This window comes from Hippoglossus hippoglossus, chromosome 12 (assembly GCF_009819705.1).
Source record: "Hippoglossus hippoglossus isolate fHipHip1 chromosome 12, fHipHip1.pri, whole genome shotgun sequence".
Taxonomy (NCBI): Eukaryota; Metazoa; Chordata; class Actinopteri; order Pleuronectiformes; family Pleuronectidae; genus Hippoglossus; species Hippoglossus hippoglossus.
The window spans coordinates 17,996,740-18,139,200 of NC_047162.1; the positions used below are offsets into that span (position 1 = coordinate 17,996,740).

General features: G+C 44.1%; 6 protein-coding genes across 13 annotated transcripts in view; 3 read left to right on the forward strand and 3 right to left on the reverse strand.

Annotated features, from left to right (window-relative positions):
- Window positions 1-6,721: 6,721 nt before the first annotated feature.
- On the reverse strand, window positions 6,722-14,954 carry pigo (phosphatidylinositol glycan anchor biosynthesis, class O). The gene is made up of 10 exons (XM_034602906.1): window positions 14,033-14,954; window positions 13,221-13,364; window positions 12,893-13,016; window positions 12,546-12,705; window positions 11,378-11,554; window positions 9,692-11,291; window positions 9,375-9,578; window positions 9,071-9,258; window positions 8,807-8,877; window positions 6,722-8,257 (listed from the first exon to the last, which is right to left on the reverse strand). Exons 1-10 carry the CDS (start codon window positions 14,508-14,510, stop codon window positions 8,128-8,130), a joined length of 3,276 nt encoding a protein of 1,091 aa, XP_034458797.1. The 5' UTR covers window positions 14,511-14,954; the 3' UTR covers window positions 6,722-8,127.
- A 1,205-nt stretch (window positions 14,955-16,159) lies between these two features.
- Window positions 16,160-20,198, reverse strand: stoml2 (stomatin (EPB72)-like 2). Its single transcript, XM_034602974.1, has 10 exons — window positions 20,023-20,198; window positions 18,372-18,524; window positions 18,161-18,260; window positions 17,961-18,019; window positions 17,729-17,830; window positions 17,501-17,635; window positions 17,264-17,408; window positions 17,094-17,173; window positions 16,858-16,986; window positions 16,160-16,767 (listed from the first exon to the last, which is right to left on the reverse strand). Exons 1-10 carry the CDS (start codon window positions 20,062-20,064, stop codon window positions 16,669-16,671), a joined length of 1,044 nt encoding a protein of 347 aa, XP_034458865.1. The 5' UTR covers window positions 20,065-20,198; the 3' UTR covers window positions 16,160-16,668.
- A 1,129-nt stretch (window positions 20,199-21,327) lies between these two features.
- On the forward strand, window positions 21,328-75,172 carry LOC117771827 (protein unc-13 homolog B-like). 6 transcript variants are annotated; one of them, XM_034602615.1, is made up of 41 exons: window positions 21,328-21,599; window positions 27,253-27,282; window positions 32,736-32,835; window positions 34,535-34,652; window positions 34,763-34,886; window positions 37,025-37,098; window positions 37,301-37,358; window positions 38,914-39,127; window positions 51,471-51,758; window positions 51,846-51,936; window positions 58,430-58,476; window positions 58,581-58,659; window positions 58,924-58,929; window positions 59,761-59,835; window positions 59,930-60,149; window positions 60,235-60,462; window positions 60,580-60,721; window positions 60,826-60,995; window positions 62,234-62,349; window positions 62,815-62,978; window positions 63,545-63,695; window positions 63,842-63,910; window positions 64,199-64,288; window positions 64,410-64,547; window positions 64,693-64,823; window positions 65,101-65,186; window positions 66,000-66,126; window positions 66,255-66,351; window positions 66,439-66,582; window positions 67,095-67,172; window positions 67,382-67,459; window positions 70,806-70,894; window positions 70,989-71,135; window positions 71,247-71,370; window positions 71,466-71,519; window positions 71,608-71,685; window positions 71,888-72,035; window positions 72,240-72,296; window positions 72,430-72,522; window positions 72,618-72,777; window positions 72,922-73,697. In XM_034602615.1, exons 1-41 carry the CDS (start codon window positions 21,578-21,580, stop codon window positions 73,205-73,207), a joined length of 4,791 nt encoding a protein of 1,596 aa, XP_034458506.1. In that variant the 5' UTR covers window positions 21,328-21,577; the 3' UTR covers window positions 73,208-73,697. The 6 variants fall into 6 exon arrangements, with proteins under 6 accessions (XP_034458506.1, XP_034458507.1, XP_034458502.1 ...); XM_034602616.1 differs by lacking the exons at window positions 58,924-58,929; window positions 72,240-72,296 and having other exon boundaries at window positions 21,330-21,599; window positions 72,922-75,172; XM_034602611.1 differs by lacking the exons at window positions 21,328-21,599; window positions 27,253-27,282; window positions 32,736-32,835; ... (5 more) ...; window positions 51,471-51,758; window positions 51,846-51,936 and adding exons at window positions 55,184-57,602; window positions 57,923-57,945.
- A 646-nt stretch (window positions 75,173-75,818) lies between these two features.
- Window positions 75,819-86,950, forward strand: atp8b5b (ATPase phospholipid transporting 8B5b). Its single transcript, XM_034602647.1, has 29 exons — window positions 75,819-76,094; window positions 76,132-76,149; window positions 77,298-77,379; window positions 77,475-77,533; window positions 77,663-77,776; window positions 78,067-78,165; window positions 78,315-78,376; window positions 78,499-78,571; window positions 78,658-78,728; window positions 78,813-78,895; window positions 79,381-79,539; window positions 80,184-80,272; window positions 80,821-81,014; window positions 81,110-81,318; window positions 81,411-81,454; window positions 81,551-81,713; window positions 81,833-82,021; window positions 82,191-82,306; window positions 82,386-82,550; window positions 82,977-83,088; window positions 83,170-83,275; window positions 83,374-83,524; window positions 83,764-83,947; window positions 84,025-84,248; window positions 84,581-84,664; window positions 84,814-85,059; window positions 85,157-85,295; window positions 85,383-85,513; window positions 85,639-86,950. The coding sequence occupies exons 3-29, from the start codon at window positions 77,325-77,327 to the stop codon at window positions 85,900-85,902; spliced, it is 3,585 nt and encodes a 1,194-aa protein (XP_034458538.1). The 5' UTR covers window positions 75,819-76,094; window positions 76,132-76,149; window positions 77,298-77,324; the 3' UTR covers window positions 85,903-86,950.
- Window positions 86,951-91,771: 4,821 nt separating this feature from the next.
- Window positions 91,772-96,947, reverse strand: stbd1 (starch binding domain 1). Of its 2 annotated transcripts, none has more exons than XM_034602649.1 (4): window positions 96,437-96,947; window positions 94,938-95,297; window positions 94,246-94,514; window positions 91,772-93,834 (listed from the first exon to the last, which is right to left on the reverse strand). In XM_034602649.1, the coding sequence occupies exons 1-4, from the start codon at window positions 96,861-96,863 to the stop codon at window positions 91,972-91,974; spliced, it is 2,919 nt and encodes a 972-aa protein (XP_034458540.1). In that variant the 5' UTR covers window positions 96,864-96,947; the 3' UTR covers window positions 91,772-91,971. The 2 variants fall into 2 exon arrangements, with proteins under 2 accessions (XP_034458540.1, XP_034458539.1); XM_034602648.1 differs by having other exon boundaries at window positions 94,246-94,509; window positions 94,897-95,297; window positions 96,437-96,946.
- A 25,177-nt stretch (window positions 96,948-122,124) lies between these two features.
- lpar1 (lysophosphatidic acid receptor 1) overlaps window positions 122,125-142,461 on the forward strand; it is a 45,510-nt gene continuing 25,173 nt past the window's right edge. For both annotated transcript variants that reach the window (XR_004615715.1, XM_034603062.1), the window contains exons 1-2: window positions 122,125-122,490; window positions 137,144-137,899. Coding sequence is in view for 1 of the 2 variants with exons in the window: in XM_034603062.1 (XP_034458953.1) it covers window positions 137,161-137,899 (739 nt within the window). In the remaining variant the exon portion in view is untranslated. The remainder of the gene's footprint in view (window positions 122,491-137,143; window positions 137,900-142,461) is intronic.

Here is a 142,461-nt window from a genome sequence, read left to right on the forward strand (position 1 = left end):
AACACTTTGCACCGATCAGTGTGTCACTTCAAGATGTGAAAATAGTTTCATCAATGAATTGGTCAATCGATCCATTGCTTTTTAGTAAGTTTCTTGTTCCCAGCTCCTGGAATAAAATAAATAAAACAATCCCTCTGATTCCCGTCCTGTGTTTATAGGACAACAGCAGCGTGATCACCATGCATCCAAATGGACGTGTCACTGTATCCGCTGACATCTGCAGCAGCCACGGCAGCATCTGCCTCACAGCTGCCGGTGCAGCTGAAAGGACCCGAGCACAGCCTCCTGCTCCAGGTTGTGAAGATGCAAACATGCTGATCAGCCATCACACAGTGACAATATCACGCTGACTAGATCACGCTGACTAATGTGTTTTTTTATTATTAAAACAGGGTGATATGTCTTGATTGACAGCTGACACTTAGAGTGCATGTGTGGTAATTCAATTCTGTGACTCCAACACGATCACAACTGTTCAGACTCAATTTAAGAACTCAAATAAAAAATAAAGAATATGTGTGAAAGTTAAAGCTGTTGCAGGGATTCAAGACCACGGCCTCCACATCAAAGAGGTGTCGACTACTGAGAAGATTAGAACTTCAGGAGCAAAAGCAGCAGAGAGCACGTACGAGCGAATCTCTTCAGAGGCTTTAGTTGTTTTCTTTTCAAACGTGCAGGTCAACGTCGACTTTTCTCTGGAGCCGCTGGTTTGTTGCATCTGAATCGATTAAGTCGTATGAAACGTGGAGGGCGTCTGTTGTACAGGAGATTAGTGAAAACACTGCTGTGTTATGTGGCCCCAGGCAATAAAGAGGCGTCTGCAGAGAGAGAGAGTGTGTGTGTGTGTGTGTGTGTGTGTGTGTGTGTGTGTGTGTGTGTGTGTGTGTGTGTGTGTGTGTGTGTGTCTGTGTGTGTGTGTGTCTGTGTGTGTGTGTCCACACTGTAGAGGACTAAGATCTTTCTCAGGAGTCGCGGAGAAGAAAAATATTCCCCCGGAGAAGATGAAGAAACAGCTGAGACCAATTCGTTGGATTTCATGGCAGCTGGGGAAAAATGTAACACCCCGAGTAACCCCCGAGTTTTGCTATGTAATTGCTCCCATTTGCAATTCATATTTGTGTGTGTGTGTGTGTGTGTGTGTGTGTGTGTGTGTGTGTGTGTTTATTTCACAGGTGCCGCCGGTTGCAAAACCAAAACTACTTCTCCTCCCAGGTCACGTCTCCTCGCTTTGTCAAGCTCAGGATTTTTCTGGCTGCCGGCTTCCAGTGAAATCAAGCGACTTCGACAACATGCTCCTGAACCAGATGAAAAGCAGGAGGTGGGGGGGGGGGGTTTGCCTAAAGAAGAAAAAGAAGCATCTGGGCCGATTGTATCGAGGTGAGATTCCTTTCTTAGACTTCCAAGGACTGTGTGAACCAAAACAAAACACCTCTAGAAGCTTGTGAAATTGGATTTGAGAAAAATCAATAATTTAAACTGCGGAGGGGAATTGGATTTCTTTGTCTCTCTCCGAGCGTCGTCAGGAGCTCATTTTCTCAGTAATTCCTTTTATTGGAAGGTAATATTATGGTGAACAGCATGTTATTGCAGCGGGAAATAAAAATCTGGCTGAAATGAGTTTGAAAGCCTCTGCACACCCGCGCACGTGTTTTAATTACTCCCCCCTCCCGATAAGACCCAGTGTGGCGGAAGACGGGAGGAACTCTGATGAAAATTAATTTTAATTCCTCAAACGGAATGGAACGTCTTTTCTGTCCAAATCCTCACCGTCCTGAGGAATCTGAACCAAGGTCTTTACTACATTGTTTACATTCGATCCTTTAGGGAGCTGACATGTGTACGTCCTGTCGTCATCACCTACTCGGGCTGCGTCTATACTTACAATAGACGTGTTTCTGATGTTGTCAATTCAGCTTATTGTATTCTAACTGTTTCGAATAAAGTCGTTTTTCCATTTTGAATGGAGAGAAGTGGTTCATTTCGTTGCCACTCTAATATTATTTCAGTTTTACCACCAGCAAAATGAACGTGCTCGTCGTCCTAACATTATAAGAACGGTAGTGAAGACGCAAACAAGGCCCTCGACCAATCACGAGTCTGTGTCAGCTGTCAATCATGAAGTTGAATGACTCATTAAAACCAAACTTGGCAGAAACACGAGCACTTGAACAAACATCAGTGTGATAACAACTAAAAAGACAGAAACCACCTTTTCGGGAAAAAACAAACACTCAATGAATAAAAATACAGATAATATATGTCCCAAAAAATACCAGATTTCTTATTTCCTATCATTCTATCTCAAAGCGAGCAGCTCAATACTTGTATCTCAGGTGTGAGAATCCGTGATATCCTTGTTCTGAGTCATCCAGGTCAAATAATGGATTCTGTTTCAAGGTGGAAAATGCTTTGATATTATCCCGAGAGACGTTTCTGACCAGTGTTTGTTTCCCGGAGACTGAATTTATTCTCTGGGTTCGCTGCAGCAAATCAGAATCGTACTCAGTCGAAACGGAAATCATGCACAAATCCATTTTTATCTCCTTTTAAAGAGTAAATTCTTTGAACCAACAACTGCTTCTCTGTGGAGCTGCGTCATGATCGGCTTTCATCGCAGCTGGACGGTGACGCAGCCGCTCCTGTTTTTATCCCACATCTGATTTCTGGTCTTTAACCTAAGAGCATCGTCCGTGAAGTAAAACCCATCTCACCCGTTCATCTCTAACATCTCCTGAGCCACGTGACCTTTAAAGAACAGGCCACACACACACACACACACACACACACACACACACACACACACACACACAAGACAAGCTGAGGTCTCCCACTCGCCCGGAAACCTTTATCAGACATTTTTTAAAAAGCGAGACTGAAATCCTTTGTTTCCTATTTACGCAGACGTTAGATGAGATATCTTATCACCGCCTGTCCACACGTTCAAACGCCCACAAGCAGTTTCTCCTCCGGGGACTGAAACACAAGCACCCGCCTCGTCCTAAACCTCTCGTCTACTGTGTTTCTTGTGTTTTTGTCTCCTCCCGTGGGAATATAAATTCATAGCTTAGTGTCGCACTGTGGAGCCCAACGCCTGATCACTGGGAGACACACCAGACCTGGATGGGAGCGAAGAGAAAAGGTGAGAGGATGTGAAATTACCCATCTCACAGTCGGAGCTGTCGGCCTCTGTGCCCGAGGAGAGAGACTCTCATGCTGTTCGTTATCAAGCAGTTCTCCAGTGTGTGTGTGTGTGTGTGTGTGTGTGTGTGTGTGTGTGTGTGTGTGTGTGTGTGTGTGTGTGTGTGTGTGTGTGTGTGTGTGTGTGTGTGTGTGTGTGTGTGTGTTTGGTGCCAACTGGGTAAAAGTGCACGGGTATTATACCCCATCTGTTTGTTTGCCATGTGTTTCATCACATTCTGCAGTAGCATGAGTATAGACTGGCTTTACCATATCATTTACATATTGTGGCCACTCGGGGGCGGCAGAATAAACTGTGAATACGACTCCTGACACGTCCACCTAAGGCCTGATTGGGTCCTTTAACTCTTTAGCTGCCCGAGCTACAGTTGCTAATGTTTTGGTGCTGGATAGGCTGCAGCATATCGAAGATGAAAACAGCTGCTGTGGTTGGAAATGGCATCAATGACAGAAGCAGATGAGAGGGAACAACAACCAAAACAATGAGCTGAAAGACACTAGAACATCTGCAAAACTCAATAAGAATAATATTGATTAGTGCAACTTTAACGTTCATACAGGACCAAGCCACTGCAGAGTGTGTGAAACCATAAATATGACTTAACGTGACTTTGGATAATGTTTCTCTGAAGTCTGGTATAAAGGCTGAACTCCTCAGAAGTTGCTAAACTGCCTTTGAGAACGTCATTTGAGAAGTTGTGACTTTTTACAGGGTGTAATTACCTGCGTCTCGGAAAGAAGTCATGCTTCTAACTCGGAGCATTCAAGCACTAAATTGTTTCCCCCAGTGGATTTACAGGACATTTTTAGAAACGACATATTTCCTTGGCTTTGATACAAGTCACCCAGGTGGATCGCACTGTGTGTGTGTGTGTGTGTGTCTGTGTGTGTGTAGCTGCTGTGACCCAGCTGATTGGTCAGGTCTCCGCTTGCTGCTGCGTCTGAAAGCATAAAAACTTTCTCTCTTTTTGAAATGTCAGGTACCAATTTTCGAATAAGTCGAGGCCGTCAACTTTAAAATGAGTTTTTTCGTCAGGATGTGTCTCTGTGTGGTTTCTGCAGTCACATATGAATTTGTATGCGTTTAAGATTTGGAGAATGTTCATATTGATTTGAATTATCACTGGTTCTGAATCCAGGCCCGACAGTTCCCTGAAATTCAATCAAGCTGCATCACATTTCCTAAACTCATCTGTTCCCTATGCATCGGCTGTTTCTTTCCATCAAGATTTATGAATTACTCCCTGGGAGAAAAGGTGAAAATGCCAAAAAAGGATCCTTGGTTCGACCCTCTCGAATCGGATCTGAGGCCTTACTCCTCTTCATCTTATGAAACTGCTCGTTCGCTCTCACCCCAGCTGACCTGACTTTGTCTGTATGGATTCAGTGATTGAACCTTATTGGTGATAATGGCGGAAAATGTCAGGGCTCTTACCTCAGAGTCCAGAGAGTCTGCATCATGTTCAGATGGGATTGATGGATATCATCATCATCATCATCATCATCATCATCATCATCATCATCAAAGCAGTGTTAAGTGTGATCCCCTGTGGAAGGAACTGAACTCTGCGAACATCAGACAGCTGCTGGATGGTTTTTCCGAGCCCATATAATACAAAATGGTTCGACTTTAATAGTTGCTGCGAGCTGAAATGTGCGGATTGTCGGCCAAAGGGCCCGTTCATCTAATAATGATGAGCAATTAGAGAAACAGGACGAGGGCTTGGCAGCGTTCACAGTCACATAATGGTGCTTCTCATCAAAAATAATAAGAGATCCCGAGCTGCCAACAGGAACAGCCACAGTCCTGTTTTCCTGGATGTTAGCCTGATGTTGTTTTTATGGCTTTAACCACTTATTGGTGTGTCGATAACTGTAATGGCTTCTTCTTGCTAATCGCACGTCCGGTCGAACCGCAAACGTTTGAGGTTTCACCTTTTTTATAACTGAAAAACGCTGCGTCCATTTAACTAATCACCTTCTGTGTGACAAAACAGTCATGTTATGGAGCAGAGGTAATGAAAAGCATCTTTCTGACAAGGCCGTGTGTCGTTCAAGCAATTTATTCCCTTTACATTTCTGTTTGTGCTTCGATATTTGAAGCTTTAGCCTCGAGAATCTTTGCAGCAGTTTCATTATCACAGCATTTAGCGAGAGCTGTAACCACCATTCAGCCGCCTGCGGTGGTGTACAACTCAGAATAATACTAGCATAGTGCTACTATTATACAATATTAATAATAATACAATTTCTGTGCAGGCGAGTTCCAAAAAACACTGTACTTTGATGCAGTAAAAGAAAATAAGCCAAAGTACTAGTGGAAAAATTCTAAAGTATTTATTATAGTAGCTAATGGATTGCGAAGAGCAAGTCATATATCAGGAAGTGATGTCATAGCTCTTTATCATAATCATGAATAAAATGATAGAAAAATAACCACAATTAGACATAATGTACAATCCAGTGAAAATATTATATAAATGTATAAAAATATTTGTGAACACACTATATTTCCTGGCAGTAACGACAAGTATTATATAAATATTTAATGTATTTATTATAATTATTACATTTTATAATCATTACAAATTATTCATAAATATTTCATAATTTAAGGATTTTATTTTGGGGGTGAGGTGTTTAAGTAAGTTAATCGCTCTGCTGCCCCCTTCTGGTCATTCTACCTGCAAGGTGTATAAACTAACATTTGAATAATAATTTGTTGAGCACGTTCTCCAGAAAACACTTGACCTCTGTGGATTCATTGCTAATGGATGAAACCAAACAGGGGGGGGGGGGGGGAGCGCAGTATCCTAAGTGAGATTTGTGGGAAAAAACTGAAAAGAAAAGACCACAACGTATTTGTAGCGGCTTGAAAGAGTCATTCATCAATACTAATGGTTTGGTTATTATTTCCAGCAGCGGGTTAGATTCCCATTTGTCAATATTCCACTTTGTTGTTAAATTGCAATTTTTCCCTCATTTCTTTATTTTACGACTCAGATAAGCAGAACTCTGGATTTGTCTGTTGGCTGAAAACTAAAAGGGGCCTCGGAAAACCTGGAACGACTTTCCAAGAGTCTTCTTCGAAATCCCTTCCTAGAATATATGTCTACCGGGAAGCCTTTCCCTGATTTTAGTATTTAACTGTCATTGATTTGCTTCTTGCTGATGAAGCACTTTGAAAGTGTGTTTTGGAAAATGCTTTTTAAATTAAGTTTATTATTATTATTATTCGATGGAAGTTAGAAAACTCCCCGACTAACATTTGAGGAGGAGTGAGACTTTCAGCAACTCACAATTACATAAACTGGAAATGTGGAAAAGCCTCCGTGAATAATGAATGAAGCACCTTGACTGATGGGCACCAAAAAATATTGTGGCAGCACCCACTTCCTCCAAGTCGCTGGATCGATACACATTAGTTTGAGCTGCAACAATAAATAATCATGACGCGTGATCGTGACTTTAAACTAATCCGGTTGTTCCTCAGACGCACAGGAAAGTTACCGAGGCAAAGACGTCATGTACAAAAGTTTTATTCCATTTTCTCCACAGGATGTAAAATCACTTTTTTTAATTAATCAGTTATTTATATATTAAACATTCTAAAAACAGAAAAGAAAAAAGTTCCCCCCCCCCCCATCATCACAACACAACCAAGTCGAACCTTCACCGCAGCAGAAACCAACCAAACGTTCCTGCATCACAGCCCGAGGACTGCAGCACTTCTGCATTATCGCCAATTCAACCCGAGCGCAGCGTCCCGTCCATGTCGTGCATTAGCTAATGAACTTCAGCTGCTGACTCCAGCTGCAGAGCGGAGACGGACTCCGACGTCCCGCACAAATAAATTAACTGACAAAGAGTCTCTGGACGTCCCGGGTTCACCGGCACCGGCCAAAATAATGACATCATACACGAAAGGAAAAAAAAAAAGGCATTTGTTAAAGCTTGGCACCTATTTCAGGGACAAGGAGCAAAGGTTCATTTCGGATTAGAGATTTAAAAAAAAATTATTAATTCAAAATAGGCATTAGAGTTAGGAATCAGAGAAGTAAAACCCCACCACCAGGAAAGAAGTAGAAGAACAGTAACACTGTGTGAATTGGCAGTGATCAGATGCTCGGGGTGTTTCGACATCTTGATGATAGAAAACAATTAAAAAAGAAAAGTACACTTCCTCCAGCAGACACTTAAATGACCTGCTGTAATGCACTTGGATGGATTTTTGCCAAATGGAGTTGACCTGCTCGCTAACTGATAAGAAAGCAGCTCCAGACGTTGACTTTGGGTTTCTGCAGAAAGTGGCTGAATCCATTTACCTGCTCATTAGTTTAATTTAATTGATGATTTCCCCCGGATGGAAACGTCTTCTTTCCGTCACATTAAACTTGTCACTTTGGCCGCTCTGGTGCTCGTAAAGTGTGACGTCAGCCTCAGTTATGAGGAGGAAATAAAAGCCACTGGATATTAAAAGGCCCATTTCGTTTGAGTGCTGAGGTTCTTGTTCAGCGGCGACAGGTGTGAAGCTTTTGTAAACCGTTTTGTATTTAGTGAAGCTTTTTAAACTGCGGCATGATGAACCACGAGACTTTGTTGCTCGGCAGGTTAGAAACATTCAGAAGTAACTCTCCCCTCCCTCATCGTAACTCTGGAACTCGATGACCTTAAAACCACATCGCCTTTTGTGAGGTGGTTTACAAGCTACAGCTGAAACCACTGTGTAAAAAACAGTCCACGTGCTTCGGAGGTGGTTCAGTCCAAGATGTGATGTCCTCCAGTCCCTCTGGCTGAGGAGGGGAAGGCCTCAGAGTCAGTACCGCACAGCGTAGCCCTCAAGTTACAGTAAGAGGTGACCTCATAAGACATGTTTGAGGAGATCAGCATGTTAGACACCGATGGTGATGTTTCTGTTTGTAGCCGTCGCTACCTGGACGCATCTGGGATGATTTTCTTAAACCAGCGGCCCACGGCGACGTCGACTCGCAGCACTAATGTGACCCCGATCAGCAGAGACACGCTGCTCACCAGGAACCCAGACGCCTCAAACATCAACCTCGAGGAAGCAAAGACACAAGAGATTCAGTTTTTTACTTTCTTCAAACATTAGAAATCTATTTTATCCTTTGGTCTGAGCAGCAAAAACACAATGTTAACTCATATTTAGTGGACTTGAGGTTTCTGTGGGTTTCAACAAGTTCATTTAAAGACCTTTGTCAAGTATGACAGATATGAAGGAATATCTGAGTCCCAGAAATACTTCCGCATATTTAAGATTGGGTGGAAGTACATATATCATATGAATATTAAATTAACATTAGCATAATCAGGACTTACCATATCTTATTTAAACCTGACTGCATAATACATATATGTATTTAAGACTTTTCATAAGGGCTTAAATCAAGAAAATTGAATTTTTGACTTTTAGGCTTTTTAAGATCCCACAGAAAACCTGCATAACATTAATTTACCCCTGGATGTAAATATGTCTGCGTTCACTACTGTGCATTCACTGAACCGAACTCGAGCTGTGTCCATATCCTCAAAGGCCTTTACTGCATGTGAAGTTTGAGTGAGCTGGAAAATCCATTCAGGCACTTACTTGGGTGCAAAAACCTTCCACACCATTAGGTGTCTCCTGAGGATGGCAGCTGCACTGACTGAGGCAAAGACCTGTGAAGAGAGCAGAGCTTCTGATGTGTTGCACGATCAAAAGATTGAATACAAATTCAACATCCCACGAAAAAAAAAGGACCTAGTCCCAGGGAGGAGGTGTCACGATATCCTGAATCATTCAACTGATGATCAAACAAACAACAACATGATGATTGTGTGAAATGACACGTTGCTCTATGGTGAGGTTTACCTGTGCTCCTTGGATAAAGAGGTAGCGTGTTGCGAGTTGCAGGAGAGCGGCGCTGAACTGCTGCGGGTTTTCTCTCAGCCTCATCTCCATCACAGCGTCCTCTTCTTCGTCCCCACAAGCTCTTCCTCCTCCTCTGCCGCCACGCACCTCGCACACCAGGGGCCAGAACAGTAGCAGTGGACAACCCACTGGAGACAATCAAGACAGGGACAAACTGTAAATCATATAATCCAGTTCTCTGGTGTACTGTAACTGGTGTTTAGTCCCAGCTTAATCATTATTCTACCTAATAAAGGATAATTACCTGCGAACAAGATGTGTGAGGCGAAGGTGTTGAGGGTCACCAGTGAGGCGGGCAGTATGGTGCCTGTGTGTCCATCAGGGAACCCCACAAAGGCGGCACCCCACTGGATGGAGGGGAAGGTCGGAAGGTGACCCGTGGCGTGGAAGAACTGGGAGGCGGCCAGGGCCCACATCACTATCGGAGCCCAGGGAACGTTAAATCCACCTGGAAAGAGAAGAGGAGTGGGTGAACAGTGTTTTTAAAAAAGGACAAGGAGCATGACTTTACAAATTACTGATTCAAAGAGAAAAGAAGGCACAAAAAGATCCTCCTCGTACCAGAGTATGTTCCATGGAGGCCACCGAGGGTAGTGGAGGAGGCGTGGATGTGCAGCAGAGCTCCCATTTCCAGCAGCAGCAGGAGGAAAGACAGAGACATGCCCTCTGGGTGCAGCAGCAGCAGGCCAATTCCCAGCAGGCCGCAGAAGAGCATCAGGGGAGCGGAGTACACAGTTCCCAGGCCGTAGGCCTCCACAGCAGGCCTGTTGTCCACCTCGCTGGCCCCGCCCTGCTCGCCGTCGTCGTCCAGGGAACGGCGCATACGCTGGTAGATCTGCGGGATGAGGTGGTGCAGCTCGGCTTGGGGGCTGATGCCAGTGCTGGCTCGGTAACTGGGCGGGGGTAGCGAAGAATTTCTGGAGGAGGCTGCAGTCCTGGTTTTGATAAACACAGTGAGGGGATCCAGCCAGATCAGAAACAGGCCCAGCCCCAAGAGACAGAAGGCCGCCCTGGGGAGAGACAGCTGGGCCAGGCTGATCAGCTCGCCCAGATTCCTGAAGCTGTCCTCCGGCGTGGCACTAACAGCCCAGTGCAGCCCCAGGCACACGGACAGCAGTGGTAAGATCCAGCGGGCCGTGAACACCGTCCCACCTGAGGAGTTGAGGTTACCGTAGTGGCGGAGGCAGCGTCTCAGCAGATACGTCCACAAGCCCAGGGAGAAGACAGACAAGATGTAGTGGAGGTTCTTCAGCTGGCTGTCCTGCAACCGGGCGAGAGGAGAAAGGAACGGCGAAGGCTGGCAGGAGCCCTGCTCTTCCCGGCAGCCGTGAAATGACAGGGAGAGGTAGAGGCTGCCGACGAGGAGTCCTGAACAGGCCAGGAGGATGCTGCTTTCTTTCCTCACAGTTGATGGAGACAAGGCTGGAGACGGCAGCAGCCCAGCAGACTTCAGGGGGTCATAGCTGGGCGGTAAAAGTAGGCCATCCCAGTTGAGATGGATGGGAATATACAGAGTCAGAGAGAAGAGGAGGAATGTCACTACCCGGCCTTCGGCGATCACGTAGCTATCTGAGAGCAGGGAGGCGCAGCGGAGGAGAGGAACCAAGAGGGAGGGAATGAGGAGATTACGCAGGGTGAGCCAGCTCGTACACTTTAGAGATTTGGATCCGTTCTTTGACACAGCAGCAGTCCGGGATCCATATGCTTTCCAGAAGAAGACAAGTTCAGAGCTGAGGGCGGCAGCTGCCAGGCACCACGCTACCTCGATGTATCCCTGCGTGAACAGCTGAGCCACAGCCACGCCAACACCCACTGTTAGTGCCACGACAACCGGGGCCTTCAGTCCACGACCATTCTCCCTAATCAGCACGTTTGAGAGCTCAGACAGGATGAAACACATCAAGCAGGCAAACGCCAGGATGACTAACCCAGCCGCCATCTTTAACGGGTTGAACCGGGCCCAGGTAGCCCGGCAGGTGTCTCTGACCGAGGTGAGGTAGGCCTGCAGCGAGGCTGCCAGCTCTGGGGAGGGTGGCCGACCCTCTCGGACAGTGGCGAGGTACTCAGAGGAGAGGCGGGAGAATTCCTCCTTCAGCTTTGAGAGGCTCTCAGCTGGGATGTCTTTGGCCATTCCAGAGTACGTCTCCAGGAAACGGTTTACCTACGGAAACAGAGATGATATTAAAAACGCGTCTGGAAAACGGTGGAAACATTAAACTGCTGCTGGACTGTTGGTCAGCATGCTACCTGTTTTGCGTTGATCCACAGCGCCTCCAGCTGGCTGAGACTTCCCACTGCACCCTGTCCATGAGGAGGGAATAAGGGCAAGAGAACCTGCCCCACGCTGCTGTAGGGGATGGGAATGCCGAGCAGCAGAGCCAGGGTGGGAACCAGGTCAGTCTGGGGCACTACATCCGGTTCATTCTGCAAACATGAGAAAATAAAAGCCTGTCGTGTTAGTTTACTCCTTCATTTACCTGTGATTTTACAATGTAATGATTTGAGTTTCAATAGTTTCAATAAGATAAAAACATGCAGGACAAAGTTCATACATTTTTAACTGCTTATAATATTTGGTGCAGTATCAATTGACGATCATTTCACTACAGTTGGTCTGATCCTTTAACTGCAAGCAGATCATGAATAAATGTCTCTGCAGTGACATTTATCTGTAAGATTGGTGGATTCATTCCCACCTCGTGAAATAATAACCTAGAACTAGAAAAGAAGTGTCTCTGCGTCTATTACAGCATCGAGTCTAATGTCCCCCTGTCATTACAGTAGTGTTGTTTCCTGTGTAGTCACGTAACCCACGATTTTGAACAACGTGTTGCGTAACGCTCTATTTCCCCAGCAATTATGTAAATCCGCTGCCGAGTGGAGTTGGTTTCTTGTGTGATATCCACGTTTATCCCTGAAAAAGGTGGCGACCACCTGCCAGCATAAATTTAACAGATACAGGGAAAAGGGAAAAGAAACGTTCACGCAGGTTAACAGTTTATTTATAAAAGCAAATGTTCTGGTGATTTGGAGAAGTAAACACGATGCAAATTTGTGTTTGCTGATAAAAAAAAAAAAAGACAAACACACAGACGAGGGCAAATCATTAGAGTTCTTACTTTCTCGCTGCCAGTTGTGACTGAGCATGAATGGAAGATAATGAGTCTGTTCTGTGACCTCATCACAGGATTTATCTCACTCTGCGTTAACATTTAGTAAACTTGTTACTGGAACGTTTCATTTAATAGAGACAGAAGAAATGTGTTAGTGTGACTGAGTTTGGATTTTATATTATTAGCTTTTTTATTACATATTCCAACGATCAAGTTCATGTATTTTTCAATTGTAGCTATTGTATGGATTTATAACAGTCATGTAAAAGTATTATTTTGAAAAAACTGGCTAGTGTACCGACCTGTGACGGGGGTCCGGGAAACAGAGGGGCGGGACTGTAGAGGAAGAGGGCGGCATCAGTCTCCTTCTGGCTGTCTCCACCGTGATCTCCGGTGTCCGTCATCCCATGATCCCCCATCACCACCAGGAGGGTGTCGTTCTGCAGACGGTCAATCACAGACCTGCAGGAAAAGGGGGAACAGAAAATAAATAAAAAGAAAAATCCATGAAACATCAAATTAAAACCAGCTCATTCAGTCTGGGTTACTAATGAATATCTGTTATACTACACAGAGAGCACATGGTGGTGAGGACAGCGGCCGGAAGACGCAGTGAGACGAGCACAAAGCAGCTGCACTGTTGTCTGACCTGATGACTCCGTCCATCTGGGTGAGCTTGTCGGCCATGGCCGGGTGGTCGGGACCGAACCTGTGTCCGCAGTGATCCACGCCGAGAAAATGAGCAACCAGGACGTCCCAGTCACCGCCAATCACTGTCAAAACCAACAGAGGGGGACAGGTGGGGGACATCATGACATGTCCACAGTCGTCCATGTATAAAACATGTCCTCAGCGCTTAAACGACCCTGAAATTGTTTGTTTGATGGCTGCAAGAGTTCTGACATTAAACTGAGTAATTCTTCTTTGCATATCATGAACAGTGTGTCAGGTACTTATAGAGTAAAATGTACACATACTGGTGGTGTAGAGGTGCTGGAGGATCCCATTGTCCACAGTGTGCAGGTCCTTGACATTGAAAGAAGGGAAGGGCAGAGAGCGGTGGAACTTCTTCGGAAAGAGACTCTCCCACGTGTCGTCGCCCATGAACACCACCCGCTTGCCTGCGTGGGACACGAGGAGTTAAAAATACTCACCTACCTAATACTAGTACTCACCTGCCTAATATAAGTACTCACCTGCCTAATGCAAGTACTCACCTGCCTAATGCAAGTACTCACCTGCTTAATGCAAGTACTCACCTGCCTAATGCAAGTACTCACCTGCTTAATGCAAGTACTCACCTGCCTAATACAAGTACTCACCTGCCTAATGTAAGTACTCACCTACCTAATACAAGTTCTCACCTGCCTAATGTAAGTACTCACCTACCTAATACAAGTTCTCACCTGCCTAATGTAAGTACTCACCTACCTAATACAAGTTCTCACCTGCCTAATGTAAGTACTCACCTGCTTAATGTAAGTACTCTCCTCCCTAATATAAGTACTCACCTGCCTATTGTAAGTACTCGCCTGACTAATGTAAGTACTAACCTGCCTAATACAAGTACTCACCTACCTAGTACAAGTACTCACCTACCTAGTATAAGTACTCACCTCCCTAGTATAAGTACTCACCTAGTATAAGTACTCACCTACCTAGTATAAGTACTCACCTTCCTAGTTTAAGTACTCACCTTCCTAGTTTAAGTACTCACCTTCCTAACCTACCTAGTATAAGTACTCTCCTGCCTAGTATAAGTACTGTCCTCCCTAGTAGAAGTACTCACCTACTTGCCCCAGCTGGTGGATGAGGTTGTCCTCCAGGATGGCGGTGGACGCAAAGTTGTTACCAACGTCCACAAACGTGGGCAGGGAGCCGGTGGTGAAGCCCTTGATCCTCTGCATGGTGGTGGTCGGCGGGTCGGCCCGGAAGGGGTACAGGCGGCAGTGAGCGGGCCTGGACGCGGCGGTCTCCTCCAGCACCGGCAGCTTGTTCTCGTGGGGTCGGGGCGCCGCGTTGCTGGGGTCGAACCGGGCGAAGTCGATCTTCAGCGCGTCGATGATGAGCAGCACCGCCCGGCTGAAGCGCGGCCGGACCCGGCAGAAGTCCGCCGGCTCCCCGCCGGGCTGCAGCACGTCCCCGCAGCCGCTGGTGCGGTTCACCTCCAGCCGCACCAGCAGGAAGCCGCCCACGAACAGGTAGATGCCCACGAAGTACACGGAGCACAGGCAGAGGAGCAGGGACAGCACCGGGAGCCGCTTCATCCTAAACGCACACGTTCACTCCCCGTTAGCGGACTGTGGAAGCGGCTCCTGCAGCATGGAGGCTAATCCGGCCCCCGCGTGTCTCCACGGGAAGTGTCACCTTGACCAGAGCACCGGGAACCCGCCGCGTGTTCAGGCGCGATCCGGGTGCTTGTCGAGCGGCTAACGCTCAGAGGACGGGCCGGTTAACGACGCCTAGCCGTTAGCCGTTAGCTAGCTCTCCTCCGGCTCCCGTCACTGACCTTGTCCCGCTGCGGTGTTCGTCCTCTCTCCGGCCGCGGGTGGAGTGTGTGCGTGAGCGCGTGTGTGAGCGCGGAGGTCACGGGTGTCTCAGGTGGAGCGGAGCGCGACGTGACGCCTCCCCCCTCACCTGCATTGGGACGCCGGGTACAGCGAGATTAGATGACCGGCGACAGCTAGGAACCTTTGGTGAGCGGGGGACGCGGCGGACGAGTTTGTTCATGACACCAGGGTGAACTGTGGGGTTTTGAGGCCCTGAGCGCGGACTCGCAGGCACACAGCCGTCCTACGTCACAAAAACAAAGTAACATATCACAAAACTTATGAAGTATTTTTGTATTTAGTTAATTTGTACTGTTCTAATATCTTTAACATTTTGGAGAACTTTATTTATTTATACATTTATTTCATTCATTGAGCAAACAAAACAATTTAAATGCAAACACAAAATCTTAAATCGTGAATAATCTTATTTAATCTGCTCCTCTTTCACAAGACATTCATTAACAAAGCAATTAATTCAATAAAAATTAATAATTCAAATAGCTGCAGGCCAACACGGCCCCTCGCATCCCTCTATTAGTTCCTAAGTTACAATTTATTTAATACCTTACATATAAGCTCGCAAAAAAATTCACCTGTCAAAACCAAACAGAACCAAACTTAAAACAGTTGTTAAAATTATTAAATAAGCATTTAAGCACAATGCAAAGTAAACTACTCACCTTGGCAATTTTTTGCCTTTAAGCCAAAATTAAGGGCACAACAATGTCAACACTGGAAGGACAGAGGGAAGATGTCTCACTCCTACTAATTTTCAAGCAGCCAAAAATTCATTCAGAAAAAATCTAGAGCAACTATCTCTACATTCCTCATACTGCATTAATACACCTAAAAATAGTTTAAATCTCTATTTGGTGTCGTTTTGTTGCTTGTCCATTATTTCCTATTACATGAAACCAGATATTTGTATTGTTCCGCCACTGAATTAAAATCATAGTTATCAAAACGAGTCATTGAAACACAACACAGGACCAGTGTAACAGTTTTTATGTATTTTATTTTGCTGGGAGTTTTTCCCTCGTCGCTTGACAACAATCTTCACAACATTCCTTACCACCGCATCATCATCATCATCATCTGTGACGATGTCATCTGCATTATACAGACCTATGAAATGACAAACTCAAATTTAGCAGAGAAGCATGAAATACTGTTTATCCCATAAAGACATAAGAGATGAATATAACTGGTATATGTAATATAACTGATGAGAACAGGAATGTGATTCTAGGCCCGACTTTGTGCACTAATTATTGGGAAGGAATTATTTCTGAATAGTTTCACAGCGTCTCTACGCAGTTTATTAAGCAAATACTGGTTCAGCTTGCCGGGGAGATACCTTTTTAATCACATGGGCCAAATTGAGAATAACTGATTCTTTCAGGGATTCTGAGACGTCACATTGAGCAAATTTTGCAAAGTTGCTGGTCCCAGAGCAGCTGAAGAACTGACCTGATCTCCGTAAACAAACAAGATAGATGGTTCACCTGATCTGACTGTGATTACCACATTTACACTAGTGAACACACAGAACGGAGGACACAAAAGGGAAAACATTAACCAAGCCTGAAAGTTTTACCATAATTCTATCATACTCGGGTCCTAGTGTTTATTTCCCAATGAACATAAACAACAGTCGGTGAAAATTACAAATCCTCTCGTGTAAGATGTGATTTTTCAAAACCCTCCCAAAGCCAGACATTGTAGGAGTTATTTAAATTTGCAGTTCTTCTCAATCAGCCGGTAGAAGGTGTGTGAACTTCACAGCGATGCCTTGGAAATCCCGATAACTTAACCATAAACAGTTTCCCCCCTGGTTCTGCGTCACTACTTTGAGTTCATTTTGATTCCTCTGCTACTGAGTCGATTGGCTCTGCAGCTTCTCCCTCTTTGCCGCTGCCGCCTCTGCTCTGATCGGGCTCTGCTTCGCCAACGTGCTGTAGATGGTCATCGCCTGAGGAGCGGGAAGACGAGACAACAACCATTAATGTCACGACTGACGACAGCAAAAAGCAGAGGCTGTTAACAATGCGAGTGTGAATACCTGTGTGACCATGCCGCTGATGTCCCCGGTGTTAGACGGCAGAAGGATGGTGTTGGACTCTTTGGCGAGCTTCGAGAAGGCAGACACGTACTGCTCGGCCACATTTAGTGAAGCTGCTGCATTTCCATTCTGTGCGATGAACAAAAAACCATCGTCAACATTAACCAAATAAACATCTTATTACAAATGAAAACACAGATCATGGTCGTCCCATTGAAAAAAAAAAATAACCTCACCTCCTCAGCCAGAGCCTCTGACAGCATCCGGATGGCTGTGGCCTTGGCCTCAGCTTTTGCTACTACAGCCTGAGCCTCACCTGGAAGGAGCCGAGACATGTATTAGTGACATGTGACTTAGGTATTGAGTAAAACAAGACACCCCCCCCCCCCCCCCTCAGAGCACCTACCTAACGCATTGTTGATCTTCTCTGCTTTCTCTCCCTCCGACGCCAGGATCTGAGATTGTTTACAACCCTCTGCGACATTGATGGCTGCTTCCCTCATCCCCTCAGACTCCAGCACCGTGGCCCTCTTTTTACGCTCAGCCTCCACCTGCACAGCGGGGATTAAATGTGTGTTAACTGTCAACTTTCAGACTTCTTAAGAACTTCTTCAGGTTCTTTTTCTTATTCTTTGAACCTCACCTGCATCTGCATGGATTCTTTGACACGAGGTGGAACGTGTATGTCTTTGATTTCGTAACGGAGACAGCGGATGCCCCAGTCCTCTGCAGCTGTGTTGATGGAGTGGACGATGTTGGAATTGAGGCACTCCCTTTCCTTCAAAATAAAATAAAATAAAAGTTTAAATTCCTATCAGACATTTTCATTTCTCACTTTCCAGAATAAGTTGCAGCAGCAGTCTGTCATTACCCTGAAGACTTTGTCCAGTGTCAGTTTGCCCAGTTCTGAACGCATGGTGGTCTGAGCCAACTGTGTGACGGCATATTCTGGATCCTCGACTCCGTAACTGGCCTGGAAACGAAAACGAAAAGTGAATGAGAGATTTATAAAAACGTACATTTACTAATATCTGAGTGTGACATAACAATGGTGGGGACAATCCTTCCCAGGTATTAGACAGTTACATTTTTTTCAAGAGTACCTTAAAAGGGTCTAGGATCCTCAGGTAAAGAACTCCATCAATCTGTAGTGTTACATTATCTGAAAAGACAAGGAAGGTCACACTTTAATCTGAAGTCACTCCGGCTGAACCTTATATTCTTTAAGCAAAATGATGGATGATCCCCCGAAAGAAAATCATCCTCCCACAAGCTGTGAAAGTAGCAGCATTGTGTTTCTTACCGAGAGAAACCGCAGACTGCTCCGGGACATCGATCACGATCTCTTTGAGACTTTGAACGTAGCGGATTCGGTCGAGTACGGGTATGAGGAAATTCAAACCCTGGAGGAAGTGAAGGGGACAGATGTTAGAGACCACCCACACTTTTCCATAAGCGTTGAATGCATTTGATAAAAGGATTTAACTAAATTAAATCAGAACAATGGAAGGTACCGGCTCCAGGATACGGTGGAAGCGACCCATTCTCTCCACCACCCAGGCTTCCTGCTGGGGCACAAACAGGACCACGGTGTTCATGGGCAAACTGGACGCCCATCGCTGCTGCGCTGGCGTTACCCACAACCTCGGCGCGGTCCTCTGGGTTTGCTGCACGGGCAAATTTAGAATAAGGAAAAACAGTTAATGTGCAACAAGCGATTTCCAAAAGCAAAATATGACATTTAATTTACAAGGAAAGCACCAAAATCTGGAGACAGCAGACACCTGGCTGCTCTGCTAATTAAACAACATGGAGTGTGTGTATAGTTAATGCACATGTGAGGTTATTGCACATGTGTGTGTGTGTGTGTGTGTGTGTGTGTGTGTGTGTGTGTGTGTGTGTGTGTGTGTGTGTGTGTGTGTGTGTGTGTGTGTGTATCAGTAGTTTCACATGTGTGTGTGTGTGTATCAGTAGTTTCACACTAGTCAAAACAATGGAAACCAAAAGTGCAGATGTTGTTAGTCACGAGTTGACAGAGTTTCAGATCCTGGTTCCTCAGTGGTTAGTTAGTGAGCATGCTCCTCAGTGGTTAGTTAGTGAGCATGTTCCTCAGTGGTTAGTTAGTGAGCATGCTCCTCAGTGGTTAGTTAGTGACCCTGTTCCTCAGTGGTTAGTTAGTGAGCATGCTACTCAGTGGTTAGTTAGTGATCATGCTCCTCAGTGGTTAGTTAGTGAGCATGCTCCTCAGTGGTTAGTTAGTGATCATGCTCCTCAGTGGTTAGTTAGTGAGCATGCTCCTCAGTGGTTAGTTAGTGAGCATGTTCCTCAGTGGTTAGTTAGTGAGCATGCTACTCAGTGGTTAGTTAGTGATCATGCTCCTCAGTGGTTAGTTAGTGATCATGCTCCTCAGTGGTTAGTTAGTGAGCATGCTCCTCAGTGGTTAGTTAGTGATCACGCTCCTCAGTGGTTAGTTAGTGACCATGCTCCTCAGTGGTTAGTTAGTGACCCTGTTCCTCAGTGGTTAGTTAGTGAGCATGCTACTCAGTGGTTAGTTAGTGATCATGCTCCTCAGTGGTTAGTTAGTGAGCATGCTCCTCAGTGGTTAGTTAGTGATCATGCTCCTCAGTGGTTAGTTAGTGAGCATGCTCCTCAGTGGTTAGTTAGTGATCATGCTCCTCAGTGGTTAGTTAGTGATCATGCTCCTCAGTGGTTAGTTAGTGAGCATGCTCCTCAGTGGTTAGTTAGTGATCACGCTCCTCAGTGGTTAGTTAGTGAGCATGTTCCTCAGTGGTTAGTTAGTGACCATGCTCCTCAGTGGTTAGTTAGTGAGCATGCTCCTCAGTGGTTAGTTAGTGAGCATGCTCCTCAGTGGTTAGTTAGTGACCATGTTCCTCAGTGGTTAGTTAGTGAGCATGTTCCTCAGTGGTTAGTTAGTTAGTGACCATGTTCCTCAGTGGTTAGTTAGTGATCATGCTCCTCAGTGGTTAGTTAGTGAGCATGTTCCTCAGTGGTTAGTTAATCGCGTCCCTCTCTCGTTAACTCCAGTGTTTCCTCCATCAGGCGGAACACCAGTGGATTAACATTATTCACACACGGATGCTCGCTGAATGACACCAGCTCACGCGCTAAGGAGCCGGAAACGACATAGTAACATTCAGGACTTACCTGTAAAATGGCTCCTCCGGCTCGACACAGCGACCGTAACATGGTTCGAACCCCGCGAAGCGACGATACGAACAAGACCCGGCTCCACAAGCTGCTCTGGATCCGAACTGACAACTCATGTGAGTGACCCTCGACGAGCAGGAAGTCAACGTTACATCAGGGGTGCACCGCTCAAAAGACTCCGCCGGGGCGAGGAAGAGGAACCAAAAGAGACTAGATTAATAAAGCGAGAGATTGTGGAAATGTCATTTATTTTAAATTAGGAAATTAACCTAATTATTTGCTAAAAATAACATTTAGATGAGTAACTCAGATACTAGTGTTCAAGTCATGTAGTAAAGTGGATTTAATATAACGTGCCTTCACTATACAAATAACAATTATGAACTTGAATAATGGTTTGATAATAATAATATTTGTATAGTTATGTTATATAAATCAGGATCGAAGTGCAAATCCATATATGAAGAATTAGATCAAACATTATTATTAGCTTATTGTTTTTGTTGTTCTGAAATGGGAAAGAAGTGCAAAATAATTATCGTGTAGTCAGAACAGGATGTGAAAGAAGGGATCAGAATAAATGTGTCACACAAAACTGTGCTGAGGATTTATGATGAATACATGTAATGACTCACTGAATACACACGGTGGCGCTGTTAGTTCAGTGTTATATCTCTTGGTGCTGCTGTAACTCCTCAGAGAATCAAACTATAACTACATTATTATTATAATTATAAATTTCCCTCGGGATCAATAAAGTATCTATCTGTTGTTTGTTATTGTTTATTGATAAGTGAGCTAGATTTGATAGAAAACTACCTGACCTACCTTTTTTACATTAAATAAATAAAATATATAATATTCTTGGGTTGAATAAAAAAGCTTTAATTGTAGGGAAATAATATATAATATATAATAAACATAAATATAAAATATAAAATATTCTAATGTTAAATAAAAAAAAGTTGTAATTCTAGGCAGATGATTAAAAGTTACATAATGTATATGATAAAATAAATAAAAATGAAATACTCTTCTTTTATATAATACGTTTTAATTGGAGGGAGATGGTTAAAAGTAAAATACAAAATATATTCTTATAAATAAAAAGTTACAGGTGGTTTTCTCTGCGTCACCTGTCCCCCCGCCCCTCCCCTTGCAACCTGCGCCTCTCGGTGATTGGTCAGATCCCTCGTTGGAGCCCCGCCCTTCCTCGCAGCACCGCCCTCCCCATTGGTCAGAACCACACGTCAGTAACAGGTGTCTCCTCGTCTCCCCCCCCCCCGGCTCCCCGTCCGGAGGTTGTCCGTCAATCTGGAGCCACACTGCGGCTGAGACTTTCCACAATGGCGCGGCGCTGGCGGCGGTTCTCTGCTGCTGCTGCTGCCCCGCGGCCGAGTCCAGCGTCGGGACACCTCCAGTGAACAACCCACCACCCGCCGGGAGCTGCTCGACCCTCCGACCCAGAGAGAAGGTGGTTTGAAACGGATGTAAACGGAGCAAATCTCCGCTGAGGACAAAGTGTGTGGAAGAAGTGGACCGTCGCTTTGCCATGTCGCTGCTGTGCGTCCGAGGTAAGTTTGACCCACTTTTAAATTTTATTTTAAAAGGTCCAAAACAAGATTAATCAAATGGGTTTGACTCGGTTTGTTGGATTAAATCTGATCATGTGACTTTTGTCCCTGTGGACATCCTCCTCTTCCTCCTCCTCCTCCTCCTCTTCCTCCTCAGGTAACAGGGACAGTTCATAGAAAAGTAGAATTTGTCCTGATTTTAAAAAAACACATCATCTTCATAAAGATTAATTGGAAAACAAGAGGATGAAGATCTGATATCTGTGTTTTCATTTGGAGCAAAGCAGAAACAATCACAGCAGCTGCTTTATTCCCACAGAGACACGTCGCTCTGGGCTTTATACTGACTTTGATATTTTACAGGAAAAGGAACAAACAATAAAATAATAATAATGAGGTTTTTCTTTGCACTGCACTTTGCTTAATAAAGGTGCAAAGTACTTCTCATGAGGACAAAAACAGCAATAACACAATAAAACAAGAATAGAATTAAATAAGGTTTAAATGTATATTATAAGAATTAGAATAAACAGTATGGAGATGATAATAATAATCAAAGGGTTTATTTGTAAAGCACCTTTCTCAACAAATATGCAAAGTGCTTCACATAAGGATAAACACAGTGATTGGACAATAAAGCAAGAATAGAATTATTCAAAGTTTAAAATTCTATCATAAAAATAAAAACATCATGATGATGATGATAATAAAATATTTGTTTGTAATGTACGTTGAGTTTTCAAAAGTTAAGATTGAAATGACTAAATAGGAGCAAAGGATAGTAATATTAATAATAAACTTTGCTTCACAGCAGTGACACGAGAATAACATTAAATAAAGTTTGAATATAAATTCAAATATAAAGTCACTCAAAGCAGTAACAGATGGAGCAGTAGATGTACTAGATATGGACATAATTCAAAATCACTTAAATATGATCCCAGTCCAAAACACTGTTAAATTCAATGGATGATTGTGAAACCTGCTCGAAGCTTCAGGCAAAAATGTAACCATCTTCTCTATTCACCTCATATTTCATGCACTTAAAATGAACCAAAACATACATTTTCAAATGAACAAGTTCTCATTTATTAAAGAAAGTCCAGTTCTATAATATAAGAAGAGGGCTCTGTGATCGTTAGTTCCCTTTCCAGTGGCAGTTTGATCGCCGTCTGTCTCCGCGGTGGCTCCTGTGTCAAATCGATGGCGTCCTTTACAGAAATGATGCGTGAAATATCATCGAGCATTTGGGTCAGAAGAGTTGGGATCGTAATGGACTCTATGAAACTGTGACTGAAGTTATGGTGGACTTGTTGTTGTCTGAAAACGGGGAGTGGAGGTTATTTCTCCCTCCAGCTGTTTTCCGTCAGAATCACCATTATCTCTGGAAATGGGAAACACAGTCAGGATCTCCGTCATCGTGTGACAGTGTCGTCTCGGACGCATTTAATTCAGTTAAAGGAAACCTTCCAATCCCTCCGTCCGCTCATACCCGATTACACAATCAACCAAAGTCCCTCTGCCATGATCTTGAGTCTCTTTAATACCTTTCCAAATGTCGTCCATGTCACTGTTGAGGAATGACTCGGCGCAAACCCCTCGACTTTCTGCAGGCGGAGCGGCAAACCTCGTCCTATGAGATAATCCTAGAGTCGCTCTGCAGAGTCATGGTACATCCGGGTTGTATAATAATTGTAATACGCCAAATATTATATACAGTAGAGGAGGCTGTTTTTATTTTAACCTGTATTAAAAGTGTGGAAGTGTATGAAGACTGATCGTACATGTGGCACAAAAATTTATGGCTGATATTCTCATAACGACGTCCAATTTCAAATCATCACAACTTGTTGTTATATTAGAAATCTCGAAAAGAAACCAGGCAGCAGGAGAAACGACATAAAATCCAAAGGAAAATAAGTTTGAGCCTACAGTCTGCTTCCTTCTAGAGTAAAAATAACAAATCAAAAAGTACTTTTCTGTTGAACAACATGTCTCAGACTGAATCCGGAGATCAATACACCAGGCTGGGAAAGAGAAAAGCTCCAGACGGGGGAAAGGGTCACAAAGAGTCACGTCAGTTTAGTCCCTCTTTCCTCAGAAGGTTCAGCCCAATGACTCTAGTAATTAGAGTTATTGTACAAAATGGGGCCTTTGCACACCGTCCATTTATTGATTAGCGAGACTCCTAATGAACGCGAGCAGGAGTTACCAGGCCCACGAAGAGAAATGGCTGCTTGGGCCGGGGGTTGTGTGATTAGCGGATGTTGTGACTCATCCCCTGGTCGCACCGCCCGGGCAATGTTGCTTTATTGATTGCTGGTTGCGAAGCTTCTCCGTCTCCATGGCGATGTCTTCACACAGCGGCTAAGTGGTCGCCCCTTACAAGTGGACATTTGGGTGAGATTCCTGCTGTGGACGAGGATGCCGCTGAGTGGACACATGGCTCACGTGGAAACCAGGATGCTGCAGCGCAGGAGGTTTAAAGAGGCTGGTCCCAGACACAGGATACGTGTCATTACCCACGAGAGTGGCAGTGGTCTTAACTGGTTTGACATAGGGTCTCCACAGGGTTTATGAGGAGAGTGGTTGTGGGCAGCGTTGATGTGCTGAGGTTTGATGGAGGTGGGCGGACAGATGATTGACCTGTGTCCCGGAGGTTCTGAAGAATAACTAAACTGTGCAGGAGGATTAAAGTTAACTTTAGGGTCACATGATATATAAGTGTTTTTGCCAGGTGACAGGAAATGTTGTCCAAGTCTGTGTAAAGTGACAAAACGGGATTTGGTCAAACCAGAGACAGAAACCACCACCTTCCTGTTTTGTCCTGGATTTGTCCTTTCTGTCTATCGACTAATTATCAGTGAAAAGCTTCTGGTGGTGGTGGTGAAGTGTTTCATGCATCATCGCACCTGTTGGACTCTTTTTACATCTCAATTGAGACACGACGGAGCAGTTTGTTGTCACGGCCGTGAAACAAACAAACAAACAAACAAACATTGCATTAGTTCTCTGCAGCGGGATGAGTAAAGTGATTTTAGGATGAGAAACAGAGGCCGTGCAGCATTAATAATTAAAAAAAAGACAGAACTGCAGGCAGAGCGGTGCGGTTAAGTGTAGTCGAGCAGCAGAGTAGTGGAATTATCGGGGAAAGAGGCAGAGCGAGGCGGAGAGAGCGCTTAGAGATTGTGGGAGTAATCCGCTGGCCATCTGTTGCTCTCTCTCTCTCTCTCTCTCTCTCTCTCTCTCTCTCTCTCTCTCTCTCTCTCCCTCTCCCTCTCCCCGGCTCCCCCTGATCAGATCCAGCCGCCAGCGCAAAGAGGAAGTACACCACTGCCCATAGCAGACGCTGGTGTCACTTCCTGTTCCTTCCTTTTCTGCCTCACCTCCCGATGATGAATTTCCTTTTATATGGAACATCAACACTTTTTGTTAAAGACCTCTATCGTTTGACCCAAAGCTTTCAGTGATGTCTGCATGAGTAGATTTTGTGCCGGGCTAAATAATCCTGATTTATATATAGGTATATCTTTGTTGCAACTATTATAGCAAAATGCTACCACCTTATTATTGAAGTCTGTTGAAATATCAACAATTCAAGTTAAAGTGGATTAAACAGTAGATCTACAATAATGATGAGTAGATTAATCTTTTTGGTAAATGTTAAACTCTCTGGTTTCTGCTACTTGAATATGCAGATTTGTTGATTTTCTTGGAAAAGGTTTTTATTACATCTTGATGATAATACAATTCTAATGAAATTTTAGGCTGCAATCCAGATAAAACAAGAATTTGAAGACTCTTCATAGTAGGAAGAGCACAGGTTTTAATAATTAATGACAATGGCTCTGTTGTATTGTTCCAGTAATCGGCCAAACAAGCCGTGAAACAAGTTGCCGGTATGTTCAGAAGAGAGTTTGTGCACTAGGAAGAAAAAAGGGTCATAATTATTCTGGTAATTCTGATCACCGGGCCTGTCCGAGCTCAATGGCCTCTAAAGCCACCGGAAAGCCCCTGGACATAAAATGATAAGCATCAGTTTCCACCATAATGGCCCCTGGTTTATTGCCCTTAGCTGTGTGTCACAGCCCTAAATAACATCATGCAGATGAGTGTATAAGGCCACTGTGCCAGCTCATTCGAGGCACCGATAGGCCCGTAGCTGAAAAGCCTTTTGTGCAAAGCCCCAAAAAAACAACAAATAAAAACGTCACACTGCTGGATTTTCCCAACATTTCCACTGCTCCCTTTGTACAAGACAGGAAGTGCTTCAGAAAAGGTGACGAGTTCTTTTATTTCCTTCCGCTCTGTGATAATAAAGTTCCTTGATGTTACTTGAAAAGAAAACTCCACTCATTTCTTAAATTCTGGAACATCCAGAACTGCATTTACTTACATTAATATGCATTCTCAAACTTGTACTCCTTTAGTATTAGTTATAATCTGTCAAATATACAAACGCAACATAGCTGAAACAAGGAAAACACAAAACCATTCAGCAGTAACTTGCGTTTTCTAACACACAACAAATACAAACTCCCACAGAGTTGTTCACCCAGATAAGATGGAGGGATGTCGCATGAAAATATGAAAGTGTCATTTGTGGCTCCATCATCCCGCCCTGCCCATCTGCCGTCAGAGGCTCCAGAGGTTTAGTAGGTTACATGCCTGAACACATAATTCTGCCCCAGCAATCACAATTAATCCCCTGCAAAGCGCTTCGCAATCCCACAAACGTTATTGTATTGATGCATCGGGGGGGCTAAAGACGGTGCGTCTAAAAATAAACCACAACACGAGCTCCTGCGTTCGCACCGAGGCTTCAGGAAATGGCTGTTTGCCGCCAGACATTTTGAATTTCTTTGATATCTTTATCCACCTGCCCCTGTCCACTTGTGTCATTGTGTTTTTGTGTGTGTGTTTCACAGCCAGATGCTGCGTTTGTGTGTTTGTGATACAGCTGTCTAGGCTTATGCTTCTTGATTATGTTTAAGTTCTGCAATTATAAAAAGTATTTGTCAGCTCGGATAGAAAGTATGCGTCATCCCTTACTGAGCTGTTCTTATATACTTTACTTATATAATTTATAGACCATACATTGCATAATCTCAATAATTTCTGTACTCTTGTGTAAATTAAAATGTTTTTTTCTCAATTTAAGGTTTATATGAATATAACCTGATCATAAATATTCCAGTACGCAGATTCAATTTTTTTGTCTTTCGAAGCTATTTCTAAGGAACTACTTTTATTAGATTTATTTATAACAACAAATGACAAATTATACTTATATAGGGAATAAAAATTGCCACCCAGTCAGGAAGTGTGACGCACAAATTCAGCAAAAAACAGTCTTTTGTCTGCCACATTTTGACCCGCAGCTGTCCACTAAAACAAACACCTCTTCTATTTTAATCAAGTTCCACGTGAAGTGCAGTCACCAGCGTCACGGGGCTGTTGTTCAGGTGTCACGAGGCTCCGAGTCACGGCTCACATCCCTGAATATCAATGCATTTTCCATTGCTCACGAACAACTTTACATTTCTGACTTGTTTTCTCTCACCAGGATCCTCACTGAATTAAAATCAACTTCTAAAGTCCTGTTTAAGAATTACATCACATGCCAATCACTGTCTTTCTTTTTGTTTTACAGTGAAGAAAGCCAAGCTACAAGGACCTCCAGGTGAGAACTTTATATTCACAAAGCTTTTACTGTGTTTGTTCAATCTGGTCATGTTGTCCCCCATCGTCCAGATGTTTAATATTTATATAACATATAACACGATCACTTGTAAAAAGGCATCATTCTAACGCCTAAAATGATGAAATATCTAAACTCTGTTTTAGTATGTATGGGCAGGAATGGAGATTTTTAGAGAGCATGACTCTGACGTGAATGGTCATGTGGTCGTATGAGTTATTGTGGACGGATGTAGATTGTGTTAGTTTTGAAACTAAAGCAAATCAGTTTGGATGTGTAGCCTCAATCTTCCTTGATCTGGAGAAGCTGCAGTTCTATGCAATTTGTCACTGGCAGAGGAACCGCAATAATAAAAATAATTAGCAATAACTCATTAGAAAGCCTTCATGTTATTGCTAATTTCCTTCATAGATTAGTTGTTGGAAATGCGCCACGTGCTCTAATTTCCTTTCGTCGGTCAATCACTCAAATTCTGGCACGTCCCTGAAAGCTTGTTTTGATTTTTCATTATAAAAATGCAATGTCCCTTCCCTGCCAAGACGTGCACAGGTGAGCTTAGATCAGTGGCTGTTAAGTCCAAATCCCGACAGTCTCCCCCCCCAAGCAAATCCCTGTAGTGTTGGGCCTTACACCTTTCCTCTAAGCCCTGTGACGTTTCTGTCAGGAGGCATCAGCGCTGACGGGAAGTCACCGCGGCTTTTGGTGACATTTCACTTTCACTCTCAGGTCCCCGACTGACCCTCGTAAAGCTAATTATCCAGCGGCTCATTACATTTGTCTGGTGTGTACCTTTCTCAGTCTCTCCCTGTTCACCTTTAGGGAAATGATCTAGTGAGGCGACTGCACTGTGCCACAAGCTGCTCCGCTCCACTCCGATGTTAGTTTTTACACATCGTCAGCCCGTGCTCCGGTCTGTTTGTGCCCTCCTCCTCTTCCCCCTCCCCCCCCGGGCCACACCACACGTCACACCTGCCCCAGAGCAAACATCAGGGATAACTCGCTCGAGTCTGTCGTCACCACGTAGGCCAAATTCAAACATCAGTCGCTCTGTGCCGCAGGGTGAAGAAGAAGGATGTGTCAGATGTCGTCCTGCAAGAGATTTAGAACTTAATACTGTAACTCAATACAATCTTTAAACAATGGTCTTATTAATATTCTGGTTCTAATGGTGCTGTTTGTTTGGCCTGTGGTGATGCTGGTTGCAACTTTCTCTTTCTGAAGCAGCAAGTAAAGACCGACACGTGTTTATAGAAAGTTCAGTGTCGCTCTTGTTCCTGTTGTTGAACGATTGTTGTTGCGTTGATGCGCTGGTCGCCTGTGTGTTCAAAGTTTATTAATGTTGAATGTACTGAATGTCCAAATCACACCAAACTTGACACTTCACTTCCTTGAGCCCCGAACAATAAACATACCAAGTGTGAAGGTGATGAGAGGAATGATTCTCGAGATATGCGAGCGCCAGACGGGCAGATAGAGGTTTCTGGAATCAATAGCTAAGATGAGATCGATATTTTTCCCTCAGTAGCAGCAACAACCTGCTGCATCAGGAAATGTCATTGAGCAAAAATCTCCTGAGCTTAACTAATTTATCTCTGTGCAAAAAAGAAGGGATGGAAATAAAGGACGGAATTAAAATCACATTCAACTCCTGTTTATGTCTTTAGTGTAGAGAGCTGGAGTTTTGGCTCATTGTTCATTGTGGCCATTTTTTGATTTAGACATTATTTCACTCAACTTCCCATTTTCGTGGGGATTCCGGGAAGTCCCAGTCTGTTTATTCATGTTCGAGGAATACATTTTTTAACATGTAATAGTCCTGGTGATAATCCTAACCCGCTCTGCAAATAAAGATGTGGGACATTTCGGGAAGAACCCTCAAAGTTTACACAAGGCTGGTCTGGGATGATGTTTTCATGTTCTGTTTCCCCAACCACACCTTCAGATGGGAAGATTCCTGGCTTTCACTTTGGAGGCCTCGTGTTAAGTTGTTTCCTGAGCTGTAGCACTGAAGGTGACCTTGGCCGGACCGGTGGCCAGCTGTCTTGCTTTCCACTGATTGCCACAGGAAACTGGGGCTAGATAAGGGCGGCGTGTTCCTGGATTTATGTGCGTTTGTGTTCAGTCTGTGTGTGTGCACGCCTGCCCGCAAATTTTAGTATTCTTTTCATGCTGCAAGACCCAGGACACCCACCAAAGTCAGATCGTACTCCGTCTGTACAAATCACCCACAGAAAAAAACACTTCTGAACACGACTCGGTGCGTTTTTCTCTGCAGCAGCGATTACATCATTGTTGCAGGATTATGAAGTACAACAACGTTTGCTGGTGGAAAATCCTTCAATAATAGTTAAATGTTTATTTTACGCTTCATATTAACACTTTTTGGTAAAATGAAAGTTGAACGATCATATTTAAATGTAGAAATAAACTTGTTTGCTGAAGTTTGTGCGGTGATGTTCTGCTCTGCTTACACTTGTACAGTGCTTTTCCAGATGCATTGTGGGAAACAATGAGTCCACCATATAGGGTGTTTCAAAAATCCACTACAAAATGGCAAACTCACTTTACAGTGGACCTGCGTTTTGAGTGATTTCGAACAAAGCCATAGATTTCTCATGAAGGGGCCTCCGGGCGCTGCTGAATGTCCACCGATAGATTTGTCTGCGGCCGCCGCCGCATGCAACATTGATGAGTGGTCTGAATCTGAAATGTCAGCCTTCCAACTTCCTACGTTTCCGTGACTAATTCATTGAAAAACGCATCATGAATCAATAATGCATGAAGACAGTGAGGGCTCAAGCGTGTGTGGGTGGTCCGCAGTCAGGGGCTGCGCTGCCCGCTTTTTACAACAGTGACAGGAAATGTACTGAAGGGCTGTGACATCCCATAATTCACCTCATCTGATTCCAGGTGCACTGGGTGTGATTTCACCGTGTCACTGCAGATTAGGTTTGGTCCAAGCGTAATTTATATGGATTTACATATTCTGTCTCGTGTGCTTGTGTGACCAAAGTGTAGGTCGGATGATATCATGAAGGGGAAAGTGGAAAGCTTCCACAGACATATCAGTATTGGAGACGATATGAAAGCTATTTATTTTATTATTTCACAGAATAAACAAATGCAGAAAAGATGAGCAATTATGTTTCCATTTCTAGTGAAAAGAAAATGATGGTTAAACTGTAAAATATCAAGCCTCAATTGAATTTCTTTGTCATAAGGGTTTTATAATAACATATTATTTCAACATATACTTTATATTGGTCGATTTATCAGCATCGGAAATGTTTCACTCTCCGATATCGGTGTTGGCATCAACCAGTAAAAGTCCATATCAGTCGGCTTTGATCATTTAATAAAAAGAAGAAGTTTTCAAATATAAAAGCAAAAATCTATTATCTAAACATATGGATAACTTAGATTTATTTCTTTTTAAGTTAAGATACATCCCATGGCCATCTTTATATCTGCCCATATATTAGACAAGTTACTTAAAATAGCGCTGTTGCTGTTGTGTTAGTCACATGTGTATCTTTTGCTTTATTTTAAATAAATCAAAATATTGTTATGTGTCATCTATTTAGATTTTCTTCATATCGGTCTATAAATCCATTCTCGGTCAGGCTCCAGCGTGCAGGCCCAAACTTTGTGTTTTTCCAGGCAGTCACTGCTGCTTCCTCCTCAGATTGTATCGGCCGTGTAGTGGACAGCACCTGCTGTAAAGGAGGCACAGCCACTAAGTGGCTCTTATCTAATCCAACATCCTCTTCCCTTATCTCATCTCCTCTATTCATGGGAGGCGGCCCAAGTGTGGCACAAAGCATGGCCTATCTAATTAGGGAAAGGCTTGAGCATCCCCCAGGCTCCTTTTCTCATACTGCCTGCATTTTGTCGCTGCCGTCCTCCCAGACACTAATTAGGTCTGTGTCATGTCACTCACGCTGCTCGCTGGACGGACGGGAGCTTCCAGTTTGGCCGGGCGCTTTTTGTTTTGGCGTCTAGTTTCATCTTTGATATATAATTGTGTGTGTCAGTGGAATGTTGTGAGAGTCCACCTGTGTCAACTGTTCACTGTCTCCTTGTGTCAAGAGTCGTGCTCACTTATCTGGCTGCCGCGTTAACGGCTATGTGCTGAGTAAATGTTTCAATATGTTGCCGCGGTAACCAGGAAAATCTTTGTTTAGCGTGGTCAGGAGATCAGTCCACAAAAGGAACAGCTGATGCCTTGCTTTTATTTCCCACAGACTAAGAGGTGGACTGTGTGTATGTGTGTGTGTTTGTTTGTGCCTCGGTGATTTGCCTTGGAAATTTGGGGTATGACTGTGCCCTTTGTATCTGGACATAATTTGCGTACTTCTGTTGTACGCAGACATTCTGAGAGCAGCTTTACATATATTGTTTACATATGTTTCAATCACACAACCTATTTTCAAGATCTCTAAACCTCTGAGCTGCTCCTGTAGCTGCTCATGTGCCCAGGCGGGGGGTCAGATTTATGCCTGCAGACGTGGGAGCTGCATGGAGGACCACCAGCGGTGCGGAGCCAGCAACTACCAGAGCGAAATTAAGCGAACCAGCAGGCAGGAGTTTGACGCTGCCTTGCCCTGCTGCAGGAAATGAAAAGTGGTTGTTGTCTTCCATGCGGTCTAATCCCCGTCACCACCACCACCACCCCCCCACGCCCCACCTCGCGCTGACAGCTGGTGCGGTTGGTCGTGTTGTGACTCGGCGGTCTGGTGCAGGCGGCTGAGAGGAGGCTGATGGGAGATCACTGGGTGTGAAAGTTGTCTGCATGAGCTAACAGACAGAATCAACGGGTCCCTGCAGTCGTCTTTTACTACAGAAATGTCCAGCTGTCGTATTCAGGCTTTGTTCAAAGATCACACGTGTTTTGCGATAGATGCTGCAAACAGGAAGATTACATTTCACCTCTGACCCGACTGATGATTTCAGTTTTGTTCTTGATGCTATGAGGTCTGACAGAGACCTTTTCTGCAGGTCAGGACTTCCTCTTCATTACGTCATCAGCAGACCTGCTTCCCCCCCCCCCCCCCCACATCACATGCTATTTGTTCAGTTCAATAATAAAGAGTAGGGTCAGTAAGTTACAGTGCAGGAGAGTCGTGCCACGAAGTCGAATCTGCTGTGCAGCGTTGCCGCTCATTGGAGATTAACAAGGTCAGTTTGCTGGCCTGGCCTGGTTTGGCCTGGCCTGGCTTGGCTCAATATAGAGGGTGGGAGGAGCCTGATCTGCTTTCACTCACTGCTGGAGCTCCTGATGTTTTGGTTTTTTTTCTCCCACACAAAGCTAAAGCAAAAACTGCACTGGTCAGTTTAACCTGCAATAGCTTGAACATCTAATCTGCATTTGTTTATTAGTTTTCCAACCACTTCACTGTAATTTAATGAAACATCTCCACTTCCTTTTGTTTCAGACAAGTTCAACGCCTACGTGACGCTGAAGGTGCAGAATGTCAAAAGCACCACCATCACTGTGCGGGGGGACCAGCCCTGCTGGGAACAGGACTTTATGTTGTAAGTTTATTAAACACGGGCTCATGCTTAGAGATTTATTGACCTAATTAAACTTTATTCACAGTGACACATTCAAAGTGTAGCAAGGAACTCACATAATATATAATGAAAACAATATAAAAGATGAATTCGCTGCACATTATTGATTTTCAGCATGTTTAACTTGGTTTGTCATGTCCTGTGTTGTCTTTAAACAATGACAGTGGTGTGTGTGTTGTCAAGGCAGACATCTGTCTGCCTTGACAACACCCATTTTAATGTTAAGTGACACAACAACTCGTGACGTATTGGCCTTGTCAGGCTCTTCTGTGTTGTTTATCTTAAAAAGATCTTAATCTGTATGAAACAGTCACATGTCCTTTTGTCAGTCCAATTTAAAACCTACTTAGTGCTTGTATCCACGGGAGAAAGAAGTGTCTGTTATTCAAGTTGTGCAACTCCTCGTACGAAAGCATCTCGTCAGACAGCTGCTCTTCATTTCCTCCCCGTAATTCATTTGTTTAATTTCCTTCATCTTATTTCCCAGTGAAAGGTATCTATGGTGACGAGGGAGCCGGCACGTTGTTGCATGTGTGTCATTGTTTGTCTTTTGTAAACTCCCTCTTTGCAACAGTGTTTGTTTTTCCAGACCTTCATCCCTCCACTCTCCATTAATGATGTGTCGGCGAGCTTTAATTCAAACGTAAAACACAATCGTCCATTGTTGTCTCCGGCGAATGCTCAGCGCCACCTGTCGCCACCAAATGTGTTTATTAAAGGAGAAGAGAGGGTGACTCAGCTGAAGGATAAACTCTAAATGGGAAATCCTAAATACTATTAACTACTATCTATCTATCTATCTATCTATCTATCTCTGTATCTATCTATATATCTCTGTATCTATCTATCTATCTATCTATCATCTATCTCTTTCTGTATCTCTCTCTCTCTCTCTCTCTCTCTCTGTATCTCTCTGTCCATCCATCCATCCATTCAATAACACGGAACAGGGAGTCTTTTAAAGTTCCAGTCAGTTGGAGAACAAGGTGGATTCAGCGTCTCATGTTTTATTTGCTCAATAATTGACGAGGAGGACAAACAATTATAAAATAATAATCTACAACACAATCTAAATGACGTCCTGAACCAACTCAGGTAAAATTAGCAACAGTTAGATTTTATTATCTGGTTTATTTATTCTGAGCCAGCCGAGGATTTGAAAATCCTTTATGTCTGCACCTGGTCACCGTGGATACACATCGGCCGCCACCCTCCCCCCCCCCCCATGCTCTTCTCTCAATTAGCTGTTCTCTTTGATTATCTTTTCTCTCATCTTTTGTTCGGCCTGTTGATCGTTGTAAGCTGCCGCACATGAGAATATGCAAATGCCGTCGTCGTCACGCAGCTCCTTTCAAAATTGATTGCTGTCATCACGCTGTTCCTCAGAATCGCTAAATGATAAAAACAAGGCTAACGGCGGCTAACACACAGCATCTGGCAGCGGGCCTGGGGGGGCCTGGCAGCAATTACGTAGAAATGTCTGGTTCAATGAATCTGAATTCAAAAAACACTGGAAAGTTCTGATAACAAGGCGACAAATGATAAAGCTGTTGTTTCTCTCTTTTACCCACTGATGTTCTCTCCACGCTGTTTTATCAGGAAGGAGCTTTTATTACCAACGTGGCTTCAATGCCTGACACTTTCCTTTTTATTTCCACAGTGAGATCAACCGGCTGGATCTCGGCCTCATCGTGGAGGTGTGGAACAAGGGCCTCATCTGGGACACCATGGTGGGGACCTCCTGGATTCCTCTGAAGAGCGTCCGGCATTCAGAGGAGGTTTGGATCACGCACTCACAAAAATTACATGATTCAAGCACTTAAGAATGGACAGAAAAAATGTTTTAATATCTACCTTGGTAAATATGAATAAACCTGTGTAACTGCAGGAGGGTTCAGGAGAGTGGATTTTCATGGACGCAGAGGTTCTGATGAAGGCGGACGAGATATACGGCACCAAGAACCCGACTCCTCACCGAGTCCTGCTGGACACTCGCTTCGAGCTGCCTTTCGGTGAGAGAAGTCCCGTTTCATCGCTCGCTTTGAACTTCAAATAAAACGTGAAAAGTTCAAGGTTCTTATGTAAGACACTTTGCAATGTCGTCATCTCGAGTATCTGCTCTGGAGTCGAGAGGGCACAAGTGACTCAGGTTGATCCGCTCAGTTACACAAAAGGCCACACGTGCTTCCTGCTGAAATGTCAGCAGTGGGTTTCTGAGGCTCCTCAGGAGGAAGCATCCAGCCCCGAGGCTCCGTGATAACAAACCTGCTGCTCTGTGGTTTCATGCAACCATTCATTTCTCTTAAATAGGAAATATGAGTCGACTCAAGCAGGGTATGAGGTCACATTTTTCCTGAATCAAAGTCATAACATCCATAGCATTATCTCATAGAATAAAGTAAATAATGTTAAACAACTAATGGATAGAAACGGGGAACTCTGAGACATGTGTCATAGATATTTGTCTCAGTGTCCTGTACCTGGTTCCTTTATTAAAATATCATTTTCTTTCCAGGTTGTTCCTTTGAAGCCAAAATGAAACCATAAACAATGCTGCTTTTATACACATTTTATATCCATATAAAGTAAATATATCTTGTCTTTTGACATTGTTGCTTGGTCTGGACACAATCATAGGGGAAACCACAGATGCAGCAAAGTGACAGGTTTACGCTGAACACCAAAAAGAAAGCTTTTGACGTAACTAGCGATTCCGTTCCATCCTTCCCTCTGGAAGGCGTTTCTCAACTGCCACGAGCTACTGAAGAAATCTACAATAAATCCTTTGTTCCAAGTGCAATTACATTGTGGAAACATTAAGTATAGGGTATTGTAATTTCTGTGGTTTTTGTGATGGGTCTGTTGAACTATATTTAACTATCTTCAACTCTGAGCTCTACAGATTTACTTTTTTCTGTAATGTCTTGATTTTGAATTACATTTTCAGTCTCCTCGGTTTGGTCCCCTCCCTTAGGGCCACATTTTGTTTTGGCATTTCAAGAATTAAGTAATAATATTACAAGAATAAAGTTGTAGGCCAATGTTATGAGAATAAGTTGTAATATTAAGTCAAAATTTACAACTTTATTCTTGAAATTTCTGAATTTTTTCATAAATATGGCCCTAATACTGTGTAGGTCCTCATCAACTCCTCAGGAATATATTTGGCTCTTTATCTATTAAATATTTCACCTTCTTCACCATTTAGTTTCCATTTTAGGTTTTATAGGTATACATACAATATTGTTTTTAGAGTTATGCTGTAAACAGCTGCTGCTGCCGCTGGACACTCGGCTAACGGCAGAAGTGAGACTGAACCAACACGGTGAAGCACAACAATGAGCTCAAAGATGATTAAAATGATAAAAAGGATTACAGAATAAAAGTCGTGTTGATAATTTATGCTCTGAACCTCAATTAATTCAATGCTCTTCAGGTTTGGAGAATAAAACCGTCCTCCTGCCGTCTGCGTCCTTGACCACAGCTCCACAGCAAAGCAGCACCCCCTCCTCTGCATACACAGCTCAAAACCCTGTGATCAAAACACATCAAAGTTAAAACAGAGGGACTGTCCGCTCGGTGGGGTGGGGGGGGGGGGGGTTCGGCCTCTTTCTCCGTCACCTTTCAAGTTTGCGGGAGCGGGCCGCTGTGACTCTTTGTGCCACCAGAGCCATTTATGTAAAGCTCTGGGACGGTGCGTCTTTGAAGCCCCGGCCTTCGCGTGCGTGGCCTTTTTAATGTGCGTCCGTCTGCCGCAGCGCAAATCCCCTGGAAAAGTGGGATGGGTGAACGTACCTGTTCTCAGACAAGAGGGAACAAACGAGGACACAACACTCCTGTTCTGACCTTTTCTTTCCCGGCTGCTTTAAATCTACAGGTGCTTCTTTTGTTCTGGGTTTATTTCGTATGTTGTTGTCTCATCTGCAGCATCTTTGAGCATCGTGTGCTTGTAGTGACGCAAAAGATGTTTGTCATTCTTCTCCTTTAACAGTTTGCGTCCTGTGCTAACTAACTATTTTTATTCCCCCCCCCCCCTCCTGAGAGGCTCATGAGAAATTAAACAGGCCTGAATGTTGGACGTCAGAGGGAGCAGGTTGTAAACGTCGAACACGGCTTTGACATGTATTTTTTATGCATGTTTTGGTTCCAGACATCCCAGATGACGAGGCGCAGTACTGGACGGGCAAGCTGGACCACATCAACACCCTCCGAATCCACGATGAGGTAAATCTACAACTACTATTTGTGCAAAGTGCATCCGTGCTTTTAAAATGTAATTGTTTTTAATCAGGTCAACAGCTTCATGACGTCCTGCTGTATTTATTTTTAGTCGATGAAGTGGTGCTAGTAGATTACAGCACTAATTACAATTTGAGTACGTGAAAAACAGTCGTGATGCCTGTTTTCATCCCTCTCTCCTCTGTAGTACTCTCTTCAGGATGACGTCCAGAGTCGCCCACTGCCCTTCGCCGCCTCCCAGTGCTGTGAGTGTGTCCGCACGTCCCCCTCTCCGCCTCTAGATGGTGACAGTCACCCGTCCTCTCTAGCTCTCAGGGCTGCTGCTGATATTTCTGTCCACGTCCTTGACCCTGCTGCACTGACTAATTTTAATCAGAGTTGAAAATTAACGCTGCACCCTTCAGATTAAGTCTGTAAACATTTGCACATACTCAACAAAGAGTTATGCGTGTGACATCTTTTTCTCAATGTTTATGACAAGTTTGTTTTCCACTCTGAGAACCACTCCCTTATATCCCCCCCCCCCACCCACCACCACCACCACCACCACTGTTACAACACAGGGACACTTTTCTTTATTCTTTGGTTTTCGCACCCCGACCTCCTCTTGACTGAACCTCTCACTTCTAACATCTGCACTTTCACCAGGCAACTATTTCGGATGGGCTGACCCACTGAGTATGTAACATCACACTTTGATGAAGTTCTCCTCCCTGGTTAATCCTCAATGCCCCCCCCCCCCCCCCCCCCCCCCCCCCCCCCCTCTGCATGTCCTAATGCCCCACATCCCCCCCACGATAACATCTGATCTATCACGTCTCCTTGCATTCAATTCTCATTATTTTAAATCTCACCGTTTCCCTCAATAACCCCCCCCTTGACTTTTTTAAACATGATTTCCTTCTCCTGCTGTTTTCCTAATATTTATTCTCTGTGCTGTTGTCATATGATTTTTTTACAACCCATGTTTACTTAATTTAAAAATGATTGGTGTTGTATCGATAGAAAACAGAGTCAGGAAAATTTAACAAAAAACCCCATGCTTAATTTTTTAGAAAGCATTTTTACTTTAATCATGTTATTGGATGATAACACTAATATTGAACATATTTAAATATAATAGTAATATCTATACATTAAAAAAAAGCCCTTATCAAATCCTAGACTATAAATTGCAGTTTCATTCCAAACTGGTAGGTGGCAGTCTTTGCTCCACTATATTTAATTATCACCTTCCCAATTTCACTCTGTAAAGAGATATCAACAGATATCAGTTTATCTTTATCTCTCTCACTTTATCGCTCTGACAAGATAAAACCCCAGCTTCCCTCCAGCAGACACCAACCTCGCCAAAGATGTTTTCTAAGGTCATACTAGGGGTTGGAAAGGTCTAAGGTTATATTTTTCTGCACCTCTGATGAGTAACCATTATTCAGAGCAACAAATTTTCTCTCTATCCGTCTTGTAGAAAAGCAGAAAACACCCAATCGTACATTTGCATATCAATCTACAGGACAAGGCAGATTAACACACGACCCAGAATCGAACATGTAACTCAAGAGCTTGCATGAATAAGGGCTCCAGTCTTTTTTAAGAGTGCATGACCTTTGCTCCCTCCTGACCTGGCATCACCCAAGTTTGTTTATTTCTATTTCTTCAACGCTCCACAGTTTTACCCCTCAGCTATAGGCACAATATCAATACCCACTTTCTGATGGGGTTTTTAATTAGCAAGGATTTTTAGAACATACTTACGGATGTTCCAGGCAAACGTAACGTACGTGTATCTTCCCGCGGCAGCTCTAGACGACCAGGACAGCGCCGTAGATGACCGCGACAGCGACTACCGCAGTGAGACGAGCAACAGTCTGCCTCCACGCTACCACACAACGGCTCAGCCCAACTCCTCCCTGCACCAGTACCCCATGGGGCCTCGGCTGCCGCACCACCCGGACTCCTGCACGGACTCTGTGCACAGTTTTGACCTGGACTACCGGGAACAGAGAGGAAGCAGGTAGACAAAGTTTACAGTCACCCATAAACACTTTCAATCAAAATTTGGAATTCATATTAGGGTCCATTGACTTTCACATCAGGTCCGAATGTAGTTAAAAAATGACGTGTGGTTATTGTTACTATAATTTATGTTTAAAAAGGGGGAAAAAACTGAATCCACTATCCTACTGCTATAAACATATTTTGGTGTTATTTTTATTTATACCACACAGCAGTTTCATGGTTAGATTTCATCCGTAAGACAAATGCTCTTGGTGCACGGAACCCACTTCTGTGCACTCGTGGATTTTCATGGAAATACATGTTTACCGGCGAGACTTCTGCAAATCTGCCTGTGTGGACTGATAGAGGCTTGATCCGGATAATTGTAGATCAGAAACAATGGGATTGCATCCAGGGAAAGCTCATTGTTCGCATTTCCTTTTTTTCTTTTTGAGGGTGTGTTTGCGTCGGTTAAAGTTCTGGTGGTTTCAAAGGGTCTGAACTTGGTTTAGAAAAATCCCAGAGGAAATCCGTCTGTCACACATAGAGGAAGTGGGTCAGTGAGATGCACGCGCATGTTTTTGGTGATTGCGTTCCATATGCTGGTGATCTAACATGCATTTATCATGAAGGCTGTTGCAGGCTGAGTGTTGAAGCGCTGATAAGCATGACTGTTGCTGTGGGGATTTACAAAGATCTAATTTCACAGAGTCGCATGCGAACATAGGGGCACACACACACACACGTAGTTTTTCTTGTGCTATATTATTAAAAAATGTGACTGCTAAGCTGATAAGCATGATTTTGTCTTCACATTTGCATGAATGTGTTCTGCTCTTAATTTCTCCATTTATCCTTCTGCTTAACTTGTGTTTTTTCTTTTGCATGTTTCTTCTTGTTTTTTCTGCTTCTTTCTTTCCTGGTTTCCTTCTTTCCCATCCTGTTCCCATCTATTGTAAATATAAAAACTAGATCGCTGAATCAGAAAGGAAGGGTCAGAATCATACCTGTAGATTCTGGCATGGGGGTCGAAGAGTGGGAAAACAGATATAAAGGGCATGGAAAACCTCAGCTCAGCGACTTTTTAGATGACGAGGAGGACAACGTCATCCTTCGAATGGGACCAGCTTACCCTGAGCCATCGCACACTCCTATCCGTCAAAACACTCAACGTAGTGGCTATCTGCCTGCCCCCTACCCGGAGGGCTATGACACCATTGATCGACGGCGAAAGAGAACGATAAGGAACCCGGGAGGTTTGCTCGGTACAGAGGCCGACAAAATGAGAGAAGAGGCTTTTCCCTCTGACCTCGCACGGCTTCGTGAGAAGAGAGGGGAGCTGTTCATGAGGCAGGTGGAAGAGATGCAGGAAGAGGAGGAGCGAATGACATCATGCCTCAGGCCGTACAAGAATGGGCTTCTCTACAAGACAAGGATGTGGGCTAAAAATGAGCTGGACCACACTTTAGAGAATTATGTGGCGTACAAAAAAGAGCAAGATTCTAGAAGGAGGTCGCGGTTCCATTTTGATTTAGATGGTTCTGAAGATCTGCACTACGCCATGGAAGCAGAGGACGATATAGACGACATTGCCTTTGGAGCAGAAGACTTTCACCCTGAAATTGCCAGACATTACACAGACAGGTATTCTCTCTCCTATGAAGGTCACTCTGAAAATTCTCAGGGTCTTCGGGAGAAGAAGCCTGGAAAAGCTAGAATTGGAGGATGGACCCCGGAGGCAATGCTCTCGCCCGTCGAGGAACCAAGTGATGAATATGTCGACCCTATGGACGAGCTCCAGTGTCTTGTTGAAACAGTTTCTGAATACCTTGCTGAAAAAGAGGAGGAAATTAGCAAGTACGGTTCCCTTCCTAAATCAAACAAATCCAGGCTCTCATCTCTGGGTAGCAACAGAACAGATTCTTTTGGAGATGAACAAGTGAGTTCAGCAAAGGATCCAAAAGCAGAAACCCCCCAGTCTCAGGATTCCTCTGACCAGGGCGTCTCAGGGGTAAAAAATGCCATGAGCTCATTATTCAGTTCTCTCACTGACCGAGTAGGAGGAGCCCCCAAGCAGCCTGTCCCGAGTCCACAAGCGCCATCAGGACAATCCTCACAATTTGGATTTACCAAACTATTGTCTCTTATTCCCAAATCAAATGGTTCCGCTCCTGTAGCTGTTGTATCTCCGGTAGAAACTTCTCCTGAGAAATCATTCAGATCTCTGTCTTCTCAGCTACCACATGATGCCAAGACACAAGGTCATGATACAGAAACAAAAGCTCCCACGTGGAGTCAGACTCAAAGAAATTCAAAAGAACACGTAGCAGAGTTTGCAACCAAACCTCAAAGTGCTACAGAAAACTCTGTTTTGGGGAAATTGAATCCTTTAAAACTTTTTTCAGCAGGAGTAAATGGAAATTCAGCTGAAATAAACCAGGAACCAGAAACTAAATATTCTCAAGGTGTTCATCAAGGTGTGCATCAAGTGAAGCAGGATATGACAGTAGATGGAGGTAGGAAATTAAGAAGCTCATCACAATCATATTTGGGACACAATCAAGATGAAAATATATATGGGAGACAAAATCCAGTGATTTCCAAACAAGAAAACATGCCGGCTCCTGGGCCAGCGAGGCCGACTAGCCAAACACAATCAGCCAACACTGGGTTCTTCAGCCCTTTGAGAAAGTCTTTAAGTTCATTGATCGCACCTGCTGGCCACTTTCCACCTCAGGGGGCTCCACCTGTGGCAGTGTATCCAGTATTTAGATCTGCAGAGAATCCCTGTCCCCAAAAACCAGTAGAGGACCCATCATCGAGTAGCAAGCCTACACTGCCTTTTCTGTCCTCGGAAAATGTCTCCACGCAGCAACGTCCCAAAGCAGAAGGAGGCGTGCTCTCAGGGTTCTTAAAGTTTGCATCCAGTGAGAATGTTAGTGCCTCCATGAACATACAGAATCCTGTGCAATCGCATCATGATTCAACGTTAAAAACCTCCAACACCTTTACCCAGAATCCTGCTGCTCCTCAGGAAAGCACTGAGAAAGGATGGTTTTCCAGCATCTTTAACCCCACCCCAGCCTCCTCTAATGTGGACCAGAGTTTGGCCGGTAATCCACAATCTCAGGACAGCAAAGTCACATCTCAGGATACATCACATCAGAAACCAACAGCAGCTAGTCATGGAATTCAGCGTCAACCTCCCAATCAGCCTGAATCACAGAGTTTTTTGACAGGTCTTATAAAAGGAAGCTCAGCTGAGGATGTCTCTCACGTTGGCTCTAATCAACCAAAACAAGGAGGACTGTTATCTGGACTACTTAAATTCGGGTCTACCGGGGACCTGTCTGGCAGTTCGCCACAGCAGGCTTCCCATAGCAATAATCCCCCCCAGTTTCCTCATCACCCTCCCCCACAACAATCTTCTTCAGCTCCTCCAAAGGGGGGGCTTCTCTCAGGGCTGTTGAAGTTTTCCTCAACAGAAAATATACCACACAACACACAGCAATCTGAAGCTGAGAAACAGAGGAACACCCACAGCGATTACTCTGGTCAGCAGCAGACCCAGGATGAATTTCAACAAACACAACCTCAGCAAAAGGGGCTGTTGTCTGGCTTGCTGAAATTTGCATCATCTGAGAATGTTTCAGGCAGCCAAACAGGCCAGAACCAATACAACAGCTTTGAACAGAATCAACAGGGAATCAAACAACAGCATATTCCAGGTTCAGAGCGAGGGCCTCAGCTCCGGAAGAGAACGCCAAGTCAGCAAGAGTTCCAACAGGACACTTGTAAACCAGGTTTTACTCGACAACAAACTGTTCCACTCCAACAATCCCAACAAGGTGGTCTTTTATCTGGTCTTTTTAAATTTGCTTCAGCAGACAGCATAAATACAAAACAGCAGCCAACAGCTCAACAGCATGGAATCGCCCCAAGAATATCCAGCCATGAGCAAACAAAGACAATGAATGTCCCCAATTCCAGTCAAACTCAACCCGAAAACACCACAACACAAAAACCCACTCAAGCAAGTGGTCTGCTGTCTGGATTATTCAAATCCTCCTCAGAAAATATGGCTCAGCAACCTGCTCAGACTCAGCCGGAGTCTGGAGAAAGTCAGTCTGGGGTTCTCTCAGGGTTGTTTAATAAGTTGACAAAATCATCTGAAAACACAGACACAACCTGCCAGACATCAAATGCACAATTGTATCATCCAAAAGCCGATAATCATACAGTAACAATGACGAACCCGCCACAAACACAGGCACACAGTGATTTCACACAACCTTCACAAGAGCATGCCGTGAAAGAGAAGAGGATTTCACAAACTGGCCAGCAGAGGCTTTTAACTAGATTATTCAGCAAGAATGTAACCGAGGACTCTTTAACTCATAAACAAGTTGAAATATCAGGTCAGATGACAGAACAAAAACCAGAGGCACATTCAGGATTATTAGAAAATACTACCAGTGATTTTGGAAGAGACTGCCGCCAAAGAGATGTTCCAAGGGCTCTCAATCCAGGGCAGAGCAGACATGCTATGATAAGTGCACCTGTCTCAGTTGATACTGAGAGTTTAGACTTGAGAACATCAGCTACTTATGCAAGATCTCTTCAGAGTAAGGCATCCTACTCATCAGTCAGCACAGGTAATTTATCACAGTTAAATTATTATGGCTCACTTCAGTTAGGTCACCCAATGGCTTTTAGTACAGGACATATTAATTCCCCTTTACAAAGCAATGCAGGTTCTTCAATCAAGAACATGCAGCCATATATTGGTGGAAGCACCCCCTCTTTATATGGAACTACAAGTCAAAGTTTTTACCAAGACCAGTTGTCCCAGTATGGAGTAAGTCCTTCGTATGATGAAAACCAATGGATCCGTGAAAGTGCTCTATGGCAGCAGTTTCAGAACGAGTCACTGAATTATCAGCTTCAGGAACAAGATCCAGGGTATAGCCAGAACTGTGAAGGTGTGCCATTACAGGCCCCTCCTCTTCACTCCAGCTCTCCAAACATCAATCAGCCAATTAACTCCCCTTCCAAGTGGCAAGGGTTTGTTTGTCCCCAAGGGCAAGTTGGACCATATGAGTACGATGAACACAGGAATGGAGATCCATATCCCAAGAGGAAATTGTGGAACAGTTATGTTGACTTGCAAAGTGCAGAATATCCACCTAATGAGGAGGGTGCATTGAACCTAACCACTAAACAACAAAGCACTGGGAAGTCTGGGAGATGCCAGTTTAATGGTGGTAGCACTTACAGCTTGAATGGGGTTTCATATCATGAAGGCTATTATGAGGAGACTGCACCAAGTTTATCTTATTCAGCAAACTGGAAAAATGGAATGGATAACGGAGTCTTACCAAACTTTCATTCTGACGGCAGGATCCATCAGAATCCATTGAATTTGGACAGAACAGTGGATTCAGAGCGTCCCCCAAATGCCAATACAGAAGTAGAAGACTCCCCTTATCTTGAGGACACTGAATGGTATCAGCAGTGGCTCGCACTTTTGGAGCAAGGAATGTGGTGGCCAGCAGATGATGGGGACTGTGGCTACTTTGTTTACACAGACCATGAGTACATTTATGCCTTACTTACAGATACAGCAGGTGAATATGTATATGCATGTGGTCCTGAAGGCGAGTCTACACAGAATCAAGAAAGCTTTCCCAGTGCGTGGCTGCACAATGAAATGGTTTCGGTCTGTGGCTTTAAAATTCCACTTTACAATGAGGATGAGCTTCTTTGGCTACCTGGTCAGGATCACTGTGATTCTCAACTTCTCAATGCCCCCTTAGATTTGTCTGCTGCCTATCAAAAAGGAAATCAGATAATGAATCTAAATCTCGAGCAGTTCTCTCAGATGTTCGAAAATTCCTTTCTGTCAAAAGGGCAACAGGAAGTAGATTTCACATCTTACATTTTAAACAAAGTCAGGATGGATCCGAGACGGCCCAGTAATGTCTATGAAGACCAGTACAGAGATATTATTGATCTTTCTTGTCGCAATAAAGACTATGCTGGTCCTTGTTGGAACAACCAGGAAATCAAGACGTTCCTAGCTCAGAAGGTTGCTGTTTCCTTGAACTCTTCTCCTATGATGGATTCCAATCAGCAGCTACTTAACAACTGTTACCAACCTAGCCAACGCCGGCGTTCATCCACTGGGGTTAGAGTAAAGCATGCAGATGATGTATCAGAGGAAGAATGGAGGAAGAGAGTGTCTCCAGGAGAAGAGCAACCTAACCGTCAAGTCAGGAAGATTTCTTCCCTCATATCCTCTTTTGTAGGCAAGACATCACAGGTGGAACCGAACAAAACCAACATACCCTCGTGTGAACAAGCTACTGACAAACAGTCTAAGAACATTCTTACGTCAGGATTCCAAAGTCTGAAGTCAAAGATAATCAAGGAAGAATCTACCGCTGTTGTGACTCAGCCAGAAACTGTTAAACAAGAAATACAGAGGCCAGGTAGCACACAGGGAAGAATCTTACCCACTGTACCGACTACTGCTCAAGCGACTCCCCCCTCAACACAATCTCATACAACTGCACAGAAACCTAGACTTTCACGTCAGACTACCATGGCACAACAAGCAGCCCCGCCACCATCACCACCCAATGCCACAGTGCCTTTAGGATCAAAAGAATCTTTTATTAAACCGTTACCACCCGGACAACTCGCTACTGATAAGCCAGTGGACATCCCATTAGAGCAGCCATCTGAACAGCCACAGGCCGGCTTCATGAACTTTCTGAAATCAGCAGTAGGCATAGAGGAAACCAAGCCAGATCCCCAGAAATCTTCTCAGACATCTCTCAACCAGCAAAACAAAACTGGCAGCACTGCTTCATTACCAGAGGCTACAGGAGTTTCAAATCTATTTGGATCAATAAGCAGCTTGTTTAGTCCTGAACCATCTACACCACAAAAGCAGCAAATGAAACCCAGTGTTACTGAGAGTTCACTGGCATCAGCAGCTAAACCTAAGGGTATACAGAGACAAAGAACTATGGACCAAAGTGGAACCTCTCGCCCACAGACTCACCCTCCAAACAAAAGTGTTTCCCAAGTATTTCCTCCCAATTCTTCTGCAGGCCCTGCTACAAGCCAGTCGTTTACAATACCTCCTTCAGAAAAGAGAAAAGAAGAAGCAGCAACTAAACCATCCAGTGGGCTATTTGGGTTTTCAATTGGAGAAATGCTGACAGGAGCAACAGCAGCTGGACCAACACCTCAAACACCTGCATCAGCTACAGCTCCACAAGAAGAATCACTTGGTAAAAGTATTTTATCAATGTTTAGTGGACCAAATCCTCCACAGGCTGCATCTAAAACTGGGTCTGTGCCTCAACCACATCCTCCAAGTGCAGCTCCACAACCTCCCCAACAGGAATCACTTGGTCAAAGTTTATTAACAATGTTTGGAGGATCAAGTCCTCTGCAAACGCCTCCTCAAACCAAGCCTACCCCTGAGACACCTCAACAGGGAGCTGCTCCTCCAAAAGAGCCCCCAACGGCAGGATTCCTTTCCATGTTCAGTGGTTCCAACACCCAACAGTCTACAGCCCAGACAGGATCTATTCTAGGAGGAATCTTGTCTGGTTCATCAAGTTCAACTGAAAGCCCAATGAAGGGATTGTTCTCAATATTTAACGAACCCAGTCCTTCACAGAATCACCCAGCAACAATGGCATCTCAGCAAAGAGCACCTCAATCACAAAGTCAACATGGTGAACCTCAGACACAATCCAAACCACAAGTGCAACCTCAAGCACAAGGGCAGTCAGCCACTTCTGTTCTCGGTGGAATGTTGAGTGGATTGTCTAGCTCTAGTGAGAGTCCAAGAAAATCTTTGTTCTCCATGTTTGGCAGCCCAAGTACTCCTCAAACACCAGGAGCTGGTGGAAGTGCAAACATGTCTTCTACACCAGGAACTGCAGCAACTAAAGTACAAAATTCAAAGTCATCATCTGCTATTGTCACTGGTACTAATGAGCCAAACACTGTTAATCTACAACGTTCTACCCAAATGTCATCTGCTTCCAGTAGCCATGTGCCAGTGTCAAAAACTATCAGTCAAATATCAACTGAAAAGAGCAATGCTAGTGCTAAACTATCCACAGATAGCACTGCAGATTCCACAGTGGATACTACAATCAAAGACACTGATATTGCATCTGTGCAACCAACTTCAGAAAGTGTCACTGTGCAAAAGGAAACAAGCACAGAAAGCGCAACCCAGGATCCTGCTCCCCCTAAAGAACCGCCAGCCTCTGGTCTGTTGTCTATGTCGGGTGGATCTGGCCCACAAGCACCATCCTTACAAACTGGATTACTTTCTGATGGTCCAGGAAAAAGTATACTTTCATTATTTTCTGGGCCCAGCACTGAGCCTGGTCCTCGGGAGACAGGTCCTACAACTACTGCACCAGGATCTGTACTCAAGGACCCACCAGCCATAGGTTTGTTATCTTCAGTTGGAGGTTCAGCCCCTCAGCCCTCTCCACAGACTGGAAGTTCTTTACTTGGAGCAATGTTTGGAGGCTCTGCACCCCAAACGCCTGCTTCTCAAACTGGAGGATCGTTACTCGGTGCTTTATTTGGAGGATCTGCACCTCAGATCGACCCCAGCAAGACTGGAGGCTCTGCTCCTCAGGCAGGAACGTCCTTACTTGGTGGCTTATTTGGCGGATCTGCACCTCAGATTGACCCCAGTAAGACTGGAGGCTCTGCTCCTCAGGCAGGAACGTCCTTACTTGGTGGATTATTTGGCGGATCTGCACCTCAGATTGACCCCAGTAAGACTGGAGGCTCTGCACCTCAGGCAGGAGCATCCTTACTTGGTGGCTTATTTGGCGGATCTGCTCCCCAAGCTGTTGGATCTCAGACAGCAGGGTCTGTGTTGGGAGGGATTTTTGGAGTATCTGCAGCTTCAACTGCAACATCTCAGAATAGTGGGTCCTTCGGTGGACTCTTTGGAAGGGCCACCACCCAAAATTCAACAACCCCAAATAGCAGCTCATTATTGGGAGGTATTTTGGGGGGTTCATCTTCTCAAACCACCACTGTGCCTGCTGGTACATCTCCTCTCGGTGGTGTTTTACCCGGAGCTTCTGTTCCGAATGAGATACCTGGTAAAAGTTTGCTTTCAGCCTTTGGAGGATCTGCTCCACCTGCAACACCGACTGCAACAGCTACACCAACATCTAGTGATGACAAGAAAATATTAACCACAGCTCTTGCTGATACTACTTCAAGTGTAACTGCTCTACCAACGACCACTGATGACACTGCTTCAGCTACTACTGAAACATCTGCAATTGATACTACTACCAAAAGCAGAGAACAGGTAGAAACACTACAGCAATCTGATGGTACAGCCCCGTGTCTTAAGGCAAGCTTTTCCAAAACCGATCTCACAGAAGAAGGTAATTGCCAAGATGCTATTAAGCTAACTGCTCTCACTGAAACTACTCAACATAAAGAATCTGAAATTTGTGCACCAGCACAACAAGTTGAGAGACCAGAGGATGTGAGTGGTCCATCAGCTCAAGATTCAATTCCACCTAAAATAGAAGAGGAAACACCAGCCACTCAATCAGCAAGTTCTGTGGTTCAGGGACAACAGACGCTTCCAGAGCCAGAGAAATCTGTTGTTGACTCATCAGCGGATAAAGTTACAGATTTTATGTCCTCTCTGTTCAAACCAGCAACTGCAGCTCCTGAAGGTAATCAGCAACAGAACAAGAGCTCCTTCTTTGGACTAGGAGGAACAACACCTCAAGCTGGTACTGGTCAGACTGGACCATCAATTTTAGGGGGTATTTTCGGAGGTTCAAACACCCAGACAGCAGCTCCACAGACAGGGGGATCATTACTGGGAGGTTTATTCAAAGGGTCTGCTCCTCAGTCTGGTCCACAAACAACCCCCCTTACTACAGGAGGCTCGGTATTAGGTGGGATGTTTGGAGTAGGATCCTCTGCCAAGTCTGCAGGCCCTCAGACTGGTGGATCTTTATTAGGTGGCATGTTTGGCGGATCTGCAGCAACAGCACAGCCAGGTGGTTCTTTACTTGGAGGAATGTTTGGAGGAGTCACTGCTCAAACTGCAGGATCACAGACTGGAGCCTCAATTCTTGGGGGCATAGGGGGATCTTTATTTGGTGGTATGGCACAACCACCCAAGCCATCTGAACCGATGCCATCTGAGCCCAAGTCAACATCTAGCACTACTCCACAACCACAGATTAAGAATGAAAGTGTCATACAAAAAGTTCCATCTGCTACTGACACTGGTACAAATAAAGCGGTCGACTCAACTTTACCAGACAATGATCAAGTTAAATCTGGCAGCCTAACAAATAGTAGTGGTGTGGCATCTGAGGCAGCTTGTCCAGAAACCGCTGCTGTTTCAAGTGCTTTAATAAGCAGTACATGTGACCTCACCAGTCAGATGGATAACACCACAAAAGAAATGGCACCTGTTGATGGAGAGGTGATACATGAGAAGCCCATGGTCATTAAGGGAGACCCTGAGAGTAACGAAAGTGAAAAATCAGCCCCACCTAACACCCAACAAGGAGATACAGCGCCTCAACCTACTCAGTTGCCCAATAAAACAGAGCCACCCCAGGCCAAGTCTCTATTTGGGTTTATATCAGCTCAAAGTGAGGCGGGAAAATCACTTGGATCCTTATTTTCACCTGCAATGTCAACAGGCGCTCCATTAGGGGCTCAAACAGAAGCAGGGAGTGGTCTATTTTCAGGATTTAAAAACCTTTCTGGCAGTTTGTTCCAAGAGGAAAAGCCTGCTGCTGGTAAACAAGAGCCACCCAGCACTTCATTATTTGGGACCAAAATAAGTTTTCCCTGGCAGGCAGAGCCACCCAAGCCACAAGCTGTTCCAGTTGTAACATCTCAGCCCAAAACTATCAACACAGCAACAAGTGGTCAAACGCCCACTGTACAAAAGGTTGCAACCTCTGATGCCCAGAAACCTAAATTGGTAGGTTCCAACGATGAAGTAGAAACCCCCCAGATCTGCATCTCCACTCCTGAAGTAGATCCTTCAGCATCCCTGACCCCAGAGGAGAAGGACAGGCTTGTAGAAACAACCCCCTCTGCAGGTCCTACCTCTGGAATGCAGCTGGACAACCAGTTCAAGAAGGATCTGTTGAATGCAAAAAGGCTAGTAAAAGCATGATAAATGGTTTTATCCCTCACCATTTATAATGCATTGACATTTTGGAAAAAATGTATTCCCTGTCCAGCTCTGCAATCCATCCTCACCAGTTTCATTTCAGTTTTAGCTTGATCTTACATATTTGTCTCTCTGTGTGTGTGTATGTGTCTATTCTTTGATATGTGTAATTTCATGTCTAGCATCTCCCATAACTTCATTTGTGATTATGAAACAGAATTCCAAAACAAAATTTGCATATTTGTACATGGACAATTTAAAAAATAGATGTAAAGTAATTAACTACTGCATTTAAGACATGATTAGATGTACTACTACTCTGATAAAGACTGATTGGTTATCTTTTATACTTAAATTATGTTAATTTTGATAGTAAGCCTCAAAGATCCATAGTGCAAAATATCCAAATTCACTTATGGTCTTTAAGTTTTAATTTTAATTTATGAAGAGGCATGTTTATATGTTAAATATAAGACTGACTGTCAAGATATTACAAGTACTGTAAATTTTGTTTGAACATGGAATTCTCATTTGTGTTGTCTATCATTTTAAATTGGGAATAATTATTTTGTCTGTTAAAGTACATTCCTCACCATTGAACAACATATGACCCTTAAAATGAAATTGGGTTAGAGTTAGGGTTAACTTTGCATTTTTTACTGTCTGCATAGATATACTTTACCCATTGTAGGACACTCAAATATGCAGATATAGTCGTGTGCAGAAATACAACCTTTTTAGTAATGACAAGATATTTTTTACCTCACATCACAAAATTGAATATAATCTAATGTTTTAATGAACATTTTCATTATTTTCCATCATGCAACAGCCTCTTTGTGCGTATACGATACCAATGAATCCTATATTGATAAAAGTAGACATCTGCTTTGTTTGTTTGTAAATCTTTTTATGAGATAAGTTGGGTTTGTTACGTCCCAAAAGTCTTTAATTGTATATTGACCTTTTCAGCAGTATAAAAAGTTCAAACTTTCTGTTTTTAACATTCATTTTATGTAACAATCCCTTCTTATCTAGCTTTGGCTAAAGGGAAAAATATATAAATATATACATATTTAGTAATAGAATTTTCTTAATATTGAATATTTTCCTCACTCCTCTCTCACCCATGTAGTCCAGTGGAAAGTAGTCGTTTTGGGTCATCAGGAAACCTGAGCCAGACCAGCTCCCAGCTTAGTGGTCACGAGAGCACCGGAGGGTCAGAACTGGAGGAGTCCTTCCATTCCTTCCACAGCACCGGCTTTCACCCCTCCTCCAATGGACAGCCACGCACTAACGGACACGCTCCCACCAATGGACACTCTCCGGCTGGCGAGCAGGAGATTCATCGGCTGACTCCGGAATCAGGACGAAGCCTGACAAATGGCACCCCAGTGGAGAGAGTATCGTCTAAACTCCAAAGGTACTTTCCTCTTTCAGAACTCAACTTGGCTTTGTATTTACTATAATGAAGATGCTGCCACTTGACTGTTATATTCACGCTGTCTAGGTTCCAAGATGATGGACCACCGTTACCGTTTTCCCCATCTAGAGTTCATTGGTTGAAGGCCATCAATAAAGTCAGGGTTCAGCTCCGGGAGGTAGGAACTGTTTCCTGTGTTTGACCCCAATGTCTGACATAACATATGTTCTGACCCTCTTCTTCTTCCTTACCCCCACCACACATACACATGTCTGACAAACACTCCCAATTCTTTTAATTTGGTTTAGTTGAATCTCTCTGGTTGTTTAAGAATATGCACTGAAATGTATTAGAATCATATAATATCTGCAATGTCTCTGTCATTTGAATTTTTTATTTTTGATGACCTCTGAGTTGTAATAGTGAAACTACTATGGATTCAATGCTTCATCCATTCATCCTCACCCCAGAAATCATTTTGTACTTGAGAGTGAGAGAATTTGATTTTCTTTCACCGGATGTTTCCCACCAACATGGTATTTTAATTCTAGTTAACTGGTCATAACTGGTTACAATGGTCCAGCAAACATTTGCTGATTAAATGGTGATGTGAGATGATGTGAAATTTTTTATATATCACCTTTGCCGTACATTTTATATTCTCAATCTCTGCTTCCTCAGTCTCAGTCTTCATTAATTAATCTTATCTTCACATTATTCTCTTTTCTAGTGAGAGAAAACAATTTAAGGGATGAGGAGACCTGGCAATTTCAGAGATGTTTATCCTTTGTTTATTTCACATTTTTCTACTCTGTATAATTTTCTGATTAAGTTATTATTTATTTTATTTATTAGGTGACAAAGAGCCACTTATCTTTCTGAATAAGACGGAATTAGATAATTGTTAACGTCAGTGTATCCAATGTTCTCAAATTCACATGGCAAAGCCTTTTTTTTTAGCATCAGATGCCCTGAAGTGTCATACCAGACCAATTTCTAACCATTTCTGGAGAATGTGCGTCTATCCTGTGTATCCTGCGTCCATCTAAACTCTCTGGAGAGTGTTCATAATGAAAACATCAGAGTCTCTCAGCTAACTGGTCCATCCCCTGCATTAATCTTGTTATGGTGTGGCAGTAAATGAGTAGCCTCTCGTAGCCTGGTCGCTTGGCTCCATTACAATGATTGCTTTCCATGGACTGGTCGAGACGAACATGTACTGTAAGTGACGCCTGCCTGAAGACACGCCTGCCTAAATGGAGAGCGAGATGAAAGCTGTCTAACTGCCATTTATTACAGGACTTAGGGAAACACTTAGGACACAAAGCAAAATGCTGAGAAGACTGTAATGAATTAGAATTGGTTGTTAAGCTGTCGAGCGGTGTCACAGAAACCAGAATAATAATAAGAACGCCCGACGTGACACTAAAACATCTTTACAGGCTTGTTTCAAATAGAAAAATCTGAAAGAAAGGAGACGTGTGACATGTTTACAATTTCCTCGAGAATTTTTGGCAGTGGCGCACATCGGCAAATCACATCACTGAGCTTCAAACTTTGAATAGAAATCACTGAGTGTTGCTGGTGTATTTTATCACCATTGCAAACGGACTTTTGTGAATTGAAGGAGAAATATTGGTAATCGCGGCAGCAGGCAGATGTGGAAACGGTAAAGAGAAGAGTGAGTGAGATTGAGTGCTGGCAGTCTTACAGCCTCAGATTACCCTCGTGCTGGAATACATCGCCAGAGGACGGAGGGAGAGCGAGTGGAGGATGCAAGAGGGTGGGAGGGGATGTACAGCTACTTAACTGAGGGGGAACCGCTGCGAGGTTGTTGTTTGCCACTGTCGCTCTTGACATTCTGCTGGTAGAAATTAAGGATTCGGCTGTTTCCTGTGTCCTGCAAGTTCTGCAGGATTGATTGAGGCAGAGAAAAACGTTCAATGATACAACTGGGATACATTTTTGAAAAAAAGTGAAGTCCCCCTTATGGATCGTTAGTGTGGATTTTACAGATTTTTGAAAGACGATATCTACAGGTTGTTCTTTATTTTAATTATCAGGATTATAACCATACAAGGTAAGGTGAGGTTTTAATTTTAATACATATCTATATGCATTTAGTTCAAGTTTGTGTGGACTGATTCAATAATGCATGTTAATACAGAAGTGTATATGAGTGGAACGTTATTTAGTATTTAACGTGTTGTACAGAGGATTTAATAATTCATCACAAATGACAGAAAATTTAGACAATGATATTTTTAATAGAAATCATAATGCTCCAAGTTAATTTCATAATATATTAATTTTTAATTCAGAGTAGTGATACAAAACATTATATTCTCAAAGGATTTTCTTCCTTCCAAACTCTTATCAGGCTGGTACAAACCTTCAGGGCTAAAATGCATATTGAATACTTTCAGTGCAGTGGGAGTGTAATGTAGTTAGCAACTATTCACTCTTTAGAATAACTTGCCAAATGGAAAAGGGAAATTCTCGTCCCAAAACTATAATGAAGGCACATTGCATGTCATGTTACTATGATAGCTTATGAAAGACCTTATCTCCTACCTGAGATAAACATCCCTCTTGGGCCGGACACTTTAAAAGATAGAAACTGTGCTGCAAGGATTAGTGTGTTTGTCTAAGGCTTTACTTGAATTCAAGTTAAAAAAACATTTGTCTAACACCTCACGTGGTTATTCTCTATTGACGAATATGACAACACTGATCTCCGTCTAGTATTTACTCTGATGGAATGCAGTGAGCATAAGAGACAGATTTATGTTGCGTTCTGGCCGCACAGTAAATCCTGTCAAAGTCAACTTTATTGTCAATTCTGCCGTGTGTACAGGACGTAGATTGAAATGCAGTTTTCTCTCTGATCCCCGGTGTAAACATATAAGTAGACAGAACATATAAGTGCACAGGCTGTAGGCCAGGGGTCAGAGCTATCAAGCTGTGCAGCTGGCAGGGGTCTGAACGAGTGACAGAGCCTCAGACGAGAGAATTGACCTGTCATCTAATTACCGTGCTGTCTTTCCAAAGCGTCCTAATTACAGAGATCTGAGCAGCTGCATGGTGCTCGTTCTTCAAGTTGCCACTCAGTGGAGGTCAGTAAAGACAATGCTGTCCATCACGTGTCTTAACTTTACAGACAAGCTCTGTCTCTCGCTCTCACACGCTAACCTCAAATATACATGTAGGATGTCATGTGTGTTAAAGTGTATTAACCGAACTTTGCATGGTCATAGTTTGTTGACAGCTGACAACTACCTTGTAATCACAGTGTCAGAAGTTTTAATTCTTTACTCCTTTTTGCTCTTTCTAGGATTCTGGTCATGAAATGAAAGCATATTTATTTGATTTTGTTAACTTTTAGTTAATTAAATTCTGAAATATCAAGAGTTTCCTCTGCTTTGTTGTCAAAATAATGCAGTTTCCTTAAGTCAGTCATCGTGTCAGCACTCAGTCGTTTTTCAGTTTGAGATCCTAACTTGTTCTCACACCACTGCGGAGACACTGAGGCAGTGGTTTGTCCATGTGTGGGAACAACTAATCACGAGTGCCACTCCTCAGGGATGTTCCCCAGAGGACAGCTCAGTGGTCATGATGAACCCTACACTTCAGAGCTACCTCCAGCCTCGCCACAGAGGCGAGATCTGCAGAGGAAGGGATCACAGAGCCCCAAAATTGGGCAAAGCCTTCACAGAACGACCCAGAAGTGCCTGCAGGGGGCAGAGGATAGGTCCCAGCATGTCCAGTCATTGGTGGACACTACCTGCTGCCAAGCTGACAACACCATTTCTGATTGCCAGGATGGCATTGGGATTTTGGACAATGCTATATCCAGGCTCACTGACAGGACCAAGAGTAAAGAGGAGAATGTGGAGGAAGAGGAGGAGAAATCAGAACAAGGCTCTGGTAACATAGTGGAACATATCATGAAAGAGCTAAAAGGCATCAACAAGATCCAGGAGGAGATTTCTGACCTGAGGCTGTATCTCACATCTGTGCGAGGCTCAGTGGATGAAGTATCTTGTTGTGTGGATGCAGTGCTCAGTGAAATAGGTGAGATGTACTCTGGGGCTTCGGCTGAAGCTCATCCGAGTCATGTTTCCGAAACACCCCGTATCAGGCGCGGAAGCCTGGGTAGACAGAATGCTATCACATCTCTTTACTGTAGAGACACTAGTCCAGTGCTGGACCGCAAAGATTTAACATGTATACCTTCTCACAGAACATTTAAACGATGGCACGTTGATGGAAACACTCTCAGTCAGCCAGACCAGCAAATGGACCAACTGAGCCAAGAGCAGCGTTTGAAATTAAACATGCTAAGGACTACAAACCTTGACCTCTGCTACCTGGAGCTTCATGGTGGCCATGAATACCGAAGCACCAGCTCTTTGTCATCTTGTCACAGTTCCAACTGTCCAGAAGCAGCTTTTCTTTCTGGTAAAACCGAGTATGATAGATGGACTTCTGCTGATATCCAGCACAGTAGAAGTGCAGAAGGAGGCTGGAGTGAGGAGGACATCTGCTCCTCTGCCAACAGCGGAGAAGAGGTGGATAATTGTCTTCATGTTTGGGACAGGTGTGCCACAGATGAAACACGGAGCACCACACCAGGTCATTCTTCACACAACAGTTCTGAGCATCTCTCGTGGCTGTTCGGACTCCATTGCAACTCTCCTCCCAGCTCTTCGAGTACGGTGGACTGGAGACCACCAAGGTTACAAACTGAGGAAGAAAAACTGAACTGCAACTATGCTACAAACTTTCCCTACTCGTATAGTTCAGGTTACCATACCGTGGACGCCTGTGCAAATGATCTGGACAGTGGACCCTCCAGGAGCCTGAGCTGCTCCACTGTTCTGTTGACAGACTGTGATGATGGTTATCCGGAGTCACATTCACCGTGTGATGATTGTCCGTCTTCTGCCCAAACTCTTGATCTAGGGTCCGCTGATAGTTTGGATAGGGAGTGGACAGATCCCAGCATCTCCAGGGGTGATGGAGGAGAATCATTGTCCCAGGCGTCTTCTGTTATAGATTCTGATGGTATAGACAAGACCCCCAATGTAGGTTTTGATGTAACAACTTTCAGCAAGGCTGTGCTGACCTTTAGGTCAGCTTTGAAAGGGGCTTTAAAAAAGTTGGAAGGATCCAACTCTGAAGAAGGGACAGACGGTAGTGGATTAGAGGCATCCCTGTCCCCTATCCAGCAAGTCAGTGAAACCAAGAAGAAGCAAAACGATACAGACAATACAGAAGGAGACATTAGTCTATCAGAGAATCAGGAACAATTTGTCACTCCAAAGGACGAAAGTGAGGCTTCAGTCTATGTAGATTGTGGGGAGACACCTGAGAACCTGTCATTAAATCCTCAAGCATCCCCACAACAAGTGAGCCACTCTCCCTGCACGACTACTCCGTCCCACTCAGTAGAAATGTCACAGGGAGAAGGAGAATGTCCAACAGATGGGGAACAGTCCAACCTCGATCTGACACCAGATCCTTCTCCACCGAGGCAAGAGGAGAATCCACTGGATCCAGTGCCCATAACAGATGAGGTGCGGTTAAGTCCAATCAAGGAAAACCATGTTCCTGACGAGGTCAATGAAGGAAAACCTACTGATGCCGGTCACAGAGAGCGTATCGCAAACTTCCAGCGCATTCTGAGAGAAAAGAGGCAAACCCGTCATAGACTGTCCAAATCTGCTCAGGGGTCCCAAGGCTCCCATGGCTCCCATGGCTCCCATTGCTCCCATGGCTCTCAAGGGTCTCAGGGGTCTCAAGGGTCTCAGGGATCCCAATCGCAAGACGAGTTCATCCCAGGTATTTTTTTTTTTCTAAGGATATTTTCTCCAGCTTTAAATCACTTGCAAGTCCAGTAATAAAAATAGTAAAAATACAGAATGGTGACTAATTAATGGAAGAAGCACCTGACTAAGATACTGTCTCTTGGTTTTCCTTTAATTTACCACCTCTCTGTACATTAATTTAACATTAACTTTAAATAATGTAATCATCAAAATGATTAAACAGAATTAAGTTGATTAGTTGATTTAGTTTCTCTGTCTTGCAAATGTTCTAACCTGCAGCTTCTCCACACAAACTCCTAATACGTCTGTGATTTGTTTGTTTTTACTTGGCAGAGTGTTGGAGAGAAGATAATCAGGTCACTCATCCAACATTGGCTCCACATTTAAGCCACTGTTCTTTATTTCTGTTGATTTCAATCGCTGTCTGATAATTGTGGTTATTGTTTACCCCATTATTTGTTTTGCTCGTCTCTGTGTAATTGAAAATTATTGCAAAATATTCAGTGACGCTTGAGCACACGGTCAAATCCTAATGATACTACATGAAAATACTACATGATTCCCCAGCTCTGTGTCTTAAATTCAGCTGCTTACCTGTGAACCACAACTTTATCTGTCGTTTTGTATCTGCATACAAATAAACTTCATCAATGTTTATTTGTGCCCGTGTTTTAAAAGCATTACCACTTGTTGTTTTTTTTACATTGCATGTTCTGTGACATCAGAGAGGTGAAACTAAACCAAATTGAACTTTTCCATTATCTGTTGTTTTCTTCTCATAACAATACTGTGAGTCTATGTAAGCTCCCAGCCTAGATTCATATATTCAATATCTTCTAGGTTCGAGATGAAGAATCCAATCCGAGACAGGCCTGGGTCAAACCGGGGTAAGTTATTTATAGTTACCTTTTTCATTTTATATTCTTGCTGTGACCATTTTGTGCACTGAGGCCGTTATTTATCTATTCACGCAATTTTTCTTCCGGCACAGTGGTGGTCCTGGTCTGTATGGAATCGACAGTATGCCAGACCTTCGTAAAAAGAAGCCGATCCCCTTGGTCAGCGACGTGGTCAGTACACATCTTTCTTTTGCACTCATACGTCATATATCACCCCTGTTTGTTCTGTACTTTCTTTGTGAGTTCACGTCTTTCTGTTCGAGAGACGCACCTGCAGAACTCAACAGTTACTGTTTGACCTCTGAGCTACACATGGGATGAGATTGTTATCGAGACAGATATGAAACCAGACTGTTAATTTCTCTCTCCCTCCTCTCTTAAACCCCGAAACTATTCCCCACAACTCTCTTGAATGCATTCACTCTCCTTGGTCAGGCTATGGTAAGTTAATAGAACCCAGCTGCCCCTCCCTTTTTTTACTAAACCACAAAATATCAAGTAGGACTAATAAAACAGCAGCTGCCTCAAACCTGACTGTCTTGCAGCATGTGTTGATCTCAGACCTCTCGTTTAACACAAATTAAAACGTTTGCATGCATCCTCTTGGTCATGGGAAGCCTTTTCTGCCTACTTGATATTATCAGTAAAACACCCAATCACCTAATCCCCCCCCCACTGTTTTGGTTTGTTTCTTTTCTTACTTGCTGTGCCATGGAAATCACTGATGGGTTGAAAAACATTACTAACCACCCAATTTTTTGCCAGATGCTGCTTTTGCTTCAGAATATTAACATTTGTATAAATGATTACTTCTTACTACTATTGTTACTTTACTTCACTAGTTGGGAAAACTAATATTACTCATTTATTTTCTGATCATCTGGTAAGAATTCACCAAAAGGGAAAATGTGCATAATTATTGATATATACATATACACATGTATGTATATATTTATAGAAGTATATAATACATGTTTCTGTTTGTGTTGTAACCCTACTCACCACCCTTACAACCTCCCCACTCACCTTTTAACCATACTGACCCCCTCCGTTTTAGTGATATTATTTTGAGGGTGTGCTTGGTTGTGGGTTGTGTGTGTGTGTGTGTGTGTGTGTGTGTGTGTGTGTGTGTGTGTGTGTGTGTGTGTGTGTGTGTGTGTGTGTGTGTGTGTGTGTGTGTGTGTGTGTGTGTGTGTGTGTGTGTGTGTGTGTGTGTGTGTGAATGTTCAACGCTAATATTAAGTAAACTTTCCTCTGTCGCCTGTGGCTCAGTCGCTCGTCCAAGCCAGGAAGGCGGGGATCGCATCTTCTATGGCTGCACGGTCCTCGTTCAAGGACGAGGAGCTGGTGAGTTTAACAACCGAAATATTGATAATATCGCCACAAGATCATTTTTTGTCGTGTGTCCCGTGCATTAAAATACACGTTCTCCAATCTATAGAAAACCCATGTGTACAAGAAGACGCTGCAGGCTCTCATCTACCCCATATCTTGCACGACCCCGCATAACTTTGAAGTGTGGACTGCCACCACCCCAACATACTGCTACGAGTGTGAGGGGCTGTTGTGGGGGATCGCCCGCCAAGGCATGCGTTGCTCCGAGTGCGGTGTCAAGTGCCATGAGAAGTGCCAAGAGCTGCTGAACGCCGACTGTCTACAGCGTGAGTAAAGCCCAAAACACGGGGAAATGCTCATACGTGAAGTTCACAGAAGTCCAACAAAGGATTTTTTTACTTTGACATGCAGGTGCCGCGGAGAAGAGCTCTAAGCACGGAGCTGAGGACAAGACTCAGAATATCATCATGGCCATGAAGGACAGGATGAAGATCCGGGAGAGGAACAAGCCGGAAATCTTCGAACTCATCAGGGAAGTGTTTGTCATCAGCAAAGCCATCCACGCACAGCAGATGAAGACCATCAAACAGAGCGTTCTGGACGGGACCTCCAAGTGGTCGGCCAAGATCACCATCACAGGTACAGGCCACAGATTCAAAGTTACAAAAAAGTGGATCAGCTCAACACAGACGTCGGCACCTAAGCATTAAACTTGGAATTCTTATGCTCGTGTTTGCTGTGTGTGTCTTTGTGTAGTTGTTTGTGCACAAGGACTTCAGGCGAAGGACAAGACGGGATCCAGCGATCCGTACGTCACAGTTCAGGTGGGAAAGACCAAGAAAAGAACCAAGACCATTTATGGAAACCTCAATCCTGTCTGGGAGGAGAAGTACCACTTGTAAGTCACTGAATTTTATTGTTAATAAAACCTGTGTATAAAAGTTATTTGTATTAATGTTTGTTTGTTTAATGTTTCTATTTAATTTTCCTCCTTTTCACTAGTGAGTGCCACAACTCGTCAGACCGAATCAAAGTGCGCGTGTGGGACGAGGATGACGACATCAAGTCCAGGGTGAAGCAGCGTCTCAAGAGGGAATCTGATGATTTCCTCGGCCAGAGTATCATTGAAGTTCGAACGCTGAGCGGAGAAATGGACGTCTGGTACAACCTGGGTCAGTACTCTCTCCTGCCCTGTTTAAAGATGACCAAACTTTGTCCTAATCGAGGATTTGATCTACTTCTTATGAGATGAACATTCTCAACGTGTATATTCTGTGTGCAGGTCACTTTTAAGTCCAGTCAGTGGTTTGTTTGAACCTCATTACCCACGTTTCCTTTGCCTGCAGCAACGTATCATTTTTCATTCTTGTACCTTGAAGAAGAGGAGCAGCCTCGAGGCCCATGTTGGCCTGCATGACAATACTGGCTTTCCCATGTAATCCCATTCCATGAAATTCTAAATCAGCCTCTTTACAATTGATGAAAGTCCCCGAAATATTTATACTTCCCCGGTACTGCACCCTCGTGGATACAGATATTATAATTTGTACTTTATCAGTTCATTATATTTATATTCAAGAGCTGCTGCTGCATAAACTCTCCCCAGAAGTTATTTCCACATCCATGTTAAATACAGGAGCGAGTCGTTCACTTCTTAAGCACAAAGCATCTCTTTTGTTTCTGCTTGATTAAAGTGCAGAAATTAACTGTGACAATAATAAATCTTACACTGGAACAACATTGTACTGAATATGAATGCGCCTATAAATCTGCTGTTGTGGGGAAAAAATATAAAGTGCTCGATTTAATTATCCTCGATCTCCACGTTTAACAGAATATTCCTGTAGGTTGGAGTCATTAGGAATTAGAAATTGAAGCAATATTTATTATCAGCCATGTAATACGCTCCGTGCATTTCAAAACGTTTCCTCTACTCTTATCAGCGTTGTCTCCGAAGCACCCTCCCTCCTTTCTCTCCTCGCTTTGTCCTCCTGATGTGTGATTATCAAGTAGCAGCACTCCAGTCGGAAATCGACCGCTCTGCCGACATGTACAAATTACCCCTAATGATGCGCCTGTCAGGGCAAATAGCAGGGGTGAGCCGCCGAGCACTCCACCTCCAGACGAGCAAGAGCTCAAGTGTCCTGGATGATCAGGCGCGAATCCATACGTCCCCCCCTGCCATTGTCTCCCTCCCGATCAGGACTTCTATTAGCGCTGCCGTCGCTGCACTGCCATCAACGTGTAGAAACAGATCCCCCTACAATAGAACTGCTATCTTAATGGTCTGTAATTAGTGTTGTGTTAACAGACCTGGTTCCATGTGCCACAGGATTGCATCAGCGTTATGACTCGAGAGGATACGCGAGTGTGAGTGCGTGCGGCTGAATGTGTTTGTGTCTGATTACAGAGAAGAGGACGGACAAGTCGGCGGTGTCGGGTGCCATTCGCCTGCAGATCAACGTGGAGATTAAGGGAGAGGAGAAAGTGGCTCCGTATCATGTGCAGTACACGTGTTTGCATGAGGTACAGTGTGTGGTTCTGCAGGAACCATTGAATGTGTTTGGTTTAATGTAACACACATGCACACAGGATGTAATGCAGGGTTATCATATGTAGGACAGTGCTAGTAAAGTAACAGGATCAAATAATATAAAACATTTTTTAAGATGCCACCAATATTTGGGAATCTGACACACTTTTCTTCTTAAATAGACCAATAGTTATTTTAAAGCCTCTCTTCAACTGGTCACAAAACCCACTAACATCATATAAAACCTGTCTTTTGTCTACAATGGGAATGGATAAAGTGTCCTGTGTGTTTGTGAACAGGAATCAATAATAACAGAAAGGCAAAGTTTTACCCACGTTTATAAAACCCACGTATACCCGTTAATTTTGGTGTAAAAGAGGAATAAGTCTAAAAAAACCTTTTCTTTCCTGCTACAGCTTATTCACATGACAGTCCCACCACTTGTCTCTCCCCTGCAGAACCTGTTCCACCATTCGAATGACATGCTCGGCCAAGGGGTGGTGAAAATCCCAGACCCCCGTGGAGACGACGCCTGGAAAGTCTACTTCGACGACGTGGCTCAGGAGATAGTGGACGAGTTTGCCATGCGCTACGGGATCGAGTCCATCTACCAAGCCATGACGTGAGTGTGAGACATCACAGCGAAAAACAAACTGTCTCCCTCTCTCTCTCTCTCTCTCTCTCTCTCTCTCTCTCTCTCTCTCTCTCTCTCTCTCTCTCTCTCCATCTCTCTCTCTCTCTGTCTGTCCATGTATGTGTCACCTCTTCATCTCCCCCTGTTCCTCGCCCTACCTCCGCACCTTTGTCTTCCTCGGCGCCGCTGTCGTTCCCTGTTGGCCTCCAAATGAAGGAAAGTCAATTATGAATGGGCCCGAGGATGGATTTGTCTCCATGAACTGTCGTGCTCCATACAGATGCCTGTTAGCCGGGCCCATCGCTCACAGAGAGCGCACTCCAATGGGCCGTCCCTCAGCCTAAACGTGCCAGCTAGCTGATGGGCAGATGAAACGACCGTTCCTAATAGGGATCATCGGGTTAAAACAAGACCCCTCGAGAGAACACAGTCTGAGCAGATCAAGGCTTTGACAGAACCTCCTCTTCATGACAGAGAGAAGTGTGAGCTGGTGTCACTGGAGGGAATCGAGCTCCCGGGTCTTTACCAGGCTTTGTCTGTGCTTCTCTTTACAGTCACTTTGCCTGTCTGTCATCCAAGTACATGTGTCCCGGGGTTCCTGCGGTGATGAGCACCCTGCTGGCCAATATCAATGCTTTCTACGCCCACACCACCGCCTCCACCAATGTGTCCGCCTCCGACCGCTTCGCTGCCTCCAATTTTGGGGTTTGTATTACTTTAGCACGCACGCACACACACACACACACACACACACACACACACACACACACACACACACACAGCTTCAATCTTTCTCCTTGCGTTGTGTTTCTATCTCTCTTTACGATTCTTGTCTTTTCTTCCCCACACAGAAAGAACGCTTTGTCAAGCTCTTGGACCAGTTGCACAACTCACTGCGCATTGACCTCTCAACATACAGGGTAAGAGTTTATTCTACTAAATAGATAACCAACATTATTTGTTGTCGTGAGTTTAGGACAAACACAAACCCCCCCTTTCACAAAAGAAACACTACATTACACGACTACATTTTGTGCCACATCCTTAAAATGTTCAGTATTTCCTGATGCCTCTGCTTTGAAGTATGAACTCTCACGGACAATTTGCAGTCTGAGCCCTGAGTGTGAACTTCCCTACGCTGTCCTCATTGATACGCACTTTATGTCTGTAATTGGTGAATTATATCAAAACCAATTTTTCTTCTGTAGAACCACTTCCCTGCCAGCAACAAGGATCGCCTGCAGGACCTAAAATCCACCGTGGATCTTCTAACCAGCATCACCTTCTTCAGGATGAAGGTTTGTGCTTCATCCATCTCTATTTTTCTTTTTGTGTGGGAGATAACTCTGTTTTCATCGCCGGTGACTTTCTGTACAAGTCGATAAAGCGTCGGTGTCCCTCCCTCCGTCTCGTGCTCAGGTCCAGGAGCTTCAGTCTCCGCCCAGAGCCAGCCAGGTGGTGAGGGACTGTGTCAAGGCCTGTCTCAACTCCACGTTCGACTACATCTTCAATAACTGCCACGAGCTGTACAACAGACAGTATCAACCTGCAGACACGGTGAGTCACGTGTCCGTTATTCATCAGCTGCAGAAACGTTTCAGATCTCTACAAGGGGTAAATAACTTCTTCTGATTGTTTGCTGTCCATTGTATTGAACTGTCCCTTCTTTTTAGAGACTGACTGTGTCTCTTTGCTACTCTAGAACAAGGAGGACGTCCCTCTGGAGGAGCAGGGTCCCAGTGTCAAGAACTTGGACTTCTGGCCCAAACTCATCATGCTCATCGTGTCCATCATTGAAGAGGACAGGAACTCCTACACACCCGTGCTCAACCAGTTAGTTGTAGTTTTTTACCAACCTTTTATTCTATTAAATAGACAATACAGACAGTTTGAATTAATCTTTACCCATTGATTTCTTGCTTAAAGGAGAATAAGAGGCGTTGTCTTTAAGTCGTAGCTCCAGATGTTCTGAACACTTAAAACTGACTCTTCAGTCGTGATACTCGGGGATATTCTGTCTTTGTTTGGTCTCAGGATTCCGTCAGATTAATGCCGTGTTGTTCTGTATTGTATTATTTACATCCTTGTCTGTCCGTCACCTTTCTCCCAGGTTCCCTCAAGAGCTGAGTGTCGGGAAGGTGTCAGCAGAGGTCATGTGGACATTGTTTGCTCAAGACATGAAGTATGCTATGGAAGGTAAGTCCCAGCCCCGTCTTATCATCCTGCTCAAGGTGTCTTTCAGCAAGTTATCTTCTTTTATCATCTACAAAGCTTGACGGGAAAACCTGAAGCATCGTGTGCTTGAAAACGTGAGGAGGAGAATCCTGGAGATGTGGGAGAGAGAGGGAATTCTGTAGTAGAAGTGATACAGAAGATGTGAAAGTTAGAAATGACTGTGGAGGGTTTAAAAGCTGCTTATGTCTCCCAGGAGCTTCTCTGCACTTTGTGTCTGCTGCACTGTACGTTACTGTACAGCAGCGCACCCCCCCCCCCCCCCCCTTATCCCAGCCCCCCGTCCTCAAGATGAAACCCCCTATCTGTACAGATGTGGTGAATCCTTCATTTTCAATCTGCTTTAATATTAAAAGAGATGGAAAAATGTGTTCGGAGATTTTGTACTTAAGTATTTTAACTTTCGTAGTAGTTTTTAGTAGGTCACCAAAATTACTCCTGGGTAAATTTGAGCTCACCTTTATGGCTGCATGTGTTTCAACGTACCTTAAATAAATGTGCACACAACCACAGTTCATATTAATAACAAATGTAATATAAAACTTCATAAATCAACCTACATTGTTTGTTTATAATATAAAGAGTATATCAGAATTCATTGACTCCCAAAATTCCTTTAGCATTTGGACTGTGTAAACACTGTGTAGCTAAAACCAGAGGCTAATCATCTTAGCTCAGCGTAAAGACGGGAATCAAGGGCTAGATCTGAGTGATCTTGAGATTCTCTCCAGCTCATGAGACATCTCACAGGCTCCTCATGTGCTCATGTATCTGCAGAGCACGAGAAGCACCGGCTGTGTAAGAGCACCGACTACATGAACCTGCACTTCAAGGTCAAGTGGCTCTACAACGAATATGTCAAGGAGCTGCCGAGCGTCAAGGACGTCGTCCCCGACTACCCATCGTAAGTGCAAGTGTCGTATTCTCTCAGAGGCTCGGAGGGGAAACGTTATGTTTGATCATGTGATTTTTAAACTGATCTTTAATTGAGATATTAGGATTTGGATACGATGCCTGTGTTTTCCCATGTAGATGGTTCGTACAGTTTGTGCTGCAGTGGTTGGCTGAAAATGAGGACGTGTCTGTCGAGTTCATGCACGGAGCCCTGGAGAGAGACAAGAAAGACGGAGTAAGAAACATTTAAATTGACTCTGATATTTTTGTTACGTTTGCAAAGAAACTATTTAACCCTCCGTACTCTCCGATGCCGTCTCAGTTCCAGCAGACGTCTGAGCACGCTCTGTTCTCCTGCTCCGTCGTGGACATCTTCACGCAGCTCAACCAGAGTTTTGAGATCATCAAGAAGCTGGAATGTCCCGACCCGAGCGTCATGGCTCAGTACAGCCGCCGCTTCTCCAAGGTAACACATCACGCTCTCAAGTGCGCCACAGCGTGAGAGGATGTGGAGAAAAGAACTTAAAACAGGCTCTAGATTTGATTGATAATCAATAATATATGAGCTCTCCATCATTTTAAACTTCTTTCTTCCAAAAGCAGCATCTTCACTGTGACTAGTTTCCTCCCTTAGAAACAGAGTATGAGGGATATTAAGAACAACTACATCATTGTAAAGAGAATTGAATATTACTTCATCAAATGGAAACTTTGAATTCCCTCCGGAGGGAACGAGGGGGCAGCACAGTCTCATGTGTCGGGTTTTGTTTTCCTCTGTGCCACAGGAACACATTCATACATCAGGGAACGTTTTTAATATGCAGGAGAATCTATGTTCCCTAAAAAGTATCAAATATTCCACTTTGTAAACGCTGTGAACAGTTTTATTAGAGGTAAGAAACTTGGTTTTAAAGTATTTGAAAAGAAACTTACTCTAATTTTTTATGTCTTTGTTGCTCTTTATTATTTTTTTTACAGACAATTTCCAAAGTTCTCCTGCTGTACAGCGCCATTCTGACCAAGAACTTCCCTTCTTATATTGACAAGGAGAAGATTGTAAGTTTATGTGTTTATGTTTTCTGCAATAAGCCATTTAAATGTTTTTCCTTGTAACTTCAATCAAATTTGGGGATCCACCATCCCGGCATCGGCATTGACCTATTTAACAGAGCATTATTTAAACTTGAATGGTGTTTTTAAAGTTGAATAATTCCCTGTCAGTGTAATCTCACTGTCCGCTGTGTCTCTGCTGCCTCCTCCTGTAGCCGTGCGTCCTGCTGAATAATGTGCAGCAGTTGAGAATCCAGCTGGAGAAGATGTTTGAGTCGATGGGGGCCAAACAGGTACGTCTGGAAACCAGTTTTAATCTGTATGAGCATCGCACTGGGTCACTGAGAATATCCAGTGTGCTGCTACTAAAAAAACATAAAATTATAAAAGCTGCATTTGTGTGTGTGTGTATCAGACTGCAACAGAGGAAGCGCAGGTATGTGGAGTAGCGCTGTAGATCCTGACTCTTAAAGAGGCCGTAGCGGATGTTGCGTGTACGCCGTGAATCTTGTGTCACGGGCCGGTTGTGTAGAAATGTCCACACGTCGTCCCTGGTGTCTGACGACGTGACGCTGTCAATGAAAGCAGATCGATACACGCAGATCTGGTCCCTGTGCTGCCTAATAGACTAGAGGATATGGAGACAAGTGTCCTAAGTGTAGCTGCAGTGACAGCAATCGATAACCTCTGTCAGCTGTGACCTCCCCCTGCTTCAGATCCCTACATAGTGCTGCATCATACTTACTGTGGAGCTAGTGTAGTAGTTTTTTTTAGTCGTGCAGTTTCAACCAGTGTGTTCACTTTACAATTAAAGCTAAATGGAGTGATTGAAGAAGAAGAGAAGAAGGAGGAGGAGGCAGTAGATGAAGAGGTAGGTTCACAGCTGAGCCAGTGGAGCTGATGCAGCAGCGTCGTTGATTTTTTTGGGGCGTTTATGCAAAGAAATGATTTTCCTCTTCCTCAGAAACAGGTTATTACCGATGAAGAGGAGGCAAAGGCTCTGGTGCGTACTGCTGATGGCAGCAGAGTAGAGTGTTAGACTGTAGCTCACTTCTAATAGAATGTAGCATGGTGACTGTTGTGCTTTATTAGTTAGTCCATAATTCATATTGTGGAATATTTACTGAACCTTAAACCAGTAAATCTTGTATCGTAGCGCTGTAGTAAAAACTCTGCTGCTGATGTAGCTTGAATAGTTGCCCCTGTTTTATTTAGTGCTGTTCCATCGGATAATCAACCTGCATCTATAAATGTAAAATAGTATGAGGGGGCTTCTTCTGTGTCAGTTTTCCTGATCTCAACATTACAATCAGATTTAGCAGCTGATTAGAAACTGTCCCCTGAAAGTACTTTTTGTTGCATGGGGAAAAAAAGTCTCCAGTACTCTACTCAAACACAAGGTGGCGCTAGAAATGCTCTGAGCAGCAGTGGTGGGATTTTCCTTTAGTGGCAAAGAGCGAGTGACCGAGTTGGACGTTATTTTCTTTGTCTGGTGAACTTTGTTGATTTGATCCTTTAACTTGAAGCTTCAGTTCAGTGTGTGTGTATAAATGTGCTGCTTGTCAACATGGAGAGAAGTAAAGTAAACAAGTATTAGATTTTAGTTTTGTCTACCTCTGGTTTGTTGTGGCCCAAACTTTCATTTAGATTCGAGGATGAACTGATTAGACGATTGGGGTTCAAAGGTGAAAGTCGCCCTGACCTCATAAAACCCATTTTTTGCCTATAACTCAAGAATGAATTTGCGTAGCATGACGAAATTTCACACAAATGTTTGGATAAAACTTCCTGGATAACAAGCAGAACAGGGGGGCCTCCTGCTCCTCTGCTCATCAACTACTAAACGCTCATTGGTGTATGTGGATGACGGAGCTCTCTCCCTTTCTTTTGTCATGTGTTATGACTCTGGACAGACATGGATTGAAAAAGTGCAGCTTCATTGGTTTGGCGGAGGCGTTACAACCATGAGGTGGTGATTCTAGTGAGCGAGAGTGAAGTCACAGTCGTGTTTTTCCTTTTTCTTTTCTAGCCCAACAGTAGAATGCTAGCATGGCAGGCAAGTTCCCTGTATATGCAGACATGTGACACATGACTGCATATACTCACCCTGATCTCACCACCTAAAGGACACGTGGATGAGAATCAAACTTTTAACATTTCTTATTGTCTCTTCACTGCCACTCGTAGTTTGAGGAGAGTGAGGAGGAGGAGGAGGTGGAGGAGGAGGAAGCAGTAGGGGAGGAAGGGGAGGAAATTGAGGTCGAGGTTTGTTACAGTGTGAAGTGGTTTTAACCTGGAACATCATTCCAAGTCTTTTCCCTTTCCCACTGAAACGTGGCGTCCCTGTGGTTGTCATGGTGACGTTTATCATCTTTAGATTTTATCTTCATCTGTGGTTGAATTTTCACTTTTTCTTTCCCTGCTCGTTCCTCAAAACTCGTTTCCCCTTAAAATACAGTTATTTCTAATTTCTGTCCTCTTTGATTTGTGTTTTTTTAGTTTTTGTTAATTTGTCTTTTTTATTTGTCTTTTAAAAAATCTTAATAAACATCCCTGTAACTCACAAAGACGCCCGCACCGGTAGAGAAGGTAGGTTACATGCACACCAGGGTGAATCCGCTGCCACACAACTTTCTATTATAGCAACTGATCTTCAGCTGTTCCCCCAAAATACATGAAAATCCAATTCCAAACGAGAAATGACTCTAAACCGAGGTTTTCCTGTGTTACCCTCCACTTCTCTGTGCTGCCACAGACTGGAAACGCATTTGAAGAGAAGAAGGTGAGTGTAGGTGCACACACTCATGTTTATTAACACAAAAACACACACATTACAAACAGGGGACACAATCCATTTGTAGCTGCATTTCCCTGAAGCCTCAAGCCTCAAACCCCCCCCCCCCCCCCCGACAGGCCATGAATCAAAAGGCCATTGGATCATTGGCTTAATGAGCCACAGTCCGGCTTCATCCATATGTCTCAGCTCCCCCTGCAGGCGCAGCTTATTCAGATCATTTAGCCTCAGTCTACCTGGGTTCGGTCATTTTATGGATCTTCCACCCCCCCGCCCCCCCATCTCCCTCCCCCTGTGCTCGTGAGACCTGAAAGACTCACATCTCTCTTGCAATGTTAAACTTTTGTATTTTTCCAATGTGCTCCCATTGAAAGTTGGAGGCTGCTGGGAAAAAGGTGGGTTTGTGCGAATGTTGATTAATTTAGTCGTTTAAAAAAATGTATATACAATCGTGTTGCGTGTTTCCCTGCCTCAGGAGCATTGAATACAAAACTGAAAGAAACCCTAATTATGATTTTTGCCACTAATTCCTTTGCCATCCCACAGTGTTGAAGCTTGACAACCCATAATAACATAACGCAGCTACTGGTTATTTAGGCTTTTTGGTTAAATCTTAAAATCTTCTAGTTTCTTGCATTTAAAGCAAAATTACCTGAAGAAGATTGAAGGTTATTTTGGGGGATTTTGTCTAAAATGCAAATATGAAAGTTCATTAAAATGTTTGAGGTCATCCATGTTTTGTTTTTTTCCTATCAGCATATATCGTATTATTCATAACTATACAGTTTATAAAATAAAAACCGTCAGTATATTTTAAAAGCTTCTCTCTGCTTGTGTGTCTGCAGTTGGACGCTGAGGCCAGCGACCTCCTGAACGACCTGCAGGTGAAGCTGAACAACGTGCTGGACGAGCTCAGCAGCACATTTGGGAACAGGTACAAGTTCAGTCCCCCCCCCCCCTCCCCCCATATTTAGAGGTGATGCAGAAACCCTCACGTGCATTTTGCTGATTGCTCATCATCCTATCAGCTTCCAGAGCCGGATCACCGAGTGCATGCGACAGATGGCGTCGCTGCTGTACCAGATCAAGGGGCCGCTCAACGCCAGCAACAAGAACCAGGTGGAGGGCGACTCTGACAACATGCTGAGGCCACTCATGGACTTCCTGGATGGAAGGTGAGTGGATGATTAGGATTTTAAACCCCTCCCAGCATTTTCCTCTTCCACAAGTTTGCAGGTTTCTCCTCTTGGCCTCTTGCTGATATAACCTGCACCATGTTTTTGCAGGCTGACCCTTTTCGCCACAGTTTGTGAGAAGACCGTCCTGAAACGTGTGCTGAAGGAGCTCTGGAGGATCGTGATGAGCAGCCTGGAGAAGACCATTGTTCTGCCGCAGGGCAGCGATACCTTTGTGAGTCGCGTGTTTGCTTTGTTTGCTTCAGCGTTGGTGGAAATTGCAAAGTTAAATGCAACAGAAAGTCAGTTCCTTTTGTTCTCTTCTCTCAGGGAGCGCAGATCCTCTCGGCGGCCAAAGAGCTCGGACAGCTCTCCAAACTCAAGGTATCAAGAAGCCCTTCGGATATTTTTTATCTGTGTGTTACCAGAATCAATCATCGCTAACTCGTCTCTCTCTGCTCATCGTGTGCAGGATCACATGGCGGGCGAGGCTAAGAGCTTGTCTCCCAGGCAGTGTGCTGTCATGGACGTGGCACTGGACACGATCAAGGTCAGTTTATACGACAGGGTCGGGTTTCATTGGGACGCCGGGGAGACGCGGGGTCGGATTAGCTTCATCCACTATTCATCCGTTTATCAAGAACCCTGAAAGTTTATGTAGGTGGACGGTTTTACCAGGGGAGGTTTGTTTGTCTGTTTTTGTTTGTGTTGATCCAGGTTTGTTGAGAGTCACCCTCTTGTTTCCTCTGCAGCAATACTTCCACGCGGGCGGCAACGGGCTGAAGAAGGCGTTCCTGGAGAAGAGTCCCGAGCTGTCCTCGCTCCGCCACGCGCTGTCGCTCTACACGCAGACAACAGACACACTCATCAAGACCTTTGTCACCTCCCAGCACGCACAAGGTAGTGAGCGCCACAGCTTCAAGATCCATTTCCTTTCCCCTAATACACCAGGAGAGGGCGCCAGCTGAACAATGTGTTTCCATAGGACAATAATTTCTCCTCTTTGAGATCTGAACCTGTATTTTGTGTGTTTGTTTCTGACGCTGAAATGTGTTGACGTGTTGTCGCTGTCTTCTCTTATCTCCTGTGCTGCCTCTGTGCCAGTGCACAATGGGAAAGGTATTAGGTTAACACCCAATGAAAAAATTCAGCCCAGCAGGGGTAGGTGTCATTGAAATCATCTGCCTGTGTGTCCCCACCCCCCTCTCATACTGACTCTGTGTCGTGAATCAAATTTTTATGCTGTAATGTGGTTAAATGAAAGCTCACTGGTGAATGTCTCTGGGTGTGTTAGGTTCCGGCGTGGACAAGCCCATTGGCGAGGTGTCCGTCCAGATCGAGCTGTACACTCATCCCGGGAACGGCGAGCGAAAGGTCACCGTCAAAGGTCAGTTTGAGTTTTCATAATAATCCTCCTGAACATTTTTAAACAACATTAACTCGGCTGATCACGTCTCCTTCCTCCCGTGTGTGTTGCTGCAGTCATGGGGGCCGGCGATTTAAAATGGCAGACGTCCGGCATGTTCCGGCCCTTCGTGGAGACCACCATGATCGGGCCTCAGCTCAGCGACAAGAAACGCAAGTTCCAGACCAAGTCCAAGAACAACAGCTGGTCTCCAAAGTTCAACGAGACCTTCAACTTGTAAGTACTGGGAGCAGCGTTACCTGCTTTTTAAATTAAGATGCAGCTATTTAAAGAATCACTTAATCAATTACCACTGATCTGTAAAAGCTTCTCTTGGCGAACGTTGTGGTTTTAAGCTGAATGACTCTTCTCCCTCCGCAGTGCTCTGGGTAACCAGGAAGGCTTCGAGTGCTACGAGCTGCAGGTCTGCGTCAAAGACTACTGCTTCGGCCGCGCCGACCGGGTGGTGGGCCTGGCCGTCCTTCAGCTGAGGGACATCATGGAGAAGGGCAACTGCGCCTGCTGGTGTCCGCTGGGCCAGCGCATCCACATGGACGACACCGGCCTCACCGCCATGCGCATCCTCTCGCAGCGCTCCAACGACGACGTGGCCAAGGAGTTCGTGAGGCTGAAATCGGAAACACGATCGGCCGAGGAGGGCAGATGAGAGGAGGAGGGCTGGAGACGGAGGGAGAGCGAGAGAGGAAGGAAGGAGGGACTCAGAATTTCAGAATAAGAGACGCATCCAGGGAATCATTTTCCTGCGTCCGACGCCTCGTTTACACTCGGACAAACACTCTCAAACATTAGTGACAGAGCTCGACCACACGGACACGGGTTCGTTCAACCTTCACACTGACCAGCTGTTCCACCAGGAAGTGACCACTCACCCACCCACTTCTTTTTAACCCCCCCCCCCCCCCCTCCTCCTCCAATGCCGCAGTGGCACAGTGCGCACGCCACAGCCTCAAGGGAACAGAGGACGCCGGCCGGGCCCCCTGCTGGAGGGCCGAACAAGTTCCCCCACCACCAACCGAACCCCCCCCCCCCTCCAAGCGTGGCCATGTGTTTGATGCCTTACACTCAAAACTGTGAATGTGTGAAGTCCGTAGCTTCACTGTGATGGTCGGAGTAAAATGTGAAAACGGTTTGTGCAAGAAAAGACGCAGAAATATTTTACTGGTTAATCGTGTGACGCTAAAGTTACGAGAGGAGGTACTAAAAGTAATAACCCTTAATGTTTCCCCTTCGTTCAAAGTATTGATGTGTGCCTTGCCATGTTAAGTTTCCACTCCTTTTTTAACCTTTCAGGAGAAACAAATACTGACAAAATCATCCGTTGATCACTACTGACGCCGTAAAATCAACAACAACATGGTTTAAATCAGTTTAAATGAAAGTGTATGTTGAAGCCGAGTCCTCGTTTTTTTTGTTCATATTTATTTATGAGCTCATCTAACAACTCGTGGCTCACGTGGCCTGAAGTCCGACCGCGATGGTGCAGCCATCGCGGTCGGATGGTGCAGCCATTTATTTATTTTTTGATATGTATTTATTGACGTCTGTGCGTTTTTTTTTCAAAAGCCTGCGATTTAAAAAAAAATGTTGTTTACTGTCGTGTGTGTGTGTGTGTGTGTGTGTGTGTGTGTGTGTGTGTGTGTGTGTGTAATACTGGATCGGCTCCTTAGTCCAGATCCATGCCAAAATTGTATGAGTTCTTTCTTTCCCCGTGTCCCATCATTCCACCAAGTTTTACTGAAATCTGTCGAGTACTTTTTGTGTAATCCTGTTCACAAACAAACCCACGGGGCGAAAAAACGTAACCTTGAGGTTGAACTTTCAGGTTTTACGGATATCTGATGAGGATTGAAAGATAATCTACATATTATCTTCCTGCTCTGTTTCTTCCTCTCTTCCTATCAGTGGCCTTACTTTACAAACTAAATCGTTTTTTTTTTATGTATTTCCTCTTGAGGTTCGGCCACTTCTTTTGCCCACGATGATGTCAAACACGTTTTTCCAAGCGATGCTCCTTATCACGTAGTATTTAATTTTTAATCCTTGATGACAAACACTGTACTAATACGTAGGCTGGGTTTTCTTTGCAGTCTCTTTATATTTTGTGTCAGGTTTTTTTTGTAAATATTTCCCCCTTATTGTCCTCTTGTTGTAAGATACGTGTTTTTATGGACAGAGATATTATGCAGTGCGACGTGTGCCAGTGAATTTGTTCCCAAATGATGGAGAAATATTAAAATGTTCCACTTTAATGAAGGATGTTGTGTTAATACGAGAACCTCAGTGCGTGCACACGTTTGAACCAATCACACGTCACCCTCCTTGTTACACTTCTGTCACAGCCATTCTGTAAAATACACAATCCTCGTGCCAAGTTGCAAATGTGTTCACTTTTATTTATGTTTTTTTTTAAGATTTTTCTGTATTTTCTAAAAATTTGTTGACCCGTTCACTAAATCACTGCAATATTCAACAACAGGTTCAGTCTAACACAGTAACTGCATTGTTTTTTTGTGGTGTTTTCTTTGTATCGTCACTACTTTGAAATGTTGTCGTCATCATGTAAACACTTGATTTGATGAATTTTGTATAAAGTATTTGAGGTATCTATAAATCTGCTTACCTGTGGTTTCTTTGGGATGGATTTAACAGATTTTAACGGGATTATTCTGTTTATAATTTATTTAAACTTTTGTTAAAGTACAAACTCTGACATGATCCAGTTGATTTCAGACAGTTAAGTGCAAGTTTGTGGTAAAAGAAGTATCTTCATGATTATATTATAACTTGAACTGTGGGTAATTAGGAGGTTTATGATCTGACCTTCACCAATTCATCTTTAAATGTTATTTCCAAACAAATAAGAGCCTTATTTCAATAAAATCCAATAAAATGATGGAACACAATAACTAATTTAGCCAGCGGTTCACGTTGAGGTCTCCTGGACGACGCGGCGTTCCTCTGAGTTCGAGCCCAGGTATTAAATTACATTTCTGACAGAGCCTGGATGGAAACATCAGATTTAAAGTCATAATTTTCATCCTTTTAAAATGCAACAAATCCTTTGCTTTGTTTTGCTCCTGTGAAAAGAGGCTGATAATAAGAAATGGGTGTGTATCATACCTCACTGCCCAGATCGCTGGCTTTGTGATTGGTTGCAGCCATTTACCTGTTACCTGTGTTTTACTGCCCCTCCACTCCTGCCCCCGGCTCCAGGTCCAAAGATCGCTGCACTGTTTGTTCAAGCTCGGAGCTGTTGGCTGCCGGGGGGGGGGGGATCCCAGCTCTTCCTGCTTGAACCTGAAACCTCTGCTCTATAGGCGCCTCTTTCACCACCGCACCACAGAGCCAGAGTCGTCCATCCCGGGTGTCTTTCATTCAGCCGGAGGCCCCCAGTCGAACCCCCTTCCTGTGCCTGGGGACGAGGCTGGTGCCTGGGCGTCCAGGCCGAGCACAGACCGGGGCCTGGATTCTCCTCATCTGCGGCGGAAGCAAAGCGAAGACTGAATTTTGAGGCGTTTTCCCGCTTCTCTTTCATTCACTGGGCCTTTATGTGTGAGGGGGACACGAGAAATCACATTTTTCTTTGAGGTATGTGCCTGATTTTCTTTTGGTTTTCAGACTTTGGGGAAATATTGGACGTCTGGTACTTTTGTGGACAAAGATCAGAGAGTCTCTCGCCTTCGAAACCTTTAAAAAATAGTTGAACAACATAATTAATCAATATTGAGGCCTGGTGCCTCGGTCTCAGATCGATTGTGAGTGTGAGAGTCGAACAATAACAGTGAGTGAAACGTGGAGCCGCCTGTTTCCTGATCTGTGCACCAGAATAAATCAGGGTAGTGGTCAGTGTTGAAAAATCTGTCTTATTTATCTTTAATTTGACTTAAATATATTATTAATTTGCTTATTTGTAGAAAGAAAACAGGGGAATTGGCTCTTCCTGTTTCACTCTGACGTCCTTCTGCGAAACCAAGATACAGGAAAACGACAAATCTAAAACCAGAGACTTCATTTCCAGTCGTTTGCCTGGTTCTGCTTTTATATCTGGTGATTTATTAAGAGTCTTATCGTCTCAATCTCAATGTTCGCATCATATCATCTTGATCTTTGCCGTTATGGATTATGTGCTGTAATCTTTACTCGGGTACAAAGGGTTGTGAAGGGAGTGTCTTTACAGCTCTTTGAGTTGTAGCTCGCATGTCATCGTAGAAAATGTCCTCGACTGTGGTTCAATCGTTTCTTTCATCAACAGAATATCACGACATACGAAGTTTATTTGATCAACACCATATAGAGAAAACTCTGTTTATCATTATTTTTGTTGAATATCCAAAGCTCATCCCCAATATCCCCCAAAAATATCAGAATTTAGCCATAAAATTATATTATTATAGTACATTTGATAATTATTAATGTAGTGATGTAGTGATACATCATATAGCTTTGTGCACTTAACTGCCTGTAAACATAAAAATAATACATTTATATTTAGTTTCTTTTGCACTTTTCAAACTTAAGAATAAAGATAAATCTGAATCTTTAGGTCAAACACATTTTGGAACATGACAGCATATACATTGATGTAAAGTATAATATTGTTATGATGATAAATGTCGGATAAATCCCCTTTTATATATATAAATTGCTTCCGCCTTATATTTGCCAGAGTTTCCCCCCCTTTCACTTATACGTCGGGTCTGTGCTCGTATAAGATTCGACTCTTTATACGTCCTCAGGTGTGGGATGGACAATCTGAGCTGAACATGGGATCCATAGCGTCGAATGCTTTCCAGCTGTGTGGAAAACAGGCGGAGCGAGGTGAGAGCTGACGCTTTACATCAATCTGTACTGAACTGAAGTTCGAGAATCACACCTTCACCCACGTCCTTGCTCTGAATCTTTGTGTTGCACAGAGGAGGAGCGATACCTGCGAGCCAACGACAGACCCTTCAACCTCTCGTACACCTATACCGTAAGTGCAGAAACTCCACTTCCTCTGCGGACAGGAAGTGAGAGACCCTCTTCTACTTCTGCTCAGATTTAAGATGAGTGGGGGGGGTTATGTGTGCATGTTGACTGACCGGCGTCCGTCTCGTTCCAGAACAACGCCATCACAACCTCCAAGTACAACATCTTCACCTTCCTGCCGCTCAACCTCTTCGAGCAGTTCGGGAGACTCGCCAACACCTACTTCCTCTTCCTCTTGTTACTGCAGGTAGACATTTTGTTTTTCCTCTTTTCTGATGTTACCATGTGTGGACTCTGTGGCGTCCTAATCAATCTGACAACAAACGTCTGCTCACAAGCGAACGAGAAGCGAATCTGTAGACTGTCCTTTAACAGAGTTTCATGAAAATGTATTGATTCCACCTGTCGAGGGTCGTGGTTCTTTTTGCTGGATGATATTTACAGATATTGTTGCACGTTATTCACAAATGTAATTTAAAGGTATTTCAAATGTGTGTGTGTGTTTGTGTGTGTGTTTGTGTGTGTGTCTCCTCACAGCTCATCCCACAAATCTCCTCTCTCTCCTGGTTCACCACGGCCGTGCCTCTGATCCTCGTGCTGTCTATCACAGCCGTCAAGGACGCCAGCGATGACATAGTAAACTCAAATTACCTCAAGCTTTTTGTTGGCAAAACTGAGAAATAGAAAAATTAAATAACTAACGAGGAATTAAACTCAATTACATGATGTGAAACTAAAGCCACAGGTGTAAAAATAACCTGTTTTCTCTTGTGTCGTCGGAGTAGAACAGACACAGAAGCGACAAACAGGTGAACAACCGCCGAGTGGACGTCCTCATCGATGGAGAGTGAGTGAAGACGCAGATTTCACTTCTTTTCTTTTTTTACATTCTGTCCAGTTTCTCTGTTTGTGAATGACGAGGCAGCTCAGAGCTGATCGGTGAGTTCATGGTTTGTCTCTTTGGTGCAGACTGAGAAGTGAGAGGTGGATGAACGTTCAGGTCGGAGACATCATCAAACTGGAGAATAATCAGTTTGTTACAGTGAGTACAGACAGTTCAGAGTGAGGATCACAGGTTTATTTAAAGATATCATATTAACAAACACGTTTATTTGATGCTTTTCTCAGGCCGACCTCCTGCTGCTGTCCAGCAGTGAGCCTCTCAATCTGGTGTATGTAGAAACAGCAGAATTAGACGGGTGAGTGTCTCACTGACTGTCTCACTTTGTCTCAGAGTTGCATCGTCCTCATGTCCTCTTGGTGTCCCCCCCCCCCCCCCACAGCGAAACCAATCTGAAGGTGAAACAGGCCCTGACTGTAACTGGAGAACTGGGGGACAGAGTGGACGCACTGGCTGGTTTCAATGGTGAGAGGCCGAAAGAAAAAATAATACATCTTGTTTTCTTATCCTGGACTTTTGAGAGATATGTGATATAACTTTTAAAAATATAATTATAAAGTTTTAAAAAACTTCTTTCTGTGTTTGTGCTCTTCTGGAAGTTCGTCAAAATTAAAAGCCACAGTTTTGATTTACTAAACCACGATTTTTAACTTCTTAAATCTTAGTCTAAAAATTCAGATTCATCTCATAATTCTGACCTTATTTTTTCACCTAATTAACTCGGTCAAGTTTTTTCCTTATGATGCAGTTTTATTTATCTGTATCATGAATCACTGTTCTTGAAGGTTAAAGTAAAAAAAAGTATCTTGATAATAAGACTGTAGATATAAGATATAAAGATATCTGCTATTTTAGCTTCACGTTCTAGTACAGTTGCATCTTCACCTTGACCTTCACCTTTACTCTGTTTCCTTGATGCCGACCTCTGACCTCTGACCTCTGACCCTCAGGTGAAGTTCGCTGTGAGCCTCCCAACAACCGTCTGGACAAGTTCAAAGGCACCATGACTCTGAGCGGACAGGCCTACTCCCTGGACAACGACAAGGTGCTGCTGCGGGGCTGCACCCTGAGGAACACGGAGTGGTGCTTCGGCCTGGTCATCTTCGGAGGTGAGTGGTGTTTGAATGAGCCACAAACCAGCAGCTTTGGCATCAACCACACGTTTGTGGTGGTAATAAGAGAAATAAATTAGGTCACGGCCAGTGTCATGGTAACGAGATCCAAAAACACACAGGGAGTCAGGGACCAGCGATGGAAGGATTCGTACTTTCCGTGAGATTTCGGCCTGATCAGAAGTTATTTTAAACAAACGTCTTCATTTCCTCTTTGGTGGAAATGAGTTTCCATATAATGCAGCTGCAGAACAGAATCAGTCCATGTGGAGAAGTTATAAAATTATAATGAATAAATATGGTAAAATGCAGCAGTAACAGATGAAACAAACAAATGAGATGATACAGGACTGTTATTATAGCTGTTGATATTTGTTTGTTTTACCACTCAGGCAAATCACCAGGCCGCCTTTTATTAGCTTTTATTCACCAACGTGGACTTTAACCCATAAAATACCTACTGATGCATGAAGGAAACAATGAAACTATTCTGAAGCATAATGTCAAAGAGCAAATAATTCAAATGGACAGACGGGTTCGCTTTTAAGAAGCAGTGAACGAATATTCGGCAAAACACTGAGGATCAGTCACAGTTTTTCCTTCAACACAGTCTCTGAAAATACAGATATGAATGTTTCCAGGTCCCGACACCAAGCTGATGCAGAACAGTGGAAAGACGACGCTCAAACGGACGAGCATCGACCACCTGATGAATGTCCTGGTGTTGTCTGTGAGTTAAACACACACACACACACACACACACACACACACACACACACACACACACACACACACACACACAAATACACATAGGCCGGCGTGGACATCGTTAATATACATCTTCATGTTTTCGCTAAGTGTTAAATTTCCTGTAACTAACATCACGTCAATTTGTCGTATGATGCCCGTATAAGTCATAAACCCTTTCCCCTCCATGTTAGCAGATGGGACATGAACTAAAACTAGAAAGTCAAAGTCAAATAATAAATGGTGGATTGTGGTTTTGATCACTACTTTGCACAAACCCAAAATGACGTCACCGGTACAAGATGGCAGCGCCCGTATCTGGGATATATGGGCTTCATTTTTGTAAAGTAGCAGGAAGTGGACACGTGTCGTCCATCTTTCTATAAAGTCATTCTTTTAAACACACATATATATATAGAAAAGTAAAATTTGAAATGTGGAGATCATTTATTCACCTCCATAAAAGCATTGATTTCTCTTTTTAATGCACATTTTTCAGCTGATTGATATATGATGTCTTAAATCGATCAGATCTTCGGTTTCCTGGCGTTCATGTGCACCGTCATGGCCATCGGCAATGCGATCTGGGAGGTGCGTGAGGGCTTCGTGTTCACGCCCTTCCTCCCCCGGGAGCCAGGCATCGATGCCGCCCTCTCCTCCTTCCTCTCCTTCTGGTCCTACGTCATCGTCCTCAACACGGTGGTGCCCATCTCTCTCTACGTCAGGTATGAAAATGAAACAGGTGAGAGAATCCAGTCTGCTCTTCTTTCTCGTGTCACACTTTGACATCTCCCCCCCCCCCCCCCCCTGCGTGCTTCAGCGTGGAGATCATCCGCCTGGGGAACAGCTTCTACATCGACTGGGACAGGAAGATGTACTACCCCAAGAGCGACACCCCTGCCCAGGCGAGGACCACCACGCTCAACGAGGAGCTCGGACAGATCAAATACATCTTCAGCGACAAGACGGGCACCCTGACGCAGAACGTCATGACCTTCAACAAGTGCTCCATCAACGGGAAGAGTTATGGTGAGCGGCTCTGGGGTTGTGAGACCTGCACGGTGGAATGGACACAATACGACTGAGTAACTGAGTTCAGATTGTGTGTCTGTGTTTTTCAGGGGAGCTGTTTGACTTTGCCGGACAACGGGTGGAAATCACAGAGGTGAGAGGAGAACAGTGGAATCTTCTGTGTGAACTATGTGTAACTTGCGTATTTCTCAAACTTGTTCCTGTCTGTTTCTTTTTCCTCAAATCGCAGAAGACGGAGAAAGTGGACTTCAGGAACGAGCTGGCGGATCCGAAGTTCACCTTCCACGACCACAGCCTGGTGGAGACGGTGAAGGGGGGAAACCTGGAGGCTCAGGCCTTCTTCCGCCTGCTGGCTCTGTGCCACACCGTCATGCCCGAGGAGAAGAAAGAGGGTGAGCGTCCTCCAGTGGACGTCTTTATTACTATTATCTTTATTTCCATCTTTTATTCTAAAATCGTTGTTTCCAGAAATCCATTTACCTTTCCTCTTTCCCTCTGTTTCTCTGGGCAGGAGAGCTCTACTACCAGGCTCAGTCCCCCGACGAGGGCGCTCTGGTGACGGCGGCGAGAAACTTTGGCTTCGTGTTCCGCTCACGTACGCCAGAGACCATCACCGTCTTCGAGATGGGCAAAAAAGTCGTCTACGAACTTCTGGCCGTCCTCGACTTCAATAACGTGCGCAAGAGGATGTCCGTCATAGGTGAGAGGAAGTGGTGACGAGATGTTTCCGATGATTTGACGAAAATCAATATCGACCTTCAAGAAATAGCCTGAAAATACGTTAAACTCTTTGAGACGTTCATTTATATTCACGCAGTCACGATAAAGATCGCAGCTATTTAAGAACTCGCTCTCCCTCTGACTTCCAGTGCGTAGCCCTGAGGGGAAGTTGACTCTGTTCTGCAAAGGAGCCGACACCATCATCTTTGAAAGACTCCACCCGTCCTGCAACGAACTGACGGCGGCCACCACCAGACACCTGAACGTGAGTGAAGCGGTCCAATGTAAACCAGACGTCAGAAAGATGTCAGGAGTTGTGTTGGTAACTGCTCTGAACTGTCCAGGAATACGCAGGCGACGGCCTCCGCACGCTGGCTCTGGCCTACAAGGACATAGATAAGAGCTACATGGAGGACTGGAAACAGCGCCACCATGAGGCCAGCACCGCCATGGATGGACGGGAGGAGATGCTCGATGAGCTTTATGAAGAGATGGAGAAAGACCTCATGGTTAGTCCGCCTGTGGAGAACTGAGAGATCGTTTTAGCGAGTTAACTTCTCGGTTGGTCGTTACAACCTTCCAAGTGGCAGCTGCTATAAGTGAAGCCAAAATATCTGGGTCGCCCCCTGGTGGTTGGTGGCATTATGGTTAGTTCAAGTGTTCATGTTTCTGATAAGTTTGATTTAAATAAGTCATTTGATGCTATAAAAACGAGCTGAGACTCTGTATCCAGATGACGCTTGATCCGAGATGTTTTGGCTTCAGTTTAGACACACGTCGTCCATGTTAATGTCACTGACCTTGCTCCATAACACATTAAATTATTAATGGTGAGACAGAGAGAAGAAATAAAACCCGTTGCTTCAAACATTTATAACATTATTATACTAAAAACCTGATTTTCAGATGATGAACTTTGACTGTGTGGGTTTCAGCTGCTGGGAGCGACCGCTGTGGAGGACAAGCTGCAGGACGGGGTTCCACAGACCATAGAGCAACTGGCTAAAGCTGACATCAAGATTTGGGTGTTGACCGGAGATAAACAAGGTAAATGCACGAGAAAAGAAACCGTTTCGGGAATGAACTGACAAGATACGTGGCTTTAAAGTGATGATGCTTGGAAAACAGAGACGGCGGAGAACATCGGCTACTCCTGCAACATGCTGAGGGAGGAGATGAAGAAGATTTTCATCGTGGCAGCTAACACGCCTGAAGGAGTCAAAGAGGAGCTTCAGTAAGTCAGACGGACACAGACGACTGTTTTAGCTTTTATTTTGTTGATTGTACTTAAAGTCACTGGGATAAAAATGACAATTAAGTAACTTCTTCCAGGAAAGCAAGGAGGGAAATGTGTCCCGAGGCAGCGGACGAGCCGAGTGTGGTCCGGGCTCGTGCCGGCCTCTTCTGGAGTCACAAAACTGAGTCGGTGCAGGATGAGAAGGTGGAGGGAGACTACGGCCTCGTTATAAACGGACACAGTCTGGTAAGAAGTTACTTTTTTATCTTCAGGCACGAGACTATTTCCAGTAGCTGCTGAATCAACAAGATGCGTGAATGTCCCACAATTTGAATCAGTGTAGCTGCAAAGTCTGAAGAACAAATGAATGACGTGTAAAGAGGAATTTCGAGACCTGCTGACTTTTATCATTTTGTTGATGGGACGTAATGGACTCACGTCTCGTCACATCCCAGTAATTCCTCCTCCTTCCATGTGGCCCTCAGGCCTTCGCTCTGGAGAAGGACCTGCAGCTGGAGCTGCTGAGGACAGCGTGCATGTGTCAGACGGTGATCTGCTGCAGGGTCACTCCTCTGCAGAAGGCCCAGGTGGTGCAGCTGGTGAAGAAATACAAGCAGGTCATCACTCTGGCCATCGGGGACGGAGCCAACGATGTCAGCATGATCAAGGGTAAGCAGAGCCGCATTTATATTTTTATACATCTCACAGTGCAAATGTTATGTCTCACTCTGCTGTCTGTCCTCCAGCTGCTCATATCGGAGTGGGCATCAGTGGGCAGGAGGGCATGCAGGCCGTCCTCTCCAGCGACTTCTCCTTCGCCCAGTTCCGTTACCTCCAGCGCCTCCTGCTGGTGCACGGCCGCTGGTCGTACCTACGCATGTGCAAGTTCCTACAGTATTTCTTTTACAAGAACTTCATCTTCACCTTCGTGCATTTCTGGTACGCCTTCTTCTGTGGCTTCTCCGCACAGGTGAGTGGACACGGAGTGGAATCGTTTGTTTGTGACTTTCCTGCAATCGTGATTTGAAATAATTCTACTGACGTGATGCAGATTAAAAGTTGACTGATATTGAGAGCACAGTGTTTATGTTTCTTAAATAACTACTTTATATTTGGCCCAATCTGTAAAATATCAAGGCTCAATTATATTTCTTTGTCAAAGTTATATATTATATTATATTATATGTTGTATTTGTATATATGTTTTTTAACATACTGTATATATTCTTTTACCCCAAAAATCCACACTTCATCCGTAGAAAGTGACATAATTTAAAAGTATGTTCATGTTGTTGTTCATAGACTGTGTACGACGAGTGGTTCATCACTCTGTACAACCTCCTGTACACAGCTCTCCCCATCCTCGGTTTGAGCCTCTTTGACCAGGTAAGAGTAACATCCAATAATCTTGTAGTTGAATATCTTGTACTTTAAACTGAATTCAAACTGTGGCTCATATCTCTCTCTCTCTCTCTCTCTCTCTCTCTCTCTCTCTCTCTCTCTCTCTCTCTCTCCCCCCTGCTGTGTTTCTGCAGGACGTGAACGACCGCTGGAGTTTCCAGTATCCTCAGCTCTATGCTCCCGGTCAGCTCAACCTCTACTTCAATAAGAAAGCCTTTGTGCGCTGCCTGATGCACAGCGCCTACAGCTCCCTCATCCTCTTCTTCATCCCGTGGGCGGCCATGTACGACACAGTCCGGGACGACGGCAAAGACATCTCCGACTACCAGTCCTTCGCTCTGCTGGCACAGACGTCTCTGCTGGTGGTGGTGAACTTACAGGTGAGGGGAAACAGGCCCCTGGTGCCAGAAGCAGCAAATTATGCTTTTTTTTTTTAAAGGTTTTATTAAATCAAAAATATCTCTGCCTGTGTTCCAGCTGTGTCTGGACACCTACTACTGGACAGCCGTGAACCAGTTCTTTGTGTGGGGCAGCCTCGCCGCCTACTTTGCCATCACGTTCACCATATACAGCAACGGCATGTTCCTTATCTTCACCTCCTCCTTCCCCTTCATCGGTGAGTGGAGTAAACCCCTGTGCCCGCTCCTCCCTGCACCACGTGTGATTCTCTAGGATCACTGGCATACGGATGTTTTCTTTCCAGGTACGGCGAGAAACTCTCTGAACCAGCCCAACGTGTGGCTGACCATCTTCCTGTCCACCCTCCTCTGTATTCTGCCGGTGGTGGCGTTCCGCTTCATCCTCATCCAGCTCCGGCCCACCATCAATGACAAGGTGACGCAGGAAATACCACCATCATGTGTTTGATACCCACATTAACTGTCAGGTTACAAATGGGCCTATTGAGATAATTAATAGATTGTTGTAATGAATATTTTTGATTGTTTCCCCCCCTCCAGGTGAGACATAAGGTGCGGAAGGAGGCGTTGCCGGCCCCTGCACCTCGCATACCTAGAAGGAGAATCAGCACCCGGCGCTCCGGCTACGCCTTCTCCCACTCGCAGGGCTTCGGGGAGCTGGTGACGTCCCGGAGGTTCCTGCTGAAGAGGCCCCTGAGGAGTCGACCGGCGCTGTTCGCCACGACCGACTCTCCTCTGGCCCAGAATCAGCCTCAGCACTACCGCACCATCACAGAGGAGCAGGAGGAGACGCAGAGCCGGTAGAGAGGAGGTGAGCGGGGACCGAACATCTGCAGGGGACCGACCCAACGATGTAGAAAGTCTTTTATTTTGAAGCTCACTCGTGAGAGGATGCACAGGGTAAAGTTCACCACCTGGATTCTTACCAGGTCAAACTTTTTATAAAAAAACTTCTGTCCCACCTCCTGTTAATGCTGCAATTCCACTAGAGGGCAATCACGAGCTAGTCCTCAATGAAATTTAGTAATTAGCTAAAATAGTTAATTACAAGAAAATGACTTAAATTTTTATCTTTCGAATATAGATGTGATAATTTGAAAAGTACTAATGTCCCTTCGAGTTCTTACTGGGAGGGCAAATGGGAATCTGGCTAATGTTGCAGCTTCTAACTGGTCATGGTGGCGTTAGTGACTTTATTCCATCAGTTTAATGGTGAATGCAGTAAACATGCCTGGTGCTGTGCGACGTCACAGAGACAAACAGAAAGCTGTAAAATTACTTCTATAAAAACACAAATGAAATTGGTAGGAACTTTCTTTTGACCCCTTGTACGTTACGTTTCGAGGCTTTAGCTCCACACGCTCCTACGGTTCTCTGGTTTTTTCTAATAGGTGAATATTTTTATCATTGTTAAAAGATGTTTGCAGCTCTCACACAGGAAGTACAACTGTCTCAAACTGTACTCGGCATTACTACATTCGATGGGGAATCAAGTTAAAATGTGTTATGATGTTCTCTGTGATGATCTCCTGTCTCATGCATGATTTAACAGCGGAACTGAGACAGTAAGAAGCTCATATTAAGCTTTGGGACACTCAGAAAACTGATGAATATTGTGTCATACAAAACCAAATTCTTCATCTTTTTATTGGTTAAGTGAGAAGCCGGAAACACGACGTTGCATTTTGTGCCTTTTAATTATTTCTAATTTTCCTCCAGTGAATTGTCAAAACTCAGGGTGTCATTTTGAGAAAGTAAAACACGGTGATTTCTGTTGAAGACTGTGATGAACCTATTTTCCACACTGTTGTTTACATGATTATTTACATTAAACATTGTTTTATTATTGTCGTGCTCCTTGTGTTTGTGATCTGTATTTTAATATTCACACTTTCATGGAGGTAAAACTTCAGGTACCACAGTGTTTTCAAAGTGCAGCCAGGGGTCAGTGTTGTCTTTCTACCGGAGTGTCAACTTTACAGAGACAGTGATATAAAGGAGGAGTAATGGGTTTAACTGGGGACAGATCATGGTCCAGCAGATATTTATACTTTATAAATACTTCACTCCTGACACATATTTTACCATCGTGACCTTTGAATTTTTGAAAATACAATATTCTCAAGTGTAACCTAAACATTTTTATACCCAGTTTTATGTTGATGTATTTTACGGGAGAATTCAATGTTCAACGGGTCTTTTTTCATTCACGAGACCATGATCATAAAAATATCAACTAGAGAACAAATGCAGATTTTAATTGTGATCAAAAAAGAAGATGCAACATATGATAAAAAGTGGGGATCAATCAACACAGGAAGCAAGGAAATGGAGGAACATGTAAAAAGTAAAGAAATGTACCTGTACGTGCTGGTTCGATTTGTTTAGACTTTATTTAAACCTGCACACGTTGAATCGTGCAGTTTGTCAGAATCGTTGCGAGGGACAGAAATACCTGTGATTGTTGTAAATATTTAATAAGCTGACCTCTTTTAGGGAAGCTCCTCCAGATCAGTGTGCATTATGTGTGCAGCAGTTTGCTCTATCACTCTCTGCCTCCCTCTCTTTCTCTCCTCTCACACTTCCCACACACACACACGTATCAGTGCAGACACACACACACACACACACACACACACACACACACACACACACACACACACACACACTGCATTGAGCCCACAGCCGCAGTGTCCTCTGGGACAGTGGGCGATGACATCACCGGAGGTGGGCTGTCCCTGTGTGGCGTGGATCCAGAGAAGCTTTCAGTTTCCTCTCTGATCCACAGGAAACAGGTTTATATTACAGTGAATGTACAGCGAGACATAGAATATTCACAAAATATTCCTAAAAGCTTGTGTTTGCAGAAAAGCCCCTGAAAGAGGAGATGGAAGTGGAAGAATTGAATTCCTTGTCAAAGTGTATTATTAGGTTTTCCGCATCAAAATGCGACATCACTGCCAAACAGCTTCATCCCAAAGGTTAAACACCAATCATTCAAAACAATACACAGCTAACAGAGCCTCCTCCTCCTCCTCCTCCTCCTCCTCCTCCTCCTCCTGGTGGCTCCGCCCCTCAGGTCCATGCTGCACAGTCAGCAGACTCGTGAGTGAAGGTCACTGCATGATCCCACAGAGCGGAGCGGGACCGGGGCCTGACATGTTGTATAAATAGCCTGTGGGACACACCCTAAACACAAGCATGACGTAGATAATACGGTTGTGTTGAGCACATTTTACTATCCTGCAACATGTCATTGTAAATATTAAGATTTACAACAATGTGCAATAATGAAGCAGGAGACAAAAATCACGATAGACACTTTTATTTGGTTTAAAATACACGGTTCCCTGCTCGTACGGCACAGAAATGACAGACAGGGAAATATTGGAAAAAAGGAAAAACCCAATGAAGTACAAATATCTGTGAACGTTAACATATACATGGTATCATCATAAAATCCTGCTGGGTCAAAGTTCAGGTGCAAAGCAAGTCGCTCTGACAGGTTTGCTTCTGTAAGAGGAGACTGAACCTGCAGAGAAAGAGAATTTCACACTCGCTGCTCCAGCTCGGTCTGAGGATCGCTGAGTGCTTCAGTGTCTCGGGCAACAGGCGGAGACAAGTCTGGAGACAAGTGCACCAAAGGAAACAGAGATAACTTACTGTAGAAATCACTGAACTCCAGATTGAATTTAATTTGTTTTAACAGAGACGTCATTTTCAGTATCAGACAGTGTCTTGAAATCTAAGGGTCATATTTTCCGTTTAGTCCATGGACTCCTCCTCCTTTTCCTCTTGTTTCTCCTCTCAGGTGCAGGGGGGGGGGATTTGAAGGAGGCTGGAGAGGAGGACAAGGTTCAGATGTGGTCGTCCTGTTTTTGTTTGTTTTACTTAAGAAGTTTCTGGGTCCATCCTGCTCGCTGATTGGTCGTCCTTGTGTTTGTTTCTCCATTTCTTGTCTTATTTTGAGATTTCTTATGTGTTTCTGGCTTCGTCTTTCCTGTCTCCTGTCCTCGTGATCGTCTGCACTTTCAGGATTTACCTTTATGTTTATTCACTTATCACCCGCGACTGTAAATCTTATTTTGTTTCTCATAAGACTCTTTTCTATACTTTATCTTTCTACTACCAAGCTGCAGAGCCTGCACATTGCAACAGAAAGGATGACGGTGATCTGACTCACCTACAAGAATCAATATCCACAGTAAATAAATGTTCTGACTGAAGATCTGCAGACTATTTATTACCCGCAGCACCTGATCCGCTGTCACACGTCGGCCATGTAATAATTTGAGGGGAAAGACCGAGCTGTTTCCACATTAGACGTCTGACTCAGCGTTAAGACTTCTGCCTTAACAGAGATCAAACTTTTCCAACTGTGGCTCAACTGTTTAGACGTTTGACACATTGTGTGCGTGTCTGTGTGTGTGTGTGTGTGTCTGTGTGAGTGTGTGGGATGCATGAGCAGACTGAGTGGTGTCAGTTGTGAGCCGTGTGTCTAAATAAAGGATTACCTTCAACCTTAGAAAGAGCACACACACACACACACACACACACACACACACACACACACACACACACACTCCCAGCAGCCACATCGGCAGTGAGCGAGCCACATTTACACAACATGAACAAAACCAACACACGTGACCCCCGCAGATCATTTCAGTTTGTCAGTGCGCTCTCTGTAAACACAACCTTCGTGCAACACGGTGTTCTGTTGTATCTGGCTCGCTGGTCTGGGGTCAACGGACAAAGGTTCCCTGGACTCGTGTTTTGAAATAGAAAAAGACGCAAGCAATCACGTGACCTCGGGCTGGGACAGAGTTTTATTGACCCGATATTGAAGTGGGTTAAACGAGTGTTTGTCTTTCAGGTGCACGGGGGTTGAACCTGCAAAGGTTCGGGGCCTCGATATTTAAGAGGAGGCTCCTGTAGTCGTCACTTTGGATGGAGGGGGTCGAATGTGCAGCAGGGATCACATGTCACAGACATTTACAGGGACATGGAACATGGTGGCAGCTCAACACGGGAAACTTATCTATTTGAATATGTCGACCATTGAGCTGCTGTGTTTCTCTATATTTTCTAAAGTCTATTATCATTGATCTGTTTCTTTAATTACTGCGTATGTACTTAATGAACTTCTCCATTTCCTGGAACATTTAATGCACAGATAGGAAAAGAAACCACTTCAGTTCCCATGATGCATCTTCCCTGCATTGCTTTACGCGTGGTCTGACCTCACAAAACACTTCCCACAGCGCAGATGAATCATTTACAGCGCGGCCAGAAATGGCATCTGTGCATGTGTGAGTGTGTTCGTCACGATTCAGACGAAAAAAGCTCAACTCCTCTCCAGAACCAGCGGAGTCACCTTCAGCGCTGAGACGAGTGGAGCTGACAGGTCGGAGTGGAAACATGTCTGCTAATGACGTTCTCCCTGCCGGAGGCCACCTCTGAGCCAGATGGACTCACACAAGCTCCTGGCTTTAGGCTCGGAAATTAAAAATCTAGACAGTAACAGCCCTTTTAAAGAAAAATAGAAACAGGTTTATCGTATTCAGCTTTTGAAAGCATATCTTTTGCTCTATTAGAAGTAGAGTGTTCTGCCCTTATACTGCATGTTCAGAGAGTTTCTGGTGCAAAATAAGAAATTTAAAAACAAAATTATATGAAAATGAAGGTGACATTGTATTTCCTCATAATGTTATTTTGTATTAAATTGATTTAATAGTGAATTAACCTGCGGAGGAAACATATCAGAGCAACGACAGACTCTTTATTTATTTATTTATTTGGTAACAAACTCCATCTTACTAACATTCAAGAATATTATTATCTTCAGAACATTGCATATTAAGATACTTCTGATATGATCTGAGATACATTGATTAGTAACATGGAAAAAAAAACTGACTGCATACGTTTGAGGAAAAATATACACGAAAGTAATTCATTCAATCAAAGTTTGAAAACACAATTTCCGATGCATCGCGACACAGAAACAGAAACCCTGTTTAAAAGGCACATTAATAGAACTATGAGAATCTTGCATGCACACAAGATAAAAAGCAGCATTGAAACCATATCACAGTTTAGTGGTTAACTCATGAATACCTGATAATAACGCCAGCCAAACAGTATACAGAACAATTATTGCTTTGATTATTGCTATAGTAAAAGTGAACAATGTGCATTTCCTATCGTAGATTGTTGGAGGGTATTCAAGCAGCATATGGACGGTATAATGTATATATTATATATATATTATTTATAAAAAATTGACACTTGCATTAAATCGCACACTTTTAAAGAGGTGCTTCATCCAAAAATATTGCCACAGAAATGAAGAAGGCGTTTTTTTAAGGACAGTTCTCTGAAAAATATATGAAATAATTTTTATGTCTAGAACTATTTGTTAATCAGACACACACATGTTTAAATGGACTAGTGTAGGTTTTCAATAGGTTTTGACTATTTTGGAAAACGTATTGTTGTATTTAGTCAAGTTTTCCTTGGATTAGTTGTTTTACTCAATTAATCATATTAAATCAGAAAGAAAGCAAAAGAAATTCACATTTTAGGGGTTGGAAACAATACATTTTTGTATTATTATCAAAATTGTTGTTAATATTTTGTTGTAACAACCAAATTTAGCTTCAACAAAGACCTGTAGACATCTTTTGTTAGATATATATCATCATTATCAAGTCATATTTGACTCAAAGGAGTATTTTTAATACAACATATCACCATTGGGCTCTTGTGATGGGATTTAAAGATAAATTTAAACTTCATCTGGTCCAGTTTCCAGTTTGTTTCATGTCAAACTCCCTCTCAGCTCCGCAGCCCTTTCCTCTGAGACTCATCCTATAATAATCCCCACCACTTGTGCACAGTCAGCTCGTCTCCAGAGCCAGTATCAAGGAGCCGGTTCCCACTCTCCTCCCAGCGACACACTTCACCCTTCTCCACCAGCACGAACTTCCACTCCACATGGCTCTCTGCGGGGAGGCTGACCACCGTGGCCCAGTGCCCGTCCTTGGCCCTCTCCAGCGGGACGAATTCCTTCCAGTTCCCCAGCTCCTGCTGGTTCCCAGTGATGGCCACCGTCTGGTACAGCGAGCGGGTGAGATAGTGGATGCTGAACGTCACATTAACATACTGGGGCATCGGATGGACGGCCACAACCTTTTTGTTGTTTTCAGTATTTTCGTCCACAGCGGAGAGAGCGCGGGTTTGTCTGTCTTCAGTGGACGGTGCGAGTTCTGTATCAACACATGAAACATCGGTGAGAGAAGAGCTGGGCCGGCGATCGTCAGTGGGAGGCTGGTCGGTGTTTTTGTGGTCTTGGGAAAAAGACGGGACAGTAATGTTCATCCAGGGAAGGACTTGGTTACTGTCCGTGATCCATTCGTTATTGTCCATAGTCGCCTCCATGATACTGATTTCAGTCTTTTCATAGTCGTCTTCTTTCTCCGTCTCTGCCTCTGTTTCCATTTTCTTTGCAGTTCTCACGTCCTCCTTCTTCTCCTTCTTCTCTACAACCTCAACAACCGCCTTCTCATCTGTCTGATTCCTCTGCTCATCGTTTGTGCTCATTACATTTGCTGGGATCTGCAACATAAGATGCTCCAGTGCTCTGTGGTAACTGTCCTCGATCTCGTGGCCAAACGTGTCCTCGTTGTCTGCAAACGAGTCGAACTTGGCCTCGCTGTGGGGTTGATGGGAGAGACGTGATGGGTAAGGCCCAAACACCATACCGACTGTATCGTCCTTAATGGCAGAAACAGCAGTATCATCGGCGTAGAGGTTGTTTTTAGCCTCTGTCCCTTCTTCTGACTGTGGATCACAATCCAGTTCTGGAACTACCATATCTTCTACGGTCTCGCCAAAGTCATGACCAGCATCTTGCAAATCAGGACTGACAGCCATGCTGGAAATCCCGCTCTCTGCTTCAACACCAGGAGACGACCTGCTGCCCTCGTCCTGATCCCTCAGCCCCCTTCGCTCGAAAGACGGTAAGGGAGGTTGCCACATGAGACGGTCAAGGTCCTGACTCGTGCCTTTAGTTTGCATTTGGTCACTTTCTTGGTCTTGGGGTAAAGCCAACGTGTCAGGGGGAGATATTTCTTCAGACATCACAGATGTGGTAATCGTATCATTATGGCATACAGCTGCATCAGGCGCAGCAATTTCTGCCTCGACCAAAGTTTCATTCACTTCCATGTGGTCACTTGTCTGGTGTTGGCAGACGGATGAGAAGTGAGGACAAGACATTTCTTCACCTTTTACAGAAGCAGCTATAGTTTCGGTAGAGTCGGGATCGGCAGCGTCGCTACGTTCGTCAAAGGCTTCGTTACCTTTCGTTTGCGTAAAGTGTTCGTCACAAGACAACACATGAAGATGAGAGATTGTTTCAGCCAGTAACATGTTCTCAGGTTCACATGTGACTGTGTCAGGAGCAGCGGTGACGCTCGTATCTTCAACAGCTTCACTATTAAACAATCGGCCAGTTTGTTGGTCCTTGTCCTGAGACGGCAAATGAAGGTCAACACTCTCTTCAGCCAACGTGTCATCTGCAGAGGTTTGATTGATTTTGTGGTGAAGTTCCTTCTGGAGCGAAGGTGCGTCAGAGCCAGGATCAGTCAAATCTGTGTCTTTATCCAGACGTTTGGAGATTTCATCTTTATTCTCTTCACTTCGTGGTTGTTGACAATCCGACGACGATTCCAAGGAATCCACAACGCCTGAGATTCGAGTTTCGGGATCAGTGTTGGCACCGGACAGATCTTCATCATCGTGATCATCAACCTGCACTGGCTCGTCCAAAGGATGTAGAGAAGAGCCGAGGACCACACTTGAACCGTCATGTTCTTCACCGCAGACGACAGTGTCATCGCTAGTTGTGGTTTCCTCCTCCGCTTCATCAGCCTCAGTGGGGAGAACTGCATCCTCTTGATTGTCCGTGAGACCGTTTGTCTGATCAATCTGTTGTCGCTTGTCAGACTGTGGTGGTCGGGTGTCAAATTCATCAGCTCCAAGAACGTGGTCTTCCCGTGTATCTTCTTCAGTCCCTTCACCAGGTTGACCATCGCTATCCAGATCGCTCTCCAGATCGCTCTCCAGAACCTGTGGCGTCACCTGTTCACATGTCGAGGGACAGATTTCGTCTTGTTGAGGAACGAGCTGTTGCTCTACAAACTCTTCTTCAGCCTCCTCACCCTCGTTTTCCTTTTCTTCCTCTGGAGAGAGGTGATAACTGGAATGATTGCTGTCGTCGATACTATCTTGATGGTGATTCTCTTCTTCCAACTCGTCTTTGCCCTGACAGATACAACAGCAAGAATCATCTTCGATATCGTCTATGGTCTCACTCCCATCGTCCTGATCCTCGGCTTCAAACTCCTGAAAGGACACATTCAAAAAGTGTCCATGAGATTCAAGAGGCGTGGATAAAAATAATCATTCAGTCAAATTCGGAAACAGACGAATCATTTGATCAGAAGATCAAGAACAATTGTGTTGTGCTCAAATGCTCTTTAACCACTTTCTTTACTAGCTAGTTGCTAACTTTGTATTTTCTGCTTCTGGTGCAAAGAGAAACAGCTTAAAAATTACACAGTTTTATTTGATTTTTTGTTAATATAAAAGTATTATAGTGGGGCTCACTGCATTTGTCCACGTAAATATTATATATATATATATATTATACACCTTCCTAAAATGTCCTTTCAGCCATTCATCTATCTGACCCACTGTGACGTTCATTTCTCTGTAGCTTGTGTAAAATACCTTCTCAACCTCCTCGTGTCGCTCGTCACGAATCAACGCAGGCTCCTTCCAGCAGCCTTCGTTACCACGGACCTCCTCGAGGACTTCTTCTTCTCTTACTCCGTCATCCGTTGCACTCTCTACCTCCGTTTCAGCCACCGTGGTCGTATCACATCTCAGGTTGTGACAGGCCTCCTCTGTGTACGTCTCTGCCTCTCCATGAGAGTCCTGGACCACCGTCACTGCCTCTGAGTCGGGTGCAGTCGTGTTCTCGTCGTCCGTTATCTGGACGTCGTTCTCAGCAGGAGAATAAGAGGGAGGTTTGTTTTCAGTGGCAGGAGCTCGACGATGCCTGAGTTTCAGATCACGATGAAATGGATCAGCATCGTCCTTCATCTCTGACGAAACCTCATCACTCACATCTGTAAGAGAGAACAGGGATAAAACTGTTATTTGACATATTTATCTGATTAAAGTACAAACCTAATAAGAACGTCACTATAAACTATCAACTAATACTAAGACAAACAAGATAAAGCTTTTGAAAACTATCTATTCAACCTTTGTACCTTTTTGTGAAACGACAAAACAGCAGACGATTTAATCACAGGGAAATCCAATCAATCCAATCAGCAGTGATTAGCTGTTTGTGTGTCTCCTCCATTTCAGGCCTGATTTGACCTGGTCAGATAAGTCTCTGAACTTTGTCCTCATGATTCACTTTTATTCATTGTGTCTGTATCTGAGTCCACTTAAGTTTAAAATAGGGGGAAATCTATATGAATGAAACATTTGCACTGATTTATTTTTGGTGGTTCACATGTGGGTCATAGATTTTTGTCTGTAATACTTTACAGTTACCTTTTCATTGTCCCCTGTGGGTGTTATATCTATAACTTGATTATTAGAAGTGGTATTTTAATGTGTGAGCGCTTCACTGACTGTGATAGACTTTAAGCCAGTTTGAACTATGATCATTAAATACCGCTGCATACTTTATTTATTTATAGTGGGTTATTTATTCATGACAATGCGACCTATTCTATGGGCTCATCATATGTTTAGCTCATAAAATCTCAGAGACACAAACAACTTCAACAGTTAGAAAAATAAATCCACTAAAAGTAAAATAAAATCCTTAAATGAAGAATATGGAAACCTTCATTTTGCATAATTAAATCATAATTCAAATAAAAAACTATAGGAATGTACTTAACTTGCATCCAATCTCTGCAAATATCTGACAAAAGTATTCTCATTAGACTTTGGATAAGTTTCTTTAAAATACCAGTTTACATTAGAATGAGGTCATCTCTGTAGTATATCTATATTTATCTTTTACAGTTCTACTGTAACCAGGCTGGATATTAAATATTATTCGCAGTACCCACTGTGATATTGTGTATTTATGGTGTTATATCTGTTACAGGACGATCATATGTCTGTGATATTGCTCCGCAGGCAGTATTTTGATATTAGATCAACGCAGAAGTCATAAACACATTATCTATAGGCTCACATATCATTATGACACCAGTCCGTTATTCCTGGATCTTTTTACCTGTTGCCTCCACGGAGGAGCTGCGTGGATCCCCGGGGCTCAGCTCCTGCTCCGGCCAACTCGCCCCCGACGCGTCCCTCTGCGCTCCGGGGCTGTCGCCGTCCCCGTCCCCGTCCCCGGCCGCGGCCGTGGCCTTCCTCCGCGTCTTCCCCCGCACGCTCCGGTAGATGATGAAAGCCGCCAGCACCGACACCATCGCGATCACCGCCAGAGCCACGGCGGGTCCGTGGCGGCTGATCATGCAGAAGAGCGACGCCAGGTCCATGCGTCTCTCCAGGGCCACGCTGTTGCCGTTCTTCAGCGGCATCGCGACGCGGACGTGTGGATCAGATCCCCGCTGCTGCTGCTGCTGCTGCTGCTGGTGTGTGTGTGTCTGTGTGTGTGTGTGTCTGTGTGTGTGTGTGTGTGTCTGTGGTTGAGTGCGCATGCAGGCCTGGATGATCCGACAGGAGCTGCTGCTGCTCCACGTTTACGCACTGACCTCTTGTTGCTGCAGGGCTGCGCACGGCTGCAGGTGCGAGCTGCTCATTGGCTGACTAGGTCACGGGGAATCCAGCGTTCATTCATAAAAGAGGAGCAGGAGGAGGAGGAGGAAGAGGAGGAGGAGGAAGAGGCCCATTCTACACATATACAGCTGATGTGTCTGTTATCATCCCTCTGATAGGATTAACACTCATGTTGCCTTTCTCCAGTGAAATGAGTCCTGATTGAGCACAGTCCTGGTCAGGGTCATCCTGACACTGGACCTTTGAGCAAACCTCCTCCAGGAAACAAAGATACGACTGTTAAAATATGAGAATACAAATATTCCTTGTGCTGTAATTTAATTGGACTTTGTCTGTAATCTTCTCAAAATACAGATGTGGGCCAATCGTCAAATAGCAAATGTGACCCAAATATCCCAAAACAGATGTGCTAGGTGTAATCTGGCTCAGATGGCACAAAACTAATTCAGGCCACTAAAATTGCAACCTTACTATCTAATACAACCGAATCTTACCTTCTGCTCAGTAGATTCCAGTAAACATGGTGATAAGGTCAGACCAAGAATACTGATCAGTGTTTTGTGATTATTGATTTAAAAATGTATTGGTGAACGTGCTCCTCTCGCCACAGAACAATATGGATCAGTTGCATATTCAGAGAAACTGTTCTCTCCTGAGACTCCACCTCTGATTCATGATCACACAGGAAGGTTCCAGTAACAGCAGCAGTCCTGAGTAACAGCAGCACCCAGTGGAGAGCTGTGGTAATTACCAGAAAGTTCCAGTGAACGCTCTGGAACAGATTTGAGAAGATTATAAAAGCTGAGATGGAAAACAACACAAGCAACGCAGAGGAGAACAGACTCACAACAACACGACTCCACAACAACTCTGAAGATGCTCTGCTCTCATGGACTCCACTCTGCCCTCAGTCCATCCCTGAGCTTCTACTGGCCTGTTCCCAGTCTGTGGTCAAACCTCTGCTCCACCAGCAGGATCCACTGTTTTCTAAAATTGCATCAAATTATTAAAAAAAATTTAAATTATAAAAATTAACATTGCATTTATTGATGAATCCATCCATGGTCTTCAGCTTTTTAGTCTTTGGGGGTCACAGATTAGCTGGAACCAAATTCAAGAGCGAATCGACAGATCAGCAGCACATTTAACAATCAATAACTTACTATAATAAATACATTTATTAAAGGTTTTCTTAAGGGATGTTGATTTCTATGTAAAACGGTTGGCAATAATTACAGAGGTGATTATTAGTATGCCTCAGTATCTAAAGAAAAGTATTACATTAAGCTAATTATATCTTATCATGTGAATTATTTTGCAAATTGATGTCAATGCAACATTTTTCCACAGTGCAGTAGCAGTAAACTTCCACTAGGTGTCACAGTAGCACTTACAGGGTGTTGAATGAGCCTCTTCTTCTTCTCCTGCAGCAGCTGCTCGTGATTCTCACAGTTTGTGAGAAAGAGTCGATGAACTTTTCCTCTTTATGAGCAAAGACCTAAAATCCGTCTCCAGTTTCCTGTGATGATTCTCAAACATGCACATGTGTCCCTGTTTTTAAACATGTTTCCTGGTTAAATTACACAAGAAGGATCAATAAATAAAGATTATTAACTTTACTTTAAACACAAGCACATACTAGTAGTTATGATAATATCATATTTTGTGGCACCACTGAAACACTCAACCTCTGCCAAGGCCCAATTTTCCCTTAAAGTCAGTCAAGCTGCTCCAGATCGCTCCCAGATGTCGCTCCCATGAATATCTGTAAATCTTTTCATCAAGTTTCCCTCGTAACTCTTTTAGAAATCAATCAAGATGTGAGGATCCATCTTGTTCTTTTTTTGTGAAATCCTTCTATTTAACACACAAACACAGATGGAAACACAACCTCCCTGGCCCTGGTAACTATGGTAACCAGTGATGATGTTTGAATTTCAAAGTAAATGTCCTAAAAACAGGTTCAACTCTCCTGGGACCCTGAGGGAAACAATGGCCTCTGTACAATGAAGCATCATTAATGACCCCGCCCTTCTTCTTCTTCTTCCTCTGTGGTGTTTACAAGTTAACGTCAGCTGCCCCCCCGGTGCTGGGTCTCTCCCCGTCTCCCGGCTTTTCTTTTTCCCCAAGAATAGACGGATTGTCCCCGTGAAACGTGGCAGCGCGGGGGCGGAGGACGGGAGAAACCTTACTTCACTCTGGTTTTGTTTTTATTTCTATTTGTGGAGCTGCTCTTTTGTTTTCCAGGGTCAGTGTTGTTCAGAGAGTTGTTTCACCAGCTCTTAAAATATCAGAGGCTGCCGTCCTGATCTCCACCTCATCCCCCCCGTCCGGCACTGAAATCTTTTACTTACACCTCCTCTTAAATCTTGAGTCTCCTCATCTCCTCATCTCCTCACCACTTCCATCCTCTCCTCCTCTCCTCTCCTCCTCTCCTCTCCTCTCCTCTCCATCCTCTCCCCTCCCTCAGCTGGGCGTTGCCATGACGTCCCTTGTTTTTACTCCTTTGCTTTCATCCCCTCACTTCGACTGTAAGATGCAAATCTTTCATTTTTTGACGCCAGCAACACATGGGAACATTTACAGACTCTTTTTTTTTATTTCTGTTCTTCCCTCCAGGCCCGTTTCCGTCCCATCCCACCCCTCTATCCTCCTATCCTCCTCCCTCCCCCCCCCTCACCCACACACTCTTAACCCTTCCACTCGTTTCCCCATCGTCTCCGACACTTTTAACCGACTCTAATTCAGCAGGGGTGTGTTTGATGAAGACGGCTTTGTGGTCGTCACCAGAACTCATGAGTCAGTCTTGTGTGTGTGAAAACACGCCGTGCAGCACAAATGTGATTTACTGAAAGTGTGGTTGAGTTAATTCAACACATAAAATCGGCGTTCCGCTCTTAAAGTTTTGGGTTTTGCATGTTTTCCTCGGGAATTATATATGATTTTGCTCAATGTTAAGGTGAAGGTGTGTTTTTCAGAGTTCATGCACAAAGGTGGGATTGAACCTGAACACACTGCAGACTCACAGGAAACAAACAGTCTCTGACGCCAGGATCACACCTAATAAGAAGCTCAGTGTGGGGGGGGGGACAGACAGTGCTACGATGCAAACAATAAACAGGTTGTTCAAATACAAGTTTTCCAGTGTTTATTGTATTTTATTAAGTTTTATTTCATTGTCTGTGATGAGTAAAATAAGAAGCAACAAACCATAACAGCACATGAAGAGTATGTACAAGTCAAATCTTCACATTTTTGCCAGATCAGCATTAAAGGTGCAACTTTTATCCATTTGAATCTGTCATGGAGAGAACCACCGTGATGATGTCATCAGATGTGTTGCAGATGTGTGTCTGTGTCTGTGTGTGTGTGTGTGTGTGTGTGTCTGTGTGTGTGTGGGGCAGGTTGCTGAGCACACCTGCTTCTCATCATCCTCATCAGGTGCTGCAGTATTTAAACCCAGTTCTCTCTCCACTGTGTTGATTCCTTCTGAGTGTTTGAATTACTTCATCTGCACCTGTGCTCTCCGTTCCCTCACCTCCATGTTCCCTTTGTCCACTGAGCCTCGGTCTTTGACACGTGCCACTTCACGCTGCGCCTCAACGCCGTTCATCTGGTTCCATCCTCATCGTTCCTTTTTTTACGTCTGCCTGGTTACGATAAATCTTTTAGTAGTGCACCTCTCCTACTTCTGAGTGAACTGAATGTTTGAAAGATGTGTGTTTCATTGGCTTTGTAAACAGATGTATGGAGTCAGCGGGGAAGAAGACTGAGGGTGTTTGACTCCTGTCTGATTCTAACTAATAATTCATTATTTGAGTGTAATATACAAAGAAGTTGTGTTCGTGCTGCACGAGTCTGTAAGATCTCTAGTTTTCATTAAAAGAACAGAAGCAGAGTTACACAAAACCAAGCAGCTGAAAGTAAAGTGACATTATCCTCATCTATAAAACTGTTTCTATACAAGAGTCATCTTCTCGTTTGTCTTTTAAACAAGCCTGTGATATTTCCCTTGGCCAAACAAGTAATTTCTCAACGAGTCCAGTGGCGTCATACATCAGCGATATAAGGATTGTGTTGTTTCAGACCCTCTGTATTAATTCACTTTACACAGGCAACGACAAGTTGACGTGTTTATTCAGCGTCTGTGCCCTTTACAGCAGGTACATGATAAATTTCCCCTCTGTTATTTATTGTGGGAACCTGTTATATGCAGGGAAAGGTCAAATATTTTTATAAATTGTGCTCACAAAGAGAGGCTTCTGTTGCACACACACACACACACACACACACACACACGCACACACACACACACGCTCGTGCACATTTCCTGTGTGACTTTGAGGGGTCCCTGGTATTTGAACAGATGTGGGCAGACTGAGCGTGCCTATATCCCCCCCTGACCCAAACGTGCACTTCCTGCCCCGAAAGCTAACACCCAGAGAGAACAATCGTTGTCTGTACCCTCTACAACACAGACACACACACACACACACACACACACACCCTCACACACTGTGCACAAACATGAGCGGTCACAGACGCACATAAGGTCAGCGTGCAAACCATAAACACACACAAAAACACATGCTCACAAACACACACTTACAAAGCAGTGAGTGTGTGTTGTTTTTAAAAAAGAGGTGGAAGCGACGTGTGTTCACCTTACACATTTCAGTGTGTGTTCACTGTCTTCACTTTGCTATCTGTGACTGTGTGTGTGTGTGTGTGTGTGTGTGTGTGTGTGTGTGTGTGTGTCAAGTAAATAAAAATGCCGAGATGAAGCTGAGTTCAAACCACGAGGAGAAGATGTGGAGCAGAGAGAACGAGGGGAAATAAGAAAACAGTGGAGATGAAATTTGAGATCTGCGAAAGGAAAAAACGGAGGGAGAAGAGAAATAAAATACAGAGAGGAAAAGAAATACCAGATACAGCAAAAGAGCGGGAATAAAGGAAAGAAAAGAGACGGAGTGGTCATGAACTCAAAGTCGTATTTGTGCCAGTGGAGCAGGATGGAAAACTAGAGCCAGACTACTACAGGGGGAGGGACACACGAACAACACACACACACCAACATCTTTTCCCTTCATCCTTCCTCTTTGAAAAGCAGACCCGAATCAGGTCTTAATATACGACGTGTGATTTTTTAGAAATTCATGCGGTTTTCGCTGGTGAAATGTTGGCGGGTTTGCAAAGAGGGTTCTTACGCTGAGGTTTTTCAAAATGCACATGAGTCAGTTTAAATGTGAAATCGATTAGATGGAAACGGGATATCAATAAAGAGCGGCCGCGAACAGCTGCCCAGGGGCCGTTTGCGAAGCCAAGCCTTGTATTTCACCTTGTCGCAGAGGGACCGGCTTTGTGTCTCCGAGCTTTAACAAGGTCGTAAAACAGTTAAAGTTTTTCTTATACGAGCAAACGTGTTTCCCAAGAAAAATTTCGGAAAGAGTGGAATGTTTCCAACGTCTGTGGTTTAGCTGTGGTTGAACCGGAGTAAAAAAAAACTGGGCGACGAAAGAGAGTCCAGGAGAAGTTTTTATTCGTCCGTCTGATCTTCATCCATCCTGAAAACCATTTGGCCGATCACACCTATTTATCTCAAATGGGTTTGACATGAAGACTTTCGCCCAATGGGGGAGCTGCTGGAGCGTTTTGGTTATTCGCTGGAACCAGTTACGTTTCCACCACCTTCAGTTGCGAATCACCACATGCTAGCGTGACAACCCAGTAAACTAAGCTAGTGCACGTAGTAGCCCCAAATATTTTATCTTCTAAACATCAGCGTTGCAACATCGCCTCTCTGAGCTCACGGGTCATCACAGACTGTAAAGATGGACGACATAACAGCATCCCGAAAGTGAAGCCAAATCATTTTGAGTGCCCCCTGGTGGCTGGCTGCAGTATAGGCCATCCTCCTTCATGTTAGTGGCCAAAGTCACATTTAATAGTTCTTTAAAATGTGTACGTTCAAGTTTTTCTAGTAAGTTGTAAGAAAATGGGGTGAAATGTTATGATTGACAGCCGAGCCTGACTCGTGATTGGTCGAGTGTGTGCACCGGCAGGACCTCGAATTCTGCCTCTAAAGTGCAAAATGTTGGCACCTGTGTCTGGGATGTTTTGTTCTTTGTATACAGTCTATGACAGTTTCCCAGGCTTTTCAATTTAAAAAAAGTAAAAATACCCATTTTACTGCTCATCTTACGGGTCTGGGACCTGTTGGGAAGTTGGAAAGTTTGGAGACAGAAAAACAGTTTAATCCTTTCACATGAATCTCCCTCCAGTTCTGTCACAATGAGCTAACATGGATCTGCTCCCCTCTTCACTACATAAGCAGCTGTGGAGCTTTTATGGAAACATGTCACCACTCCCCCCCCCCCCATCCCTCCCAGAGGCAGGATACCTGGTTGAGTGACACTGCCTTCCTGACTGAGGACACAGAATCCAGACTCTGACCCACTTTCCTCTTTAATGGACTCACAAGGTTTGGTTGGTACATTAATTGTCTGGATTACGGTGCCGGGGCCGTCATGTCATCACTTTAATGGCACGAGTGTGTTTGTGAAAGTGGGGCTGGTACGTCGTGTACGTCTGGGTCACAACCCTGGGAATCCTTGAATTAAATTACCACGTGTCACATGTTCATAATATATCACAGAAATATATATATATATTTTTTCTAGATTCATTTTAATGGCAAATTAGCAAATTGATGGATTTGTTTTATTAATCATCACAAGCTGTTTTGACAATTCTGCTCTTTGAGGAGAACGGAAACCACGATGGTTCAAAACAAAGGAAACTATGACTATTTGCATTAAAACACAATTTCATTCTAGTATAACCTGAATGGTTTGCAGGTGCACCCCCCCCTCATAGTCTCCTTCTGTTTTTTATGGTGCAATATTTTGCACTTTGGTCCTGACTTGATTTACATCTCTAGAAAACTGTGAGCTTCTAAACTTGAAGCTGAATTGGTTGCCACGGTAGCCAATTAGCCACCAGCCCCCCCCACCGGGATGAGTGGTTGGTTTGCTACTTTCTGGCGTCACAATTTTAACACAATCATCACAAATCAATCAATCAATGTGAAATTGATATAAATGAATAAGAATAAAGAGATTTTGCTGCTGATTCACGAGTCTCCGATGAAATGTGCTTGAAAACTTTGTTCCACGGCTGCTGCAGTAAAAAACAGTTGACATTGACAGTGTTAACGACATTAACAGTGACTGCAAGAGAAATGTGATTTACACAGCCTGTGTGTGTGTGTGTGTGTGTGTGTGTGTGTGTGTGTGTGTGTGTGTGTGTGTGTGTGTGTGTGTGTGTGTGTGTGTGTGTCTGTGTGTGTGTGTGTGTGTGTGTGTGTGTGTGTGTGTGAACGACAGGCCATCATGACATCACTCTTTCCACAGGAAATCATGTTTCCAAATCCCTGGTTTTCCGCTCGGCGGCCGACCTCATGCTTCTCCTCTCGCTCTCGTTCCTCTCGATCTCGCCGTCCCTCACGTGACGCTGCATCAGTTTAATTATGTCTCAGTGTTATATTACCCAGCAGCAGGAAGAGTGAAGTCATATTGTTTTAATGCCGTATGGTTGATGATTTACAGGCGAATTATGGGTTTATTACAAGTTGGGTCTTAGTTTCACATTTATGGCCATGAATCACATCACTTATGATAAAACTACAGACTCCAAGTAAATGATGCTGAGAACCTGGAAAATAGAGACAACAGAGAGTGGGACTGCAAAATGAATAATGTTGTATGAAAGTGGAATTTGCAGTTAAACGTGATAGTCGTGAAGCGATGTGGGATCATGGGTGTTGTTGTCTTCGCTCTTGTATCGTCATCGTCTCGGCTTCGCTTGGTTCTTGTCCACTTGTTAACTTCTGACAGACTTTGTGTGTTTGGATTTGTCTTCGTTTGCATGTTAGGTTCTTTGTTTCCTGTCCTTCAGGCCGTTACCTGGATATTAATTTAGATATGATCCTATGGAGGATGTTTGTAAAACACATGTGGGAGTGAGGAGGTTCTCAGGTGTTTCCCACGTGGAACTTTATTCCCAGATTGATCAGAATCACCTCGGCTGCTGTGGAATGTGTTGACGTTTTTTGCACAGTTGCAATCACCAATAGAAAATGGCAGCAAGAGCAGTTCATGTTTATTCATAAAGTTACAGTTCAAATCATGAATGACTCATAAAAACAAAGCTTTGTTACTTTTTTTCCTCCTGTGTTTCTTTTCCGTTGCCAGTTCATCGCGGCTCATTCAGGAAGAATGTGGTGAAAATATTTGTGTTCCAGCTGCAGAGAAGCAGTTTTAATTATTAATCAGCCTGAGTCTGAACAGGACACACTTTTCACATGTTGTAGATTTCAGATAGTTGTTTTGGTGATCCTTTAATTTCCCATTGGATCTTTCTGTAATAAAATAATAGATCCTGGAACCTTCAGCTCCTGTTCACGTCCAAACAGCACGAGTGAAGCGGTCGAATAAAACATCCTCTTCCTGTGGCGAGGTGGGTTTAACTTTGAAGGTTGACCAATGATACATTTGTGTTTGTGTAACCCTGCCCTCGTACTTCTTCATATGGACTCGAAGCCTTTTTGTGTGTCTTCGTTCTTCTGCAGTTGCACAACCGAAACACTAGTTGGCGGTGGTGTTGCTATACGACTGAAACTGAGCTGAGCTTGAACAATTTACAAAAAATCGAACCACATATAATTGTGTGGAAAAATATGCATTAACATTGACCCCATGACCTTTTTCTAAAACCCACGGAACACAACAGGTTCACCAGCTGCCTCGGCCTCTTCGCTCCAAACTCATTTTCACGTTTGAATGGACGTGATTCGATTGGCTGGTGCCTGCGCCGCACGCCGCACGCCGCACGCCGCACGCCGCACAAACAAAGTGAAGCAAAGGAACCTCAGTGTAATTCAGCGACCTATGACATCACCTTTAGACGCAAAGTGAACGAACAGAGTTTCCGTCCAACGCGTCAAAGTGTTTAGTTGTATCCGAGAGCAGGGATCAGTGACATGGCCATTTAGGACTCGTTGAGCAAACTGGTGACCATGTGTGGAAGATAAAACAGAAATCGTTTCGGCAGAACTGTCAGTAGGAATCTGTGCGGAAGCATTTGTTTTATGACAAAGATCTTTAGGAAGGATAAAAGTGAGATATGGAGCGACGAGCTCGGAGCTTGTAGCAGGGGAGAGAAAATGACTTTGACAGAAGGGAACACAGCGTTTTCCTCCTGACCTCAGACTGAACCGTGAGGATTGAGGCCTCGCTGCCAGAACACCGCACATGACTGTGACTTCAACTCTGCATCAAAACAATGAGTCCAGCAAATAGAAATGTGATTTTTACCTCTCGAAGCACAAATCATCCTTCGTGTTACAGGTGTTAAAGCTCCAAATGGGGATTATTCCCACATTTTCACATCGGTGATCCGGTTGTTCCAGTAAGAGTTGATCATGTGATACTGAGTCAACAGCAGGACCGTGAAAGTGAAGCAGCTAAATGGAACTCAGCCGTGATTCATTTTTTTATAATTTACACCTTTTCATAATTCTGGCCTCCTCAAAGGGATAGTTCACCAAAAAGGTCCCACTTCGTCTGTGGGTCTTTGTTTTAAAGGGAAACCAAAAGTAATCTGATCACGTAACAGCAGAGCTTGGTTTCAAAGTAAGACTAGAATATACTATTTGCTTGTGTAATATGGAAAGCTCATTAGGAGCTGGCTTTAACATTCCTGAGGTCATGTTGCCTCCCGGGTCTGAGTAAGGACCATCGGGGATGTGATGGAACCTTCTCACTAAAGCTGCTTTCAAACATGCACTGAACTCCGGATAATCTCCTGAAATTATCTGGAGGGGCTCTATGAGAGAATGTGTCCGCATCAACTGACTAGGACGTTTGTAAGAAACAAAACAAATACAGATAACTCATGATGTCACACTCTCCTCAGGCTCCACCCCTCGCCTGAACGCTCCAGACATTTTCCCGTTGTTGTGAACGTGTCTGACTTCGAGATGTGGAATATGTGATCCCCAATTTTTGCTAATAGTCTAATACCAATAATTTTTTACGAAAGTCTTATTAGACCCTATTGTTTTGCCCTTTGCCTATTTTAAGTTTAAAAAAAAGAAAGAATAATACTATTTGTGCATTTGCGTCACATGATGATGTCACTTCCTGTTTATCTACTTCCTGTTTAGGGCTTCCTGGTTCTGCAGTTAAAAGCCAGACAGACATGATGTGCATGTAATCCAATCCGAAGCATCATAGAGGCAATTCTGTAAGTTCATTTATTTGACTTGAGACATGAAAATATTACTAAAGATTTTGTTTGAGTTATTTAAAAACTGTTTATTGAATATTTAGTATTTGTTTATTTGCAGTTTTCAGCAGCATGTTAAAGAGGAAGTCTCAGACTAAGTGGTCAACCTGACGACGACTGTCTTCATTAGCTCTGGTTTAACTCGGTGTTTAGCTTTGTTCAGCTGCCTCCTGAGGTTTTTACTTCCCTTTAGCTTCAGGGAATCTTATTTCTGAACCTAATGTGAAACACAAACCTGTGCAAGGACGTTCTAATTTCCAAATGGAAAAAACAGGCCCTCAAACAGCTGGAAAAATCTAAACACGCTGCACTCCCGTATCTTTTTCCATTTCATCTCCCGAACAACTCTCCCAATTACTCGTTTTACAGACACCGCGTCCTTGTTTGTTTCCCAAATTAGCCCGACGAGTGTAAAATGAATTAAATATCATCGTAAAAAATTGTGGTTCATACATAAAAACCCCAGTTAAAACAAACATGGCCCGAGAAGTAACACAATAAAGGGATGAAAGGGATCTTTCCCCGGGCCGGGATGTGCAGTGAGGATCGCTGTCGGTGAGATCGCTGAGGTTCCAGTGAGTCAATGTTTTCAAAGAGCAGAAAAAAGTGGCCACATCTTCTCTTTTCCTCCCTGATCAGTTCCTCCGTGTTTACTTTGGCAGAAACACGTGTTTTTACAGGATCTCTCAGTTTGACTCAGCTTTCGTCCCGTGTGCACGAGTCCGTGCACACACATGTGCGTCGCCAAATCCTCTCTGTTAATCTTTGTCACATTTATTCACTTTTTCTACCATTTTTACAACCTCTGCTCCTTTTCTATTTCCCCTCGACCTTCACACCCTGGACGCCTATTATTCTTTAGTTTGTTATTTTTAAACACGTCACATCACTACAAAAGGCTGTGACGTTATATAACTTCTGATGTATTTCCATAAAGCTGCTTTCAGACATGCACAGAACATTTTCCAGAACTTTTCCTGCCAGACCCCCAAGTAAAATGTCTACGTGAGAATACAGAAGGAAAACAGTGAGTGGGAAATACAAATCTGTCTGGATGGAAAAGACGAGACGTACATGTAGACAAAGTTGTCAACTAGAGACAATGACATTTGAGAGCTTGATTGCTGCAGCAGAATTTATACGACTTGTCCTGCGCTGGTGCTCGCCCTGAGTGTTCCGGACATTTTCCTGTTGTCGTGAACGCGTCTGATTCGGAAAAATCTCCTCCTGGCTTCTTCGTGCATTAGAGGTAAACTCAAGAAAATGTTCAAGTCTGTAAATCTCTTATATTTCCTTCTACAGACCGTTAATGTGTGTCCCAATTTAAATGTAAAATATAGTTTCTGTAACGGTTTTAAAATACGTTAGTGAAGTAAGCGGCTTGGTGGTTTCAGCGACTGTACTATAAATACACGTATACTCACCCATTGACAAACATTAACGTACAACACACTCGCACACAGACACGCAGCGAGATTCAAAAACATTCACAATCCAAATAAACAACTGCACACGCAGAAGCTAACATGTGCAGGGCAGTAAACAGGGGTTTTCCTCTGTAAATAATTACGTTGGAAACACATAAATCTATTATTGTCGTCATCTCTAGAATTGTTTGGGTCAAACGGACATCCAGCCCAGACGCTCTTCCCAAACACGGAGCTCGGCCGACCTGAAAACACTTCGCCTCTAATCAAACAAACTCCTGTGATAGCAAGAGTAGCTCGGGGACTCGGGGAGCAGCCGGGGCCTTTTTATCCAGATGTGCAAGATTCAGTTTCTGAGCTGCTGTGATTGTGGCCGTTCTGTTTTCCTAATCAGTCTCTAGCAGGTCCCCCCCCCCGATTTCATACAAGTCAAATCATACAAGTCAAATCCAGTGAGAACGCTGATTTGAAACCTTTCAGAACAACACACCTAACAGATAGGGAGAGACAACAACTCTACACAACAATCTCAGTTTTTCAATTTCAGTGGAAACAAAAGCAGGGTCTGTTTTTAAGCCCATTTTTGGCTTCGACATTTGGCTCATTTCAGTTGCACCTTTAGATTCTTCTCAGGAAAACGTAGCCTTAAAAAGCCATGACATCAGAGCAGAGCAACACATGATCGGTAACTTGCCAATTCCAGATGACTCACTTCCAATGAAGGACTCACTTCCAATGAAGGACTCCTGGATTTTTGTTGCATAATGATGAATTCCACTGCGATTACGTTTACTGTATTTTCACTCATGTGTTGAGAACACACAGTCTGACCTCAAACGAACGCCGTCTTGTTTTGGAAAAGGTTGAAGGTTCGAGTTCAGTGAATCAGAAGTGCAGCAAAATGTGTGGATCCCCTCCCTGATTCAGGGGCCACATCCCTCTGAAGCTGCATTTGAAGATTCATTGCATCAGCAGTGGAACTAGGTTGTTATTTCCAAAGGCTCCTTCAAACGCGGGCCAACAGATGTCCGTCCACTCCCAAGCAACAAAAGGCTCCAGCGGGTGGATCCACCTTTCCCAGGATTCACTGCACACCCACGATGACGCCATTTAGCTAATGATGCAATGGACGGAGCGGGAGAAGCTGGTGGTGCAAGTAAGAAATCCCCCTTTGGACCAGATCATCTCATTTCTCTTCGGCCTGCGCAGCCTCCGTCAACCAGCTGTCGTATCCTCTGAAGGACGTGGACCCTGGGACACAGCTTTGTTTTTATATTGTTTAATATCTTACAACCTAGACCAGTATGAAAATGGGATGTGTACCCATAAAATAAAGGGTTCTTCGTCAATAAATGAAAAGTCAGTGGTTCGATCCCCAGCTCCTCTAAGCTGTGTGCTGTGGGCGAGACGCTGAGCCCTGAATTCCCCCTGACGCCTGCATGTGAGTGATGTCATGGAGAAAGTGCTGCACAAGTTTTTGAGTGGTCATCAAGACTCGAAATCATCATCAGTTTATTTAGCTTGTATCTTGTTGCTCCAATGTCTCAGATAACATAAACAGCAAATGAAGTTTGATTCCCGAGGCCTGCGTGTGTGTGTGTGTGGGCCTCCGGCAGCAGGTAAGGTCGTTGACTTACCTCACAGAGTGTCGGTAAACCCATTGAGAGAAAGAGCCAACAGGCTGGTTTGACCTCGTGACACACAAACATGGAGACACATGCTCACTCCGTCTCTCTCTCTCTTTCATTCCCTCTGCTCGCTCCGTCTCTCGCTCCCTCTCTTTCATTCCCTCTGCTCGCTCCGTCTCTCCCTCTCTTTCATTCCCTCTCCTCGCTGCGACTCTGACTCACACACGCCCGCACGAGAATGAGTGACACTCTCATCGCTGCTTTGACGGTGGGTGATCTGCTGTGGTTGACCCCTCGCTGAGGTCGGGTGCTAAATGTCACCACTTTGAAGTGCAAGCACAGCAGCTCCTGTGTGTGTGTGTGTGTGTGTGTGTGTGTGTGTGTGTGTGTGTGTGTGTGTGTGTGTGTGTGTGTGTGTGTGTGTGTGTGTGTGTGTGTGTGTGTGTGTGCGCGCGCGCATTCTCAACATGCTGCAGAGAATGTCACACCACTAAGTTACATACATGCTCCCTCCCTTGTAACCCATTTATTAAGGCAACCCTCAAACCTCTGCTTCCAGAACAGAACATGGCTTCATGGAGAGACAGACACACACACACACACACACACACACACACACACACACACACACAGCTGTCTAATAAGTTTGTTTTTCCTTTAATTAAATTACCACGTTTCCAATCATTTATTCATTTGGTTCTTTACATTCTTAATGTTACCTTTTATTTTAAGCTTTTCCTCGTAGAATAATAAGGATTTAAAGTGATAATAAAGAAAAGAGAAACAGTCATAATCATGTCTTCTGAGTTTTATTTTATACTGAATTATGGTACACTATAAAATTGTACAAGTCGTTACACTAACCTCATAATCTGATTATACATCATCTCCTCAAATCACACGCAGCACATATCTCACACATTTTATCTCTAACCTCCTATTGTATTATAATTCATCCCATATTTCTGATTTATCATTTTTCATCTAATCTTCATCTCACATCTCGTTTATATTACATTTTATATTTCAACCCTCATCGTACACATCTGCACATCATTTAATCCCTCATGTGATTTCTTCCTCATTTCATCCACTGTATTTTACTTGTGACTCGTCTTCATATCATTTTTATTTCAAATGCATTTTTATCTCAGACTTCATCTTTGACCCAGTTCTCCAGATATAAATGTGCCTGGTCGTTCTGGAGGAGTTTATTCAGTATGAACACTCGCGTGTCATGTGTGGGAATGTGGAACAAGTGGCATGTTGGAATGAAACAGACTGAATTTATAAAGGGAGCTGAAACACAAGGGCTTCTTTTACCTCTATGGGCCGGGACCACTTCCTCCCTCCCCCCCCCCCCCCCCCCTCCCTCTATTTTCTCTTATTTTAAGGTCTTTATATCTTCTCCTTTCTCCCTTACTCCTCTTTGCCATCTTTCTCTTACTCTGTCAAATTTCTCCCCAGTGCTGACTCCCTCTTTTGAGATGCTGGCACAGGAACTGAGAGAGAGAGAGTGTGTGTGTGTGTGTGTGTGTGTGTGTGTGTGTGTGTGTGTGTGTGTGTGTGTGTGTTAGCCAGAGGTCCTGTGGTTGCCGCAACTTCAAAGCTGAAACCAGAGTCTCTCCACAGTCTGCAGCTTCCCTATAAATCACACTAATCATACTGCAGGGCGAGCACACATGTGTGTTACACAGCCACAACACACAGCGAGCGAGCGAGACACAGAAGTGAGAGTGAAACGTTGATTTGCAAAGAAGATTTCGCAGAATATCGGAAGATAAAAATGCATCTGCAGGTACGCAGGGAGGAAGTGGGGAAGTAATTGAGACAATGCAGGAGAGGAGTGAAATGAGATGTTGGCAGGGACGGAGCCGAGGGAGTCGAGTAACGGCAGAAAAAGGCCTTTCATTGAATTTGCCATAGAATAAACAGGGTGTTGCCAGCCAAGCCCTTAGTGAATTTATTTTTGTAACTAGATTCTCTCTCCTGTTATACACGCAGCTACGCAAATCAAATCCTTTCCCTTGTGTACTTTAACCGACGACCGAATCACGACGTCTGTGCGGGAGAATTCCGTTTGACTTCATTTCTCTGTGAAATAGGATTCTTCTGCGTGTCCCGGCTCGAGCTTCTTGTGTGGCTGTGAGACACGGAGCTGCTGCCATGTGCCACATGTGTGCATCTCATGCTGCTAATTAAAACACTGTGCACAAGAACTGCACCGGGAAGAATATTCATCAAACTCGCAGACTTCCCAAAATCCCATTTTGCCCTTTTGTCCTGCAGCAAGTGGAGACGGGAATCTGTCAAATTCTTGATATCGAAACTTGATCTATTTCCCTTTCATTGGCTTATGACGTACAACCTATAAAAATGAAATGTATTCCATTACATCCTGTCAGAATCCTGCGACTTTCGAATTGTCACAAGGTCAAAAACTCTCCAGTTGTAAAGTTGACACTTTGGGTCCGAGTCAGTTGCTCTGAACCTCCTGCTGCGTTTCTCCACGTGTGAAAGTCCAGATAATGTCCCGACCCTATATTATCCAGACACTATCCGGAGTTCATGTCTTAAAAAGCTTTACAAGATAACCTCGGTGACCTCTGCTCCGAGCGCCTTCACCGAGATGCAATAGCCCAGTTGTCAGGAAGTGGAGTAAAAAAAGTTTGAACTCGATTTTCTCTCACATATTCTTGTTATAAATAGAAACCAATATATACATATACGCTTTCCAGAAACTATATGGGTCATAAAACAAGCCACGCTGCCCTGGAGGATGATGGTGGTCTTTCCCAAAAATACATTTTTGAAAAGATACAACATAGAGAAATAACGAGGATTGGTTTCTGTTTCTATAAGGTCGCTCCTTGGGTTCTCGAGTTAGAAAATTTGGTTTTGTTGGTTTTCTCTAAATAACACATACATTCGAGCTCGTGGCTCCGGTTGAATAACCTTTCATTTCTTCTGTCCCGTCCAACAACCACAAAAGGTGTTTGGACTGAAAAATGAATTATCTGCTCTAATAATCAGAAAACTTGTCCATATTAACTTCTGACCTGAGCCGAAGCTGTTTGTGTTGGACGATCATTCAGTGTGCTTTAGATAACACACAGCGGAGTGTGAGTACTTCCTCCATCCGGGCCGTTAGCCTTTGTAGCTGACAGCAAGTTGACTGTGGAGATATGTCTCAATATTCTCTGATATTTAAATTACTGCGGACAACCTGACACGGGATCATGTTTGGATAAACTTATCTCGGTCTTGCTGCGGCTCGAACACACAGTTTTTTTCACAGCTGATTGTCTGTAACCTGGAGTTTTTTAAAGGCTGAGAGTCGTCTCACAGCGCCTGAGAACTGTGGCCGTCAGCACAGCGCCGCGATGGGTGGTAGGTCGACATCCTCCCTTCAGCCATTAAAACAAATAGCTCTTTATCCAAGAATGCCTGCCTGTGTGCGTGAGTGTGTGTGTGTGTGTGTGTGTGCGTGTGTCTTTGTCTTTGTGTGTGTGTGTGTAGTAACAGGAGAGACCGTGCATCTCAGTAAGAGCAGCCGTGCACGTGTTTCTCATATAATAATGTGAGTGCATACATTTAGTCCATATCTGATACTGGGTGATTTACACTGATCAGCCACAGCATTAAAACAGTATTTTAATACAAAATATATTTTAATGAGATTGAGATGAGATAATGAGAGGCAGATCTGTGTATATTATATTTTAAACAAATTTAAACTACAAATCATATTGCTATTTACACATTTTAATGTTGCTGATGGGTTTATACACTAATACCACTAATAGAACACTGACATGTGTAATAATATAATATGGTCAATAACTAAAATTAAAATAAGCGGCTGTTATTATTTTTTTTATATTACAATGAATTAAATGAAGATAGTGTTGAAAGCTATAACATTGCATTATTTCTGGAATGAAGACTAAACACACAATATCCACAAAGTTGTGTGTGATTCATCAAACACAACTTTGTGCATATTGTGTGTTAAATATCACAAATTGTCGTATACTAAACACATGTATAGTGCAGAGACGAGGACAGTGGCGATAACCCAGTGAATACAGAGCTGATAGACGTGTGCAAGCTCCTGTTAATGCAGATAAAATGGACTGTGAGTCAGAACCGGATGCAGGAAACAGGAGGATGAGAGCACGAGGAAAAGAGGGAGAGACGAGCAAGAATAACACTGTGGTCGGGTTAAAAAAATGAAAACACAGCGAGACAGAGAGAAGAGGGAAAGAGAAATAGACACAGAGAGGGTGAGACTATGTGAGGGTTACCACAACCATGCCACTGAGTGCTGTGCTCACATGGTACCACACCACTAGGCCTTCAACCACAGACATGGCACGGCTCAGTGTGTGTCTGTGTGTGTGTGTGTGTGTGTGTGTGTGTGTGTGTGTGTGTGTGTCTGTTACTCACACACTGACCACATGTGAAGCCTGCGGTTACAGATTCTATATGTTTCAATGTGAAACCTGTGATTTAAACTGCAAACATACTTTTAATCAATTTGCCGACTAATTCAGTTTTACAGACAGGTGTCGTTAGAACCAACTCCCTCGTACGTCTGATTCCCTTTAAACGACACAAGTACGAATCCCCTCTCTGCTTTGAGCTGTAGATCTTTTTTTAAATATTCAAATATAGATTGTTTAGAAAGGGGGGGTAGAAAATAAGAGAAGAGACTCATAAACACAGACGTGATCCATACTGTACCATCCAGAACACAACTGATAATACTGAGTGACACAAAATGATCAAATTATCGTACATCATGGAATTGTGTGGCATTATTGATCGTACAGACGGCAAAATAATCGTACAAATACCATAATTATCGTACATCTGGCAACACTGACCCGTCTCTTCGCCCCAATGTCAGCTGGGATCGGTTCCATTTACCATAAGAACCTCAAGGGAAAGGATAAGTGGCACAGGAAAAAAGGATTTTACAGCATGAGCTTCATATCCTGCTGTGCTGATGAAAACCTGAAGCAATTATGGATGCAGCAAATCACCAAAGAAAAGTAATGATCATTTCAGTATCGTGATTAAACTTTATATTTTATCTATATTAACGCATTATCTACTTTAAATGTAAGAAGAGACAAGGAAAGAGGAACATGTGGAACTTTCTGAAAGGCAGAGGGAGCAAGAGTCGCAGGGAATGAATGGATAATAACATGGAGAGGAATTAGAACCAGACACACAAGTGGAACGTGGAGAGGGCTGGTCAATGGGGCACGGAGAGGTTACCAGAGCACCGAGGCACGGTGAGAATATCTGGGAGAGAGGGAGACGATTTGAGGGGGGGGGGGGACAATATGAAAATAAGCTGAAATTGGCAGGAAAAGGGTGGAGGAGAAAAGAGTGAAAGCAGATAGAGACGGAGGCAGGAAGGAAAAGGAGGGTCGGTTTAAGAGTGAGGTGCCAGCGAGGGAGAGAGAGAGAGAGAGAGAGAGAGACGAATAGAGGAAGGAAAGGGAGGGTAGACAGTGGTCGGGGGTGGAGGGAGAGAGGGGGGGGGGGGTGGATGGATGGAGAAAAGGTAGATGTGGTGGTTTGGGGAGGTGGGGGTGTTCAGCTGCTCTCCTCAGAAAGCAGTTGAAGGTAATTGGTTCCTGATGTGAACCTGAGCTTAGTTCTCCAAATAAAAGGCCTTTCTGTCGGCGGTAATGGCTTTTCCATGCCGCGGAGCACCGGTGGGGGCGACGCTAGCATCCTAGCATGGCTGCTTTGAATTAGAAGGTATGCCATAATACAAATGCACCGACTGTGATGGCTTGATTAGCATCGTAGGTCAGGGACGGCTTTGAAAGAGAAAACTACTGCGACAGAGCGGTTTAATGTAGTGGAGCCGAGATAAGAGCCCTGGCATCGAACCGCAGACTGCGAACAACAATATATAAAACACAGGGAGGATGACTGGTCAGACAGAGCCAGCATCCCTGTGTGTGTTTCAGGAAAGACTTGTTTGGGGGAGCAGTTAAAAAGTTTGACACACACATGCATCAAACTTTTAGTGTATCTGCTAATCAAAGCTCCTTTTCCACTGGTCAGAAATCCCACGAACACTCACCAACATCTGGCTTCGGTCCGTAATTGAAATGAATACAATCTGCATTCACTCCCGGGTTAACTCTCCGGCGCCGGTTAGCAGTGACGGAGACGTGACATGAACGTCTTCATTTCTTGGTCTTTTCCAGTGCGACGTTATGAATCACTTTTGAACTTCCAGATGTTTGTGCGCTTGGGAACAATGTGCGACAGAGGTTTTAATCCTCTTATCTTGCAGGACAGCGAAGTCCGGACGGACGCGTTTGTGACGAGGAACACGAACAAAAAGCAAACTCCTCCACTGGCATCAGGAGAGAAGTTAAAAGCCGGTTTCAAAGCCCTGCCTGTACCTGCTGATTGTCTTCTATGAAGCTACAGCCACAACATTATTAGCTGAGCAAAACCTAATTGTCCAGAAAACCAGCCGAGACTCAAAGAAGTCGCTGCTCCCGACCAAGAAATAAAACTCCAATCCTCGTCTTTGTGGATTAAAGTTACGATATATAAGATTTATTAGTGAACTTTAAAGGTTCTTGGTAACGAAAGTTGGTTGTCTGCCCCCGTTCTCAGTCTTTGTGCCGTAAGACGACATCTCTGGCTTTTGAGGATAAACTGCGGATGTGGATCCAAAGAGGAGATTTCGTATTCGCCTCCATTACTGGGGACATGTTCGCAGTGAGAGTCTGAGCCACAACTAACACCAGACCTCACTGACCTCACTGACTCAATAACAAACAGCTGTCACAGAAGAGGCCTGTGTGTGTGTGTGTGTGTGTGTGTCTGTGTGTGTGTATTTGAGAAACACAGAGAGCATTTGTGTGTGTGGATTTATGTCTTTTGCCTGATTGCCTCTTTATCAGTGATAAGTATGTTTGCTTACCTGGCTGCACAACAGCATTTATTAGAATGTGTGTGTGTGTGTGTGTGTGTATTCACTCACTACACACGTGATGGATTAGTGTTGAATACGTGGTCCTCTGGTGGGAGAAAAGGAGAATTGTTCATCTGGTCATTGTTGTCCTTTCTGCAGATTAAAAAAGAAACCGGTGCCTTTATGAGCCGGTTGTAATGAGGTGATGATGTGAGTGAGCGGATGGAGACTGGGAACACAGGGAGCTACACCGGCTCCGTCCAACAGTAACACAACGCCGACTACCGGCACCTCACAACGCTCACTTAATTAACAAGTTTTATCTTGTTAGTTCAATCTGCATTAAAAAATAAAATGTGCTGTTCTCCCAGATGTGTGTGAGCGTTCAGGATTTACTCACGTTGTAGGGACCTAAATCTGTTCACACACTCTTTACGGGGACCATGACATAAATCATTACATTTTAAGACAAGTTTTAAGGTGAGCGTTAAGTTGAGGCTTGAAGTCATTATAGTTACGTTTAGAGCACGTTTCCAGGGAATAAAGTGTGAAGTGTACGTGATTATGATTATGTGGATTTTACAAATAGTCTGTCTCACCTAAACCCCTGTAAAGTGTTGACTTTTTGGGGGGATCTATTCAAACACGCTGGCAACCCACCTTGACGTCTCCCATTGGTTTGTGAGCTGCCATTTTGACCAGCGCCATCTTGGGTTTAAGAATCCAGAAGTGACCATATTTGGAAGAGCGAGTACTAGCTGTCAATCACACAGTAACCACGCCCCGAAGCTTACGGTGCTTTATCGTCTATTTGAGTCTAAATGGGACCATAACTGTCTAAATGAACATTGTGCTGTATTGAAGAACACTTGAAACTAGCGATTATGAAAACGTTGAAGTCTTTTCCTTTTCCAACCTGTGGAGTCGCCCTCTGATGGTCAGTCTCGAGAATACACGTTTCATGCATTTCCACATTCGACAACACTCCTGTACCCAGTGGTCCCAGTAAACCAGTATACAAGGGTCCATTATAAAAGAAAAACCTCATCACCGGTACAGTCATCAACAGAGAGCAGCCGCTACTATGCATCACCAGCTCAGAAGATCACCAGTGGCTCATCTGTCGTCTCCATCTCATAGCTTGTTGCTGCTCAGACAACAAGAGGGATGCTGAGCAGGGAGCACGTGCACGTACTGTCACGTGCACAGTCTGCATCTGGTCTGTGTCATCAATCACGACCATAAAAATCTCTGAGTCACAGGAGAAGAATACGGGAGAGAGGAGAGCAGAGCAGGTTTAGTGAGACACAGAGCGACATTTGGTGAAAAAGGAAATTTATTTATTTCACTCCCAGTTAAAAGGCAGGAAGTCGTCTCATCGTCGACACTTGTAAAATACCCAGTTTGTCGCTTGGTTTCCAAATAACAAACACTCCAGCAGAAACTGGTAATGTGTTGTTTCTTAAGCTCCCTAACTGACATTTACTTTTGTTCTGTCTGGTTCATTAAGACCAGAAGACCACGTCTAGTTACCGCTGGTATTGTCTTTATAGGGCCTGTGTCATACCGTATATCCATCAACAATATCTCATAATAACCTCTTCAATCACCCTCCTAATAGTTTTGTTTACCCTGTGATGCCACTTGTCTCTCCGCCCTCGGGCTGTTTATGTTCCCGTTTCTCTCTCTTCCCCCCTATTCCACTTTTTTTTTTTTCTTCTTCTTCCATTTCCTCTATTTCACCCAAACTAACCCCTCGTCCTCTTTCACTCTCTGGCTCCACGACTGGAATTGAACTTTCCTTTTACAAAAAAAAAACCTGTGCCCCCTTGTCCAAATCCCCAAACTCTTTTATTCCGTAAAAAATAATTCTCTCATTGTCTAATGCTCTCGCCGCTAACATGGATTGTTCATCTCTAAGTTTGATGATTTAGATTCAAGTTTCTCTCCGGCCTTAGGCATCATGAAAACTTGTTTTAACATTTAAATCCATCTAATACTTGTCAAGTTAGTTTATGTAAAACTTTATGTATTACTACAGACTCCTGATTAACGCACAAGACTTTTCATTATGTGTTAAAGCAGCGTCCATTTTCTTCAAATTGTTTGATGCCTCCACTGAGAAATGACTCAGGGCGGTTACTCGGTGTTCAGGCTTCCAGCAACTTGCACAATTTGAGATAAAGTTTTGTAAAATGTGCTCTTCCCTTGAGTCTGTGGGTGTGACAAATCAACTGTTGTGGAATGCACCCGCAGAAAAACCTGGGACCATGATATGGAGACAATCCTTCGAGTGACTTGATAGATGATAGAAACCAACCATACAGAACTAAAAACACACATTTTGACAATTGGCTCTTGTAAGAATATATAATAATCTTATAATTCAGGTGATGACTGAGAAGGAAAAGCAGATGCTCCAGTTTTGGACCCACCCTTACACAACCATAGGAGAAACCTCCTCTAGGGCCAAAACAGTAGCGTGAACCTCGTGCAGGAACCTCGCTGACAGCGCTCGGAGCCGCACATGTATATCAATGGGCAGGGCCACTTAACATAAAACCTAAATGTCATCGCCAGGCAGAAGAACATGCTTCTTATCAGCACTCAGCTGTCAGCAGCCTCCTCCTCGCCTCTAATTTGACATCACAACATGACTGAATTACATTTTGGCCGCAGTCGGAGAACATGTACAGAATCCATCTTCTGAGAACAGTTCAGCATCGTGGTAAATAAACATAATACAAACAAGCATCCGCCTGCAGCCACGTGAGGCTCAAGTCTGCCTCTCGTACAGTCGGTGGGAGTCTCCCCTTTGGCAGACGGGCAGATGTTTGCTTTCCACTGTGGGACACCACAGTTTAAATCTGGTCTGTTGGATTTGTGTGAAATAGAAGAGCTTCTATCACAACAAGGGCACAAATGTAGCTCAGCGGTTGTGCAAGTACTTGGACAAATCACTCAAAGCAAACAGATTTCCCCATCGCTGGGATCTCTGTGGTTCCAGCTGATCCGTCACACCCGGGGTTGTGTGACGGACACACGCACAGCACAACATGAAAGTCTATTTCGGATCTTCATCGAGATCAAACTCATGAAAAATCATATTTTCTTATCCAAACTCTCGAGGAAAGGATGAGCACAAAGATGAGTGGGAACCAATAACTGTGTAAATCAATGTGGGTGGTGAGATTTTTAGATTTCCATAATGATGAGATCAGGCTACATTATTGTCTTTCATTAACGTCACTTGGTAAGATTAGATAATCATTCTGCTACAGGCTGAAGACACAATATTTCACTACCCTGTCTCCAAGAAAGTATCTCTAATTATTACTAATTTGTGTGTAATTATGTTTGTGGTGAGAAACATGTTAACTGTCTGGGTTACGGTCAGAGGAAAAGGGTTGTGGAGGGACGGAGACGTCAGAGCCTGGTTTGCATCCTGGCTCCTGTGTCTGTGGTCAACTTCAGGCAACAGAACAATTTGCTCAAGGTTTGGTAAAGATTATGGTTTTGGTTAAATATTAACAGTGTGTTGCGAAATTTTTCTTTATTAAATGTAACTGGAAACCATGGCAACACAGCAATTGTAGATTGTACGTCAGGTGGGCAAGGTCTCCACCACGGTCAGAAGCTGTCTCAATTCAGGGGGTCACATCCTTCGGAGGACTCGGTCTACGCAGCCAACGAAGGATGCAAGCAACAGAGCTACAGAACCAAAACTTCTTTAGTTGATGAAAAACATTTTAAAGGCTTAAACACACCAAATGTTAACAGTAACAACATCGTTCAGGGTGCTTTTCGGAAGGAAATGGTAAATATTGGCCTTTTATTTTGAAAGACCAAGGTAACCAGACAGTATAGTGCCAGAGACAGGTTGACCACCATGGCATCATGGATGTCGTAAAGAGTGAAAGAAGGCAAACACTCCTGACATGCTAGCTATGACTAATGGATCCTGGAGGATAAAACAGTTTTTAATGTCTCTTGCTCCTCAAAAGGCTCCAGTGTTGAATGAGATATGTAAATGAAGGAGACATATAATATAACAGTGTATAGTTCACAACGTATCGTGGCTTTTACGGCCCATTTCACTCCACCGCCGTGGTGGTCGGCTCACTACAAACACCTCGCTAAGTGCTCACAGATGGTGCCGAAGTTGGCCGACACAACTGTCCCTATATACCAAACACTTTCTCACAACCTGAGGACGTCACATGAGAAGGTCTGAACTCCTCCTGGACACCGGCACCGGCAGACGGGAGGAAATATCTCTAATGATGCAGCATGTGGAAGGTTAATTGGGAAGGAATACAATATGTCTTTGAGTCCCTCAGTGTCACTCTCCTCTCCCAGCCTCACTCCACCCCGCTCTCCCTTCCTGTCTCTCTCTCTTAACAAGTTGCTGAAAGAAAATGTGTTTTCAATTAGGCGCTGAGGGGGAAAGAACAACTCAACTGAGAACACACTCAAAAGAGAGGACTTCAGTGACACAACATTTACAGCTTCATACGTATATATTTTTTTGTTCATAAATCAAAGTGGGAGAAGAAGTTTTTTAAAGTTTCACCTGCTTCGGGGTAAGATTGTTGCCTTATAGCTCTGAGCAGTGAGATGAAACTTTTCAAAATAATGTGCCACTGTTAAAAGATTTGGTCATTTTTGGTGTGTGTGTTTGTGTGTGTGTGTAATAGAGAGAGAGAGTGTGTGTGTGACGTCAAGTGCAGACAAAGGTGTGTGTGTGTGTGTGTGTGTGTGTATGTGCGTGTGTGTGTGTGAGAGAGAGAGAGGGGGAGGGAGGGAGAGAGTGGGAGAGAGAGGCTGGTGGAGCAGTCGCGCCAGCGCACAGAGCCACGGAGACGCAGCGCAGCATCAGGGCGTCTTCATCCGGGGGAAAAAAATCAAATAGAGCAACTTTGCAAAAACACAAAAAAACCCAGCAGCTCTCGCAAACTGGTGGGAAACAGTCGGAGGAGGATACCGCTTCGCTGCACGGACACAAAATGAAAGGGTTACCTGGCTGCATTCTGGATTTGGAGTCTTGTAGTAAACCGCTGCGTCTTTGACACGAGAGCCGCGCAGGCACCGTCTCTGTTGGAGCGAATCTCAGGCTCCACGGATCAAACTTGAGCTGGACACCCAGAAAACCAAGTACCCACCTACTGCTCTCACTGGAATAGACCATGTAAGTGGGATTTATTACATTACTTCTCATTGATTGTAAAACTTGCACAGTTTGATCCATTTGGAAAAAGGGGGGTTTTGCCTTGGCTCACTTTTACGCGTAACTATTACGCACGCACGGTGTGGGCATCTGTGTTGTACCTGTGTGCCACGTAGACGCAGCGAGGAAGCCCAAGGTTCAGATAAAGGCTCTGATGGTATTAGCAGATGCCTGGACGCACCGTTATTCCGACTGGAGACGCTGCGTCGTGCGCCTGCAGAGGTTGAGACCGAGGACGTGTTGCGCCAGAGCTGGGCTCGTTATCAAACTCTGGGGCTGGAACAATATTTGTGGAAGGGAGTGAGCGGAAAAAAAACACAAGCGGGGCGTTGGGTCTGCGAGTGAGAGTTTGACATCTGTCTTGATTTTCCACGCTGATCTGCAACTCAGAGAATGTGGATTTTCATCATTGCATTCACCCAAAAAGAAGCCAATCCAGCATCTGTTGGCCCATAAGGAAACATATAGGAACACACTAAAGATAGAGCAGCTCATCCTGGTTCATTGGATGTTGGCATCCTCCCAAAGTAAACGCCTTAATGCTGCATGTTTGCCACCAACAGGAGCCAATGCAGCGTCCTGCACTGAGTTCATCAGCAACTTCACTTCTCAGTGAAGTGTGATGAAGATGTGACACTGTTGGGATGTGGTTTGGTTCCTCCACTCAGACAAGATCATTAATTCTCCTTGTGGGCCACTGTGTGATTCCTCACCTCCACTGAGGTCACAGATAACTGACCTCAGAGTCAAATCTGAGCAGAAGTGGTTTTGACAAAGTATTTCAACATCAAACACATCGTTCCTTTATCTCACCACCTCCCTGCACGGTTCAGGCCAGGTGCTTTCTATCCATTATGCATTATTAGAGCTATTATACCTTTTTATAATCGTCTTTTCTCCGTCACCTGACATGTGCATGTGAAGAAAGAGTATCTCCACTGAAGCTGAGCCAATATAGAAAAGTGCAGGAACCAAAGTGTGAAGGAAACTGGAGCTCTGCATTGTGGATCAGAAGAAGAAAAAAAAAAGTCTTGTGCAGTTCAGGAAGTGGACAGGCCACAAAAGCTCTGTCGGCGCTCGTGGGTTCACATTACGAGTCTCACCAAGGAACCACATCTTAAAAAGTTCAGGGGTTTTTTTCTTGCCCGAGTCGTGATGCTCAACGAAGCCGTCCAGCGTTTTGGCCCAAGTCCGGAGAAACTGACCAGGCTGTTGTGAAACGTAGTATTTGTGTCCACATGAGGAGATTTTCTAACGTCTCTGGAGACTCTTAAACTTTTCATTCAGACCAGCTCAGTTCCAGATTTTCATAGTGTGGTGGAATAAAAACTAATAGTTCTGATTGCTGTGAGGTTTGTTGAGTGTGTTTGTGGTTTTCAGCAACTCATCCCTACGAAGTGTGAGGAAAAAACTGGAACAATTGCCGGAAGAATAATGAAATGGATGATTTTGGTCCATTTCTTTTATTGCTACCTTTTATAGGAAATAATCTTCCTGATTGACCTTTTCCTGTCAGCCACAGGTGAAGTGTAAGAAAAACCATATAGTCCTATCTTTGCCCTTTTCACCCAATTACTCTGAGGTTCGAAAGGTAAGCTTGTGTGTGTGTGTGTGTGTGTGTGTGTGGGTGTGTGTGTGTGTGTGTGTGTGTGTGGTCTATGTCTTACTCATGTTGTGGGGACCTCACTCGGTTTACACACTCACATCATAGGGACCAGTCTTCTTTTAGCAAATCATTAAAAATTAGGCAAGTAGTAATTATGGTTAACGATAAAAAAACGAGCCTGCAGGAAGTGAATGTAAGTCAATGTGATGTCCTCTAAGGTTATGGAGACTCAACTGCATGTTTGTGTGTGTCTGAGTGTGTTTATTTGTGTATTCGCAACAGAGAGCGAGAACAGGGTTTACCCACCCCCCACCGCCACAGACCTCAGGGGGTCTTTGATGCCGGAGTGTGAGTGCGAGCAGCGTTTACTCTTCTGTAGACGGACAAGATCGATGGCTCGAAAGACTTTTTAATTAACGGGATTTAATGAGACTGAGCATTTGTTGACTCTGCTATAGTGCGTTTTAACTTTTAAGGCCAATTTTCACCTGTGTATAGAATAACTTGTATAATAGAGTGATTATCAAAGTTAAAGACATTTGCAAGCACAGCAGCTACAGCTGGAGGTGGGATAGGGAAACTAGAGCAGAGGGTTTTCAGCCTGGGGCCTGAAAATAAGACATTTAACCTTTCCACTTTGCACATGAAGAAATATTCCTGCTCTTGACTGAGATATTTCTCAGATATAGGGTTGCAGCCACAAGACCAGGTTTGTTTTTTTAATAGATATATCTCTATTTAGTCATGCTTGCTAATTTGTGAAAACCCCTTCTGCAGTGTGAACCTGCACAGACAGCTGTGGATAGGAGGGTTAGGACATGAGGAGAGGACCAAACATTTTGCAAAGCTTAACAGAAATAAAGTTGTTTCTTCTTTAGCCCTTTTGCACACAAACAAATCTGCCAGATGATCGGTTTGAAATGACACCGATTGCACTGCAGTTAGATGTAATGAGCTGTATTTTACTTCACGTGCAGCTCGACCCACGTCTCCCACCAGTTTTCTCAACCGTCTTAATTTCTGAATCCTCCAAACTCTCCTGTATGTTGAGATTTAGTGGATAATCCAGCTGCGTCACCATGGATATGACACAACAGCGCCAACATTACGGGAACGGGGATAGTTCTCGGGGAACTCGGCGGTTTCCTCAGTAACCAGATAACTGATGCAGCAAGTTCCGTTTGTTTAATGTACCACCACCACCACCAGCAAAAAGGAAAACACGATGGGACAAGTTGGTGCGTCTGACTTCTGGCCGTCGTGATCAAACCAAACCAAACTCCCACAGCTACGACTTGAAGTCTCCCGTGGAGATGATTGTTTTATGTTTCCCCCCATGAGCTCTGACATCCGTCAAACGAGAGGGTCCTTGAAACATCTGTGTTGTGATTAGCGAAGGCACGATTCCTCCTCCCCCTCGTCTAAGGACCCGCATTCCACCCATTCTTCCTCCCAGCATCCAGATTGCTTCCACATTCACGCAGGTACCAGAGACGCACTTTCTGAGCTATTGTGGCAAATTATTAAGTTAAGTTAAGTTCCAACAGCCGTGAGAATATTAAAGACACAACAGCCACTACAAATCACAGACTTTATCTCCGAAATCATTCTTATACAGATGCTTGCTTGTGGAGCTTCTCAGGCTACATCCATAATTCTATGTTTTGGTTTGAACAAGGTGTTTCCAAAGCTCCAGCTCACGTCCACTGGGCATCGCTCGAATAGTAGTTTGTCTCCTACTCATGTAAAGAGTTGCATCATTTCAAAAACCTAGAATTTAACTGTACAACAGCTGATAGCAAACACACCGGGGTCAGTAACGCTTGTAATCGATTATCCATGCTGCGTTCTCCACTGGTAGCCGAGGCTAATGCCGGTTGTTTTCCTCTGGGAGGGGGTTGTTTGATAGGAGCCCAACGAATCAGCGACGGCTACATCGTGATGGAAAACACCAAAGTTTTCAAACTAAAACGGGGCCAGCAGCATTTCCAAACTTTTAGGGACAAACTCCAGAGCCTCAGTGAATAAACGATGTGATGAACAACAGTGCAGTGTCCTCGGCAGCCCATCACACCCTTGGTCCTGATGAGTGTTACCACATTCTGTGGTCAGTGGGTCAGCCACAGCAACTGACAGAACAGAAAGTGACTGTTTGTCATTGGTATCATGTGTCTGTCATTTGTTTTCAATAATTCAGTTTGTTTCAGGTCTACGTTTTCAAGTGAGAGTGCATTTGCATTTTAAAAGATCTCTCCTGGTAAAGGTGGCTCCTATGTGACCAGAGCAGAGCGGACATAGGTTGGCTGTGGTTCAGGAGTCAGAGAAGGTCGAGCCACTGACCTGCTGGTCGGTGGCTCGACCTTCTCTGACTCCTCCAGTCTGCATTCCGATGTGTCGTTGGCCATGAATCTGGATCCTAAATTGCCTCTGACGGCCGTGCCAGCAGAGTTAATTAATTTTGGGTGGTCGATAGGACTGGAAATGTGCTGTTCTCTGTCCATTTGTGGAACCAGGAGAATAAAAAGTAAAATACTCACTTATATCATTAACGTACACTGTACAGTCCTGGTATTCTGTATGTACCTATTAAAATATGGCGCTGAGGAAGCAGCCGTTCTAGTAGAAATCTAGAAAAGCCCTGATGTACAAAAATAAGTACCATGCAAAGAACATCATGTCACAAATGAGATAAAGTATCGTTTCTACCACCTCGTCTGTTACTGCTCTATCAGGACGGAGGGATGTATCATATCATGGCCACTCGCCACCAAACTGTTTGAGGTTTCCTGCTGGATGATTTTATTGGTGGCCGTGACATAACTCATGATGAAGCTCTTCCGCCTGTCACGGCTGCCAGTGACTTGTTGGTTGACTGATTTTTGATTGATGGCTTTGGCAGATACACGTCAGATCTATCTGTTCTGGCTTCCATGTTTTACTTTTACACGTAGTAACACTGTCGGCTTCGCAGCATCAAGGCTCTGGGTTTGAAGCTGATGGCCGCTCAGAGGCCTTTGTGTCTGGAGTTTGCATGTTTACAATCCGAAGACATGCAGGTTGGGCTAAAGCTCTTATATATATTTACAACAAAAACACAAATTAAATGTGTTAATTTTTGACAGCAGAATATCGTGATACCTTTCAACTGTCAGTATATCGAGCAGCAGTAATGTTCTGCTTGTGCACAATGAGATGACAAATCTATTTTAATTTCTGAAACTTCATTGAAACTGTGGTTGTGACAGGAAGCCGCTGCGCTTATCAGAGTGTGCGTTTGTCTGTGTGTGTGTGTGTGTGTGTGTATGTGTGAAACATAACGGACGCAGTTTTAACCATATTTAACATCATTATCTTTCATGTGCAGTCCAGTCCTGTAGCACCGTTGACGTAAAAAACCTTGTGTTACTTTATGTGTTGTCAGTTTACTGCTGATTATGTGTAATGTCACAGAGCTGATAAAATATTTCCACTAAGCCAACGCCAAATTTGTCATCTATTGAGAAGCAGATAAATAAATATAAACATCGTGCGAGTTAGACAAAAGGTTTTTGGTCAGCGTGACCAAGTTTTCTAATCAGCTGATTGTCAGCGAGGCGTCTTCGAGCCACGAGCAGGCAGCGCGGCCGCAATGTTTCAAACTTCAAGGTCACAAGCAACGCACGACCTCCGTGATGCAACATCACATATTGAACCATAGCAGCTGCTGAGAAACACTCCCTTCACTTCCTGCTTCAACATGTTGATAATGTGTTGTTAATGTACCACAATCGTCTCACACCCTTTGTTCCTCGAGTTTCAATTCTGCTTTTTGTGTTTATATGAGTGTGGCGGAGTTTGGAATTTGTCATGGGAAAGACAGAAAGAGGAACAAAAAAACAGAACACCCCCTCGGATCACTTAACCACATCAACACTTCTGTCAAGCCTTTTGGTAAATATGGATTTAAAATGTAAACGACAAGATAAGAACCTGTTTTTTAAATCCCTGGTGACTCAACCTGCAGCCAAGAGCTCACAACCTCAGACAGTGATGACAGTTCAACCTTTCATCACAACAGAAAAACAAAACCCAGAGCCAAGACGGGGCCTGAATGGTTTGGGGAGCGAGTCGCTGAATGTCCTTGAATGGCCCCGAACTTGAACTCCAGAAAACCTGAGGAAGGCTGTTCAGCGAGCATTCAGCCCGACAGAGTTTGAAAGGATCTTCCAGGAAGAGCAGGAGAGGATTGTCCACAAGCACAGAGACTACAGACTTTCCAGAGACGCTTGAAGCAGCAAGTTGCTGCCAACAAAGTACTCAACACAACAAACACAATGTCCTGGAAACACAAGTAGTCCGAGCTTTGAATTTTTAATTGTTGATTAAGTTGCTAAAATACCATTAGTCTGTTATTATGGGTTATTATCCTTTTAAGTGAATTCAATCAATTTAAATTAATTATTTGTGTTATTTGTGTTTTCCAAAGTGCAGAATAAATAAAGCTGGATTGATTTTTCTTCAGTCTGGTCTCAAGCAAGTGAAACATTCTCTGTTGGACTGAGTCAAGTGCTCGACTGTAAAAGCGCCTCCGTTGTCTTTGTGTGTGTGTTGAAGGGCCACATGCACACGGGTCAATTAAGGTTATAAAGATCATCAACCTAAAAATCAATCACCATCACTTAAACGCTATAATCGCTGGTCAATTCCAAATGTAGAAATAGTCAGAACATTAGAATATAAGCTACATTCCAAACGTTTAAGCTGCTTTGAGACATGCACTTAACTCCGGATGTATTTTCCTGTCAGCGCCTTAGTGAAAGCTCGTAGGAGTATATAAGTGCGTAGATGGAGTTTCCAACACGCGATGGAGGCAAAACTGAAAAAAGAAAAGACGCCGAAGAACTTGGGAAGACGATGAGATCGGTGGAGATTTTCCCGTTGTCGTGAGCACGTCTGACCAGAGATCTGCTGCTGCATGAGTTTACTATCTGCACATTCAGGGATTTGAGTACATGCGCAGTGATCCAATGATCTGTGTCATGCTTTCTCTTTGTTGGAGTCACTCTCTTTTGAATGCATATCGACCGTCACACCACGTGCAAGCATTTTTATTTCCATTCAGAACTCCGCGATTATCACAAGTGGCCGTGCGGAGCAATCAGCGATAAATTGGACGAGGCCTTTGGAGTCGGACCCTGAATCCTCTGCGGGCCGCGCTGACGCAACTCCGTGTTGCATCTGGGCTACGGTGATGTAATCGGTGGAGTCGGTCTCCAATGGTGTGATTTCATGAGAGGACGACTGAACACACCCAACAATAAAGTGCAGAGAAAGCTGACACGTAGGGCAGAGGCTGTTCTTCTGGATCCAGGCCTTGTTAAGAAGAAGTTAGTCATTGTTACAAAACCCTCAGTGCACTAAAGTAAATACTCCCATCTCTCAGTGGAAGCTTTTCTTTCTCATAATAAAAAAGCAACTAAACAACATCCACATTTCAATTTGGAAAACCTGAAAGGATCCTTGTCCAAATGAGCGTTTTAGCTCCGTTTCAGTATTAAGCTAATCCCCTTCTATATCTTCACAAGTGCGTATGTGTGCCAGTGTAAACCGGAAGAAGATTTAAAGTTGGTTGAGCGACCGTCTCTACTCCGGTCGCGTTTGATAATTTGAACCTTATGCTACGATGCTTCGACATTTCCCATCTGCCTCTGCCACCACCAGTTGCCTCTAAGTCTACGTGTGAATCGCTGAACTCATACGTGTTTGTGTCACGCAGCTTATGCTCGACTAAACATTTCTGAGGGCTTTTCATGGATTAACTTCACGGTCGTACTTTTCCTTGTTCCTGCCATTTAGCCCGAAAACCCGCTGTAGCAAAACATGTGGAACAGATCACAGCAGAAATACCTTTAAAAGCAAAGAAGCTTATTCGACGGACATTTTGCAAAATGAAAGAGTGCGCAGGTAATAACCCATGAGTTGGATTTCACTTGTCTCGAGGCCTTCCCCCCCGAGTCGTGATCCCTGGAATTATTTTATCGTTATTTTATGTGTTATTTATGGCTCTGGCTGTTGTGTGGAAATGAAACATTGCTTCCAGTGGCTTTGGACCAACCAGAAGCCGACGTGAAAGCCGCTCAGCCCGTCTCTTCAGAGCCGTGTGTAATTTAGCAGCAACAAGTTAACTCCGTTCGGGGCTTCACGGGCGGCGATGGAAGCGCTTAAGTGTCCGAAGGAGGGAGGGGGGGGGGGGGATCATCCACCGACGAGCCGTGAATCAGCCCGTCATGGCTGCAGCCACACATGACTCAACACCACCTCTCAATCCAGCCCTTGTCCTGAGCCCGGCCGCTCCGCTGCAACTGTTTGAGAGTGTGTGTGTGTGTGTGTGTGTGTGTGTGTGTGTGTGTGTGTGTGGTTCGTGTCCACTCGTCCGTGATGTTAAAGAGAAGTTTAGAGAATGGCGGCCTGTGTGTGGGTGTGTGTGAGAGAGAGAGAGAGAGATTGTGTATATCCTGGGTTGCAGCAGTCCTGTTTCTCTGCTTTCTGTGGTGGGTTTACAGAAACAATGGGCACATTGTGTGGAGAGTTGGCAAAGCGGAGGAAGGGGGAGGCGGTGGAGGAGGAGGAGGAGGAGGAGGAGTGAGGTGGGTAGGAGAGGAGGAGACAGGGGAGGAAAAGTCGAGGAAAGGGGAGATGACAGAAGACGAGGTAAAGGGAGAGAATGTGGGACGTAGAGCTGGAGTGAGGGGAAGGGAAGGAAGGAGGAGAGGAAGGTGAGGGTATGAAAAGGGAGGAAGAAGTTGAGGAAGAAGGGAACAGAAAGAAATCAGGCAAACCGGGAAAGACTGGAGAAAGTTATGTGTTGGAATGGAATGAAAAAAAAAAACCTCCCACGTTTTCACTTGACAAACGCAAGATATCCACTTGGCCACATCAGGGCCAAGTGGGAATTTGTGGATCGGGCTCACGTTCAAAAGTTAAATCTCATAATACTCTGCCTGCAACAGAACACACGCAAAGGAAATCTGTTTTTTTTGTTTTTAAAGCAATATGACGTGAGAGCCCTGACACCTGCAAACAAATGGCAAACATCCACAGAGGATCGTCAGAGTATGAGTCACCAGTATGTAGCAATTTATTCTACACCCTTAAAAACATAAACAATCTCCATCCAGATGTTTAGATCCATATCTATAACACACCTGAAAACTTATTTACTATGATTTCTAGATTCTTAGTCTCTTCCTTAAAAGTCAACATAACAATAAACTCCTTCATGTGCAATAACTTCTGGTCCCTGATGGTGTTTCCCTCACGCAATTAGCACAGACACTAAATATTAGTTGACTCATCTGAGTTATTCAGTCTCCACTCATTCTAAAAGCATCCAGCGATGAGACTTTCTTCCCCTTTCAGATGTTTCCTCTATCGCTCATACCTCATACATCAAAGTCCGCTTCCAAAAAATGCTGCACAGCTCGTCTCTGCTATTCTGGGTGATTTATTTCACGCGTTAAAAATAGTTTTACATCTTGAAAATAATCATGATCATGACCCAGATGCGAGCAGCGGAGTTTTTATTCAGTGTGATAATTCACGCAGGTGTGATCGTTAGAAAAAAAAGAAATGAAATGAGTAATTCCTTTTCAAAGCTGCGAAACACAGAGTGAACAGTGAAGTCTGAGATATCGTGGAGATGAACTGCGGCTGAATAAAACATTTTTTGTCCGACTGGAAATAGAAAACCCTGAACTCAAAAAAACCTGTTATTAAGTCTTTTTATACACAACTGACTGCTTGTCTGCTATTATTGGAAAATAATGTAGGATGTGGTCGAACTCATCTTTTAATTATCCATCACTTTGACTAAATCCTCGTGGAATAAATCTCCGTGTAGATTCCCAGATGAGCCGTACATCGAATACTGTTCTCTAATATACAGACTAACTCTTCCCTCCTTTCTAGGAACAACATGTCAAATTGGAAGTTCAATAGTTTCCCATAAAGCTTTGTTTCTCTCAGGATCGTATTAAAAATAGCGAGCAGAAGGTTGGATGATGAATTGTTTGGAGACTGAGAGCAGACTTGGCTCCGCGGAAGTTTATCTAACTCCTGTTCTAACATTGACTCGACTGGACCTGGTCGGGGGTTTTATCTCGGTAGGTGTTGGCCCAAAAAGATAAGAAAACACAAGAGGAGATTCAGACCTACAGCACAGTCACTCTTTAAAAACATGTTCTTACCACATGCCCCTCGCAGCAGGTCCCCGGTTCGACTCCGGGCCGGTCGGATAATTTACTGGCGTTCGCTCTCCTCCAAGGTTTCCTCCACTGCCACTATCAAATAAAGGCCTGTTTGCAATAACAACAGAAAACCGTGTGATGACAGTGCATGGTTGGTTGCCAGGGGCGACGTTAGGGCAACATAGCGGTCGGAGATAAGTGTGCTTCTTCGTTAGAGTTAAGGGGGCATTTGTCGCCATGGTTACAGTAAACAGCCATGTGATTACGGTCAGGGAATAACTGCAGGTCCAAGCTAACGTGGGTCTCCCCTGCTGAACTCGTGTTTTTTTAGATCCATCAGACATTTGACAATAATATCACACTGCTGGGTTACGGTTAGGGTCGACTCCCATGATCCCACGCTGCTCCACATCGTCATGAAGTGACATACGACAATGAGCTTTGTTGTCAAGCGCCTGTATTTGAATGTTCTGAGGCGTTTTGGTGCAGGTGAATTTGGGAAGAACAAAATCCACATTTGATAGTTAAACGGTGGAGAGAAGGTCGCTGTGCCAGGTGCACGGTTCAAAGGGCTAATAGTCGTAATGCTCGTAACTCAGTAGTAATCGTAAGTGTTGTGGTCGTAACGGGCAATAAACCAATCAGACTGGCAGCTCCCATTCCCTTTAAAAGCCATGTGCTCCTACGCCTTGCTAATAAAAGGGCGGATTTGCCAGGTAGCCAGAGAGAACACTTCTCTGCAGAGGAAGAGCTTTCACTTTGAGCGTGAGCCGACCATCTGTGCGTGTAAAGAAGCAGAGCTGACGCATGTTGTCTGTTATGTCGGAGCATCTCTGTGTTGATAATGAGACCTTATGGTAAAAACGGACCCGGCTGACGTCGGACCAGGTTTTTGTTGGCAATCGCTTTCTGCAGCCCTCGAAGATAACAATGTTCCAACTGTGCCTGACCGCACCTTCGGACCAACTCGCCTGCCGGTGCCTCAGATTGGCTATTCAAACAACGTGGCCGCTGGACATAGAGAAATGACAACTGCATCGGTCCGGCGCCACGAGACACTTGCTTGGCGCCGCTTCACGCCAGGTGTCAGATTCAAATCTCAGCAGCTGTTTGTCGAGATGTCTCATCCTCTTAGGGTGTGTATCACTGGATGTTTAACTCGCAGTATAGACTGCGGTGGGGTCTTGTGTGTTTGCTCATTTGGAAACAACTTGTGAAATGTGTATGTAACGGTGAAAGAGACACAACAGTTATTAGTGTGTGTGTGTGTGTGTGTGTGTGTGTGTGTGTGTGTGTGTGTGTGTGTGTGTGTGTGTGTGTGTGTGTGTGTGTGTGTGTGTGTGTGTGTGTGTGTGTGTGTGTGTGTGTGGGTGGGTGGGTGTTAATTAGCTGGATGTTCTGAATATTCGGATGGAGCTCTGGTGCTGATGCTTGAGTTATGACCTCATTTGTATGGACTCCAGGGTGGTCCATTCATAGCCTGTCACACACACACACACACACACACACACACACACACACACACACACACAGCAAACACACACACACACACACACACACACACACAGCAAACACACTTCCCTCTCTCTCCGCACAGCCAGACTTCGTCACACTTTATTAAGATAGCGTGTCGACACACTCTGGCACAGCGAGCATTTTGTTCTCAATCTTTAACACACTGAGTTCAAGACTTTGTACACACACTCCCAAACTTTCCTCTCACACACACATACACATACACAAACAAAATGCTTCAACAACGTAGTAATTCAAAGTTTGTCTTTTACAGGGTGGATACACACCCAGGTGCAGCAGCACAGAAATCTAAAATCCCCTCAGTCTGTCTCCTCTCTCTTACGCAGTCTTTCCACTTTATGAGACCCACCCACTGGCTGTCGCAAGCAAACAAACACACATGCACACGCACACACGCACACACGCACACACACACACACACACACACACACACACACACACACACACACACACACACACACACACACACACTCACACAATGACAGGATCTCCCTCTGCAGGCTCCCAGCGTCTGATGAAAGTGTTGGGAATGTGTTCTGAGAGGCCACTGACACTTCCTGCCACTTTCTAGTGCTGATGACTCGCCTCGGGCCTCTAATGCCCCGGTGACGGCTCCCTGCAGACGTTTAATGGCCACAAACCTCAGATGACGAGCGGAGTCGAGGAGCTTTCATCTGCGATGATTAGTGTCGCCCGAGGCCCCCTGGGATTCATCCTGCATTAGTGATGCTGCTGTCGCTCAGCTGCTCCCTTCATTGCTCCTAATGGCCGAGTTACTGTTTTCTCTGGATGTGTGTAACACTTAAAAACCTCAAAGTTGAATGCAGGTTGGATAATGTGCTTTCTAATGTAATACAACACAACCCAGACATCAGAGGGAAGAGGAAGAAGAGCTTTTAATGAACATCAAAGTCAGGAGTAGGTTTATTTGCATGCATCTGAAATTTTGAAGTTTCTATCATCAGATCTTATCGTGATACGACAAAACTTCAGAACCAGAATGTCTCCGCCCAGGCCCGGCAGGCCCCTCAAATTCAATCAGGCTGCACTAAATTAAATCTCAGACTTCTAGATATCAGTCCTTTAAATATACCTGCTTTGAATCATCAAGATCCATGAACTGTTCCCTGGGAATTCATGATTGATGTTGAAAAACGTCAATGTTAGAGAAAGTGATCCCTGATCTGGATCTGCACCAAATTGAGTTATGGACAGAAGGACGGATAAACAAACGCCAATGAAAGTATAACCTTACATTACAGATTAAATGTGAACCTGTTCTTTAAATGAGGAAAAATATATAGATTAATTAATAAAACGATGGACTGACACAGTAAAACAATGAGAAAATGTGACCCTATTATGAAGATAAGCGACCGGTGTTTATTTTTTTACATGTCTCGTAAAAATCGACGTGCAGAAATCACGCAGGCACATCTGGATTGTCTGAAGCAGCACTAATTCAATTCAGCTAATTGAATGTGCTGCTGCTGTTATAACATTTTACAGCCACTGCAAGCAAACATGGCCGCAGACGGAGTTTCCTTATCGCGCCGTCTCAGGAAATTGGAGATTTAAACAGAGTCCAGAACATAATTTATTTAATTGATGAAGACTTCCTTCAAACCATCGTTGGCCTAATACTCGCTGTTTTTTTGGCGGAGAAACATAAGAATGTGTTTCACTGCCAATATCATGAGCCAGGCACCTAGTTGATGAGCTGTGTTGCTTTTGGCTTGGATTCAGAATTCAGAATTTAGGATGAGCTAAATTATGTGTTATAGCTATAAACTTTTTACATTTATATAAATGTCTCCGATCTAAGACAGAAGCTTCAAACTCTCAACCTCATCTCCCACCCGTCCTCTGATTGGCATGAGAATCTCTTCAGGGGTAAAAGTTGTGATAGTTTTTCCTCGACGTTGCAGAATTCATCCGATAGTAAGAATGTCTCATCTGTGGTTCGGCTGTGGCCGAGCGGGGGGGGGGGATTTGGGTCGTGTCACTGCAGAGCTAAAAGACGGTTTAAAGGATCTGAGCCGTCGTATTAGAAGGTAAATCAAGAGAGGAGGATTTCCAGGAAAACACTGGCCTCTGACCCAGAACTTCTAATACTCGCTCTTTCATTCCTCTTGTTTCTTCAGTTGCTTCCCCCCTGCCTCCTCTCTCTCTCTTTCTTTGTGTATGGATCACACACACACACACACACACACACACACACACACACACACACACACACACACACACACACACACTCACACTCTCTAGCCCTGAGGACCTGTTTCCGGTCTGGGGTGAATGAGAGAGACTAGCAAGCATCTGTGTGGGACTGGAGCTTATTACACACAGACACACATTTTCCCTGCGAGCTTGTGTGTGTGTGTGTGTGTGTGTGTGTGTGTGTGTGTGTGTGTGTGTGTGTGTGTGTGTGTGTGTGTGTGTGTGTGTGTGTGTGTGTGTGTGTGTGTGTGTGTGTGTGTGTGTGTGTGAGCGTCGACTCTTGAGCATCATGTTGCTGCTAAAGAGTTTTCTCAGTTTCCTCAAATCCTCTTATTTTTTTTGTACACTTTCTCTTTGTAAATCTACTGTCCCAACGACGGCTGTTTTCTGTTTGTGAAATACACACACACACAACACACACACACACACACACACACACACACACACACACACACACACACACACACACACACACACACACACACGCACACACACGCACACACACACACAACTACTGATCAAACTGAGTCCAAACGGATTTCTTTTGTTTTTCCCCGTCTCGGAAACCAGTTTAAGTGCACGTGTCCTGAAGCACTGCTTTGTGTTAAAGATTATGAAACATGAATATATGCATTTTCCCGGAAAGGAGATTAACTCAGTCTTTGACTAAAGGTTAAAAACAGAACATGTGGTCGGAGCAGGGAGCACAGAGGCCTTACTGTTTCTAAATGTTTGACTTACCTCAATCCATGTAAATACAGAGTTCAAGTGGGACTTTTAAATGCTACTTTAATTCCACGTTTTGTCAGAGACACAAACACACACGAGTAAAGATCGTCTTTCTGGATATCTGCACAAATCTTAAGAAGACGCCAAAGACAACGACGTGGTTCAGTTGAAGGAAACAAGAAAATTTAATAATGAAATCCAGAAATTCTAGCTCCTGTGAGAGCATCATGAAAATGTATAAATTCCAGACATGAAAATCGCTTTTTTTTAACGTTACATGTTTATCTTCTGCTTTCAGAAAGCATCACTGCCACCATGGATGAGGAACAGTGCTACTACAACGAGACCATCGCCTTCTTCTACAACCGCAGTGGAAAGAACCTGGCGAACGAATGGAACACGGTCAGCAGGCTGGTGATGGGCCTGGGCATCACCGTGTGCATCTTCATCATGCTCGCCAACCTCCTGGTGATGGTCGCCATCTACGTCAACAGGAGATTCCACTTCCCCATCTACTACCTGATGGCCAACCTGGCAGCTGCTGACTTCTTCGCTGGACTGGCCTACTTCTACTTGATGTTCAACACGGGGCCGAACACCAGGCGGCTGACTGTCTCCACGTGGCTGCTTCGCCAGGGACTGATTGACACCAGCCTGACGGCGTCCGTGGCCAACCTGCTCGCCATCGCCATCGAGCGCCACATCACCGTGTTCCGCATGCAGCTGCACACGCGCATGAGCAACCGGCGTGTTGTCGTGGTGATTGTTATTATCTGGACTATGTCCATAGTGATGGGCGCCATCCCAAGTGTCGGCTGGAACTGTATCTGTAGCATTAGCTCTTGCTCCAACATGGCGCCGCTGTACAGCAACTCCTACCTGATCTTCTGGGCGGTGTTTAACCTGGTGACCTTTGTTGTCATGGTGACGCTGTACGCCCACATCTTTGTGTATGTGCGGCAGAGGACCATGAGGATGTCGCGGCACAGCTCGGGACCTCGACGCAACCGGGACACCATGATGTCTCTGCTGAAGACCGTGGTGATTGTGTTGGGTAAGGAAAATACCAACCTACCTGCCTTCCTACCTACCTAACTACCTACTTATCTACCTACCTACCTAACTACCAACCTACCTAACTACCTGCCTACCTACGTAACTACCAACCTACCTATCTACCTACCTAACTACCTACTAACCTACCTAACCATCTGTATGCCTCCTAAATACCCAAAGCTGTTTATTACCATCAAGTTACATGTTCTTTTTCTGTCTTAAACTTCAGAAATCTAAAGTTATTAAAGTCGGAAAATGTTCATGATTTCAATAGTGAAACCTCAGAGCTGTATAGAGGCTGTAATGACATCGTGGTGGAGTTTTCTACCCGTGCACCCACTCATCTCTCATTGTCTGCACCCGGATAACTCGTCTATCTGTGCGACCCTGATGACTTCAGCAGCAGAACAATGCGTCTGTTGAGTCCCAGCCCTGCGTCTGCCTAGCACGACTTCAGGCCTCATGCACATCAACTCATCCGACCCTGCTCTCGACACACACTGCACCAATCGGCGAGGATTCGGCTAGTTTATGTTGACGTTTGTGAATGAAGGCACCGTCGCGTTTCCTTTTGCTGTCATAGCACTTTGATAGATAACATTATAGAGTGTGGTAGATGTTAAACGGTGGAGTCTTAGGGGATAGTTGTTCCACTTCTGCAGGTTTTCAGTCTAATTTGGTGGAAAATCACTTAAAGAGCAATTATGAAAGGTTCGGAGAAAGGTGAGAGCAAAGCCTTAAATCAGGTTTACACTCCACTGCACTAAATAAATATTATCATCAAACTGCAGTTTAACACAAGCTGGAAAAACGCCCCTCTAGCTTCTTGCATCATTTACAACTGTGATGCAGGAGTTTTGCCTCTTTTTCTTGCGTCTGTCGAGAATTATGAAGAATGCACAAGCTTCAAAACTTCAGAATTATCCCCCAGTGTCGTGTCGAGGTGTTTTTCTGTGAATGTTAATTGATTGACGCAGTAACGAGGCTCTGCTCTGATGAAGCAGCGCCTGTTCCTCCTTCAAACCGAGCCGTGTGTGCAGTCTGGCAGTTTAATGTCTGAGCCGTCAGTGGAGGTATGTTCCCCTCTTCACGGGTCTCCAGGCCTCCTCAGTGGTATGTGATGAACAGAAGCATTGCTGTCTTCTTTTTTCTTTTTTCTTTTTTCCTGAAAGCACAGTAGCCGACCCACTCAGCTGCGCGTGAAGCCAGTTGCAGAGTGTGAACTGTGGGAAAAAGCACTTCTCAGTGCCTGGAAGCAGGATGTGTTGGTCCCAGACAAAACATACCGAAGGATTGTGGGTGATTTGTCTCCTTCTGTGCTGTGTTATCTCATCCTGTTGCTTCTGTTGTCTTTGCTCTGCACTTAATTCACAGCAGTGGACAGCAGAATGTGCTCTGTAGTGGACAGCATGTATGAAAGTGAAGCGTCGGGCTGCTCGGAGATGCTCTGTTTGTTTTAACCTATGTAAACGGCAGGATTTTCCAAACCATTTACTGGCAGGAAGGTGCAGAGACGCAGACTAACGCCGAGGACGTTGTGTTTTCATCGGCGTTTGTTTGACGGTTAGTTTGCAGCATTTCACAAAAACGTCTCGGTGGAAGGACGCAGAATGTGTCAGGAAAGAACTCGTTAAACTTTGGTGCAGAAAATGTTTTTTCTCTTTCTTTAATATTGCGTTTTTGTGACATTGTGAAAAAGTCTTCAGGCACATTTAGGGAACGTGTGAAATTTGCTGCAGCTTGATTGAATTAACAGGGTGGGGGACGTTCTTGGTAATACTGTAACAGATTGTAATATCTCTTAAGTCAGAAGTGAAATACAATATCCAAGTCACGGACCTTTCCCTATGAAACTTTCTCCCCTTTCTCTCATGGTGTTTCCACATTTTCCTTTTTCTTATTGATTCAGCAACTAGAAAAGTTCATGTTGTGCCGGTTGGGATCAAATTGTGCCGTGAAAGCAAGTTGGAGATTAACAGTTTTTTTCTTTATCGTTGCCTTATGGGCACTTTTTTCTACATTTAATAATAATTCACAGATCTTAAGTCTTTCCACCGTTAAAGACGAAATTTGAAAACCCAATTGTGCAGCTGTTCCTGGCCCCCCCCCCCCCCCCCCCCCGCAGAGAAAAGCCTTATCCTGATGATTCCCCAGATATTGAACCATGTCCCCTCCATTGCAAGAGTTTCACAAAATCAGCTTCTACCAGTAAAGAAAAAGCTTATAAACCATTTGCAAATGTTTGGTTTGTCGGGGGAACTGAGGGATTCATGTCTTGTGTATTTGCTATTTCATACCAGCTTTGTTTGAACGTGTATAATTCAAGAAAACAATGAAACATCATAGTGCAATTATTGTTTCAATTACCCCCGGAAAAAAACCTCACATTTCCTTTTTGAATCCGGCTCATTGAGGGTGTTGCGGTTCAGTCGGGAATCCACTGCTGTTTGTGGATGAGGTCACTGTAAAGCCCAGAGGAGGACACTGAACACCACACTGATAGAAGGGAGGTTTTTGCTTTACAGTACAATCACTTACTCACATCTCTCTCACACTTATTTCCCATTTCCTTTTTGTTCCTGTGTTTAACTCTGTCCAATGTAAAAACAAAAAAGGAAATCAGTTTCCAGTTGGGGTTAACGTTGCCATTGAAAATTCTGGGTTTTGATTATCTTCGTCTTCGTGAGGGAAGAAGGTTAGGACGAGTTCAGCCTGTTGCTGTTTGACCGTGAAGTAAGTCCCACAGCGAAACCCCTTCCAGCTTCTCCCATCTGCTGACCAGATGATAATAACTGCTCCCCTGCCGCCCCCCGGCGTCCTCTCCACTTGTCCCTCTCAGGATGCGGTAAAACCAGCCACGGCTGATTTCTTCTCGGAAGGACAGGATGAGGAGACACTTACACAGATTGTCTCACACTCACATGAATTCCCCCGGCTTGATAAGGACACAGTGGGAGACGGTGTTCGGCTCCATTCACATAAAGCCCGATGGGACAAATGAAACCAGAATCTGGCTCGTAGCTTATTTGTTTTGCCAAAGATAATAGAAATAGACACACACTCGCACATGTGGAAATACCATTTGGACCAACGTATACAAATAGATACATAAAACATCCCTCTGAGTACTCTGAGGGGTTTGGGACCCCTGGTATTGCTATAAAGGTTTTTACGATTAGGTTCCCATTGAGAGAGTTATTGTGCAGTATGAGGATGCACCAAGAGACACACAGCTGCAGATGACAAATACAGATTTGAGTCATTAAAAACATATCGATACGCCAGCAGAGGCAGTGAACTTGGATGTAATACTGCAGGTTTTTAAATGTTCATAATGTCAGATGTAGAAATTCAGAAGTTTTGGAACCCTGAGTCGTGAGTAAAGAGACCTTGCAGGACGGAAAGGTTAAAGTAGATTAGAGGTCATTTGGGTGCTAGTTATTAGAACTGTAAAATAACAATATTGGAAGAAAAGCAGATTGTCTTACATTTCCTAAACTTTCCAATGCATTCAGAGCTGTCTCCCCTGCAGCAGACGTATTGGATGAGATGGACTCACATCAAGCGACGACCATAGCTCGTGTGGTGCCACACCTTGTAATTTAATAATGCATAAAACGTGCAATACAGTAAAACACTATATCAAATGACAAAAACTGTGGAGTCAACGGACGCTGCTCTGTTGCAACAGAATCTCTTTGTCCGTGACAAGTTTGAATGACACCGACAGGGATTCTCCTCGTCACTCATCAGTGAGACAACAGCTCCGTCAAATTAACCATGACTCGTTTGTGTGTGTGTGTGTGTGTGTGTGTGTGCGTGTGTGTGTGTGGGTGTGTGTTTGGGCCAGGCCTTGGCTCATGAAGGGGGCTCCTGTGAATGATCTGATTATCTTGTGCTGTTTGCGGTCGCATCATCAGACACCGCGGAGCGCCAACACACATACCATCGGCCAAACACATGCGAACAGCTGGTTCCGACACTGACTTCTTATACATCGCTATGTAAAACGAGTCACTGCTGCTCATATATAGATTTCAAAACCAGCAAATGATGGTTACACGCCCTCACACACACACACACACACACACACACACACACACACAGACACACACATTCCCGCCCACGCTGCTTCAGTGCATGTGTGTTTTCTGGCAGCAAAACCAATCAAAGCATGTACGAGCCAAACCCTCCAATCAGTGTGGAAACACGCCCGGTATGCAGCTTGTAATGTCACCTGTTTTCTTTGTCTGTGTGTGTGTGTGTGTGTGTGTGTGTGTGTGTGTGTGTGTGTGTGTGTGTGTGTGTGTGTGTGATTGTGAAGCACTTCATGGACGTTGCAGCTTCTCTAATCACTTAATTCGCTCACAACGCAGCACCTGTCCTGATGGATCCCGTCTCCGCAGCATCAGAAACACACTGAGCCTTTATCTCTGTGTAAGAGCACATTAACTACTAGAGTATTTTATGTATGGTGAAGTATTTTTCCACATAAACTCTTTTGTTGACATTGGACGGCGCTCAAAAACAGCTCTGGAAAAGAAGTTTAGTCTTTGCATG

Excerpts from the sequence above, each read along its gene's own strand:
- pigo (XM_034602906.1), bottom strand. The coding sequence starts at position 14,510 with ATGAAGCGGCTCCCGGTGCTGTCCCTGCTCCTCTGCCTGTGCTCCGTG. Across the intron at positions 12,706-12,892 it reads CAGATGGACGGAGTCATCAG|GTCTGTGATTGACCGTCTGC; the intron begins GTCAGACAACAG and ends CTTTTCCTGCAG. Across the intron at positions 8,878-9,070 it reads TCTTTATCCAAGGAGCACAG|GTCTTTGCCTCAGTCAGTGC; the intron begins GTAAACCTCACC and ends CTCTCTTCACAG.
- stoml2 (XM_034602974.1), bottom strand. The coding sequence starts at position 20,064 with ATGTTACGGTCGCTGTGTCGAGCCGGAGGAGCCATTTTACAG. Across the intron at positions 18,261-18,371 it reads TCCACCGTATCCTGGAGCCG|GGTTTGAATTTCCTCATACC; the intron begins GTACCTTCCATT and ends CACTTCCTCCAG. Across the intron at positions 17,174-17,263 it reads GAAGATCAACAATGCGTTAG|GTGAGGCTCAGGCTGTAGTA; the intron begins GTAGGTGCTCTG and ends GGCTCCTTCCAG.
- LOC117771827 (XM_034602611.1), top strand. The coding sequence starts at position 55,343 with ATGTTCCCCAGAGGACAGCTCAGTGGTCATGATGAACCCTACACTTCA. Across the intron at positions 57,603-57,922 it reads GCAAGACGAGTTCATCCCAG|AGTGTTGGAGAGAAGATAAT; the intron begins GTATTTTTTTTT and ends TTTACTTGGCAG. Across the intron at positions 64,824-65,100 it reads TACACACCCGTGCTCAACCA|GTTCCCTCAAGAGCTGAGTG; the intron begins GTTAGTTGTAGT and ends CCTTTCTCCCAG.
- atp8b5b (XM_034602647.1), top strand. The coding sequence starts at position 77,325 with ATGGGATCCATAGCGTCGAATGCTTTCCAGCTGTGTGGAAAACAGGCG. Across the intron at positions 81,015-81,109 it reads CCCATCTCTCTCTACGTCAG|CGTGGAGATCATCCGCCTGG; the intron begins GTATGAAAATGA and ends TGCGTGCTTCAG. Across the intron at positions 85,296-85,382 it reads CTCCTCCTTCCCCTTCATCG|GTACGGCGAGAAACTCTCTG; the intron begins GTGAGTGGAGTA and ends TTTTCTTTCCAG.
- stbd1 (XM_034602648.1), bottom strand. The coding sequence starts at position 96,863 with ATGCGCACTCAACCACAGACACACACACACACACACAGACACACACAC. Across the intron at positions 94,510-94,896 it reads GACACGAGGAGGTTGAGAAG|GAGTTTGAAGCCGAGGATCA; the intron begins GTATTTTACACA and ends GTGTCCTTTCAG. Across the intron at positions 93,835-94,245 it reads GTCCCTCGACATGTGAACAG|GAATCGTCGTCGGATTGTCA; the intron begins GTGACGCCACAG and ends GTGGATTCCTTG.